We start from the raw sequence: 144179 nt of genomic DNA, 5'->3' as shown, positions 1-144179 counted from the left end.
TTTTACGATGGGATGACGGGCGGGCAAAGTCCGCCCGTCATCCTAATGAGGCCCTTAGTATCCAGCAACATTATATATATATATATATATATATCCAAAAGAAAGGTTGTCCCAAATAGAGAGCCAACACAGGTAAGTTTTCTTGTTCGTAGGTTTACTTGCAGCAGCAGACTTGCACAATGGTAACCGGAGCACCAACAGTGATTGCCCACAAACATAATTACTGATTTTGAACAAGACATGATTCAAACCACTTTAAAATCTGCACACACCAGCCATACAAGGCTGCTACTACCATTTCAATCAAAGTATTTGGAGACATCTCCAACAATCCACTAAGGGCCCGATCACGAGTTTGGCTGTGTGGGAGTGCGACCGCCTTGCCACTGACTCGCTCCCACACCACCAAACCTGTCACACCGCCCATCAGATTACATTTTATTTGTCACTGGCGAGCAGAAACTCATATTATACTTGGTGGGACCGTGTCAGTCCCACCAAGCAGTGTTCCTCAAGACTGCAGTGCCACCATCAGGGATCTCGGATCCCTGGTGGTTGCAGCAGTGCAAAGGCGGTCCGACCGCCTTAGTTGTAATAGGGCAGTTCCACCGCCGGTGCGGCGGTGACCGGACCGCCACTGCTGCACCACCCTGAGTCTGGCAGTCCATGGACTGCCAGACTCATAATAAGGCCCTAAGTGTAGAATATGCTACAAGCTGTCAATTTGCAGTTGAAATCAAAAAAAGAATTGTACTAGCCCATATCCCTGTCACATAGGTGGCTAACCACTACAATTTACTTACATAAAGTCCATTCTATCAACAAAATGAACATAAACAAAGCCCCCTAATGGATTATTTTGAAGGCACTTAAGGCCTGATTATGACATTTGCATTTGATGGTGCTGGGGCGGGAGGCTTGCCACCACCACGCCCTTGCACCGCCAAGAGTCGCTGTCGCCCACCTTCCAGATTCCATTTTTTTTGTAGCCCGGTGGGCGGGCAGCAGTTCCCACTGCGGTGCCTCTTTCAAAGGCAGAGTGCCTTTGACAAAGGCACCGCAATGGGAACGCCTCACAAAGTTCCTGCATGGCATTGACTGTAACGTCCATGCTGTGCAGGAACTTGTGTGCAAACACAGGGCACAGAGGCACAAAAGGGACCCGGTGGAGCCGCCATGATAACCCTGGTTGAGAGGAAACTCGTAATATGCTTGGCAGGACCACGGCAGTACCCGCCAAGCATATTGTGGCCTCTGACTGCCTTGCCACCACCAGGAAACAATGGCTCCCTGGTGGCGTTGACGATCCCAGGGCGGTCCGACCGCCCACGTTGTGTAATGTGGCGGTTGGACCGCCAGTGCGCCAGTGGCTGGACCACCACTGCCTCGCCACCAAGAGTCGGGTGATCCTCAGACCGCCAGACTCGTAATTTGGCCCTTAGGTTGGCAGACTGCTTTGCTCTGGAAACAGACACCACCCCAAATTCCAAATACTATGGTGAAATGTCTATAACAGCACCTTGGCACAGGTAGCCAAAACAAAGCTAACAATAACTACGAATGGAACAATCAGTAACACAAATTAAACTATAAATTAGCAAATAAACCAATAGAATGTACCACATGCTATAAGGTAAGGTAAACCTCTTTATAAACAACAAAGGAGTACACTACTTAGAATCAATAGCCAAAACCGTATTATAAATTAAATAAACTAGAAAAAACCCAGATAATGAAAAACATAATCCAAACCAGCATAACTAAATTATTTTTAGAAAAATAATATACACATTATATTTGACATTAGTAAAAAATAAATACAACTAAAAGGTCAAATGAGACTGAAGAATACAAGTATTATGTAAGTACTTTACATTGAAAAAATAGGAATCTCAGCAACCACAAACGTCAAATAGCATATACAATTTAAGGATTAATTGCAACACATAAAATATATGTTAACAAATATCAATCACATCAAACTGACATAATTCACATATTATAACATTTCTCACCCAGAACAAATAAAATAAATATTACTACTGTGCTGCAGCTGCAAATCCTCTTGCGTATCCATACCTTCAAAAGTATGATCCACCAAAAATGGAAAAAGAATCTCCAGAAGCCCCAGAAATGCAGAAATAAACTAGATCAATAGAGATCCAATGAACGTGTCCTCATGTAATGCAACTGGTGCTATGTAATGCGCTCTTATACCCGATTCAGATCAAGTTCGCGCTATATAAAACTCTGTAGAAAAAAAAAAGCATTCCAAAGTCTTCAGAAACTATAAAAAACTCGAAAAAAGCATCTAAAAAAAGAAATATTCCTGAAAAAACGAAAAAGGGTATCAAAGTAAAAATAAATATTGGTTTACTACAAATAAAAATAGCTTTTTTCATTTTAAAAAACACTAACTCGCAATGTCTATAATGGATATTGGCAATCGAAAACCTGCAAAGTAAAACACAATTCCCACCCGCAAAAAAACAGTAACTTCAGAAAATAGCATATACATCACACTTAGGGCAAAATTACGAGTCTAAGGACCGCCAGACTCGTAGTGGCGTGGCGGTCCACCCACCATCGTACAGGAGGTCTGACCTCCCCATTACAACTCGGGCATTGGGATCCCACTGGGACTTCCACCAGGGATCCGCTGTTCTCCTGCGGTGGTAAGAGGCCAAATTATGCTCTGCTGGACCACTGTGGTCCTGCCAAGCATATTACAAGTTAAAGTTTTCTCTCTACCAGGGTTGTGAGATCACCAAGGGGGTCCCACTGGGCCCGCCTGTTCTTCTGTGCCCTGTGTATGTATACAGGGGGTCACAACATGTGCCCCCCTGTGTGCATTAACACAAGTTCCTACACAACATGGGCGTTACAGTCCATGCCTTGCAGGAATCTTGTGAGGCGTTCCCATTGCAGTGCCTTTTTCAAAGGCACCGACCCTTTAAAAGACACACCACAGTGGGAACCACCATGCCGCCTGCCCACCAGACTATAAAAAACATGCAATCCGGCCGGCATATGACAGTGACTTTTGGCGGTGCTTGGGCGGCAGTGGAGGGTTGCTCGCCCCCGCACTGACAAAAGTAGTAATCGGGACCCAGTCATCAAAAAGCACATAACAAAAAATAACATAGTGTAACAATACATTACTAACAAACTCTACCTACACCTAGGCCAACACACTAGTGAACAACACTACAATAAATACAACTAAATCTATGAGAAAAAAACCAAACAGCACTATAGGGGTGGGCGGAATTTACGAAGTTGACGCGCTAATTATCGAAACTTTTTTTCCCACCGTTCGCGGTAATTTCTGAATTATCGCGTTGGAAATTACATGTTCGCGTCCTCACGCTCTCGCTCGCGGTGGAGGATGACGTGTTTGGGTTCTCTTCTCTCGCTCCTTGTTGCGTTCGATATGACGTGTTCGCGTCCTCACGCTCTCGCTTGCTGTGGAGAATGACGTGTTTGAGATCTCATACTCTCGCGGTGCATGATCCCGAGACGAATGACGTGATCGCGGGCGCGATCGCTCGCGAGATAGCACAAAATGGCTACCAACAATCCAACATCTCGCGGAGCACGCGACCGGATCGGGAAAACTTGTCGGCGAACGCGGGGATCGAGGTAAGGCGATCGCGCGTGCGAGAACGTATTTGAAAAAAATTTCCAGTTCGCTGCGGATCGCGGAAATTATAGCATTTTCGCGCTCTACACAGAACGCGAACATTTCAAATTATCGCAATTTCCGCGAGCGGAACGGAATTTGATGCCCAGGCATAACTATAATTAAAGTCTACAACTCCTGCTTATATCCCCCCTAGCCTCAAACAATAAAAGCCTTTAAAAAGGTCTTACCCATTCCAACAAATAGCAGCACCTTCCCACAACCTCCATTCAGTAAAATAGACTAAAAATGAGACAAATAGACCACAAAATAGAAGTAAAAAAAGACTGATAAATGAAACCAAAAAAAGACTATCTTTCCATAAAAAACAAAAGTATTTAAAAATATACAATAATTTAATATATACTAAACAAATTACGTATGTTTACAAATGTACTTAAAATAACTTATTAATGTTGTGAAAATGTAAAACAATGTACAAACTACAAAAAAATTACAAATACAAATGTGTTCAAATATAATTTCTTTGGTTTATTTATTAGTCAAATCATATTAAAATGTTTAGATATAAATATGAATTTTTTTGTATAAGTACAATTATAAATGTTAAATGTAAATATATAAATTAAATAAGTATAAGAAAAAATAAAAATTACAAACTATGTTACGTACCTCTAATGTAATAGAGAAATATAAATATGGTATATTACACATGCACAGCCAACTCCTATGACATTGTTTTTCTGAAAATCCTGAAAACAAATTAAATTACATTAACTACTCCTACTGCATACAGAACCATTTTACCAAAAGTATTGGACACTAAAAGGGTTGCATTAACTATTCACACTCCAAATTAAACCATTTTGGAGAAGGTGTTGGAAACTAAAGGGGTCACATTTACTACTCCCACTCCAATCTAAACCATTTTGGGGAAAATGTTGGACACTAAAGGGGTTAAATTAACTATTCCCATTCCAACAAAAACTATTTTGGGGAAGGTGTTGGACCCTAAAGAGCTCACCTTTATTATTCCCACTCTAACCAAAGCCAATTAAAGAAGGTAGTGGGCACTAAAAGAGTAACATACAAAATGCATTCTCCACAGTAAAACATAATACCTATTTATTAAATAAGTAAATAAAACATCACTTATAACACTATTACCAATAACAAATCTATATATTTAACATGAACAAATAATATAGTAAATATAGTAAACATCCCTCTTTTATAACACAATAACACCATCCCAGGTGGCGGGGGAGCAGAGGGATGGAATTTGGTACAGCGTAGAGGAGGGTGGCTTAACCACGGCGGTAGTCAATGTAGCGATGAATGGTATGGCCCCCAGTTTATTCAACCCCCCATCCCTTGTTACAATCGGTACAGCGCACTGGAGGCTGTCGATTGACTCATGGAATCTCCAGGACTTTCCCGGCCTTCTTTAGCTTCCACTAAGACTATAGAAAACAAAACCAGTAGTCACAGAGGTTAAATGTAGACTTTGGTAACCCACTGCCAGTGCCTCCTTTCTTGGTAACTGGGGATGATAACCACAAGGCTCAAGGTACCAACCGTACCTCACGTGAGAGAAGAATCGAGGTGGACCATTTTACCCCGCTGGATATTGGTAATTCTGGGCTTGAGGAGCTTATAGTTTCCGCTAACCACAGCACCCCGACTTCCACCGATGGCCATGGGATTGAACCTGTTACATTATATACCAATGGTAAGAGTAGAGATTTGAGCGTTGTTTCTTGGAATGTCGCAGGTCTTGGAAATAAAACAGCTCTTCCCGATTGGAATGAACTAATTGATAGGTATGACCTGTGTATCTTCCAAGAAACATGGTGTTTGGAACCAGTGTAGAAGCCTGGCTATTTTCCACCTTCCATGTCCCAGCTACATCCTCTAGACGGGGTCGCCCGTCTGGCGGCTTGCTTGTCTGGGTTAAAATTTCGTTAAACTGTAAGATCTCTTACTCTCCTAATATCTCCCACGACATGATGAGGTTAACGATCCGGGTTCCCCAAGCCCCAGTGATCCTGGAAGTTTTTAACATCTATGCTAGAGGTATTCCAGGGGGTGGCAAATCTCCTACCATTGCCCTACTTGCTGATTCACTTTGTAACTGCTCCCCAGATACTTTGCCATTAATTGCTGGCGACTTCAATTGCACTTTTGAACCGTTGGCTGCCGACGGCGCGGTAGGTTTACTGGAGGAAGATGCGAGATGGGGAATCCCGCAACTGACGACTGTGCCAATTAAAAAGTGGACACCAGTTATTATCCAAATGAATGCCTTGGTGTTGGAGCACGCTCTGGTAGCAGTGAATGGGCGCACGCCGTCTGACTTCTCTGGTGCATGCACCTATAATAGGGTTAGCTGCCCCAGCAGAATTGACTACATTCTGGTTGATAAGAGATTGTGGAGATATGTGTCAGATATGGCAGTTATTCCATCTATCCATAGTGACCATAACCCTCTATCCCTTAGCCTGTGCAATTTGATAACCGTGGGGAACCCCCTGTCCAGCAATAGACTAACAATGGCGACTCGAGAAATAGTACCCTCGATTGCAAAAGGTTCATCAAATGGCAAAAATTTATCATCAATGAGCAAAAGACAAATGCCCTGGGGGAAATTGTAAGAGATCAGACCGAGAAGCTCTCTGCACTCTGTACTCATGATCCCGGTTCTGTCCAGGTCAACAAGGTCTACGAGGAGACAATTGACAGGATGGCCACTCTCTTCCTTGATGGATGTGGGGCAAGCCAGTTGAAGCTTAGGAAGCCCGCAGCCAGGTGGTATAACCATGAATGCAGAGGGGCCAAGTCCAAATTGATCTGCGCCATCAAAACCCGAGATCCAACTGAGGTTCGTTTAGCCCGAGCTGTGTACAGGTGTGCATTATTAGTGGCTAAGAGGGCCTGGGATGATTCCCACTGGAAAGAATTAAAACTGGCCAGTCAGAACAGGAACGGGGAACGATTCTGGGCTCTAGTAAGAAAAAACAATGATGGTGGTGCAGATTCATTACCCAACCATATTACGGACAGGGAATGGTTCGACCACTTTAGGAAACTGTATGAAGGGGTAGAGGTTCCTGAGAACTTCGAAGGGATAGCAGAATGTATATTATCCCAATACGATACATCCCCATCTATCGATCCTATAGGGCAGAGTGAGGTAGAGTCTGCGATTAGTAAAATAGTCCAAGGTAAGGCACCGGGCCAGGATGGCATCCCTGGCGATCTGTTCTGCGCCGGCACTAAGCAATGGGCCAAATTCTTCTCCCTCTTGACTAATGCCCTCCTCCTTTGGTCTCCAGTCCCAAACTCATGGAGGGGGGGGGCAGAAGTGATTCCTATTTACAAGAAGGGGCCAAGGGGTGACCCTGCCAACTATCGTCCGATCAGCTTGATCGATGCTGGTCAGAAGGTGGTTGGCAGAGTCCTTCTGGAAAGAATCCTCTCTTGGGCAGAGGAGAATAATATTATCTCCCCCTTCCAGGCGGGTTTCAGGGCCTGTACTAGCACTGTAAAGCAGGCTTTCAGGCTGTTATTACTTCATTGGAAGACAGTCTCGATTAGCAAGGGTGGTTTGTACTTGGCCTTTATTGATCTGAAGACCGCGTTCGACCTGGTCCCCCGAGGGCGCCAGTGGGCTGTTCTTCAAGAGATGGAGTTCCCTCTGCCCATTCTGCACCTGTTGGCCCGCATGCATGATGGAACATACGCACGCATTCGGTGGGGCACGAAGGAGCAGATAACTGATAAAATCCCGGTGAACAGAGGTGTCCGCCAAGGATGTGTTTTGGCGCCGACCCTCTTTTCCTTATTTGTCAATGGGGTGGTTTCCTTTTTATCTGATATTGATGCTGACGCCCCCAGTTTGGCCGGTGTGAAAGTTCCCGCCATGCTCTTTGCCGACGACACGCTACTAGTCTCTAAACGCTCATGGGGCTCCAAAAATTTCTGGATCGGTTTTGTGTCTTTTGTAATTCAAGGGGCTTGGTTATTAACACTTCTAAAACCTAGCTCCTCTATTTTAATCCCAGTAGGAAAGTCAATCGTACGCTCACTCTTAATGAAGAGCCATTAGAGCGGGTTAAAATGTTCGACTATCTTGGGATTAGGATATCCGACCAACTCAAGTGGAATCCACACATCGAAAAAATGATTTTAAACCATAAACGGGTTGTGGGCGTCATAAGCAGGGAGCATAGATCCTCAGTATCAAGACCCATAGCTCCTGCCTTAGAGATCTATTCTGCTAAAGCAGTAGGCAGTGCATTGTACGGGGCAGAGCTCTGGGGTTTTAATAACGTCGACTCCCTCGCAATGGCCGAAAACAAATTTTACAAGGAGCTGTTGTCTATCCCCAGGAGTACCCCTAGCAAGCCCATTCAACACGATCTTGGACGCAGATCCATCAAAGATCTTATAATTCTGCGCCCGCTTCTTTATTGGGCCCGCCTGTGGCGCACACCAGAGCTAGAGTGCTACGCAGACGGCCTTAACCACTTGGATGCTAAGGCTATTTTAGATCTTTAATGCAATTTCCATTGAAACCAATGGAAACTCCATGACGAGCTGGGCTCGTCATGAGCGTCGAAGGGGTTAAAGAAGTTATGAACTTGCAGGGGTCTCACAAAATTGTCTGGCTCTCTAAAATGAAGGAACTCCTTACGGCCATTGGTTTATGGGTCGTGTGGGAGTCTGGTGCTCCAATATCTAAACTGGAAGTCAAGCGGGCTTACTGGCTGTGGGTCGACGCCCAAGAATCTATAGCGGATAACTTGGGTAGACTTACTGACGAGTTTCGACTGCATAAGACCGTACCCTTGCTTGAACCCTATATGGACTTCATTAGAAAACCCAAAGATAGGGCCTTATATGTTCAGTTTAGAATGGGAACCCTACCAGTCCGTGAACGCACCTCAAAATGGAAACCCCCCTACCAAACGCTTGCCACCTTCCCGCACTGCAGCACTGAGCTGGAATCCATTCCGCAAGTCTTTTTTGTTTGCAGTGCCTACAAAAAGCCCAGATCCAAATGGTTAAAACCTGTTTGTCGCCTACTTGAGGCCAGAGGCTATGCCCCAGCGTTAAGAATTTTACAATCTAACCCTAATACAGCATTGGCGTGTGGGGTAGCCAAATTTCTTAGCTGGGCATGGGTGATCAGATTTACAGCTATGTGATGAATTTCTTTTTAGGTAATTTCTTGTTCTTTTCTTTTTCTCTTAAATAACTCAAAGCTGTAAATGGTTTAATACTGTTTTATCTTGTCTTTTTAATTATTTATTAAGTGTTTTTATTAATAACATGACTTGTATTTTTATTGTTATGTGCTTTTAAGATATTTCTATATCCAAATAAAGCTTTGTACTACTACTAACACAATAACATAAAAATTAATTATGCACAATAATAAAACTTCAAATAAAATATTCACAATTTACATGAATAAATTAATGTATTAAACACGCTATTCAAAACATTTACAAACAACTGAAAAAAAAATACAATAAAATACATATAAAACACATAAAAACGATATTCTATAGAGTGATATTCTAACTAATGATATTTTTTTACAACGATATTAAAAACAACACTTAAACACTTAAAACTATCTTCTTACTTCTGATATACTGTTCAAGATATTTTTAACATCCTGATATTCTTGAAACAATATTTATTTTTCAAAACAACCCCACCTGCTACAAACCAATGCACCTTCAGAGGCAACCTGCCTCTGGTGAGACCCCCTCTGTGCCTTGTCCCCAGCAACTCCCAAGAGTTCAGCTGTGATAAATGACTGACTCTGCTCCAACCCAATGCACCATCAGGAGCACCCCTCCTCCCGTGGGACCTCTCCGTGCCCTGTCGGAAGCAAGCTCGCAAAAGATCACCTCTGACATGTGACTAACTCTACTCCAACCCAATGCACCTTCAGAATCACCTCGCCTCCAGTGAGACCCCTGTGCCCTGTCCGAAGCAACTTCCCAAGAGATCAGCTCTGATGTGACTAACTCTACTCCAACTCAATGCACCTTCAGAATCACCCCGCCTCCAGTGAGACCCCCGTGCCCTGTCCGAAGCAACTTCCCAAGAGATCAGCTCTGACGTGACTAACTCTACTCCAACTCAATGCTCCTTCAGAATCACCCCGCCTCCAGTGAGACCCCTGTGCCCTGTCCGAAGCAACTTCCCAAGAGATCAGCACTGATGTGACTAACTCTACTCCAACTCAATGCACCTTCAGAATCACCCCGCCTCCAGTGAGACCCCTGTGCCCTGTCCAAAGCAACTTCCCAAGAGATCAGCTCTGATGTGACTAACTCTACTCCAACTCAATGCACCTTCAGAATCACCCCGCCTCCAGTGAGACCCCTGTGCCCTGTCCGAAGCAACTTCCCAAGAGATCAGCTCTGATGTGACTAACTCTACTCCAACTCAATGCACCTTCAGAATCACCCCGCCTCCAGTGAGACCCCTGTGCCCTGTCCGAAGCAACTTCCCAAGAGATCAGCTCTGATGTGACTAACTCTACTCCAACTCAATGCACCTTCAGAATCACCCCGCCTCCAGTGAGACCCCTGTGCCCTGTCCGAAGCAACTTCCCAAGAGATCAGCTCTGATGTGACTAACTCTACTCCAACTCAATGCACCTTCAGAATCACCCCGCCTCCAGTGAGACCCCTGTGCCCTGTCCAAAGCAACTTCCCAAGAGATCAGCTCTGATGTGACTAACTCTACTCCAACTCAATGCACCTTCAGAATCACCCCGCCTCCAGTGAGACCCCTGTGCCCTGTCCGAAGCAACTTCCCAAGAGATCAGCTCTGATGTGACTAACTCTACTCCAACTCAATGCACCTTCAGAATCACCCCGCCTCCAGTGAGACCCCTGTGCCCTGTCCGAAGCAACTTCCCAAGAGATCAGCTCTGATGTGACTAACTCTACTCCAACTCAATGCACCTTCAGAATCACCCCGCCTCCAGTGAGACCCCTGTGCCCTGTCCGAAGCAACTTCCCAAGAGATCAGCTCTGATGTGACTAACTCTACTCCAACTCAATGCACCTTCAGAATCACCCCGCCTCCAGTGAGACCCCTGTGCCCTGTCCAAAGCAACTTCCCAAGAGATCAGCTCTGATGTGACTAACTCTACTCCAACTCAATGCACCTTCAGAATCACCCCGCCTCCAGTGAGACCCCTGTGCCCTGTCCAAAACAACTTCCCAAGAGATCAGCTCTGATGTGACTAACTCTACTCCAACTCAATGCACCTTCAGAATCACCCCGCCTCCAGTGAGACCCCTGTGCCCTGTCCAAAGCAACTTCCCAAGAGATCAGCTCTGATGTGACTAACTCTACTCCAACTCAATGCACCTTCAGAATCACCCCGCCTCCAGTGAGACCCCTGTGCCCTGTCCAAAGCCACTTCCCAAGAGATCAGCTCTGATGTGACTGACTCTTCTCCAACCCAATGCACCTTCAGAAGTACCGCGCCACCTGCATGACTCCCTCGTGCCCTGTCCCCAGCAGCTCCCAAGAGATCAGCTCTGACACGTGACTGACCCTGCTCCAACCCAATGCACCTTCAGAAGCGCCCCACCTCCTGTATGCCCCCCCTGTGCCCTGTCCCCAGCAGATTCCATAGAGATCAGTTCTGACATGTGACTGACCCTGCTCCAACCCAATGGACCCTCAGAAGCGCCCCGCCTCCAATGAGACCCCTGTGTCCTGGCCCCAGCAGACTCCATAGAGATCAGCTATGACGTGACTGACTCTGCTCCAACCTAATGCACCTGCAGAAGCACCCCACCTCCTGTGTGACTTCCTCCTCCTTGTTCCCAGCAGCCTCTCAAGAGATCAGGTCTGACATATGACTGACTCTACTCCAACTCAATGCACCTTCAGAATCACCCCGCCTCCAGTGAGACCCCTGTGCCCTGTCCGAAGCAACTTCCCAAGAGATCAGCTCTGATGTGACTGACTCTTCTCCAACCCAATACACCTTCAGAATCACCCCGCCTCCAGTGAGACCCCCCCCCTGTGCCCTGTCCCAGCAGACTCCTAAGAGATGAGCTCTGATATGTGGCTGACTCTACCCCCGGCCAATGATCCTCCATGGTGTCACTCGTGACTGTCTCTGTCCGATTCCCTACCAGTCTTTCAGGAGACCTGCACCGACTTGTGACTGACTGACTGTCCCCTCCAAGGCATGGGACTGACTGTGCCCTCCGTGGCATGGGAATGACTGGCATGGGACTGACTTTCCCCTCCATGGCGTGGGACTGACTGTCCCCTCCATGGCATGGGACTGACTGTCCCCTCAAGACATGGGACTGACTGTCCCCTCAAGACATGGGACTGACTGTCCCCTCCATGGGGTGGGACTGACTGTCCCCTCCATGGCATCGGACTGACTGTGCCCTCCATGGCATTGGACTGACTGTCCCCTCCAATACATGGGACTGACTGTCCCCTCCATGATATGGGACTGACTGTCCCCTACATGGCATGGGACTGACTGTGCCCTCCATGGCATGGGACTGACTGTCCCCTCTGTGGCGTGGGACTGACTGTCCGTTCCATGGCATGGGACTGACTGTCCCCTCCATGGCATTGGATTGACTGTCCCCTCCATGGCATGGGACTGACTGTGCCCTCCATGGCATGGGACTGACTGTCCCCTCCGTGGCGTGGGACTGACTGTCCGTTCCATGGCATGGGACTGACTGTCCCCTCCATGGCATGGGACTGACTTTGCCCTCCATGGCATGGGACTGACTGTCCCCTCCATGGCGTGGGACTGACTGTCCATCCCATGGCATGGGACTTACTGTCCCCTGCATGGCGTGGGACTGACTGTCCGTTCCATGGCATGGGAATGACTGTCCCCTCCATGGCATGGGACTGACTGTGCCCTCCATGGCATGGGACTGACTGTCCCCTCCGTGGCGTGGGACTGACTGTCCGTTCCATGGCATGGGACTGACTGTCCCCTCCATGGCATGGGACTGACTGTGCCCTCCATGGCATGGGACTGACTGTCCCCTCCATGGCGTGGGACTGACTGTCCATCCCATGGCATGGGACTGACTGTCCCCTCCATGGCATGGGACTGACTGTCCCCTCCGTGGCGTGGGACTGACTGTCCGTTCCATGGCATGGGACTGACTGTCCCCTCCATGGCATGGGACTGACTGTGCCCTCCATGGCATGGGACTGACTGTCCCCTCCGTGGCGTGGGACTGACTGTCCGTTCCATGGCATGGGACTGACTGTCCCCTCCATGGCATGGGACTGAATGTGCCCTCCATGGCATGGGACTGACTGTCCCCTGCATGGCGTGGGACTGACTGTCCATTCCATGGCATGGGAATGACTGTCCCCTCCATGGCATGGGACTGACTGTGCCCTCCATGGCGTGGGACTGACTGTCCGTTCCATGGCATGGGACTGACTGTCCGTTCCATGGCATGGGACTGACTGTGCCCTCCATGGCATGGGACTGACTGTCCCCTCCATGGCGTGGGACTGACTGTCCCCTCCATGGCATGGGACTGACTGTGCTCTCCATGGCATGGGACTGACTGTCCCCTCCATGGCGTGGGACTGACTGTCCATCCCATGGCATGGGACTGGCTGTCCCCTGCATGGCGTGGGACTGACTGTCCGTTCCATGGCATGGGAATGACTGTCCCCTCCATGGCATGGGACTGACTGTCCCCTACATGGCATGGGACTGACTGTCCCCTCCACAGCATGTGGCTGACTGTGCCCTCAAGACATGGGACTGACTGTCCCCTCCATGGCATGGGACTGACTGTCCCCTTCATGGCATGGGACTGGCTGTCCCCTCCACGGCATGTGGCTGACTGTGCCCTCCATGGGGTGGGACTGACTGTCCCCTCCATGGCGTGGGACTGACTGTCCCCTAAGCATGGGCCAAAAATCCGTTACGCTCGTGAAATTTGCGGATTTTCGGCAATTTTTCGCTGTTTGCGAATCTCGCGAAATTGCCGAAAATTAGAAAATTCGTGAGCGGGCGGATTTGTTGTTTTTTTTTATGGCCAGCTCACTCAAGGGACCCCTGCGCCCTTCAGCGCGATGGCATAGTAACACACACATGGTCACTGGAGACAACTCTTCTGGCACTTTATGCAGTTGTAGTGTAGGGAAAGCACTACACAGTTACCCAACGAGGTAGCACTTACTGGATTAGCCAGTAGAAAGTACTCCAGTAATAGGTTATGCAAATCGCAAAAAAATCCACGAGTTTGCGGGAAAATCCGCAAACTCACCAATTTTTTTTGTGATTTCGCATGAATTCGCGGACCGCAGATCCGCAAAATTTGCCCATACTTACTGTCCCCTCCATGGCATGGGACTGACTGTCCCCTCCATGGCATGGGACTGACTGTCCCCTCCAAGGCATAGGACTGGCTGTCCCCTCCATGGCATGGGAATGACTGTCGCCTCGTCTTCGACTTTGGAGACTCCATTGAACATCGGCTAGATGCCAGTGTCACTGCTGCCCCGCTGCCCCCTATGCAGGCTATCTTCCTGGATTCTGCCTCGCCTCGTCATCAACTTTGGAGACCCATTGAGCTTTTCCCAGGTATGGGGGCACGGGAGCCACGACCGGCTGATTGTCATTAACGTTACTCCAGAGGACCCGAGCCTACACGCCTCCTCTCCCTTCCAGACTTTGATTTTTTGAACTAATTGATACTCACCGGGTCACTCTCATGGACTTCTTTACTTTTGTCCTGGCCGCCATTTTGCTGTTGTTCTCGGCCGCTTTTCTCTGGACCTTGACCCGCCATCTTGTCCATTCCCTTGTCCTTTACCCTTTTCCCTTGTTTCACCCTTGACGATCCTCTGATTTGCCTTTTCTCCATACCCTTGTATCCCTTCCACCCTCCTTGGGTGCTGTGACTCCGTCTCCCCTCTGACCCCACTTAATTTTTATTTATTTATTTCGTGTTTTATAGAGCGCGAACCAGACCCGTGAGGGTATCAGAGCGCTTTACAGTAGTATCAGGTGGGATACAAAACAAAGGGGAAGGAGAGTCCAGGGATAAGGGAACAAATAGAGGCAGTATATGGTAAAACAAAACAATCATAATATTCGACTACTATAAGGGATAGGAGCAAAAACCATGCAACAAACTAGAAAAGCTCTCCTGTTTTTTTTGGGTCTTGACCTGAGAATATCTACTATTTGTATATATATATGTACATAGAGATAACTCTATCCACTAGTATATGTAGTAGACCTGTACTCTCTACCATTCCTATGTGACTCTTAGGGCCATATGTATCAAAATTGTCTTTTGCGATTCTCAAATAGTGTTTTTTTGCGAATTGCTATTTGAGAATCGCAAAATGCTATGTATGTAGGATTTGCAATACATTTTGCAAATACTACATATTCCTTAATTGCGAATCTCAAATTGCGATTTGCAAATAAGGAATGCCTCCCCATTCATTCCTATGAGAATGTAATTTCAAGGGTGCAAGGGTGTCAAAATGACACCCTGTTGCAGCCCTGAAATTAGCATGGGCGCACATGTGGCACACATACATGCGCTAAGGGCATGTATGTGCGTCCCTTGGCACTTTGAAAAATGCAAAAAAGTGCATTTTTCAAAGAAATCGCAAATTACCACCAACTTGTAGTTGGTGGTAATTTGCGATTCCTTAAGGCCAAATTGCACTTTTTTGATGCTTCTTACATTGCATTTAAGAATCACAAAATTTGCGATTCCTTAAATGCAATCGCAAAATAAGGAATCACACATTTTGCGATTCCTTATTTTGCATACAGATTTGCCTCATGCATACCATTTAGCAAAAATGCGATCGCAAACGCAGAAATTCGCAGAATTTCGGCGTTTGCGATCGCATTTTTGCTTGATACATATGGCCCTTAGAGCTTATCCATTTGTATCTCTTCCTTGAGTGACGTTACAACTTGTACATTTGCAAATGTTTTTTTTTTTGTATCTCCTCCTTGTGTGACTCTATACTTGTACATTTGCTGTTTTTTTCTGTCTGTATCTCTTCCTTATGTGACTTTACCACTTGTACATTTGCAATTTGTTCTTTTATGTAACTCATGTAACTCCAAGTCCTTATGTATCGCAACTGGTTCTTATGTAAAGCGCTCTGACACCTTCGGGTAATGTTCGCGCTGCTGGAACGGGTGCCGCCGAAAATGCTACTGACCATTGAAAGCCGGTGTGACTCCCTCAAAAGCCGGCCGCCCCCACCACCGGCCTTGAAAAGAACAGAAACTCGAAGTTTTCCATAAATGCCAGACCGCGCCTTCTGCCGACCTTGGAAGATGGTAACTCACGCGGCCTCCATAAGGCCAGTGCGCCCCCTGCTGCTGTCAGGTTGTGTCTGCAGTCCGTTTCACTGCCAGGGTGCTTCCAGGGGCCTTCTTAAGGATAGAGGGTTTGTTTCAGACCGTGCACTGACATCTAGTGGCAAAATGAGGCCATGGCAGTCGACAACACACTAATATCAATGCTTAAATCACCTCCTTTAAAGCCCAAAGGTCTTTGCAGATGTCATTAATATCCGGTTCACTAGTAATCATCATATCAACCTCAGAAGGAGTTATCTCTGTGTGGTGCCGAACCTATGATCTACAGATGATGCATACATTTTTTTCAGAGCTGTTTTGCCCCATGCAGATATCCCCATACATTTGCAGACCTGGGGTCACTTACACGCTGATCTGATGTTGCTAGGGTGACCACCTCCCTCCAGGTCATTAAGAACACTGTCTCCCATCCTGAACCTTTCACCCACAAATCCCTGGTTTAAGGTGTGTTAGTCTAATTAGATCAATAGAAGTATAACAAGACTACAACACCCAGAATGCACTAGGCTACCACACAAAAGTCCTAGAGTGGAGACAGAGTCCACAATGACCTGGAGGGAGTCAGTCACTGTATGTTGCAGCCTCTCCAGGCCTTATATCAATTTAAAATTCAAGTTTAGTTATAAAGTGCATATTTAATTAAAACCATTATACTAACAGTAAAATCAGAGAAATTGTTAAACTACAGAATAAGCCGACGCCACAGATAATAACTTTCTGGGGGCATCCCCCACAGAAGCTCAGCCAACACCCCTCTGTCTGACCTCCGTCAATCCTCTGTAGGGAAAGACAATAGCAGGCGGCTGTCAGTGCAACAAGGAAAGAGCCCCAGACCTGCAGGAGGCAGAGGGAGCCCTCTGCTGGTGAGGTAGGGAGACATAAAGGAGCATATGTATCAAAGGATACATTTGCGAATCTCAAATAGCGATTTTTAGAGAATCGCTATTTGAGAATCGCCAAACGATATGTAGATAAAAAATAGCAATTTTTTTGCGAGTCCCTCTGTAGGAACTGGGGTCACCAGTTCCCCGGGGGTAGCCTGGCACGAGCAGGTAGGCCCCCGAAAGCTCAGGTGTTAAGTGACTACACAGCAGACGCATCCACTGAGACAATAAGTGCACGCAAGGACTTAGACCACACCAGTTACGTTTGATTCAAATTACTAAGCTTTTATATACGATTAGAATCAGGGCAATCAAAAATTCACAGTAGCAATAACTTATTAGTTTCCCTTAAAAACACATGTAGTTCATCACTTGGCAATAAATACTTAAATGAATAAATATTAAATATTAGATCACTGTAGGCCTGACAACCACCTTGCTCCAAGTCAGCAGCTGCAGGAACAATCATTAACAGTATATCCAATCAACAATTCTTCAGGTCAGCAGTTCCTTATGCATGTAAAAACATTTCACCAGGCTCAACTGTAGGTTTTCATAAGCCACAACACTAGACTGGGGTAACTCCTTCCCTATTTCAGGAGTAAATCATGTTAGCAATCAGGCAACAGTTGGAAACACAGTAACAGACCCCTAGCCATGGGTTCCTTAGTCCCTGTACCAGTCACGGGGCCTAACTGAGGTCCTTGCCCAGTTCTGAGGACTCCCTCTGGTGAATTAGGGCCAACGGGGCCCGACAACAGTCCCCAGCAGGGGAGGGGCGGCCTCGGGGCCTCCTTCTGTCTCCCTGGAGGCCCGCATTCACTCCTGCGGCCGCCCTCCTCCCCCTGGGGTTACCTTATGATCTTCGGCCTCCTTCGGGCCCTTGGGGTGATCTGCAGCCAGTGGGGGAGGGCTCCGGCCCTCTGGTAGGCCTCCCGCAGCCTTCTGTGTGATTCTAGGCCCTCCTGGGGTGAGGGTGGGGCGGCGCTGGCAGGTGGGGCTCTCGGACTCCTCCGGAGCCCCGTTGCAGGTTTCCTTCGTGGTCCCGGACCGGCGACCAATCCGGGTGCAGCCTCTGTTGGAGGTGGAGCCGGCCGCCAATCACAGCGCGGCTGGCTAAGGGCTCGTCCACGAGGACCAACGGTAGTGCAGGGAAGGCGGGGGCGCGGCCAGTGACGGCGCCCCCATCACGTGTTAGGGGTGGTGATGGCTTCTGGGCCTAACGCGGCCCACTTCAGAGTCCGGCGGCCCTCTTCTGGCTCCGAGGGCCGCCGAGGGGGCGTGGATGCCGGGGCTGGCTTCACTTGAGGGACACCTCAGAGGCCCCGGGGGATCACAGCGCCACTCTTCTCACTCAGGTTCTGTGAATTCTGAACCCATGGGTTCCATTTTGTGTATGGCAGCTATTTTGTGGTTGCCCTCACATAGGCCATGATTGTGGCTGAAACTAGTCTTTTGAGGACATGTACACCTTAGCTCGAGTTCATGCTGACTCCTGTTTGACCTGAGTGAACTGACCCTGTTGCCTGAAGATGACCTTGTTAAACCAGTTCCTGCCCTTTAGCTGATCAAGATTGAGGATCAAAGCACAGGACACTGTAGAGTTTGGTATGCACACACACACCCCTTACCCTGCTTCTTATCTGTTTTCTGTTCCTTCTTTTATGGTCTGATTATGATATGGGTTGTGGTCCTTTTATTATGGGTTTGTCCTGCCTTGTGTAAGAAGGAATGCTAGGCATTTTGCGTGCTTGCAAAAGCTAGGACTGCCCCTTACTTGTATGCTGAAGTTTGTAACCCTAAGCATATAAAAGTCCTCTGTTTTCTGTATTCCTCAGACTTCCTCATTAAGTTGCTACGGCTTCTGTGTGACGTGGCCTCACTTACTAAATTTAATAAAGATGTCTTTTCATATTTCCAGCTTCTGTGCCAAGTTCTTTTTTTATTAGTAAGTATTCCCTGAGAATGAAGACTACAGTTCTTCAAATGGCGCGGCCAACGTGGGCTTCATCAGAGAAGTGACTTTCTGAAGGAGTGATCTTGTCAGGAGTCTGAAATCTACTGAGGAGGAGAGGATGGGACTCTGCTACTTTGTGCACAAGGATTCTGGAGATTCTCTGTCTTCGCAGCCCGGTATATTTCTGATCTTCCTGATTTTGATCCTCCACATGATGTCACTCCTGACTGAGAACCTTTTTTTTTTGGCGTGAGTATTCTAAAAAAGACTGTTAGGTCTTGTAGAACTTGACAGTTAGAATTTGGATAACCTTTTGATTAGTAAAAATAAGAAGTACAGGTGGGTCGCTCCCACGACTTTGTTTGGTTTCTTGGTTTTGATTTGGTTATTGCAATTACCAAAGCCGAGGGGTTGGTTTCTTGGTTTTGATTTGGTTATTGCAATTACCAAAGCCGAGGGTCTCGTATATTTGCGAGTATATCGTTTTTGATAACCCCTTGAAGTTTGAAGCTAGATTAGTGAGCTATAAGATGCCTGGTCTTAGCAAATTTAGGACTGTAACTTTGGAACTTTGGAATTTGTGTTGGCCAACTTTGGATTTGTATAGGTTTGTATATGCGAATTGCAATTTGTGTAGAACAGGTAATGAGGAGAATTTTCTCTATTGGTTTAGTTGAACGGTGCACGTACGAAAAGTACATTAAGCACTACATTGATTATAATATTGCATATTTTGCTATATTTTTGGCATGCCTGTTTAAAAGCTCACATACGAAGAATGTGTGACTTTATTTGGAAGGTACCATAGTGTGATGTGAAGTAAATTAGCCGGCTTCCCTAGAGGGAATATCTAAATAGGTTTAGATTTACAAACATATTTCTTCCTTGGGGATTTTGTATCCCCAGGGAATTAAAATATGACATAATACATATAAGGATCCTTTGTTCTGTGCAATGTTATGAAGGAAGATATGCAGAGCGATTTTTTGGTGTCTGCTAGCCAAAGCTAGTGAATTGAGTGTATTTTCGCTTCTTGGACATACATAAGTCTGTTGGGCTGTTTTTGCAGTCTTTTGAAACACAATTGAGAAGCGTTTCTTGTAAATATGACTTATATCTAGTATTTACAAATGGTTTGGTTTAAGTACAGTCTGTGGGCTGTCCTTTGTTTTTGTTCTGAGTATTGGTTTGTGGGTTAAATGTGTGTTTAAATGTCTATGTGGTTTTCCCATTAGTGCAATTTCTGTAAGTGAATAGCGTTGGCGCTATTTATGAAATGCATAGCTAAAGCGCGCCGTATTGTGTGTCCTGAGTGTTTCACCCCTTTCTGTTTATGTCTGAAATAAGGAATGCAGCTTGCTTTTATATGTGAAATTAGCCAAAATGATTGGGTTTATCAAAAATAATTATTAAATTATGAAAAATAATTATTAAAAATAAGTGCTACAAAATTCGTTTTTTACTATTCATGAAGCTTAATGCTCATACTGTGACCTCCTAGCATTATAAATTAATTTGAGTTGTGTTGCACTGCATAATGAGGACATTAGCATATGACATCTCACTTAGCGCAGGTGTAAAAAACTCATTTTTCTAAGGATTTACATGAGATATGTCTAATGTCTAATATCTGTAATGTGTAAAGAACATTCTGAGGATGATTAATATGTAACATACTTATAGGATATTTATTTTTAAGTGCCCCAAATATCAAAGTCGAATTTGGGTATGTTTGCCATTTAAAATAGCTTTAAAGTGCCTTAGGCTTCAGTAAATGCATAGATTTAGGTATAAAACACAAATTTGCAGGTTGTTCCCATTTGGGGATGCGTTTAATGGCTCAATGAGCCAATGTGCCGGGTGCAGAGGTTTGTGTTTAATATCAGGGTTGAAGTTTTTAACTTTGGCTGGACCTAACTGAGACCTTCATCTATTTAAGGTTGATGAATTGAGTCCCATTGCAAACAAGCATTTGTTCTAAAAACTGGTATGTGTGTTATTATGTTCTGCGAATTATTCACAGTAAATGTTTTAATAATATAAGTATAGAAATAAATTATAGCCCCTAACAGGAGTAATATATATAACATGTGTTTTAAATAGAGTGAATTATTGCAGGTTAGGAGGAATCCGGAAGGCCTTTTGTCTTTGACAAACTTCTTAGTGAGCAGAAGCTGGGGGCTAGGACAGCTGCAGAGGCTGGCTCGAGTGCTGAGGTGTTATCTTTAGTTTCCCTGTAAACAATGGAAGGAGGCTGTCATGTTGACATTTGTGACCTTTAAATTAGGGCCTTGTCTCTGTGAAATGCAGAATGACCTTGCTAAACAGGCCTCTAAAAGGAAGGGTTTCTGGTTTCTCCACAAAATTAAAGAACTTAATTCCAAAGGGAAAATATGAACAAGCATTTACAATGCAATGGTTTTGCCTTTGTTAAAGTTAGAGCTATTGGCATTGCTCTTGACATTATTTTTGTTTATGTTTTTTTTAACATAAATAAATGGCATTGTCATTTACAATAGCAGGGCAGGGCACAGGGAAGGGGGGGTGAGGAGAGACGAAGGAGAACTGCGGGCTCAGGGAAAGGGGGGCGAGGAGAGACGTAGGAGAGCTGCGGGCTCAGGGAAGGGGGGGCGAGGAGAGATGAAGGAGAGCTGCGGGCTCTTGTAATGCTTGCATGGATGAGTTGGTGGATGCATGGATGGGTTGCATGCATGGATGGGTGTATGGATGGGTGTATGGATAGATGCATGGATAGGTGGATGGGTGGATGGATAGATGCATATATACAGCCAAGCACTCAACAATTTATGCAATCCACCAACCCATCCAACCAACAACCCATCCATGCATCCATCCATGCATCATGCATACATCCATCCATCATGCATCCATCCACCCACTGCGTCCCACTCTGACCCCTCTAAATATAACTCATTTTTTCTGTATACAATGTGACGGTTTCGCCTTTGTAAAAGTTAGAGCTATTGGCATTGTAAATGACAAATTTTGTATTTATGTGTTGGTTTTGAAAACAGATAAATAAATGGCATTGTCATTTACAATGCTAATAGCTTAATCTCTCACAAATGCGAGACCTATTGCATTTGCACACACACACAGAGCACAAACACACACACAGAGCACAAACACACACACAGAGCACAAACACACACAGAGCACAAACACACACAGAGCCACACACACTTTTACTTTACAGAGCCACACACAGAGTCATCCACATAGAGCCACCTACACACACAGAGCCACATACACACAGCCACCCTCACACACACAGAACCACCTACACAGAGCCACCCTCCCACAGACAGAGCCACCCTCCCACAGACAGAGCCACCCTCACACAGACAGAGTGGGGGGATGGACACTTGCACAACGAAGAAGAGCGGGGGTGGGCGGACACCAGCACAACCAGGAAGAGCGGGTGGGGTGGGGGGACGGACACCAGCACAACCAGGAAGGGCCAACGGGGGGACGGACACCAGCGGATGTATGACGTTACAACGCATACTTTTACAACGCCTACCTTTACAACGTGTTTTTTACCACGCATACCATTACAACGCATAGTGCTTTGGGGCGCTGGATAGTGAATAGTTTAATTTACTATTCCAACTCCAGTCCCCGTGGATAGCAGGGAAGGTTATTGGATAGTAAATTAACCTATTCCCTATCCTAGAGCGCCCCCCAGAGCAATGCGATGTAATAGTTTGCGTTGTAAAAGTTGCGTTGTAATGGTAGGTCGTTGTAAAAGTTTTGTTGTAAAGGTTACATACCGACACCAGCACAACCAGGAAGAGCGGGGGTGGGGGAGACGGACAGCAGCACAACTAGGAAGAGCGGGGGTGGGGGGGGACACCAACACAACTAGGAAGAGCGGGGGTGGGGGGTGATGGACAGCAGCCTAATCAGGAAGAGCGTGGGTGGGGACGGACACGAGCACAACTAGGAAGAGCAGGGGTGGGGGGTAACGGACACCAACAACGAAGAAGAGCGGGGTGGGGTCTCGCCTTTGAAAAAGTTAGAGCTATTGGCATTGTAAATGACAAAATATTTTTTAATTAGGTGTTGGTTTTGAAAATAGATAAATAAATGGCACTGTCATTTACAATGCCAATAGCTTAATCTCTCGCAAATGCCACACACAAACACACAGACCCACACAGAGTCCTACACACACACACATACCTACAGAGCCACACGCAGAGCCACACACACACACAGAGCCACACACTTCTAGTAGTCGGTGGGCAGTGTGGAGCAGACCAGCACCCAGCCAGACAGGGCCAGCAGGAAGGCCACAATCTCCCCTGCCATGCTAGCCATGGTCACCGGTGAGGGTCACAGGGCACAGGTGTCAGAGCTGAGGGCACGGGAAAGCGCCATGCAAAAATAAATACGGGACATTTTCAATGGCCGGCCACCGTTTAGCATAAACGGTGATAAACGGTGATGCCAGCCAATGGAAATGAGGGGCAGGGCTTCAAGGCCCCTTCTGAAATCTGCTCTTACAATAGCTCTCACCCAGTGAGTAGAGATTTGCGCTGCAATGCCAGGCGAGACCTAATGACCAATGTGTCGTCATGTAATGCAACCGATGCTATGTAAGGAGCTCTGATACCCAATTTGGGTCGTTTGTGCTATATAAAACTCTGTAAAACAAATCTACTGGCACAGGGGGAGGGCGCTCTTTAGAAAGTTTGTGCCATTATATTTCCTGTACCACGCAGCAGCCGCTAAACTTATTTTTCTTTACTTGTGCAAAACCATACAGTGTCACACGGAGCTGTCAAGCTAATCAAACATAAGGATTAGGGCGTGGGGGGGGCATGGATGAGTAGGGAAAGCAACAGACCTGCTGGTGGATTTTGGGTGAGGAGAGTACATACACGTTTGGAGGGGGACAGCAAAATGCTGTGTAAAAAATAATAATAATTCAACAAAAAGGACAAGAAGAGGTGTGGGTGGAGTTCAAATATGCAAGCAAACGAGTGACCAAGTCAACCAATTATAAGCAGCAAGGGACCATCCACCAAGTACTTGAGAGGCCTACCGCAACTATAAATCTAGGAAAAACCTAAAGACTCACTTATTGCATCTCACCGTACCATCAATACGAAAAAAGTAAAGATCGCAAATATCAAAAAAGTAACACCAAATATGCTGCTAGGATGACAAAAATATAAATAGGACCACCATTGCTAATAAAAAAACTAGCGTCCATCCGCAGGGCCTAGACACATGTTGTTCATTACGTTCAGTAGAGAGGCCAAACTTCAATAAACTAAAAAAAACTGAAAAGAACCACCTTCTACTTATCTATTTCCCATGTATTTACGGTTTTCTGCCGTCTCGAACTCAACAAAAGCCTCTCCAGTAGGACGTCCCTCTTTGGAAATGGTGAAATGAATTCCATTGAGACCACCAGTTATGCTGCATTCTGTTAACATACAAAAATAAATATCTTAAACCCGATTCCAATAAAAGAACGCAGATTCCAATATCCACACATCTAGCAAATGTTTGCAGGCCAGACAAATCTACAATTGTTTGCCGTTAAACCACTCCCATACCACCCCGTCATGTGTATGTGATATGCATACCGACCTATTGCCCCCCCCCATTAAGAAATTGCGCCAAGTAGCTGGTCTAGATCAAATGTCGCATGCAATTCAATACACCCACTTTACGTGGTTTCAATGGTCGGAATGTCACGCATTAAGCAGTTTCCTATCACATAAACCGACGGATCAATTAAAACCATCTAACACTCAAAATGCTGGCTCCCACCCCAATTTAAGAATTAAACAGGATTGTTAGCGTTACTGTCAATTGTAAAAGCTAATTGAGACAACTGTGAACGAGCGTGAATTTCTACCAAATTAAATATAATTTATGTCATAATAACCTCGTTTCCATGGGTCTCCTGAAACATACGCACCTGAAAAAAAATCCAGCACTTCCTCCTGCGTGCAGGACCATGGCAATCCTCAAATGTTTACTATATGTTCATCTGCCATTGTAAAACCTGTCGTCCACAACGATAACGAATTTATAGTGAATATAAAGTGGGTTAATAGTGAAACTTAGCGCTCAACATATCTTAAGTTAAGAAGCTAACTAGTTCACGAAATAATTGCAGATAACCCCAACCACAAAAAGACATGTCGGGCACGGACTGCAGCATCTACTAGACAACAAATTGAGACTTCCGCATACATAAATCATGTACATGATTTAACCACATTACCCTAATAAAAATTATTAGAACCACAGAAACTTGGTTATTTACCCCCACCCCAAGCATCCATTCATTACAGAGTAAGGGAGAAAACGGGGACAATTTCAACTAATTAAAACTCGTCTGTTTCGTTTCCAGTCAATACGGCCAATAATTCCTTATCATATAAAAGAGTTTTTGAAAGCAAAATGTGGATGGAGATTAAATCAACTTCCGGCGGTTGAGGGTGGAGGAACCTCCACATTTACACGTCATAAGGGGCGGACGGCCCTATGTTGAGACCAATCAAGTAATGCGACATGCCACATTTTGTTTCCATATTTATCAAACAAAACGAGTAAAAGCTACGCGGTGGACACAACACGCATATTACAGCGCCGTAGACCATTGGAATTAATTCGCGCCGATGCCACCCACTCCTTAATTAAGGTTCATCAACCCTCCAAAACGCCATTTAAATATGACGGTGCATTGAGGGTCAATTGCATCTCATCAGTAAGGAGTAAGAAAATCATTAAACATTGGATACATTCAGTAATAAGCAGGTGTCGGGCGATAACACCATTTGCATGAAGCACCACGTTGCACCACAGATTACATGTATACGGTGGAATTAGAGGGAATATATAAATCACAAATAAAAATATGGGAGGCTTCTTCCCAATTGCTTGAAATTCTCCTACAGACAAACATGCAAGGGTGCCGATAGGTGCCCCTGCTCTCAAAACAGCTGCGCACAACTGGATCTCCCCATTCTAGTCTGAGAACTAGTTTGACAATTTTTTTTTTTTTTTTAAACGTACACGATAAATTACATACGTCAAAAACTGGCACTTGTGCGATTCTTGTGTTTGAAGGACCACATAGATTACAGTATTTGCACAATGTTGAGGCTTGTTCTACAGACGAAGGACACGCCAACACTAACACGCGGAGCCCCGCCACTGCATTAAGCCCCAAAGACACTTCATCGCCATATACTGACGAGAGAGTTAAACACCACTGCAGTAAGAAAATAATCTGTGTGAAAGCAGGGTCGGTCGGTGGGGGGGGGGGTGCGGGAAAGGAACGGCCAGCGGGAGGGGGGGCGGGAAAGGAACCGACAGCGGGAGGGGGGGAGCGGGAAAGGAACGGCCAGCGGGAGGGGAGGGCGGGAAAGGAACCGACAGCGGGAGGGGGGACAGGAAAGGAAAGAAACCACTCACCTGGACTTCCTCGGCCGGCGGTCGGCCGCCAAATGGCCCAAACAAACCTCGACGAGCCCAAAAAAAAGCCCCGCCCACCGCTGCATGACGTGCCCAAAAGAGAAAAATTCTCGGGAACGCCCCCGAATCTGGTCCGGCCTTGACGGACAGATCCGGCTCCCAATGGCTAGCCTCCATTTATGGAGCTAGCCAATGGGAGGAGGGGGCGAGGAGGGGGCGGATACCCGACCCCACAGAGCAAAACATAAGATTTTGCTAGCGTATGCGTACTTCGTACGCATTGCCTAGGCAAAACCTAAAAAGGTTTCTTTGAAAGTCCCAACACATGCTAAATGCTCTGCAGAAATGATATATTTGTATCTCTTCCTCTAAAAAATAATGTTTGCTAGTTGCTTTTATTTGACCGAAAATGAAGCATTGCATTAAGTCTTACACAAAAAATAAGACAAAGCTTTTTATTGAAATTTTGAAGGCTACATGCCTAAGTGAGAACGATTTTCCAATTAAGAATTATTTTTTTTTACAGTGGAAATTATGGCCCAAAGATAACATGGAGTGTCAGTGAAAGAATTTTACTTTTGGAAAGTTAAAATGGCTTAATGTTGCAAGCTGACTGACAAGATGGTAACAGTTAAGTAATGGAAATTTATTTTTGTGTCTGTTCATGTGTATTATGTTTTGTCTTCTGATTAAAAGTTATAATTGATGTCTGTTTGTTATGAGAAATGTCTCTCTTTTGTGTGTTGTGTATTTTTTTTTTGCTTCTGCCCACAGATCATCCATGGATTGTTCTGGGTGATTTTGAGGCTGACAAGACACGTGAGTTTGGTTGGTTGAAATGAGATGTGTTTTTGCGTAACTCCTTTGGAAAGAAATGTCCATGCGTTTTTTATGTTTGTGTATTTGGTTCTATCATGAATTGTTCTTGCTGGTTCTGTGAGTCTGAAAGTTGTATTTGACAGCAGATATCCACTAATTGTTGATCTACTGTCAAAAAGGAGGGTAAGGATTTTAAACCTGACACGGTGTTATGCGTCACCGCTCATTTATATATGCTATTGTTTTGTCTATGCTTTTTGTGCTTGATATACAGCAAGTATATCTGATGGCTTGACATGTCCGTTTTGTGCGTTTTTTGTGTGCATGTTTTTTGTTTTATGTTGCTGCTTATGATACTATTACAAGTTTACCTGTGTTGTGAAGGGATATACATGACGATGTGTATCCTGCAAACAGTTGGGTAGATTTGCTTTGACATTAAATTTCACAGAAAGACAGACAACACTTCATCAGTGTATGTCAAATTTGGCTTTAATGGTATTTGAAGGAAAATAAAAAAGAGATATACAGAATCAAAGTGTGTCACATACTGTTAGTCACGTACTGCCCCTCCCCTTAAGGAACAGGCAGCCCTAAATTTATGTATCCTGAATTGGACGTAAGGATAAATTATAGAGCTGTGACTTTTGTGCATGGTGACCTAATTTTTATATTACCTTAGTCAGTTTTGTTCTGCTTCCTGAATAGTGTATGGCCTTGTACCATAAAGGAAACAAGGTTTAATTTTTTTTTTGTTCCCTGAAAATGGAACTGGAACATTAGCTGAGATTACCGTATATGGTGTAGAGGCCAGCGGTAGAGTTAAATTCGTGAACTATTTTGATTTTTGTGTATCACCCCCTCCCCCCCACTTTTGGTGTTGTGTCACATGCTTGACTATCACCCAAGAAATTTCTGGTTCTTCCTATAGATTTTTCTTTTGTCACTTCTCCCCTGATTGATGTTGCATCGTGCCTAGTAATTGGGGATTTTAGCTGTGTCTTAGTCCCATTTTCCCTTTTCCATATTCCTTTCACCAGTTAGCCTTCTTTTATTATTATTATTGTATTAGGTTCACACTTCCAGATTACAGTAATGTACCAGAAACCCATTTATTATGTATAATTCCCTTTTGTATGATCAGACTGGTTTTTTAAAGAATTCTCTTTAGGCCTACTTCATGTCCCTGATAATCTGTATTATGCGATTTTTCTTTTGAGATGTTCTAGATAAGGAATTTAGGAACACCTAGACTTAATCATTGAGAGAAAAAATGTGTTTACCCCATTAGACGAAGTCACTATGTGTGAGGACATCCATTTAGATAAAATTCTCATATAGTTATCTACCCTTAGATGTTAGAGGATATGCTCTCACATGGAAACCCAATTGAAGAAATTAGAGGCACTGTTTTGCTTATTGCCTTTGTCTTTGTATTCTATGAGAATGACAGTGTATTCTAGACCAGAATTGTCTCATGGCGTATGGCCACTCCCTCGCAGATTGCAGGCCACCTGCTGGCAATCCTCTTGTTAAAAACAAACTGTTTTTGTACTAAATTGAAGGAAAATAACAAATGTGTCCCATTTCCTACGTCACTAGGTTCTGCGGGATTAAGTCATAATAACCTGCGGACCTTTGATGAAAAGCTAATTCCCATCAGTGACAGTCCCAGCACCCAGACAGTGATCACCAGCGTGTCATCAGTGATATCTCCAACGTATTGTACTTGCTTCATCAGAAGGCGTTGAACATCAGAAAAGAAGGAGGAGCTGGTTTTGCCACAGAACCAGAGTTTCAGTGCAAAAGAGCGAAAGAGAAGGATTCCAGTTACTTTAAGTTTTTAGTTTTTCACCTGTCATGTGCTGGTAACCTCTGACAGTAGGCAGTCCAGTGAGCCCCTTGGCCTGAGTTTTGGCCCCCCCCCCCCTTTTGTCTTTGCTCCAACGGAAAGGCAGTGCACCAGAGGATCCAGGATTGGAAAAAGGCTCTACATTGTGGTACCTATGATTAAATGGAAGAGCAGCCCGAGCATCCTCTGACACTGAAAAGCGAGTGTTGGAGTCTGAAAGTGTTGCTGAGTATGAAAGCCTGTTGCTCTTTCCTGATTAATAGTACTTGGGTCTGCATGAGATGATCTGTGCCCATGATCAATGGAGAGCACACTATCTGTAGTGCCTGCCGCAGAGGAGAGATATTGGTGCACTGCCTTGAGACAGTGAGACTGTCAAATAAGCTGCGAGTGTTTGCCAGGAGGGCACTCCAACGGATACTGAGAAGGACCATTTTCATGAAAGACCTGAATGAAGAGGCCCATGCGGAAGAAAACAACACAAAAGGATTTGATGAACAATAGAAGCCTGCCAGAGAGGCTTGGACGGACTCTGGGTATTTCCCATGCGATTGCATAAAATGGGTGTTAGGAGACTAATTTTTGCTGTTTTGCTGGCATTGTTTTAAAATAGTATTCTGTTTAGTAAAAGCAGAATAAAGTCCATTCTCTGTGGAAGAGTATCCCTTTTCATCATAGAGCATTAATAAAGATCACCACTGTTTCACCTGAACATATAATAAGTTACTGAAATGCATAGGAGCCATAGAAAATGTTACTAGATAATTTTAGGATTTGCTTTCTGCTTAGAGTTGTGAAAAATGATCATTTTATTTGTAATAGTGGTCATTATTTTCTCCTGTTGTCCATATGTTCTTAATAACATGTTTTCTAGTATTTTTAAGCATGACGTTGTCTTTTGTGGGTTGGATTGTTTTCACTACCCAATTGACTTCTGTACCCACCTCCCAACCTATGTCTTTTCCTACTACTACTTCTTTGCATTCTTTTCATATCTTACATGAACACGAGCAGATTAGAAGGTCGGAATTTGTGAATATTTCCTTTGTACAGCTTCTGCATCAACACCAGTAATGAACACCACTAATTGTTGGCTGTGTGGTCTTATGCCACATACTACAGATAGAGGTATTCCCTATTTGGTTCTGTCATTTAGTTACAATGGGTCTGTATGGGCATATCAGACGATGTTTATTTATGCCAACGAAGTCTATCCTTTGCGTTCCATGAAAGATAACTCAAGTAATAATGCCTTAGTGAAGGGAATAACGGATAATATTGACATCGATTCAGATACAGACTGAGTGATTGCCTATGTAAGGGCAAAAGGAGGGTCTGAGGTTCTGTGAATTCTGAACCCATTTTGTGTATGGCAGCCATTTTGTGGTTGCCGTCACATAGGCCATGATTGTGGCTGAAACTAGTCTTTTGAGGACATGTTCACCTTAGCCCGAGTTCATGCTGACTCCTGTTTGACCTGAGTGAACTGACTCTGTTGCCTGAAGCTGACCTTGTTAAACCAGTTCCTGCCCTTTAGCTGATCAAGATTGAGGATCACATGGAGTGTCAGTTGTAGCGTCGCGCTACTAAATCACACGGACACAGTGTGTTAATTAAGGAGCTTTATTAGCAACCTCTCATTCCGACCCCGTCCCTACTCTAACTGCCCTTTCCTGTCCTGTCCCCTCCTCTTCCCCTCTGCCCATCTAACTCCGCCCACCCCAGCTACTGGACTGCTAACTTCGTTACATCTCCCCCTTTCTTAATAAAGCAACAAATGAAGAAAATAGAGATTAGTCCATCTCTGCAATCAGTCTCTTAGGAGGCCGCACGTGACGGCGGGGTCTCGCTGGTGTGGACACAACAACTTCAGATGAGGATTCTTCTACAGGTGAAGGTCCAGTGTCGGGCACGACAGTCTCAGGGCTGTCCCTGCTTTCAAGTGTGGGGACCACAGGTGTATTTTCATGGATTTCAGGAGAGCACTTCTTGAAATGAGAAGCGTTGCGGGTGACTCTTCGTGTCTCTGATTCTGCCGTCACCATGGTGCCCTTTTGTTGGGTAATTGTTAGTGGCTCATCTTTGAAACGACAATCAGTCTTCTGGCGTTGTTCCTGCTTGACAACAACTCTGTCACCTTCTTTCAGGGAGGGGGACCGGGCCCTTCGCTTGCGGTCCGCATACTCCTTCATCTTGTCCTCGTGGTGTCGATCCGTTATGGCCATGTCTCGGTGTTGTTGATCCGACAAGGGTTTTCTCAAGGCTCCGTCCCATGTGGGGATCCGATTTCTCATTGTCCTCCCAAGCATGAGAGTCGCAGGGCATTGGCCCGTTGTGGAGTGGGGGGTGGTCCGGTAAGCACTAAGGACCTCGTTCAATGCTGACTGAAGATCCTTCTTTCAGCTGTGGCTTGTTGGAATGTTCTCTTGATGGTGGACATGAATCTTTCCACAGTACCGTTGGCCTGAGGCCAGAGTGGCGTGACTTTGCGGTGTTGAAAGTCCATGTGTTTCGCGAAGTCGCTGAACTCATGACCGTTGAATGGGGGCCCGTTGTCCGTCTTGATGACTCTGGGGACGCCCCAAGTCGCGAAGACTTCTTCCAGTACCTTGAGGGTGCAAGTGGCATTGGTTGATGATATGAACTGGGCCACTGGGAATCGGGAGTATTCGTCCAGGATGACAACGACATATTTCCCGGTTTGCAGGGGGCCATAAAAGTCCATGGCAACTTCTTGCCATACCCCATCGGGCAATGGGGTCATCTGTAGGGGTGCAGGTGGATTGCTGTGGCTGGTCAGTTGACACGGGTGACAACCTTTCAAAGTGTCTTCGACCATCTGGTCGAGGGTTGGGAACCAGACACGTTCTCTCAGTGCTCTTTTGGTGGAAACGACCCCTCGATGGCCTTCGTGGGCCAAGTCGATTACTCCTTGTCTCAGTGTCGCTGGTATGACTAGTCTGTGATCTCTGAGGAGGAGGTCGTCATCAGTCACAGAGAGTTCGTCAGAGACGTGCCGGAAGGCTTGGAGCTCTTTCTTGGCGGCAGGGCTTTCCTCTTCCTCCTGCGGGTGGTATCTCCACCTGTTTGTTCGAGTGCGTTTTATTACGGCTTGTAGGATGCTGTCTTGGTTGGTCGCTTCCCGAATGGCGTGCATGGGGATGGCTGATGGACGAGCATGAGTGGTCACAAAGTGGATGTATTCTTCCGCAATGGAGGGCACAGTCTCTGATGAGTCTCGGGGGTGGCGAGACATATAGTCAGCAGGATTCTCATCCTTCCCCGGTTTGTGAATGATCGAGAACGTGTATTCTTGCAGCCTCAAGCCCCACCTCTCGATCCTGGGAGGCATCTTGCACTTGGGATTCCCATAGATCGTGACAAGTGCCTGATGGTCGGTTATGAGCGTGAAGTGCTTCCCGTAAATAAAGATGTGGAAGTGTTCGCATGCCCACACGACAGCCAGGCTCTCCTTTTCCGGTTGGGAGTAACGCTTCTCAGGGTCCGTCAAGCTCCGACTGGCATAAGCGATGATCCTCCTCTGATCCGACTCATGGTCGTACTGTGCCAGGATGGCCCCTAAGCCCACGGGGCTTGCGTCCACGGTGATTTCCGTTTTCCTTCTGGGATTGAAATAGGAGAGGCATTTGGCAGATTCCACAGCGTGTTTGATGTCTTTGGAGGCACGCTCACAATCCGGGGTCCATACAAATTGCGCGCCAGCTTTCGTGAGGAGCCTCAGAGGGTGACTTACGGTGGCGTAGTCACGAATGTAGCGGGCGCAGTAGCTTGCCATCCCGAGAAAGGAACGCAAGTCGTTGACATCAGCCGGGCTCTTGGTGTTGTTGAGCGTGGCGATTTTGTCCGGGTCCGGTTTCATGCCACTCGCCGAGAAGATGTGTCCAAAAAATTTCAGGGTCGACTGATGAAATTCGCATTTGTCCTTGTTGAGGGTCAACCCAGCTTCCATCAGAGCGAGGCAGACACGATCAAGGGCGGTGTCATGCTCTTGTGTGTCCGAACCGTAGACCAGGATATCATCGCTGTAGTTAAGAGCGTTAGGTATGTGGTGGATGACAAGACGTATGGCCTCCTGGAAGATCTCGGCGGCCGATGAGACGCCAAAACTGAGGCGTTTGTAGCGGAAAAGACCAAGATGGGTGGCAAATGTCGTGATGGGGCGGGAGCTGTCGTCAAGCTCGAGCTGATGGTAGCCCTTGTTCAGGTCCAGTTTTGAGAACACGGTTGCCCCGTTGAGGGCCGTGATCATGTCGCTCAGGAGGGGGCCTGGGTGTCGCTCCCTCTCAATTGCTTGGTTCGGCAGACGCATGTCCACACAGAGACGGACTTTGTTTTGGGAGCCTTTCTTGGGGACGATCACCACCGGGGACACCCATGGAGTGGGGCCCGCAGTGCGCTCAATAATGTCTGCGTCCAAAAGTTCCTGCAGTTCACGTTCAACTGCGGATTGCAAGTGGAAAGGCACTCTCCTGGGGTGTTGGGCCACTGGTTTGATGAGCTCGTTAATATTCAGGTGGATCTGACGGCCTTTCAGCTTCCCCAGACCTCGGAAGAGGGAAGGGAACTTTCCGGCGCAGTCCGAGATGTCATGGACATTGAAGAGGATGTGCACCAGCTGAAGACGTTCCGCCGTGGGGAGGCTCAGCAGACAGTCAGCCTCAGGACCTTTGATCACGTGGATAACCGCTGGGATGGAGAGCTTGCCATGCGTTAGTGTGGTGTCAAACTTGCCCAGGCATTGGAGAGGTTTCTTCGCCATCCAGGTGTAGACGCGGACAGGTGCAAAGTGCAAACGTGGTTTGGGGTCCATGTGGTCGTGTTCAGCAACAGAAATGTAGTTAAGCGATGCTCCGCTGTCCATCATGAACTTAGCGGCATGGTTGCCCACTTTGATGTTGAGGCGTGGATAACGTTTGAACTGATCGTGGTCAGCAAAGTTGACATATTCGGTGGTGTAAGATGAGTGCCTGAAGGAGGATGATCTTCAGTCTCTTGAAGGGGACCGACGGTCCCATCGGGAGCGCCGAGAGTCACGACTAGAATGTGAGGACGTGGGAGATCCAGGAAGCTCTTCCTGAACTGCTCTGATGTGATGACGTTTGGCCTCCGATCGGGAGGGCCGCTGCGATCCTTCCTGTCTGCCGCCATCGTTGCGCTTCTCTTTGTGGTAATCCCCACACATGGCCTCAAAGTGGTTGGACCGTCCACATTTCCGGCACCGTTGGCCCATGGCAGGGCAGGAGTCAATGTGAGGATAGTCGTACCCGCACCTGAAACACCGCCTCGTGCGTTCAGGTCGGCGATCTCTCCTATCGGATTCCTTTCGTCTGTAGTCCGGGCGTCGCCTGGGTGAGTACTTGGAGCGCCTCGATCTGTCTCGCGGGTGACGTCTTTCACTGTCGCGCCGATCCTGACGTCCTTGCCGTCTCTCAGTGAAGCGGTTGGCGTGCTCACGGCTGGTACTGGGCCCTGTTTCAATTTCCGCCGCATTCTCTTCGGCCTGGTCATACAGTCGGGAGTTTTCTTCGATTTCTGCAAGTTCTTGTGGTTTTCTCAGCAGGCGTCGTCTCAGCGACTCCGAGTGACACCCCGTGATTATCTGAGATTTGATGGCTGCATCCGGCGAGAAGTTGGTAAAGTCACAATGTTGGGACTGCCTCCGCAGCCGATGTATGAAGGAGCTCAGTGGTTCTTCCTTACCCTGGCGCTGCTGGTGAAACTTGTGTCTCTCATAGTCGACGTTTCTCTTATGCAGAAAACGGTTATTTAGAATAGTTCTTACTTTATCATAGGTGTCACCATCTGTGGCTGGGATCTCCCGGACAATCTTGCTTATTTCACGCCCCCCCTAGATTGCGAAGGGCTATAATCTTGTCTTTGTCTGGTTCAATTTTGGACCCTTCAATATAGTCCTCAAAATCCTCTAGCCATTCCTGCCATTTTAGTCCCATGCTGCTTCCTGTTGTGACTGACAATGGCTCTGGGGCTCGCAGGTGGGTGCCTCCCTTGACGTCCTTCTGCGCGGGAGGGTTAGACATCGTGACAATGGAATTCGGCATCCGAGTCCGCTTCTTGCGTCAGCAGCCGGTGTGCGTTTCTCAGGTTCGCACTCTTGTGGCTATCAATGCTTGTTTGTCTCTTGTGGCTGCCAGTGCTTGTCTGTGTTCCAGTGCTCGTTCCTCTGTCAGGGCTTGTTTGGTGTTCTACGGCCAATGCTTGTTTTCTATCGAATGCCTGACTTCAAGATGGCCGCCTGTATTCTGCACAGGGAGGATGTCCTTGAGGGCGCCTGACTCAAAGATGGCCGCCCCCAGTCACCCACGAGGTCTGGGCTCCTCTGCACTCAGCCACACTCGGTCACTCTTGGCACTCACCGAGGGTTCTTCCTCCCGGCAGCCAGGCTTTGGGCAGTTCCTCTTCACTTTCTGGCCACTTTCCACCGTGTAGGTAGGCCAATGCGACTTCCCGCGTCTTGCTTGCCGCAGCGTGCCGTTCCTCACGCATCGGGGGTGAGACCCGGTGTCGGCGGCATCAGCGCTCCGTCTAGGTGCCTCCGCGAGTTCCCTCACCTCTCGCTGCACTCCTCGCTCGTGCAGGACGCTTCAGGAGGGCTGGGGTAGGCTCCCAGATCCCTCTTTCTTCGGTCTTCGCTTTGGGAGCACACTCCTCAGATTCTTGACGCAAGCAACGCGCCGGACATCCGAGGGGCAGCGTCTCGTCTCCCGCTGCTCTAGCGCGGCCACACACGATCTCCTGGTCGTGGACAGGTTCTCTACCGCTGGTCTCAGGCTGGAAACGGCGGCAATTACGGGGCGCTGGCGCCGCAGGTAGCGGTCACGTTCAGCCGGGGTTCTGGACAGGTCAGCTTCTCTTCTCGCTCCCCGAGGTCACTGGTGGATCACCCGATCCCACCCTCGTCGCCAGCTGTAGCGTCGCGCTACTAAATCACACGGACACAGTGTGTTAATTAAGGAGCTTTATTAGCAACCTCTCATTCCGACCCCGTCCCTACTCTAACTGCCCTTTCCTGTCCTGTCCCCTCCTCTTCCCCTCTGCCCATCTAACTCCGCCCACCCCAGCTACTGGACTGCTAACTTCGTTACATCAGTGAAAGAATTTTACTTTTGGAAAGTTAAAATGGCTTAATGTTGTAAGCTGACTGACAAGATGGTAACAGTTAAGTAATGGAAATTTATTTTTGTGTCTGTTCATGTGTATTATGTTTTGTCTTCTGATTAAAAGTTATAATTGATGTCTTTTTGTTATGAGAAATGTCTCTTTTGTGTGTTGAGTAGTTTTTTTTTTGCTTCTGCCCACAGATCATCCATGAATTGTTCTGGGTGATTTTAAGGCTGACAAGACGCGTGAGTTTGGTTGGTTGAAATGAGATGTGTTTTTGCGTAACTCCTTTGGAAAGAAATGTCCATGTGTTTTTCATGTTTGTGTATTTGGTTCTATCATGAATTGTTCTTGCTGGTTCTGTGTGTCTGAAAGTTGTATTTGACAGCAGATATCCACTAATTGGTGATCTACTGTCAAAAAGGAGGGTAAGGATTTTAAACCTGACACGGTGTTATGCGTCACCGCTCATTTATATATGCTATTGTTTTGTCTATGCTGTTTGTGCTTGATATACAGCAAGTATATCTGATGGCTTGACATGTCCGTTTTGTGCGGTTTTTATTGTGCATGTTTTTTGTTTTATGTTGCTGCTTATGATACTATTACAAGTTTACCTGTGTTGTGAAGGGATATACATGACGATGTGTATCCTGCAAACAGTTGGGTAGATTTGCTTTGACATTAAATTTCACAGAAAGACAGACAACACTTCATCAGTGTATGTCAAATTTGGCTTTAATGGTATTTGAAGGAAAATAAAAAAGAGATATACAGAATCAAAGTGTGTCACATGCTGTTAGTCATGTACTGCCCCTCCCCTTAAGGAACAGGCAGCCCTAAATGTATGTATCCTGAATTGGACGTAAGGATAAATTATAGACCTGTGACTTTTGTGCATGGTGACCTAATTTTTATATTACCTTAGTCAGTTTTGTTCTGCTTCCTGAATAGTGTATGGCCTTGTACTATAAAGGAAACAAGGTTTCTTTTTTTTTCCCCTGAAAAAGGAACTGGAACATTAGCTGAGATTACCGTATATGGTGTAGAGGCCAGCGGTAGAGTTAAATTCGTGAACTATTTTGATTTTTGTGTATCACCCCCCCACTTTTGATGTTGTGTCACATGCTTGACTATCACCCAAGAAATTTCTTGTTCTTCCTATAGATTTTTCTTTCGTCACTTCTCCCCTGATTGATGTTGCATCGTGCCTAGTAATTGGGGATTTTAGCTGTGTCTTAGTCCCATTTTCCCTTTTCCATATTCCTTTCACCAGTTAGCCTTCTTTTATTATTATTATTGTATTAGGTTCACACTTCCAGATTACAGTAATGTACCAGAAACCCCTATATTATGTATAATTCCCTTTTGTATGACCAGACTGGTTTTTTAAAGAATTTTCTTTAGGCCTACTTCATGTCCCTGATAATCTGTATTATGCGATTTTTCTTTTGAGATGTTCTAGATAAGGAATTTAGGAACACCTAGACTTAATCATTGAGAGAAAAAATGTGTTTACCCCATTAGACGAAGTCACTATGTGTGAGGACATCCATTTAGATAAAATTCTCATATAGTTATCTACCCTTAGATGGTAGAGGATATGCTCTCACATGGAAACCCAATTGAAGAAATTAGAGGCACTGTTTTGCTTATTGCCTTTGTCTTTGTATTCTATGAGAATGACAGTGTGTTCTAGACCAGAATTGTCTCATGGCGTATGGCCCCTCCCTCGCAGATTGCAGGCCACCTGCTGGCAATCCTCTTGTTAAAAACAAACTGTTTTTGTACTAAATTGAAGGAAAATAACAAATGTGTCCCATTTCCTACGCCACTAGGTTCTGCGGGATTAAGTCATAATAACCTGCGGACCTTTGATGAAAAGCTAATTCCCATCAGTGACAGTCCCAGCACCCAGACAGTGATCGCCAGCGTGTCATCAGTGATATCTCCAACGTATTGTACTTGCTTCATCAGAAGGCGTTGAACATCAGAAAAGGAGGAGGAGCTGGTTTTGCCACAGAACCAGAGTTTCAGTGCAAAAGAGCGAAAGAGAAGGATTCCAGTTATTTTAAGTTTTTAGTTTTTCACATGTCATGTGCTGGTAACCTCTGACAGTAGGCAGTCCAGTGAGCCCCTTGGCCTGAGTTTTGGCCACCCCCCCCCTTTTCTTTGCTCCAACGGAAAGGCAGTGCACCAGAGGATCCAGGATTGGAAAAAGGCTCTACATTGTGGTACCTATGATTAAATGGAAGAGCAGCCCGAGCATCCTCTGACACTGAAAAGCGAGTGTTGGAGTCTGAAAGTGTTGCTGAGTATGAAAGCCTGTTGCTCTTTCCTGATTAATAGTACTTGGGTCTGCATGAGATGATCTGTGCCCATGATCAATGGAGAGCACACTATCTGTAGTGCCTGCCGCAGAGGAGAGATATTGGTGCACTGCCTTGAGACAGTGAGACTGTCAAATAAGCTGCGAGTGTTTGCCAGGAGGGCACTCCAACGGATACTGAGAAGGACCATTTTCATGAAAGACCTGAATGAAGAGGCCCATGCGGAAGAAAACAACACAAAAGGATTTGATGAACAATAGAAGCCTGCCAGAGAGGCTTGGACGGACTTTGGGTATTTCCCGTGCGATTGCATAAAATGGGTGTTAGGAGACTAATTTTTGCTGTTTTGCTGGCATTGTTTTAAAATAGTATTCTGTTTAGTAAAAGCAGAATAAAGTCCATTCTCTGTGGAAGAGTATCCCTTTTCTAAGCATGAGCGGATTTTGCGTATTGGCAATCCGCGGATTTGCGTATTTGCGTATTTCGAAAATACGCAAAATCCGCGGATCCTAGCGTATTTTTTTTTGTGTTTGCACGGGTTTCTGCAAGTTCGCGAGGGTTTTATTGTACAAAACGCTCGCGAACGTGCAGAAACCCGTGCGAACACAATGTGCCTACTCATGGGTATTGCGCTCGTGAAAGTCAAGGATGCAAAGTCTATCCAGCATCACAGCTGATTTTCCAGGGTAGATTTGGGAAGAAGGCACACCTGTCCAGCCTGGACGACGCTCACGATTGTTTTTGGGCTAATGAATGAGTCACTGAGCGACCATGTATGTGTTACTATGCAATCGCCCCGAAGGGCGCAGGGGTCCCTTGAGTGAGTGAGTGAGTGAGCTGCTGTAGTATTTTACAATGGTGCCAGCAAGCTGCCAGCGACGTTGTAAAATAGTTACAGAGTTAGCTTGCACAGGAAGCACTTAGATAAAATAAAGCAGCACCTGCTTCGTTTTATCTAGTGGTTCCTGTGCAAGCTAACTTTGTAACTATTTTACAAAGGCGCTGGCAGCTTGCTGGCGCCATTGTAAAATAGTTACATGAGTGGGGGTTCAACTTTTGAACCCGTTACGTCCGCGCGGATTTTTTTTTCGGATTTTGTGGGAAATCCGTAAAATACGCGGATTGCGGATTCCCCAAAAAATCCGAAAAATCCGTGGGCGTAACGGATTTACCGCTCACACTTACCCTTTTCATCATAGAGCATTAATAAAGATCACCACTGTTTCACCTGAACATATAATAAGTTACTGAAATGCATAGGAGCCATAAAACATGTTACTAGATAATTTTAGGATTTGCTTTCTGCTTAGAGTTGTGAAAAATGATAATTTTATTTGTAATAGTGGTCATTATTTTCTCCTGTTGTCCATATGTTCTTAATAACATGTTTTCTAGTATTTTTAAGCATGACGTTGTCTTTTGTGGGTTGGATTGTTTTCACTACCCAATTGACTTCTGTACCCACCTCCCAACCTATGTCTTTTCCTACTACTACTTCTTTGCATTCTTTTCATATCTTACCTGAACACGAGCAGATTAGAAGGTCGGAATTTGTGAATAATTCCTTTGTACAGCTTCTGCATCAACACCAGTTAGTAATGAACACCACTAATTGTTGGGTGTGTGGTCTTATGCCACATACTACAGATAGAGGTATTCCCTATTTGGTTCTGTCATTTAGTTACAATGGGTCTGTATAGGCATATCAGACGATGTTTATTTATGCCAACAAAGTCTATCCCTTGCGTTCCATGAAAGATAACTCAAGTAATAATGCCTTAGCGAAGGGAATAACGGATAATATTGACATCGATTCAGATACAGACTGAGTGATTGCCTATGTAAGGGCAAAAGGAGGGTCTGAGGTTCTGTGAATTCTGAACCCATGGGTTCCATTTTGTGTATGGCAGCCATTTTGTGGTTGCCGTCACATAGGCCATGATTGTGGCTGAAACTAGTCTTTTGAGGACATGTACACCTTAGCTCGAGTTCATGCTGACTCCTGTTTGACCTAAGTGAACTGACCCTGTTGCCTGAAGCTGACCTTGTTAAACCAGTTCCTGCCCTTTAGCTGATCAAGATTGAGGATCAAAGCACAGGACATTGTAGAGTTTGGTATGCACACACACACCCCTTATCCTGCTTCTTATCTGTTTTCTGTTCCTTCTTTTATGGTCTGATTATGATATGGGTTGTGGTCCTTTTATTATGGGTTTGTCCCGGCTTGTGTAAGAAGGAATGTTAGGCATTTTGCATGCTTGCAAAAGCTAGGACTGCCCCTTACTTGTATGCTGAAGTTTGTAACCCTAAGCATATAAAAGGCCTCTGTTTTCTGTATTCCTCAGACTACCTCATTCAGTTGCTACGGCTTCTGTGTGACGTGGCCTCACTTAGTAAATTTAATAAAGATGTATTTTCATATTTCCAGCTTCTATGCCAAGTTCTTTTTTTATTAGTAAGTATTTCCCTGAGAATGAAGACTACAGTTCTTCATCGCGCGAGGCAGCGACGGTGAGTTCCTGTCAGAAGTGCCTCGGGGACAGCGGTGCGCTCCACGGCAGGGTGGCACTTTAAGAGTGTAGCGCCTCTGGGGGGGTCACAGCGCTCCCTCCGAGATCACCGCGGGAGAGCGCCTGGGGCAGTTCACACAGCTGGGGTCATTAAGGCAGTTCTAGGTGCGAGCGCTGCTCAGCGATAGTGCTTCTCAGGGATCACAGCGCTTCACAGAAGCTTCAGCAACAGCGCGACGATCACGCAGTGCCTCAGGGGCCACGGCAGTCTATGCAGGTTACAGCGCTTCTCGTGGACACAGTAGGAGAGCGCTGGGTAGGCAGGGAAGGCAGTTCAGATGATGCAGGACAGTGGCAGGATAGCACAGGGACCCAGGTCAGGACAAAAGGGGCAGAAGGAGCACAGCCCTGTACCTGGTTGATCCTTCAGCAGTCCTTTGTAGTACAGGCAAGTAGTTTTCTAGGCGCTAAATGGGTCCTGCGCCCTTGATGGGTTGTTTCTTAAGAAGGGGGGTGGGGGGTTCGAGTTGAAGGCTTGTCAAGTTTCCTCAAAAGGTCACTGAAGATGGTCCCTGGGTTCCCCTCCCGCCGGGCCAGATCAGTGGGCTAGATCAGGGTACCTCACCCTACTTGGAAGGCAGCACCTAAGCCCTGTCACTCCCAGTGGCATAAGTCCCTGACTAGGCCCTATTGCCTAAATCTCCTGCGTGGGTCCCCCAGGTCAGTGATGCCCTGTAGGAAGGTGGCTACCTGACTATGGTTACCCCAGATTTTTTTGCCTGTGTTTAGCTGGTTTTTTGACTTAGTTGACCTGGTTCCCTGCTAATCAGGGCCCCAGGCCATCTGCTCTCTCTGTAAAATGGATTCCATGTACCCTAGGTACATACCACAATTGGAAATGGACTCCTTGTCAGCCCCTGTATAATGCACTATAGGTGCCCAGGGCATAGGGGCCACCAAGGCCTACCAGGGGCTGCAGCATATCTTTTGCCACCCCTGGCTGGTTCTTAAATTGACACAACTGGCTGATCACTCAGCTGGGGTAAGGTGGTGTAATCACCCCTTGCTTAGATATAGTATACCTATATCTAAACCTATATCTGGACACATATTAACCTGTGAGCCACTCCTATGGAAGGCCTCATCAATCCTGGAGGCAGAGTGCGTGGTTTCATGTGAGATGGAGCTCTAGCATGAGCTGAGCCTGTCTGCAGCTGTCGGGAACAACTCCCTAAGCTGTTTCAGGATAATGCCATACCATATACTCTTAAGTGCCTTATAATCCTCGCGGTTATATAGCAACTTTGGTTTGGCTTTATCAAAACATGTCGTGTAAGGTGTCATACGATTTGGAATACTATCCCCTCGCCAGTTCTGGCGACGGGGATAGCATTCCACCCCTCTAGAGGGGTAAGACATGTTACTTTGCTTTAATGCGGTTGATTTCTCCAAAGACCTTAGATCCACAAAATGGATGCCTCTGCAACAGACAAATGTCTGGACCCCTGTAGCTGACCGAAACTCAGCAGATGGGGCCTGGACAAAGGGTTTCCTGTCACAGAAGGGTGTCACCACCCTCCAGACAGGAGATAGTGGATTGTAGCAGGGAGGTTTGAAAGAAACCAGACACTGCCTGGGGCGCACAAGGCTGCCCCTTGCATAATCCGGCCAAACCGGTTCTGGGGCACTCCAGCCCTCGTGCCAGGGCGGCCTGGATCAAAGGAAGGGGGTGTATCCACCCACTTCCTGGGTCCCACCCATAGGAGGGGACCTAGCAGGTAATCACGCCCCCCAGATTGGAATAAGAGTGGGAGCAGTGCCAATGCACATCAGATTTCCTGGAAGAAACATTAGAAACGAAACTCTGGACCCTTGGACCTCCATCTCAACGTGGAAGCCCGAAGAATCTCCCTTGTGGTCAAGGAGTGACCACCCTGCAGCAGCAGGCACCATCCAGCCCTCGACGTCTACTTAGTTGCAGTTCCCGCCGGAGCTCGAGCGACTGAGATCAACGAGATCAAGCCTGCCTGCCTTCCAACAGCCCGATCCACAGTCCCTGCAAAGCTGAGACCCGTGGAGGCGACCGGAAGCGTGGGGCACGCCATCTTGAATTGACCACAAGACGCTGACCGTGCAGCCCACGAGTGACCCTCGAAGCTGTGCACCAGGGTTTGAGAAGCCCCCACCCTGAGCTGCTCCTGAGCCGAAGTTCAGCCCTCCACACTCGACGAGTGCTGCGTGGGGCCCTTTGGCTCTATTTGGCTCAACGCGTTGGCCCGGTCACTTGCCAGCTGGCTAGTGGTCCCTGTGCCGACGAACTACCTAAGAAGACTCGTGAATCTGGTTGCTCCAGATCCACAACAGCTCCCCTGAAGAGGAGCCCCGACTCTGACCTTCCTGGTCCGAGTGAGAAGCAATCTTCCGATCCCGCGTGGATTGCTCTTACCAAGGCTTGTTTGCTCCAAACTTGAAGCCGACTGCACCGACGGTGAGAGCCTGCGTGGGACAGATCGTGACCTGCTCCTGGACGTCGCAGATGCCCCAGAGCCCACGTGACAGCGGAGAGAAGCTCCTCGACGACCACCTGATTGCGCCCGACATTGCCTGGTTCCGTCCTGGTTCCACCCTGGTCACTGCTGAGTGACCCAGACTCTGTCCCCTCTGCTTTCAGGTACTCTACAACTTGAGTCCACCCTTGGACTCCACCGGACACTTCATCTTTAACCCGCCTGCAGCCCTTTCAGCTTCAAGCACCAAGAGCCTGCGTGTCAAAACCCGACGCCACTTCGACCCTGTGCACCCACTTCCTGTGGGTGAGGTAACTTTGCTCCGCCGGTGTTCCCACACTGGTGCACATCTCTAGGGTCTGTGTGTTAAGTTTTGTTCCTCTAGGTTCAGCGGAAGTGTCCTTAAACTTTAACTCTATGACTTTTACGCACCATTGGTTAACATTGGTGCATGCGTGCGCTTTCCGCACATCTCCCGAATCCCGAGGGCCATTCCCGACTTCAGCATTGCTTGTCCTGACTGCTCCCAGCGATTCCCTAGGCCCTAGGCCTAACCACTGTTCGAGTGGTCTCTCTTATACCACTTGTTTAGTATATGGTTTGAGTGGCCACCCGCCCTCATCCATAATTGTGCAACTTGTATGTTTAAACAGTGCTTTTGATTTAACGCTTGTGCCCCTTTATTCATAAAGAATACTGGGGATTGTTTTTAGTAATAAACACATATATTTTTATAATATATACTTGTGTGGTGTCCTTTCATTTGGTATTACAGGATTGTATGTGGTAAAACAGCTCGCTTAACACGACCTCTTAAGTTAAGCCTTTAGGCTGCTTAGTCCATGCTACCCCTAGGATAGCTTGTCTAATAAGGTTGACTTACAACCAGACACCATAAGGGATTGTTTGGTCAGGTAGTAGTTGGTTCCAGAATTGGAAATATCCCCTACCAGGCCAACTTCTCACATTGGTGAGCAGCGGTGCGGATTTGAGCTTGCTGTTGTTTTACCATTGCAATCTTTATATCAAATTGAAAGATCACATCAAGTACCTCTAGGTACATATAAATCAAAAGCTTAGCATATTAAGTTCTACTGAACTTAGTAGTTGTAGATTAAAGGGATTAGCACACCCTGACTACAACTCACTAGCAAGGTACAGTAGGAAAACACTTAGTGTAGGTAAGTGCACCCCATTACACCTCACTAGTAACCATGTCTGACACAGGAAAAGCCTCAGGGTCTAATCCTGTGACAGTTGACCCTACCCAGGCAACTTTTGGATATGACAAGTTAACCCGCAGAGACTTGATTGCCTTGTGCAAAGCAAGAGGGTTAAAAAGGGGCAGAAGCCCCACCTGCCAAATCCTGGTAGAAATCCTAGAACAGGATGACTTAGAGAAGGCAAAGGAAGCTTCCCTAGAAACAGGAAATGGAGAGAACCCCCCTGTCACTGATCCCCCTGAGGAGGAGGATGATGATGACTTAGATGAGGACTCAGATGTTGAGGACTTAGAAGTTCAGGAACAGGGTAGCCAGGTTCCAGTTGCCAGGCTTAGCCAGGCCAACTTGGACCTACTGGGGAATGGAGAGGGCCAGCACCTCCCCAGAACCCAACATGTTATTCTCCCAGGCAACAGAAGAGTGAGATCTCCCTCAGGGGACTCTCATGTTTCTAGTGCCTCCAGAGAATCACAGAGAGGCATGAGTGCTTCTCAAAAGCTAGAGCATAGGGCCAGAATGAGGGCTGTCAAACTCCAGATAGAGAGGGAGGAGGTAGCCTTGGCTCAAGCTAAACTTGCCTTGGCAAGAGAGCAAAAATTGTGTGGCTTAGATGCCACTGGTGGCAGCAATATTCCTAAAGAGAAACCCAGGTCCTATGATAGTAGAAACCTGACAAAGATTGTGCCCCCCTACAAGGAAGGGGATGACATCCACAAGTGGATAACTGCTCTTGAGAGAGCCTGCATGGTACAGCAGGTTCCTGAGGAACAGTGGGCAGCAATCTTATGGTACTCCTTTTCAGAGAAAGGGAGAGATAAGCTCCTCACTGTCAGACATGAGGATGCAAACAATTACAAAGTCCTGAAGAGTGTCCTAATAGATGGGTTTGGCTTAACCACTGAACAGTACAGGTTGAAGTTCAGAGACACCCAGAAGACACAGACTCAGGACTGGACTGATTTTGTAGATTGTGCTACTAAGGCTCTGGAGGGTTGGCTACATGGCAGCAAAGTACATGACTTTACAGGATTGTATAATTTGATTATGAGGGAGCAGATCCTAAGTAATTGTCAGAACCAGCTCTTACACCAGCACCTGGTGGACTCTGATCTGACCTCTCCCCAAGAATTGGGAAAGAAGGCAGACAAATGGGTCAGAACCAGGATTAGGCCTAAGAATCAGGACAGTAACCAGAAGAAGGAGTCTACCAAGCCTCAAGATAAGGGTGGGGATAAAAATAAAGAAAAGACTTCCCCAGGGCCCCAAAACTCCAAGGATGGGGGTGGGTCCCAAGACACTTCTTCAACTGAGAAAAAGCCTTATTGTTATGCCTGTAAACAGGTGGGGCATTACAAAACAGACAACTGTTGTCCCAAGAATAACAATAAAGAAAATATACCTCCAAAGCCAGCTTCAACACCTCCTGTTACTGTCAGCAGTAATCCCCCAGGAAGTGGAAGCACACCCAGGAATCTGGGTGGGTTTACTGTTGGAGCTCAGGTGGACCCTGGCCTATCCAGGTCCCCATCACCCAATGATCTTGTTTATGAGACTGGCATGGGGTTTGCCAACTTCTCTGCTTGCCCAAATACTTTGAGCAAGTATAGACAAGAACCCATCATCAATGGTTTGAAAGTTGAAGCTTTTAGAGACACAGGGGCTAGCATCACCATGGTGGCTGATGTCATAGTCCCCTCTAAGCAACTTTTACCTGGTGCCACATACCGGGTTACAAACATTGATGGAATCCAAACAAATCATCCCATGGCAGTAGTAAGTCTCAGCTGGGGAGGTGTCATTGGCCCAAAGAGAGTGGCAGTGTCACCAAACTTGCCTGTAGACTGCCTACTTGGTAATGATTTGGAGATCTCAGCCTGGGCTGAGGTTGAACAGGAAACCCATTCTAGAATGGTAAATTCCAATGGAAAGGTTAGTGGGGCTGTAATGGCTACAGCCCCAATGCAAGATGTCCTTCCTGAAAAGGTTGGTAGGGCTGAGAAACTCCCTGCCCCATCTTTAGCAAAAGCTCTTCCTGAACAGAATAGCAAAGCTGTTATGGTAACAGCAGAAACCCAAACTGAGTCTCCTCCTGAAAAGGTTGGTGGGGCTGTGATGGCCACAGCCCAAACTCAAACTGATATGTGTGTTGTGAAACCTGAAATGATGGATAACTCCACACAAACTGAGAGCATGGAGGAGGAAGAGAAATCTCCCCCTCACCAGACTTTAGGACAGGATCAGCCTCCTCAGGGAACTGATCTTACCCCTGATGAAGGAACTGCCCCAGAGGTTGTTAGGCCTGGCCTGACAGAGCCTCTGATGGCGGGGGACCCTTCTCAGGTGGAACCCAGTCTGGAGCAGGTAACCTGCCCCTCTCTCCCTTGCCTTAGCCAGCCCAGGGCTGCAGAGGACAAGAAGGACAGTGAGACCCAGAGGGCCCCCTGTCAAATAAAGCACCCCCATCAAAAGATTAGGTGCACCAAAACTAGTAGCCCTAGTAAGGTGAAAACTTTAAAAACTCCTGAGGAAGCCCCCTTAAAAACAGTTATGGACCTCCCACAGATGGATTCTGTTGGGCACAGCCAAACCTGGGACCCAAGGGGCCCAAACCTGAACTGTCCCTCCAGCAAGCCAAACAGAGGGACCCAGCCTCCAGCTTTAGGTAGCCAGAGGTTGACCCTGAGAGCACAGTGCAACTCAGTTAAAGAGAGAAAGGCACACATGGTGGAAGATAATTGGAGGAAGCCAAGCCCTAACTTAGTAGAGCCTCACTTCAAAACTCCATATCCAAACCAGCCTTTAACTTTGCATAAACACACCCAAGGTAGTGATTCCCTATGGTGGAGAACCTCTAATACCCAAAGGGTGAGGGACTGCTTAGTGGACCATGAGACAGGGGGTACCCATGCTAGTGCAGGTACTTCCTTATATGGCCACTAAGGCAATATAGGCTTACCTGGCCAAGGATAGCCTTATCTCCTTTCGTTTGGGGGGGGGTTATGTAGGAAGGTGGCTACCTGACTATGGTTACCCCAGATTTTTTTGCCTGTGTTTAGCTGGTTTTTTGACTTAGTTGACCTGGTTCCCTGCTAATCAGGGCCCCAGGCCATCTGCTCTCTCTGTAAAATGGATTCCATGTACCCTAGGTACATACCACAATTGGAAATGGACTCCTTGTCAGCCCCTGTATAATGCACTATAGGTGCCCAGGGCATAGGGGCCACCAAGGCCTACCAGGGGCTGCAGCATATCTTTTGCCACCCCTGGCTGGTTCTTACATTGACACAACTGGCTGATCACTCAGCTGGGGTAAGGTGGTGTAATCACCCCTTGCTTAGATATAGTATACCTATATCTAAACCTATATCTGGACACATATTAACCTGTGAGCCACTCCTATGGAAGGCCTCATCAATCCTGGAGGCAGAGTGCGTGGTTTCATGTGAGATGGAGCTCTAGCATGAGCTGAGCCTGTCTGCAGCTGTCGGGAACAACTCCCTAAGCTGTTTCAGGATAATGCCATACCATATACTCTTAAGTGCCTTATAATCCTCGCGGTTATATAGCAACTTTGGTTTGGCTTTATCAAAACATGTCGTGTAAGGTGTCATACGATTTGGAATACTATCCCCTCGCCAGTTCTGGCGACGGGGATAGCATTCCACCCCTCTAGAGGGGTAAGACATGTTACTTTGCTTTAATGCGGTTGATTTCTCCAAAGACCTTAGATCCACAAAATGGATGCCTCTGCCACAGACAAATGTCTGGACCCCTGTAGCTGACCGAAACTCAGCAGATGGGGCCTGGACAAAGGGTTTCCTGTCACAGGAGGGTGTCACCACCCTCCAGACAGGAGATAGTGGATTGTAGCAGGGAGGTTTGAAAGAAACCAGACACTGCCTGGGGCGCACAAGGCTGCCCCTTGCATAATCCGGCCAAACCGGTTCTGGGGCACTCCAGCCCTCGTGCCAGGGCGGCCTGGATCAAAGGAAGGGGGTGTATCCACCCACTTCCTGGGTCCCACCCATAGGAGGGGACCTAGCAGGTAATCACGCCCCCCAGATTGGAATAAGAGTGGGAGCAGTGCCAATGCACATCAGATTTCCTGGAAGAAACATTAGAAACGAAACTCTGGACCCTTGGACCTCCATCTCAACGTGGAAGCCCGAAGAATCTCCCTTGTGGTCAAGGAGTGACCACCCTGCAGCAGCAGGCACCATCCAGCCCTCGACGTCTACTTAGTTGCAGTTCCCGCCGGAGCTCGAGCGACTGAGATCAACGAGATCAAGCCTGCCTGCCTTCCAACAGCCCGATCCACAGTCCCTGCAAAGCTGAGACCCGTGGAGGTGACCGGAAGCGTGGGGCACGCCATCTTGAATTGACCACGAGACGCTGACCGTGCAGCCCACGAGTGACCCTCGAAGCTGTGCACCGGGGTTTGAGAAGCCCCCACCCTGAGCTGCTCCTGAGCCGAAGTTCAGCCCTCCACACTCGACGAGTGCTGCGTGGGGCCCTTTGGCTCTATTTGGCTAAACGCGTTGGCCCGGTCACTTGCCAGCTGGCTAGTGGTCCCTGTGCCGACGAACTACCTAAGAAGACTCGTGAATCTGGTTGCTCCAGATCCACACCAGCTCCCCTGAAGAGGAGCCCCGACTCTGACCTTCCTGGTCCGAGTGAGAAGCAATCTTCCGATCCCGCGTGGATTGCTCTTACCAAGGCTTGTTTGCTCCAAACTTGAAGCCGACTGCACCGACGGTGAGAGCCTGCGTGGGACAGATCTTCACCTGCTCCTGGACGTCGCAGATGCCCCAGAGCCCACGTGACAGCGGAGAGAAGCTCCTCGACGACCACCTGATTGCGCCCGACATTGCCTGGTTCCGTCCTGGTTCCACCCTGGTCACTGCTGAGTGACCCAGACTCTGTCCCCTCTGCTTTCAGGTACTCTACAACTTGAGTCCACCCTTGGACTCCACCGGACACTTCATCTTTAACCCGCCTGCAGCCCTTTCAGCTTCAAGCACCAAGAGCCTGCGTGTCAAAACCCGACGCCACTTCGACCCTGTGCACCCACTTCCTGTGGGTGAGGTAACTTTGCTCCGCCGATGTTCCCACACTGGTGCACATCTCTAGGGTCTGTGTGTTAAGTTTTGTTCCTCTAGGTTCAGCGGAAGTGTCCTTAAACTTTAACTCTATGACTTTTACGCACCATTGGTTAACATTGGTGCATGCGTGCGCTTTCCGCACATCTCCCGAATCCCGAGGGCCATTCCCGACTTCAGCATTGCTTGTCCTGACTGCTCCCAGCGATTCCCTAGGCCCTAGGCCTAACCACTGTTCGAGTGGTCTCTCTTATACCACTTGTTTAGTATATGGTTTGAGTGGCCACCCGCCCTCATCCATAATTGTGCAACTTGTATGTTTAAACAGTGCTTTTGATTTAACGCTTGTGCCCCTTTATTCATAAAGAATACTGGGGATTGTTTTTAGTAATAAACACATATATTTTTATAATATATACTTGTGTGGTGTCCTTTCATTTGGTATTACAGGATTGTATGTGGTAAAACAGCTCGCTTAACACGACCTCTTAAGTTAAGCCTTTAGGCTGCTTAGTCCATGCTACCCCTAGGATAGCTTGTCTAATAAGGTTGACTTACAACCAGACACCATAAGGGATTGTTTGGTCAGGTAGTAGTTGGTTCCAGAATTGGAAACATCCCCTACCAGGCCAACTTCTCACATGCCCCAACTACTCTACTCTGCTCAGACAGGAAAGTTTTCCTAGTAGCACAAAGAGGGTACAAAGTTCCCCGGGAAGAGTGACGGAAAAGTGGTGTGTGTGTGCTAGTAAGAGGGGGGAATCCCCTTGTTGGAACTAGAACCCTCACACACCCAGCAAGCTAGGTGTCATGCTTCATCATATGGGTTCTGCTCCTCGTCAGACTGGCGCTACAATGTCTGACGGGCTCCCGAAACCGGGGCTCTTTATCGGAGATCTTCTGTTCCGGCCATATGGTGCATGCGTGTGAGAGGGCGGGGGAGTGTGGTCGTGACATGAAAAGGTGAAGTTAAAAAAGGTGGGTCAGTCCACAACCTATTTTATTCTCGTGGTAGACTCCCTTGGTTAAAAGGGGTGAGAGGGGAGGGAAATGCCCTGGACCTATCCAAGCAAATTAACTACTACCCTCAAATCTGGTCGACATGTTTCTTGCCTGATGGCAATTCTTCAGGACCTCAGTAGATAGTACCACACAGTGAAAAATAAAATTAGTGATGGATAAAACTTGCAATGAGGTATACAACCTTCTATGGTCGGTAATACCGGAGTGCAGGCCGATTGGTCCTGCTGCAGTATTGTGACCCCAGAAGATTCCCTGAAGTACCTTGCAGTCTGCTCCCGTGGGACCGGCTGAGAAGGTATGGTACCTTCGGCGGCATCCCGTCCTGACTGAGGCACCTACCCCACGGGCAGCGTCCGAACAAGACGCAGAGCAGCAAAAAACAAAAAAAAAGGAAAGTTTTCCTCCCTTTCCTTATATAGCAACAGTTGTCAGTTGGCGGTGGCAGTTGGTGTCACCTCCCCTGTTCTAGAAGGTTCCAGGAGCTTCCCTCATTCTAGCTATGGGCAGGCTGGCAAGCTGGCATTGCTACATTGTTTAAGGGTTCCAGCCAGCTCCTGGCTACTAGAGTGCGCCTAAAAAGACCATGCTGCAGTAGCAGGGGTCAGTGGCAGCCATCTTAGGGGAAGAGAGCACCTGCACCTTAACATTGGGAAACAATGAGAAGGTGCCCAGAGACCTAAGGCCAACAAAAAGTAGGTGGAAAAAAGTAGGCAAGGGCGAAAAAAAAAATAGGGAAAGACCACCCTAGGGCTGACAGGTCTAACACCCTCGCATTCCTTAATTGCGACTCGCAAATTGCGAGTCGGAATTAAGGAATACCTTCCCATTCATTCCTATGGGCCAAGGGGCCCATAGGATTGAATGGGAATTGCGTGCACAATTTGCGAGTACCCAATAGGCACTCGCAAATTCCGCATGCAATTTCAAGTGTGCAAGGGTTCCAAAAGGACAACCTGTTGCACCCCTGAAATGTGCTTGTGTGCACATATGGTGCACATTCATGCCCTTGTATGTGTGCCACATGGCACTTTGAAAAAAGCAAAAAAAAGTGCTTTTCTCAAAGAATTCTCAAATTACCACCAACTGTAAGTTGGTGGTAAATTGCGATTTCTTATGCCAAATTCGCACAACTTAGGTGCTTTCCACATCGAATTTAAGGAATTGCAATTTGCGATTCATTAAATGCAATCGCAAAATAGGGAATCACAAGTTTTGCGAGTCCCTATTTTGCGATGGCCTTTTAGGATGATACATCCCAAAAGGCCCTTTCCAGTTCGCAAACGTGGTGATTCTGAGAATCGGCCCATTTGCGAACAGGAATTGGGCTTCATACATATGCCCCAAAGACTCTTGGCTAATAGTAATCAGACTACAAGCTCCGGCCCTGCCTACTGCAACAGGCTACATTAACAAACAACGAGAGAAAAAACAGTAACCCCAGTTGAGACCTGGTTGAGTACAATATCATGCAACAATGTCTCAATGGGAGTCAATAAAAAGGGTACAAATTCTAACAGTAAGTTAAATACACAAATCCTTAAAAGATTAATCGTGGACTTCATCCCTCTTCACTGGTGACCAGTGGCACTGGCCCTACCTTTGCCGATTACCCTCCATATAATTCCACTATCGTGGGGGTATTAGCTCTGCCGTTGCTCCGACCCAATGGCTCTTGGTGGTTGGAAGTACTCACTAATGTCTTTGATTCCTGCTAGGAGGTGGCTTACTCAACCCCATCTTGTTCTTTCTTTATTTCAGGTGCCTTAGATTCCTTTCAGGCACCTACAGACACATATAAGCACCACTGATAGATGAGTGCTGGCCTTCACACACAGCTAGGCCGGTGCACCTCGATGCTGCCTACAGCGCAGCTGATAGAGCAGTATAGGTCTTTACACACAGCTATGCCAGTGCACCTCGATGCTGCCTGCAGCGCATCTGATAGACCAGTACAGGCCTTCACACACAGCTCTGCCAGTGCACCTCAATGCTGCCCAGCAGCGCCCCTGATAGAGCAGTAAAGGCCTTCACACACAGCTCTGCCAGTGCACCTCGATGCTGCCTGCAGCGCCTCTTATAGACCTGTACAGGCCTTCACACACAGCTCTGACGGTGCACCTCAAAGGTTCCCTACAGAGCCACTGATAGACCAGTACAGGCCTTCACACAGCTCTGCCAGTACACCTCAATGCTGCCCTGCAGCTCCTCTGATAGACCAGTACAGGCCTTCACACAGCTCTGCCAGTACACCTCAATGCTGCCCTGCAGCACCTCTGATAGAGCAGTGCAGGCCTTAACACACAGCTCCGCCTTCACACACAGCTCTGCCAGTGCGCCTCGATGCTGCCCTGCAGCGCCTCTGATAGACCTGTACAGGCCTTCACACACAGCTCTGCCAGTGCACCTCGATGCTGCCCTGCAGCGCCTCTGATAGAGCAGTACAGGCCTCCATACACACAGCTCTGCCAGTGCACCTCAATGCTGCCCTGCAGCGCCTCCTATAGAGCAGTACAGGCCTTCACACACAGCTCTGCCAGTGCACCTCAATGCTGCCCTGCAGCGCCTCTGATAGAGCAGTACAGACCTTCACACACAGCTCTGCCAGTGGATCTTGATGCTGCCCTGCAGCGCCTCTGATAGAGCAGTACAGGCCTTCACACACAGCTCTGCCGGTGCACCTCGATGCTGCCCTGCAGCGCCTCTGATAGACCAGTGCAGGCCTTCACACACAGCTCTGCCGGTGCACCTCGATGCTGCCGGCAGCACCTCTGATAGATTAGGACAGGCCTTCACACACAGCTCTGCCAGTGCACCTCGATGCTGCCCTGCAGCGCCCCTGATAGAGCAGTACAGGCCTTCACACACAGCTCTGCCAGTGCACCTCGATGCTGCCCTGCAGCGCCTCTGATAGACCAGTACAGGCCTTCACACACAGCTCTGCCAGTGCACCTCGATGCTGCCTGCAGCGCCTCTGATAGAGCAGTACAGGCCTTCACATACAGCTCTGCCAGTGCACCTCGATGCTGCCTGCAGCGTCTCTGATAGAGCAGTACAGGGCTTCACAAACAGCTCTTCCGGTGCACCTCGATGCTGCCCTGCAGCGCCTCTGATAGACCAGTACAGGCCTTCACACACATCTCTGCCAGTGCATCTCGATGCTGCCCTGCAGCGCCTCTGATGGAGCAGTACAGGCCTTCACACACAGCTCTGCCGGTGCAACTCGATGCTGCCCTGCAGCGCCTCTGATAGAGCAGTACAGACCTTCACACACAGCTCTGCCAGTGGATCTTGATGCTGCCCTGCAGCGCCTCTGATAGAGCAGTACAGGCCTTCACACACAGCTCTGCCGGTGCACCTCGATGCTGCCCTGCAGCGCCTCTGATAGACCAGTGCAGGCCTTCACACACAGCTCTGCCGGTGCACCTCGATGCTGCCGGCAGCACCTCTGATAGATTAGGACAGGCCTTCACACACAGCTCTGCCAGTGCACCTCGATGCTGCCCTGCAGCGCCCCTGATAGAGCAGTACAGGCCTTCACACACAGCTCTGCCAGTGCACCTCGATGCTGCCCTGCAGCGCCTCTGATAGACCAGTACAGGCCTTCACACACAGCTCTGCCAGTGCACCTCGATGCTGCCTGCAGCGCCTCTGATAGAGCAGTACAGGCCTTCACATACAGCTCTGCCAGTGCACCTCGATGCTGCCTGCAGCGTCTCTGATAGAGCAGTACAGGGCTTCACAAACAGCTCTTCCGGTGCACCTCGATGCTGCCCTGCAGCGCCTCTGATAGACCAGTACAGGCCTTCACACACATCTCTGCCAGTGCATCTCGATGCTGCCCTGCAGCGCCTCTGATGGAGCAGTACAGGCCTTCACACACAGCTCTGCCGGTGCAACTCGATGCTGCCCTGCATCGCCCCTGATAGAGCAGTACAGACCTCCACACACACAGCTCTGCCAGTGCACCTCGATGCAGCCTGCAGCGCCTCTGATAGAGCAGTACAGGCCTTCACACACAGCTCTGCCGGTGCACCTCGATGCTGCCTGCAGTGCCTCTGATAGACCGGCCTTCACACACAGCTCTGCCAGTGCACCTCGATCCTGCCCTGCAGCGCCTCTGATAGAGCAGTACAGGCATTCATACACAGCTCTGCCAGTGCACCTCGATGCTGCCCTGCAGCGCCTCTGATAGACCAGTACAGGCCTTCACACACAGCTCTGCCGGTGCACCTCTATATCTAAATATCTAGTCTTAATACTCGTTCGCTACACTGTCACTATCTAGAGGTATATAACATGCTTCAGGATAGTGATATTGATGTCCTGACCCTCTCGGAGACCTGGACGGGTGAGAATTCGATGCCTGATATTATAGCCGCCCTGCCAAGCGGATACGATGTAATGTGGCACAACCGCCCAGGGGGCTCACGGGGGGGCGGGGTAGCTATCTTCTATAGGAAGACTATGACTGTTGAAAAGGTACTATCAGAGACAATTGACCTGTCTGATCTGCTCGGGGTAAAGGTCACCGCACACAATGTGTGCTGGGTGATATTGTCAATCTACCGCCCGCCCAAGTCAACTCCACTCTTCCTTGACTTACTCTGTCCTATTATATCTGACCTAAGCTCTAGATATACGAAGATCCTGGTAACAGGTGATTTTAATTTACACTGGGATATGCCCAACTGGGACCTACCTATGCGCCAGTTAGACACATTAATGTCGGCGCTAGGCTTTAAACAGATTGTGGATGTCCCAACACACGAAAAAGGCCACACTCTTGATCTCATGTGGACCACAGACACCAGCTTAACCCTTAAAGAGGTAGAGCCTTGCATTTGGTCTGACCACCATTTGGTTTCCTGTGAGATCCCCCTCAGAAGTGGTGCTGTTCGCAACGTGCTCGGTTTTAGGAAAACCCGGAAATGGGCAGAAGTTGACTTAGCGTCGCTGACCAAGGCGCTCTTGGTAACATCCCAGGTCACAGAGTCGGACTACAGCCTGGACCGTGAATACTCTGATTTAACGAGGTGTATGACTCGGGCTATTGATAAAATAGCGCCAATGAAAACACAGCGAATAAAGGGATCTGGGAAAGGGGCTCCCTGGTTTACGCCACTTTTAAGAGAAACCAAAACAAAACTTAGAAAGTTAGAAAGATTGTGGAGGAAAACCAAGCAGGACACGGACAGGAAAATTTATAAGGCCTCCCTTCACCAATATAAAAATCTTATGACCCAAGCTAAAGCAGAATACCTTGAGTCCCGCCTAAGTAAGGCAGTGAACATTCAGAAAGAGACCTTCAAAATATTGGCTGAGTTGAGTAAAAAACCTGATAACTCTAAGGCTCCATTTGACTGCAACATCTTCCAGGCATATTTCCTGGAGAAGGTGAAGACCATTATCCAGGAGATAGAGAACGGAGCGGCAATGGGGACCTCTATCGCTTTAGCATCTAAAAACGCGATCGATTGCTCCCTTGAAGCGTTTCCGGAGATGGACGTACTGATTCTGGAACAGTTGATGGGCAAAATTAAATCTGGTTCCCCAGCTGATCCATGTCCACCTGAGATTTTCCGCGTTGCGCGCCCTCTATTAGAGGAATGTATCATCTCCCTCCTTAATAGATCGCTAGAGATGGGATATCTGCCGGCTGAATTTAAGGAGGCGCGGGTAAGACCTCTATTGAAAAAACCGGGGCTAGATCCGGCGGTGTTGAAGAATTACAGACCCATTTCCCAGCTGCCCTTTCTCTCAAAAATCCTTGAACAGCATGTCTTAAAATCCCTGTCCCTCTATCTGGAGTCTCACCATCTACTCCATGATCGACAGGCAGGTTTTCGAGCTCATCACAGCACCGAGTTGGTGATGCTCTCGGTGCTGGATGAATTAAGAGGCATGGCTGACTGTAAGGAATCGAGCGCCCTGATTTTGTTAGACCTATCAGCGGCGTTCGATACTGTCAGCCATGCCTTGCTCTTGGGAAGACTACAGGATTTTGGGATTAAGGGCCTGGCCTTTCAATGGTTGCAATCCTTCCTTACAGGAAGGACCCAAAAGATACAACTGGGGGATGAAACATCTGAGATAGGGATTTTAGAATGTGGGGTACCACAGGGGTCCGCCCTGTCCCCGCTTCTATTTAATCTCTATCTGCAACCATTGATCGCTTCATTGGCCACTATGGGCTGTAAAGTCTTTAACTATGCGGACGATACGCAACTGCTGTTAAGTGTCAATGACACTACGGCCGCACAACTCCAAGCCCAGAACATCCTGAGATTCACAGTGCAGTGGATGACGGATAACCTGTTAAAAGTCAACCCAGATAAGACTGAGGTCTTAGTTATCCCATCCACTGCCTCTCCTTGGTGTGACCTCTACTGGCCCACGGAGTTAGGCCCTGCTCCAAAACCAAGTCCGTCCGTAAAAAGCCTGGGGATCAAGCTGGATGGTGATTTGTCGATGGCCCCTCAGATCTCGTCGGTTGTGGGCAGCTGTACAAACATCATGCGGCAACTGCGGAAGTTATCCCCTATTCTCCCACAACCTATGATGCGATCAATAGTGGCTGCCACCATCATCTCCAGAATTGATTATGGTAATGCCCTCTATCTTGGCCTACCTAAAACCCTCACCAGCAGGCTTCAGGTCCTAATGAACGACGCTGCCCGGTTGATTTTTAGACTGCCGAGGAGGTCTAAAGCTACCCCCCTATTGCAAAGCCTGCATTGGCTTCCAATCAAAGAAAGAGTGGAATTCAAGAGCCTATGTACAGCCCATAAGGCAATTTATGGCAAGGCCCCAACCTACATTAAAGATCGCCTGCAGCTGTATTGTCCTACGAGAACACTTCGGTCCTCAGATTCCCAGTTATTGACCTGCCCTCGTTACAGGCTAGCGACGAAGGGAGGGAGAGCCTTCTCAGTGCTGGCTCCCCAGTTATGGAACAGCCTGCCTGGGATGCTGCGTGGGGAAGGAAATCTGTTACGCTTCAGAAAGAGCCTAAAAACGCTACTGTTCAGCAGAAGCCTGGGCATAGCATAATCTAGCTTTGGTCTCTGCTTCCACCTTGCCATGTTATTGTATGTCACCATCTTTCCTAGCGCTTAGAGACCTGCAGGTGATTAGGCGCGATATAAAATTATAATAACAATAACAATAACAATATGCTGCCTGCAGCACCTCTGATGGAGCAGTACAGGCCTTCACACACAGCTCTGCCAGTGCACCTCGATGCTGCCTGCAGCGCCTCTGATAGACCAGTACAGGCCTTCACACACAGCTCTCCCAGTGCACCTCGATGCTGCCCTGCAGCGCCTCTGATAGAGCAGTACAGGCCTTCACGCACAGCTCTGCCGGTGCACCTCTATGCTGCCTGCAGCACCTCTGATGGAGCAGTACAGGCCTTCACACACAGCTCTGCCAGTGCACCTCGATGCTGCCTGCAGCGCCTCTGATAGAGCAGTACAGACCTCCACACACAGCTCTGCCAGTGCGTCTCGATGCTGCCGTCTCTGATAGAACAGTACAGGCCTTCACACACAGCTCTGCCAGTGCACCTCGATGCTGCCTGCAGCGCCCCTGATAGAGCAGTACAGACCTCCACACACACAGCTCTGCCAGTGCACCTCGATGCTGCCTGCAGCGCCTCTGATACACCAGTACACGCCTTCACACACAGCTCTGCCAGTGCGTCTCGATGCTGCCCTGCAGCGCCTCTGATAGAGCAGTACAGGCCTTCACACACAGCTCTGCCAGTGCACCTCGATGCTGCCTGCAGCGCCTCTGCTAGACCAGTACAGGCCTTCACACACAGCTCTGCCAGTGCACCTCGATGCTGCCCTGCAGTACCTCTGATAGACCAGTACAGGCCTTCACGCACAGCTCTGCCAGTGCACCTCGATGCTGCCTGCAGCGCCTCTGATGGACCAGTACAGGCCTTCACACACAGCTCTGCCAGTGCACCTCGATGCTGCCTGCAGCGCCTCTGATAGAGCAGTACAGGCTTTCACACACAGCTCTGCCAGTGCACCTCGATGCTGCCTGCAGCGCCTCTGATAGACCAGTGCAGGCCTTCACACACAGCTCTGCCAGTGCACCTCGATGCTGCCTGCAGCGCCTCCGGTAGAGCAGTACAGGCCTTCACACACAGCTCTGCCGGTGCACCTCGATGCTGCCCTGCAGCGCCTCTGATAGACCAGTACAGGCCTTCACACACAGCTCTCCCAGTGCACCTCGATGCTGCCCTGCAGCGCCTCTGATAGAGCAGTACAGGCCTTCACGCACAGCTCTGCTGGTGCACCTCTATGCTGCCTGCAGCACCTCTGATGGAGCAGTACAGGCCTTCACACACAGCTCTGCCAGTGCACCTCGATGCTGCCTGCAGCGCCTCTGATAGAGCAGTACAGACCTCCACACACACAGCTCTGCCAGTGCACCTCGATGCTGCCTGCAGCGCCTCTGATAGACCAGTACACGCCTTCACACACAGCTCTGCCAGTGCGTCTCGATGCTGCCCTGCAGCGCCTCTGATAGAGCAGTACAGGCCTTCACACACAGCTCTGCCAGTGCACCTCGATGCTGCCTGCAGCGCCTCTGCTAGACCAGTACAGGCCTTCACGCACAGCTCTGCCAGTGCACCTCGATGCTGCCTGCAGCGCCTCTGATGGACCAGTACAGGCCTTCACACACAGCTCTGCCAGTGCACCTCGATGCTGCCTGCAGCGCCTCTGATAGAGCAGTACAGGCCTTCACACACAGCTCTGCCAGTGCACCTCGATGCTGCCTGCAGCGCCTCTGATAGACCAGTGCAGGCCTTCACACACAGCTCTGCCAGTGCACCTCGATGCTGCCTGCAGCGCCTCCGGTAGAGCAGTACAGGCCTTCACACACAGCTCTGCCAGTGCACCTCGATGCTGCCCTGCAGCGCCTCTGATAGACCAGTGCAGGCCTTCAGACACAGCTCTGCCAGTGCACCTCGATGCTGCCGCCTCTGATAGAACAGTACAGGCCTTCACACACAGCTCTGCCAGTGCACCTCGATGCTGCCTGCAGCGCCTCTGATAGAGCAGTACAGGCCTTCACACACAGCTCTGCCGGTGCACCTCGATGCTGCCTGCAGCGCCCCTGATAGAGCAGTACAGACCTCCACACACACAGCTCTGCCGGTGCACCTCGATGCTGCCTGCAGCGCCTCTGATAGACCAGTACAGGCCTTCACACACAGCTCTACCAGTGCGTCTCGATGCAGCCCTGCAGCGCCTCTGATGGACCAGTACAGGCCTTCACACACAGCTCTGCCAGTGCACCTCGATGCTGCCTGCAGCGCCTCTGAAAGACCAGTGCAGGCCTTTACACACAGCTCTGCCAGTGCACCTCGATGCTGCCCTGCCGCGCCTCTGATAGACCAGTACAGGCCTTCGCACACAGCTCTGCCGGTGCACCTCGATGCTGCCCTGCATCGCCCCTGATAGAGCAGTACAGACCTCCACACACACAGCTCTGCCAGTGCACCTCGATGCTGCCTGCAGCGCCTCTGATAGAGCAGTACAGGCCTTCACACACAGCTCTGCCGGTGCACCTCGATGCTGCCTGCAGCGCCTCTGAAGGACCAGTACAGGCCTTCACACACAGCTCTGCCAGTGCACCTCGATGCTGGCTGCAGCGCCTCTGATAGACCAGTGCAGGCCTTTACACACAGCTCTGCCAGTGCACCTCGATGCTGCCCTGCAGCGCCTCTGATAGAGCAGTACAGGACATCACACACAGCTCTGCCAGTGCACCTCTATGCTGCCCTGCAGCGCCTCTGATAGAGCAGTACAGGCCTTCATACACAGCTCTGCCAGTGCACCTCGATGCTGCCCTGCAGCGCCTCTGATAGACCAGTACAGGCCTTCACACAGAGCTCTGCCGGTGCACCTCGATGCTGCCTGCAGCATCTCTGATAGAGCAGTACAGGCCTTCACACACAGCTCTGCCGGTGCACCTCGATGCTGCCCTGCAGCGCCTCTGATAGAGCAGTGCAGGCCTTCACACACAGCTCTGCCAGTGCGTCTCGATACTGCCTGCAGCACCTCTGATAGAGCAGTGCAGGACTTCACACACAGCTCTGCCGGTGCACCTCGATGCTGCCTGCAGCGCCTCGGATAGACCAGTACAGGCCTTCACACACAGCTCTGCCAGTGCACCTCGATGCTGCCTGCAGCGCCTCTGATAGACCAGTACAGGCCTTCATGCACAGCTCTGCCAGTGCACCTCGATGCTGCCTGCAGCGCCTCTGATGGACCAGTACAGGCCTTCACACACAGCTCTGCCAGTGCACCTCGATGCTGCCTGCAGCGCCTCTGATAGAGCAGTACAGGCCTTCACACACAGCTCTGCCAGTGCACCTCGATGCTGCCTGCAGCGCCTCTGATAGACCAGTGCAGGCCTTCACACACAGCTCTGCCAGTGCACATCGATGCTGCCTGCAGCGCCTCCGATAGAGCAGTACAGGCCTTCACACACAGCTCTGCCAGTGCACCTCGATGCTGCCCTGCAGCGCCTCTGATAGACCAGTGCAGGCCTTCACACACAGCTCTGCCAGTGCACCTCGATGCTGCCGCCTCTGATAGAACAGTACAGGCCTTCACACACAGCTCTGCCAGTGCACCTCGATGCTGCCTGCAGCGCCTCTGATAGAGCAGTACAGGCCTTCACACACAGCTCTGCCGGTGCACCTCGATGCTGCCTGCAGCGCCTCTGATGGACCAGTACAGGCCTTCACACACAGCTCTGCCAGTGCACCTCGATGCTGCCTGCAGCGCCTCTGATAGACCAGTACAGGCCTTCACACACAGCTCTCCCAGTGCACCTCGATGCTGCCCTGCAGCGCCTCTGATAGAGCAGTACAGGCCTTCACACACAGCTCTGCCAGTGCACCTCGATGCTGCCCTGCAGCGCCTCTGATAGAGCAGTACAGGCCTTCACTCACAGCTCTGCCGGTGCACCTCAATGCTGCCCTGCAGCGTCTCTGATAGAGCAGTACAGGCCTTCACACACAGCTCTGCCAGTGCACCTCGATGCTGCCCTGCAGAGCCTCTGATAGACCAGTGCAGGCCTTCACACACAGCTCTGCCAGTGCACCTCGATGCTGCCGTCTCTGATAGAACAGTACAGGCCTTCACACACAGCTCTGCCAGTGCACCTCGATGCTGCCTGCAGCGCCTCTGATAGAGCAGTACAGGCCTTCACACACAGCTCTGCCAGTGCGTCTCGATGCTGCCCTGCAGCGCCTCTGATAGAGCAGTACAGGCCTTCACACACAGCTCTGCCGGTGCACCTCGATGCTGCCTGCAGTGCCTCTGATAGACCGGCCTTCACACACAGCTCTGCCAGTGCACCTCGATGCTGCCTGCAGCGCCTCTGATGGACCAGTACAGGCCTTCGCACACAGCTCTGCCGGTGCACCTCGATGCTGCCCTGCATCGCCCCTGATAGAGCAGTACAGACCTCCACACACACAGCTCTGCCAGTGCACCTCGATGCAGCCTGCAGCGCCTCTGATGGACCAGTACAGGCCTTCACACACAGCTCTGCCAGTGCACCTCGATGCTGCCTGCAGCGCCTCTGATAGACCAGTACAGGCCTTCGCACACAGCTCTGCCGGTGCACCTCGATGCTGCCTGCAGCATCTCTGATAGAGCAGTACAGGCCTTCACACACAGCTCTGCCGGTGCACCTCGATGCTGCCCTGCAGCGCCTCTGATAGAGCAGTGCAGGCCTTCACACACAGCTCTGCCAGTGCACCTCGATGCTGCCTGCAGCGCCTCTGATAGACCAGTACAGGCCAACGCACACAGCTCTGCCGGTGCACCTCGATGCTGCCCTGCATCGCCCCTGATAGAGCAGTACAGACCTCCACACACACAGCTCTGCCAGTGCACCTCGATGCTGCCTGCAGCGCCTCTGATAGAGCAGTACAGGCCTTCACACACAGCTCTGCCGGTGTACCTCGATGCTGCCTGCAGCGCCTCTGAAGGACCAGTACAGGCCTTCACACACAGCTCTGCCAGTGCACCTCGATGCTGGCTGCAGCGCCTCTGATAGACCAGTGCAGGCCTTTACACACAGCTCTGCCAGTGCACCTCGATGCTGCCCTGCAGCGCCTCTGATAGAGCAGTACAGGACTTCACACTCAGCTCTGCCAGTGCACCTCGATGCTGCCCTGCAGCGCCTCTGATAGAGCAGTACAGGCCTTCATACACAGCTCTGCCAGTGCACCTCAATGCTGCCCTGCAGCGCCTCTGATAGACCAGTACAGGCCTTCACACACAGCTCTGCCGGTGCACCTCGATGCTGCCTGCAGCATCTCTGATAGAGCAGTACAGGCCTTCACACACAGCTCTGCCGGTGCACCTCGATGCTGCCCTGCAGCGCCTCTGATAGAGCAGTGCAGGCCTTCACACACAGCTCTGCCAGTGCGTCTCGATACTGCCTGCAGCACCTCTGATAGAGCAGTGCAGGCCTTCACACACAGCTCTGCCGGTGCACCTCGATGCTGCCTGCAGCGCCTCGGATAGACCAGTACAGGCCTTCACACACAGCTCTGCCAGTGCACCTCGATGCTGCCCTGCAGCGCCTCTGATAACGCAGTACAGGCCTTCATACACAGCTCTGCCGGTGCACCTCTATGCTGCCCTGCAGCGCCTCTGATAGAGCAGTACAGGCCTTCACGCACAGCTCTGCCAGTGCACCTCGATGCTGCCGTCTCTGATAGAACAGTACAGGCCTTCACACACAGCTCTGCCAGTGCACCTCGATGCTGCCTGCAGCGCCTCTGATAGAGCAGTACAGGGCTTCACACACAGCTCTGCCAGTGCACCTCGATGCTGCCGTCTCTGATAGAACAGTACAGGCCTTCACATACAGCTCTGCCAGTGCTCCTCGATGCTGCCTGCAGCGCCTCTGATAGAGCAGTGCAGGCCTTCATACACAGCTCTGCCGGTGCACCTCGATGCTGCCTGCAGCGCCTCTGATAGAGCAGTACAGGCCTTCATACACAGCTCTGCCAGTGCACCTCGATGCTGCCTGCAGCGCCTCTGAAGGACCAGTACAGGCCTTCACACACAGCTCTGCCAGTGCACCTCGATGCTGGCTGCAGCGCCTCTGATAGACCAGTGCAGGCCTTTACACACAGCTCTGCCAGTGCACCTCGATGCTGCCCTGCAGCGCCTCTGATAGAGCAGTACAGGACTTCACACTCAGCTCTGCCAGTGCACCTCGATGCTGCCCTGCAGCGCCTCTGATAGAGCAGTACAGGCCTTCATACACAGCTCTGCCAGTGCACCTCAATGCTGCCCTGCAGCGCCTCTGATAGACCAGTACAGGCCTTCACACACAGCTCTGCCGGTGCACCTCGATGCTGCCTGCAGCATCTCTGATAGAGCAGTACAGGCCTTCACACACAGCTCTGCCGGTGCACCTCGATGCTGCCCTGCAGCGCCTCTGATAGAGCAGTGCAGGCCTTCACACACAGCTCTGCCAGTGCGTCTCGATACTGCCTGCAGCACCTCTGATAGAGCAGTGCAGGCCTTCACACACAGCTCTGCCGGTGCACCTCGATGCTGCCTGCAGCGCCTCGGATAGACCAGTACAGGCCTTCACACACAGCTCTGCCAGTGCACCTCGATGCTGCCCTGCAGCGCCTCTGATAACGCAGTACAGGCCTTCATACACAGCTCTGCCGGTGCACCTCTATGCTGCCCTGCAGCGCCTCTGATAGAGCAGTACAGGCCTTCACGCACAGCTCTGCCAGTGCACCTCGATGCTGCCGTCTCTGATAGAACAGTACAGGCCTTCACACACAGCTCTGCCAGTGCACCTCGATGCTGCCTGCAGCGCCTCTGATAGAGCAGTACAGGGCTTCACACACAGCTCTGCCAGTGCACCTCGATGCTGCCGTCTCTGATAGAACAGTACAGGCCTTCACACACAGCTCTGCCAGTGCACCTCGATGCTGCCTGCAGCGCCTCTGATAGAGCAGTGCAGGCCTTCATACACAGCTCTGCCGGTGCACCTCGATGCTGCCTGCAGCGCCTCTGATAGAGCAGTACAGGCCTTCATACACAGCTCTGCCAGTGCACCTCGATGCTGCCTGCAGCGCCTCTGATAGACCAGTACAGGCCTTCACACACAGCTCTGCCAGTGGATCTTGATGCTGCCTGCAGCGCCTCTGATAGACCAGTACAGGCCTTCACACACAGCTCTGCCGGTGCACCTCGATGCTGCCCTGCAGCGCCTCTGATAGAGCAGTGCAGGCCTTCACACACAGCTCTGCCAGTGCACCTCGATGCTGCCCTGCATCGCCCCTGATAGAGCAGTACAGACCTCCACACACACAGCTCTGCCAGTGCACCTCGATGCTGCCTGCAGCACCTCTGATGGAGCAGTACAGGCCTTCACACACAGCTCTGCCAGTGCACCTCGATGCTCCCTGCAGCGCCTCTGATAGAGCAGTACAGGCCTTCGCACACAGCTCTGCCGGTGCACCTCGATGCTGCCTGCAGCGCCTCTGATAGACCAGTACAGGCCTTCACACACAGCTCTGCCAGTGCGTCTCGATGCTGCCCTGCAGCGCCTCTGATAGAGCAGTACAGGCCTTCACACACAGCTCTGCCAGTGCACCTCGATGCTGCCTGCAGCGCCTCTGATAGACCAGTACAGGCCTTCACGCACAGCTCTGCCAGTGCACCTCGATGCTGCCTGCAGCGCCTCTGATGGACCAGTACAGGCCTTCACACACAGCTCTGCCAGTGCACCTCGATGCTGCCTGCAGCGCCTCTGATAGAGCAGTACAGGCCTTCACACACAGCTCTGCCAGTGCACCTCGATGCTGCCTGCAGCGCCTCTGATAGACCAGTGCAGGCCTTCACACACAGCTCTGCCAGTGCACCTCGATGCTGCCTGCAGCGCCTCCGATAGAGCAGTACAGGCCTTCACACACAGCTCTGCCAGTGCACCTCGATGCTGCCTGCAGCGCCTCTGATGGACCAGTACAGGCCTTCACACACAGCTCTGCCAGTGCACCTCGATGCTGCCTGCAGCGCCTCTGATAGAGCAGTACAGGCCTTCACACACAGCTCTGCCAGTGCACCTCGATGCTGCCTGCAGCGCCTCTGATAGACCAGTGCAGGCCTTCACACACAGCTCTGCCAGTGCACCTCGATGCTGCCTGCAGCGCCTCCGATAGAGCAGTACAGGCCTTCACACACAGCTCTGCCAGTGCACCTCGATGCTGCCCTGCAGCGCCTCTGATAGACCAGTGCAGGCCTTCACACACAGCTCTGCCAGTGCACCTCGATGCTGCCGCCTCTGATAGAACAGTACAGGCCTTCACACACAGCTCTGCCAGTGCACCTCGATGCTGCCTGCAGCGCCTCTGATAGAGCAGTACAGGCCTTCACACACAGCTCTGCCGGTGCACCTCGATGCTGCCTGCAGCGCCTCTGATGGACCAGTACAGGCCTTCACACACAGCTCTGCCAGTGCACCTCGATGCTGCCTGCAGCGCCCCTGATAGACCAGTACAGGCCTTCACACACAGCTCTCCCAGTGCACCTCGATGCTGCCCTGCAGCGCCTCTGATAGAGCAGTACAGGCCTTCACATACAGCTCTGCCAGTGCACCTCGATGCTGCCGGCAGCGCCTCTGATAGACCAATACAGGCCTTCACGCACAGCTCTGCCGGTGCACCTCTATGCTGCCTGCAGCGCCTCTGATAGAGCAGTACAGGCCTTCACATACAGCTCTGCCAGTGCACCTCGATGCTGCCGGCAGCGCCTCTGATAGACCAGTACAGGCCTTCACACACAGCTCTCCCAGTGCACCTCGATGCTGCCTGCAGCGCCTCTGATGGAGCAGTACAGGCCTTCACGCACAGCTCTGCCAGTGCACCTCGATGCTGCCTGCAGCGCCTCTGATAGAGCAGTGCAGGCCTTCACACACAGCTCTGCCAGTGCACCTCGATGCTGCCTGCAGCGCCTCTGATAGACCAGTACAGGCCTTCACGCACAGCTCTGCCGGTGCACCTCTATTCTGCCTGCAGCGCCTCTGATAGACCAGTACAGGCCTTCACACACAGCTCTCCCAGTGCACCTCGATGCTGCCTGCAGCGCCTCTGATGGAGCAGTACAGGCCTTCACGCACAGCTCTGCCAGTGCACCTCGATACTGCCTGCAGCGCCTCTGATGGACCAGTACAGGCCTTCACACACAGCTCTGCCAGTGCACCTCGATGCTGCCCTGCATCGCCCCTGATAGAGCAGTACAGGCCTTCACTCACAGCTCTGCCGGTGCACCTCGATGCTGCCCTGCAGCGTCTCTGATAGAGCAGTACAGACCTCCACACACACAGCTCTGCCAGTGCACCTCGATGCTGCCTGCAGCGCCTCTGATAGAACAGTACAGGCCTTCACACACAGCTCTGCCAGTGCACCTCGATGCTGCCGTCTCTGATAGAACAGTACAGGCCTTCACACACAGCTCTGCCAGTGCACCTCGATGCTGCCTGCAGCGCCTCTGATAGAGCAGTACAGGCCTTCACACACAGCTCTGCCGGTGCACCTCAATGCTGCCCTGCAGCGTCTCTGATAGAGCAGTACAGGCCTTCACACACAGCTCTGCCAGTGCACCTCGATGCTGCCCTGCAGAGCCTCTGATAGACCAGTGCAGGCCTTCACACACAGCTCTGCCAGTGCACCTCGATGCTGCCGTCTCTGATAGAACAGTACAGGCCTTCACACACAGCTCTGCCAGTGCACCTCGATGCTGCCTGCAGCGCCTCTGATAGAGAAGTACAGGCCTTCACACACAGCTCTGCCGGTGCACCTCGATACTGCCTGCAGCGCCTCTGATGGACCAGTACAGGCCTTCACACACAGCTCTGCCAGTGCACCTCGATGCTGCCTACAGCGCCTCTGATAGAGCAGTATAGGCCTTCACGCACAGCTCTGCCAGTGCACCTCGATGCTGCCCTGAAGTGCCTCTGATAGACCAGTACAGGCCTTCACACACAGCTCTGCCAGTGCACCTCGATGCTGCCCTGCAGCGCCTCTGATAGAGCAGTAGAGGCCTTCACACACAGCTCTGGCGGTGCACCTCGATGCTGCCTGCAGCACCTCTGATGGAGCAGTAAAGGCCTTCACACACAGCTCTGCCAGTGCACCTCGATGCTGCCCTGCAGCGCCTCTGATAGACCAGTACAGGCCTTCACACACAGCTCTGCCAGTGCACCTCGATGCTGCCCTGCAGCGCCTCTGATAGACCAGTACAGGCCTTCACACACAGCTCTCCCAGTGCACCTCGATGCTGCCCTGAAGTGCCTCTGATAGACCAGTACAGGCCTTCACACACAGCTCTGCCTTCACACACAGCTCTGCCAGTGCACCTCAATCTCTTGCTATTCCAGTACTGCCGCTCACTCAGAGCTCCGCCAGTGCTCCCCAATCCTGAACTACAACACCCCTGACACATAAAAACATGCCCCACCACCACCGCTCCCCGCCACCGCTGTTACTCGGGGCCACACCCTGTTGCTGCCCGCCCTGGGGGCCAGGGAAGGGCCCAGAAGAGCGGTTCGTGCAGTGCCACAGAGGAGGCCACCCACGGCTCTGGGCAGGGGTGGTGGCAGAGGGCAGCCCGCAGACCGCCAAATCTGAGAGTTCCTTCCAACCGAGGGATTCCTTTCAATTGCTGCCCACATCTGCTCTCCTCCCTCGGTTTCAAGCGGTTCCCATGATGCTTCGCGGTGCAGTATGAAAACATAAATTGTATAATTATAGGCCTGAACGCGATACCAGTCAAAGGAGGGCAGCCCCCCCCCTCCCTCCCAATCTCTAGTCTTCAGCCACAAGGGGGGCGAAGTCTCCTGTTTTCTGTTTTTCAAGGCCAGTGAGGTAGCTCGGTCGGTGAATGTGCCTGCAGGATCGAACGGGAGACCTAGAAGTCCAGACCCGGGGAAGGCCAGCCTCAGCCTCGGGTCGATGAACTGAGAGCTGTGGCCTTGGGTAAGCAGCATGGGCCCCGTCAGAAGCACTGCGAGACCCGGGTGAAAAACTTGAAATACTGACTATTCTCATCATAAAGTGTTACCCCCAGACCCTATCTCCAACGACGATCTGGTTCACCTATATGTTGGTGCTCACGTCTCACGTGCATTCCTGATTACATGCTGATTTGTTTTCATCATTGGTTATGCCGAGCTCAGATCCGGGAATTTTTCCTCTTGCGCTGATATACTGTGTGATCCTAAGCATATCTATTTTTCAAATATTCTAAAACTAGCTTTATGCTAGCTCCGTCCTATGAACAGCCTGACCCACTTATGCTACAAGCCTGGGCGCTCTGCAACTTAGAAAATTCCAAACGATTGATGGCCATATTAGTTCAGTTCGCTGAGAGCGATAGATTGAAGCTCTTAGATGAAATCAACTTGATTGAAGCTGATATACTCAAATTGCCTCCTACTCCGGAAATTGACAAGTATAGAACGGACATGAATGCGCGATTAGCACGTGAGGAGGACATCATCAAGAAGAGAAAAGCCTTCAAGTTTATACGAGATAGACTTGACTATGAAAATGGCCAAATTTTTACTTTTGCAAGAAAGTACGATAACATCAAACAAAGTAAAAATGTATCGGCCGTTGCTGCTACAAGCTCAACTGTACCGCCACAACAGGTAGAACTGTCCTCAATTTCGGGGGATAGCTCACAACCCGAAAGTGAGTCGGACTCTGAGATAAGGCGACAACAACGGTCGGTGTTTCGAAAATTTACCCCAGGGCAGGAGTTGGAGTTGGTCCAGCGGGATCGCAAATTAACTTTGCGCTCAGCAAATCAACTTACCGGAGGCAGCAAGCCAACCGGAAACGCTCAGAGAGGCGCAAAAGCAACAAACGCCGCAAGCGTAAAGGGAACGCCAAGGAGACAGCGTCCTCGCTGGCAGCGCAACAAAGCACAGCCAGCACCGTCACAGGATTGAACGCCAACACAGTAGTTGATGAGAATGGACACTCTGTCATCAACTTGACTGACATCGATCTAACCCCCAAAGAAACCAGCATTCTGGCGTTAGGCTTAACGTACAGTCCAAGGGGAGATTTTGATTATACGACCACGAAGATCGATGTATTTAAATTCGTGCGCAAACTCAAGTTGAGGAAATACCACAATGCGCACAAAACAACTGAGAGTGTGGCAAATAGCAGTGATCAACCTGTAGACCCCAGCCTTGGCACCCCTGCAATTAGGAATGTTGAAATATCTATGGGATCAGCTCTAACGCAAGAACTCTTTGAGCTTCAAGAGGAGGAATCCTCCTCAGGATCCTACAACTCAATGATACTTGGGGGTGAACCTGCCACTGCCTTATGTGTAACACCTTTCAAACCAAAGTCGAAATTTTGTCCACTCATGATAAAAGATAATGTGGATATATTTCATGACAAGGTGGCAATACAATTAAAGGAGCTACAGATTAAGAATGCCCACAGAAAGAAACACTTCAACTACAGGGACAGTGAATATCATCAGTTAATCAAAAAGCTGAGTGCAAACAAAAATGTGGTGATACGTCAATCAGACAAAGGGGGTAACGTGGTCTTATGGCCACGTAAGATGTACCTAGAAGAAGCCCTGAAACAATTGAATGACAGGGACTGTTACAAACGTATTACGCCACAGGTTGCTCTACAGGCGAGGAATACAATATATTCAACATTGATAGCCTGGAGGAGCAAGGGCCTCCTCACAATGGATGAACTTAAATTCTTGAGGAATGATTTTCCGGTCACACCAGTCATCTATTTCATTCCAAAAGTTCATAAGTGCTATCAACAACCTCCAGGCAGGCCCATAATTTCGGCTTGCAACAGCCTGTTGGAGAACATGAGTAAATACATTGATTTCTTTTTGCAAGATTTTGTGAGAAACCTGCCATCTTTTATTTTGGACACTAGTGACTTATTAAGGAAACTAGCAAAGTTCCAATGGAATACGAACTATATATTGGTATCTATGGATGTCACCTCTTTGTATACCAGTATATTTCATCAAGATGGTATGAGAGCAGTACAGCATTTTCTTGGGAAAAGACCAACTGGTTTCCAGGATCATTCTAAAATGCTGATAGACATGATTGCAATCTGCTTAGAGAACAATGTGTTTTTGTTTGCCAAACAACTTTTTCTTCAGACCAGGGGAGTGGCTATGGGGGCCTGCTTCTCTCCCAGTTATGCCTGTTTGCACATGGGGTACTGGGAGGAGCAGGTCCTGTGGCAAGAACATTTGGCCATTATGACCACCAAGGTCAAACTGTGGTCAAGGTATATTGATGATTTGATTTTTATTTGGGAGGGCACTGAGACGGAGGTGATTGATTTCATTGAGAAACTGAATGATAATGATCTTAACATCCGTTTTACCAGCAATATCAGTGCAACCTCTATAGTGTTCCTTGATGTTGAGATTTACGTCCAGGCAGGCAGCCTTCAAACTAGGTTGCATCGAAAGCCCACTGCGGGCAACACATTGCTGCATGCTGGGAGTCATCATCCAGCACACCTGATACGGAGCATACCCTATGGGGAGATGCTCCGTGTCAGGAGGATCTGCAGCAGTGAGGAAGAGTGTCGGCTGGCACAACTCCACTGTAAATCTCGTTTCCTTCTTAGAGGCTATAAATCAGAGACCATTGATGTGGCAATTCTTAAGGCTAACAGAACGGACAGATTGTCACTCCTGGGCTCGGGAGGGACTAATTCAAAAGCCCAGATTAAGGACTCACAAGGGGTAACAAGGATGATTATGGGTTACAGTAACCAGCATAATAGCATCTACAAAATCATTAAGGAGAATTGGTCCTTACTGTCTGAGGATCCTATTTTGGGTCCAGTTATTCCAAAATTCCCCAGTGTTGGACAGGCCGCATGTTCGAGCTGTACCCCCTCCCCGCAATGGGACCAGGACCCTGGCTCTCCCTGCATCCCCAGCCAGAGTCCACCAACGACCACCCGAAGTACCCTGCAATCCCTCCACTACAAGACACCAGCTCCGGACCCAGCTGGCCCGGGTCACCATCTACCCCACGACATCGACCCGGCCGCCATCTTGGGGCACTGCAGCACGAGGCCGCGTGGCCTCAACTCGACCCTAACCCCGGGCCCGGCCGGCCCCGACATCGAGGCCCCACCATCCTCCCAGGAGGCAGAGTGACCACTTGGCGAGTCAATGGGAGAAGGAATCGTCAACGGCTCTCCTCCGCCAGGTGTCGATCACCCCAGGCCGCCTGGGCGCTGGCTCCACCCCCCTGCTGGGTGTCTGGACTCCCTCATCCCGGACCTCCCGGCCCCCAGGCGCGAGGGTCCGGACATCAAAGGGGACCAGACCTATAACTGGGGCAGGACCAGGCCAGGAAGGCAGTTGTATCCTGGAGTCGAGAGACCCGAGAAGAACTCATTCGTGAAACCATCGTCTTGGCCTGCTGGCGCTGCCGCGGCCCTCTGCCTCGTGAAACCATCGTCTTGGCCTGCTGGCGCTGCCGCGGCCCTCTGTCTCGTGAAACCATCGTCTTGGCCTGCTGGCGCTGCCGCGGCCCTCTGCCTCGTGAAACCATTGTCTTGGCCTGCTGGCGCTGCCGCGGCCCTCTGCCTCGTGAAACCATCGTCTTGGCCTGCTGGCGCTGCCGCGGCCCTCTGCCTCGTGAAACCATCGACTTGGCCTGCTGGCGCTGCCGCGGCCCTCTGCTTTATGAGACTATCACCTTGGCCTGCTGGCGCTGCCGCGGCCCGATCCACAGACCCTCCAGCTCGAGGATTGTGAGCTCGCCTTTTACCACTACCTGTACCGATCCGGTACCAAGACTGTCCCGCTACCCCCTTTCCCTACAGAGACTAGAAGTGAGAGGACCCCCGGGTCCAAGTTATCCTGTATCGCTGATATCCTTGCCTTAAGAACCTTATATAAAGCCTTGAACTCGACTTGGTGTGGTGCCTGTTTGTGGGGAGGGAGGGTACTTGTCTGTACGATCGCCGGAGACGGTCCCCCTCGGGGATCTCTCCCTCGGTATCCGGCCGACCCTCAGGGTCCCCGTCTAACATTGGTGGCCAGCGACGGGATCCGAACCTACGCATAATCGTACAGAAAGTCACTCGCCCCACCACACACAACAACCATGTCAATAGAGAGCGGAACAACGGAAAAATTTCAGATGGAAAAATTGGAAGACTACAACCACCGGGAACTGAAGCAATATTGCATAGAACTTGGACTTCCAACCACAGGTCTTAGCACAAAGGAAGACTTCAAACGAGCCCTAGAAGCTTGGGCAGAAACGGGTACGGCCGTACCCCGAACACAAACAACCGAAACGAGCCCCGCACCAACTAAAGAAAGAACGGATCTCTCCCTGGAAGAGATCCGAGAAAGAGAAAAAACCAGACTCCACGAATTAGAACTTGCCCGACTTCGCTTGGATGGGGAACTCAAGCTGGCAGAACAAAAAATAACCCTGGAACACTTACGACTCAGGGAAGAGCGGGAAGACAAGCAAAGACAGAGGGAGCTAGAGGAAAAGAGACTAGAATACGAACATGAGCGCAATCTCAAAGCACTGGAGATTCAGAAACAGAATAAAGACCTCGGGCTCCCCGAACGACCGACCCCGTCTGCCTCGACCGAACCCAAGGTTCACATCCCCAAAGATGTCATCCGGGAATACCACAAGAACGATGATATCCAGCAGTGGTTTAAAGCCTATGAGGTGGCAATGACCTCCCACCGGATTCCCCGAAGCGATTGGGGAGCCGGATTATGGGGGAGGTTTGTCAACGAAGGGCGGGACGCCCTGCTGCAACTCCCGGACCAGCTGATGACCTCCTACGACCACATGAAGGCCGCCCTCCTCACTCGATACGGGCTCACACCTGAGATGTACCGCCAACGGTTCCGCGACTGCAAACGGATTCCGGGTACAACTTGGGTGGAGTACGTGAACTTTTTTAGCCGAGCCTTCGAGGGGTGGATCAAGGGCAACAAAGTAACCACCTACGACCAACTCTTTGACCTTATCGTATGGGAACACCTGTCGAACAACTGCTTCGTGGAGCTCCGGCAACACCTCCTGGACAGCAAGCTAACCGACCCTCGACAACTCGCCGCCGAAGCCGACCGGTGGGAAAGCACCCGAGTTGGCCGGAGCGCACCCAGCGAAGTATCCAGATCGTATCGCCCCCGAGGGGGAGGAGGAAGTCAGGGTCGGGGGAGAGACCCCGGCCCCTCGTCACCCCCCAGAAACCCCTCGACCCCGGTTGGCCGGGGAAGCCCTGCCGTCCGGGCCGGTTTCCGGGCCAACATTACGTGCCACAGGTGCCAGCGACCCGGCCACTACGCCAGTGATCCCAACTGCCCAAAGAATCCGAACACTACTCCCCGCCAAGTTGCAGCGGCGGCCCTAGGGGAAGAAATAATCCCGGAAGACCAAGAGGAGTACGAGACCGATCCCTCTGAATGGGCACCCGCCGCCATGGCACTGGTCTGCTTAGGGGAGAGAGACATGATTCCGCGGGCCCCCCTTCCCGCCAACACACAGAAGTACGGTCAATGGGTCAACATCAATGGCCGCCGGGCGGAAGCCCTCCGCGACACCGGGGCCAGTGTAACGGCGGTCCGACGCCACCTCGTCACTCCAGACCAAATCTTGCCGAACATTCTTTGCCCTGTTCGATCAGCCGACAACTCCGAAAGCCTATGCCACATGGCCTGCGTCCCCTTCGAGTGGGGAGGAGTAACAGGGATGTTAAAAGTAACTGTCCGCGATGATGCCCCCGTGGACTGCCTCCTAGGAAACGACCTTGAAAGCTCTCCCTGGGCAGCTGTCGAACGGAGGGAGCACCTGGGGATGCTTGGCCTCCCCGAATGGGTCTGCGTCACGACCCGGTCCATGACCGCCCGCGCGGTCCCCAGCCCAGAAGAGCCCGAGTGGCCAGAACCTCCTCCCGCGCTCATCCCAGAGGAGGCCGCCCCAGAAGCCATTCCCTTGACCCAAACCGAAGAAGGACCCGACCAGCTTCGGGACGTCCCTGACCTGGCACAATGGCGGCAGGAGGGAGGCCCCACGCAGGAACAATTCCGGGCCGAGCAAAAAACCTGTCCTTCTCTCGAAGGACTCCGGCAGCAAGCCCTGGCCCAGAGCACCGGGGATACCTCGGGGGCCCACTGGATCTACTGGGACCAAGACCTGCTCTACAGCGAGCAGAAAATTGCAGAACTAGGGGCCAGTCGGGTGCTGGTGGTGCCCCTTCGCTTCCGAGACTTCCTCCTGAACTTAGCCCACGATGTCCCCCTTGCCGGACACCTGGGGCAGGATAAAACCTACGACCGCCTGGTGACCCATTTTTTCTGGCCCCACATGCGGAAGGATGTCACCAACCACTGCAAGGCCTGCCCCACCTGCCAGGCCAGCGGAAAAAGTGGCAGAAAAATCAAAGCACCATTACAACCCTTTCCTGTCGTCACCACCCCGTTTGAACGAGTGGGAATAGACATTGTGGGGCCCCTCGACCCTCGAACAGCCCAAGGACACCGGTTCATCCTGGTCCTTGTAGACCACGCCACCCGCTATCCCGAGGCCATCCCTCTTCGGACTGTGACGGCCCCCGTGGTGGGCCGGGCCCTGATGGGGATCTTCTCCCGGGTGGGGTTCCCCCGGGAGGTCGTCAGTGACAGGGGCACGAACTTTATCTCCAGATATATGAAGTCCCTCTGGCAGCAATGCGGGGTCACCTACAAATTCACGACCCCCTATCACCCGCAAGGAAACGGACTGGTCGAGAGATTCAACCGCACCCTCAAGGGGATGATTATGGGTCTAGAAGAACCCCTTCGACGCCAGTGGGACGTACTGCTGCCATGCCTCCTGTTTGCCTATCGGGAGGTCCCGCAGAAGTCCCTCGGCTTCAGCCCCTTTGAACTACTGTACGGACACCCCGTCCGGGGCCCCCTCAGCCTAGTCAAGGAAGGTTGGGAGCAGCCTCCCCAGAAAACTCCCCCGGACATCTACCGGTATCTCCTGGCTCTCCGCAACCAGACCCGGCGGTTCCGAGACAACGCCAAAGCCAACCTCGAGGCCAGTCAGGAGGACATGAAGAGGTGGTACGATCAGCACACGTCCTCCATTGAGTTCGAACCTGGACAACAGGTCTGGGTGATGTCCCCGGTTGAGCCCTGTGCCCTCCAAGACAGATGGTCCGGGCCCTTCAAGGTAATCGAACGCAAGGGGCCCGTCACCTATTTAATCGACATGGAGACTGCCCGGAACCCCCTACGGGTCCTCCATGCCAACAGGCTCAAACCCCATTTTGTGCGATCCGAACTCAGCCTCCTAATGGCTACCGATACTGGGACAGAAGAAGACTCCGAACCCCTTCCGGACTTACTGAGGGCCCTCGAGCAGGATGGCTCAGTGGAAGGGGTCCAGCTCTCCGAGGCCCTGTCCCCGGAGCAACGCCAAGACTGCCAAACGCTCCTGAGGCAGTTCGCCTCCCTGTTCTCCCTCACCCCCGGAGTCACCCCCTGGTGCCTCCACGATGTGGACACCGGGGACAGCCCTCCTATTCGACACCGAGCATACCGCGTACCAGACCGGGTACGAGCCTGCATCCAGACCGAGGTGTCCAAGATGCTGACCCTAGGAGTGATCGAACCCTCAGACAGTCCCTGGGCGAGCCCAGTCGTCCTGGTTCCCAAGGCAGCTGCCCCGGGCGTTGCCCCTGAGCTCCGGTTCTGCGTGGACTATCGAGGGCTGAATGCAGTTACCCGGACCGACGCTCATCCCATCCCCCGGGCAGACGAGCTAATTGACCGGATGGGGGCCGCCCGCTACCTGAGCATCTTCGACCTAACAGTGGGCTACTGGCAGATCGGCCTCACCCCTAGGGCCCAAGAACGATCCGCCTTCTCTACCCCAGACGGGCACTACCACTTTAAAGTCATGCCCTTCGGCATGAAAAACGCCCCGGCAACGTTCCAACGGCTGGTAAACCAGGTACTGGCGGGCCTGGAAGACTTCAGCGCCGCCTACCTGGACGACATTGCTGTGTACAGCCACCAGTGGACCGACCACCTCCGCCACCTGCGGGAGGTTCTACACGCCCTCCAGCAAGCCGGGCTCACCATCAAGGCCAGCAAGTGCCAAGTTGGCCAAGGGTCCGTGACCTACCTGGGACACCAAGTGGGAAGCGGGCTGGTGGCCCCTCTCCAACTCAAGATTGCTGCCATCCAGGCCTGGCAACCCCCTACGAGCCAAACGGAGGTCCGGGCCTTCCTGGGGCTCACCGGATACTACCGGCGGTTCGTGAAGGACTATGGCAGCATCGTGGGGCCCCTCACAGAGCTCACCTCCAAAAAGAGCCCCAAAACCGTCAACTGGACCCCGGGCTGCCAATCAGCCTTCGAGAAGCTAAAGACCGCCATGTGCACGGCCCCCGTGCTCCAGGCTCCCGACTACAGCCGGGAATTCATTGTGCAGACGGACGCCTCCGATCATGGTGTGGGGGCCGTCCTCTCCCAACTCAACGCCGAAGGGGTCGACCATCCGGTGGTCTTCATCAGCAGACGCCTCTTGCCCCGAGAACAGCGCTGGAGCACCATTGAGAGGGAGGCCTTCGCCGTAGTCTGGGCACTCAAGAAGCTCCGGCCATACCTCTTCGGCACCCACTTCCGGGTGCAAACAGACCACCGACCCCTGCAATGGCTGATGCAAATGCGGGGGGAGAACCCGAAGCTGTTGCGCTGGTCCATCTCCCTGCAGGGGATGGACTTCACGGTGGAACATCGTCCAGGCCAGGACCACGCCAACGCCGACGGCCTGTCACGCTTTTTCCGCCTCAGCGAGGAGAGTCCCCAGGAAGATGGCTGACTCTCCCCGCCTTCAGCTGGGGGGGACGCATGTTGGACAGGCCGCATGTTCGAGCTGTACCCCCTCCCCGCAATGGGACCAGGACCCTGGCTCTCCCTGCATCCCCAGCCAGAGTCCACCAACGACCACCCGAAGTACCCTGCAATCCCTCCACTACAAGACACCAGCTCCGGACCCAGCTGGCCCGGGTCACCATCTACCCCACGACATCGACCCGGCCGCCATCTTGGGGCACTGCAGCACGAGGCCGCGTGGCCTCAACTCGACCCTAACCCCGGGCCCGGCCGGCCCCGACATCGAGGCCCCACCATCCTCCCAGGAGGCAGAGTGACCACTTGGCGAGTCAATGGGAGAAGGAATCGTCAACGGCTCTCCTCCGCCAGGTGTCGATCACCCCAGGCCGCCTGGGCGCTGGCTCCACCCCCCTGCTGGGTGTCTGGACTCCCTCATCCCGGACCTCCCGGCCCCCAGGCGCGAGGGTCCGGACATCAAAGGGGACCAGACCTATAACTGGGGCAGGACCAGGCCAGGAAGGCAGTTGTATCCTGGAGTCGAGAGACCCGAGAAGAACTCATTCGTGAAACCATCGTCTTGGCCTGCTGGCGCTGCCGCGGCCCTCTGCCTCGTGAAACCATCGTCTTGGCCTGCTGGCGCTGCCGCGGCCCTCTGTCTCGTGAAACCATCGTCTTGGCCTGCTGGCGCTGCCGCGGCCCTCTGCCTCGTGAAACCATCGTCTTGGCCTGCTGGCGCTGCCGCGGCCCTCTGCCTCGTGAAACCATCGTCTTGGCCTGCTGGCGCTGCCGCGGCCCTCTGCCTCGTGAAACCATCGACTTGGCCTGCTGGCGCTGCCGCGGCCCTCTGCTTTATGAGACTATCACCTTGGCCTGCTGGCGCTGCCGCGGCCCGATCCACAGACCCTCCAGCTCGAGGATTGTGAGCTCGCCTTTTACCACTACCTGTACCGATCCGGTACCAAGACTGTCCCGCTACCCCCTTTCCCTACAGAGACTAGAAGTGAGAGGACCCCCGGGTCCAAGTTATCCTGTATCGCTGATATCCTTGCCTTAAGAACCTTATATAAAGCCTTGAACTCGACTTGGTGTGGTGCCTGTTTGTGGGGAGGGAGGGTACTTGTCTGTACGATCGCCGGAGACGGTCCCCCTCGGGGATCTCTCCCTCGGTATCCGGCCGACCCTCAGGGTCCCCGTCTAACACCCAGTATAGCATACCGCAAAGCTAGGTCAATGAAGGATAGCTTGGTGTCTAGCAGCCCTGAGGTTGTGATGGGAACTTGGCTTAACGAGAGTAAGGGCTTTTTGAGGTGTTCGAGTTGTAAGGCTTGTAAGAATGGCGTTAGCAAAACTGAAGTGAAAACACCATTGTCGCCATTCCCAATTAAGATCAAACACAAGCTCAACTGCAAGACAGAGTTTGCAGTTTATGTTTTGGAGTGCCCTTGTGGGCTAAGATACGTGGGCAGTACGAGGCCTCAGGTCCACAAGCGCATTCTCCAACATCTACGAGCAATAAGTAACGTTGACACCTCATATCCAGTTGCCCGGCACTTTGATAAGTGCCATGGCAAAGATGCTTCCCTCTTGTCTTATTTTGTGATAGATTGTGTTCCTCCCCAGAGGAGAGGAGGTGATAGAGAGTCCCTGTTGCGCAAATTAGAAACGCGCTACATTATTCTTCTAGATACTAAGGTACCACAGGGCCTAAACACTGGGGAGGACTGCCACACCTATCTATAATGAATTCTGTCCGCTGTTATATGTAACTTATGATTACTTTGCCTTTCTGTAGCTGTATTTGACCTAATACTTTATCATGTACCCTAGACGCCTTTCCAGATCATTATGTAACTGATTTTAATCACATTGTATGTATTATCACCATTTTTTCACTTTATGGTAGCACCTTTTTTCAGCCATCTGTATATATATCAACTGAGATATATTTTGCACAAACTTTGCTATTTGCACATTAGTCAACTGTACTGTAGACGCCACACATTGATTTAGTTGCTAATAAGGTCAACTATATATAAACCTAGGAGTGAGTTCCACCATCAGGACATGGTTTCAAATGTTAATATTTATGTTTTTAACTTTTATATGTCCTTTTTGAGCTTTTATCAATTATTGAGTAACCATTGTGATTTGATGTGTATATATGAAATTTTGGTAATAGGGACTCCATAGGAATTATTAATGTGCGGTGGTAGTTTGTATTTTGCAACCAGTTGTACAGATATTTATTGACATTATTTTAATATGTGCAATAATGTGCAAATTACCAGCATTTATGCTGCAATTTTGAAAGACATGTGTGAGTTAACTTTCAACATCATAGTAACTCTTCTATTTTTGCATCATGTGATGGCTATTTTGCACTTTAAAAGGGTGGCCAGCCCTCGTGACGCTGTCATGTGAACAAGGCTACGTTTTAGCCGAAACGCGTCGTGGCGGACTGGTGCTGGGTTTAAAACAATAGTTTCCAAGTGCACCTATTGCTGCTGGCTCAAAATGTCATACTGCCAAATTAATGCCATGTTTCAGCGCCTGCGTGAGTCACCACATGGAAGGTATGAAGAATTTCAGCCGGTATCAGGAAAGGTGCAGCAGAGCAAGGGGATACAAGCAGACACTGGTCTGTTTGTTACAGATTTCCAAATGCAGGCGCTGAAACATGGCATTAATTTGGCAGTATGACATTTTGAGCCAGCAATAGGTGCACTTGGAAACTAAAATACTACAAGTACGGAGTCTGCAATTTCCCTGAAACACTTTAATAATTTGGAAAATGCAATTGCTGACTTTGTCGATAAAAGACTTACCCAGTGCATCTTGGATGTTGAAGTATGTGAGGACTGCAGAGTGACGTTGCAGTCTTTGTTAAAGGGCGTAGCATCAAGGCCACGCCCACATAATTATCCAGAGGCTCACCTGTGATCAAGGCTTCATTAGCTGAAACGCGTCAGGAACCTATCTGCTGCCATGCTGGTGTTTTCGAAATAAAGCTCCTGTATTTTAAATTTGGTGCACGGCGCTCTTCTTTTGTTGTCAAAGGGAGGTATGCTTTATGTTAAGCGAGGCACTCCGGTCCCCGCGCGCCGAGGCCACCCTGTGAGAGGTCGGGGCTCAAGATCGGAGAATGTGAGGTGGATTGAACAGTGAAGAGCCTGACCCGCCTGCGTGAGTCACCACATGGAAGGTATGAAGAATTTCAGCCGGTATCAGGAAAGGTGCAGCAGAGCAAGGGGATACAAGCAGACACTGGTCTGTTTGTTACAGATTTCCAAATGCAGGCGCTGAAACATGGCATTAATTTGGCAGTATGACATTTTGAGCCAGCAATAGGTGCACTTGGAAACTAAAATACTACAAGTACGGAGTCTGCAATTTCCCTGAAACACTTTAATAATTTGGAAAATGCAATTGCTGACTTTGTCGATAAAAGACTTACCCAGTGCATCTTGGATGTTGAAGTATGTGAGGACTGCAGAGTGACGTTGCAGTCTTTGTTAAAGGGCGTAGCATCAAGGCCACGCCCGCATAATTATCCAGAGGCTCACCTGTGATCAAGGCTTCATTAGCTGAAACGCGTCAGGAACCTATCTGCTGCCATGCTGGTGTTTTCGAAATAAAGCTCCTGTATTTTAAATTTGGTGCACGGCGCTCTTCTTTTGTTGTCAAAGGGAGGTATGCTTTATGTTAAGCGAGGCACTCCGGTCCCCGCGCGCCGAGGCCACCCTGTGAGAGGTCGGGGCTCAAGATCGGAGAATGTGAGGTGGATTGAACAGTGAAGAGCCTGACCCGCCTGCGTGAGTCACCACATGGAAGGTATGAAGAATTTCAGCCGGTATCAGGAAAGGTGCAGCAGAGCAAGGGGATACAAGCAGACACTGGTCTGTTTGTTACAGATTTCCAAATGCAGGCGCTGAAACATGGCATTAATTTGGCAGTATGACATTTTGAGCCAGCAATAGGTGCACTTGGAAACTAAAATACTACAAGTACGGAGTCTGCAATTTCCCTGAAACACTTTAATAATTTGGAAAATGCAATTGCTGACTTTGTCGATAAAAGACTTACCCAGTGCATCTTGGATGTTGAAGTATGTGAGGACTGCAGAGTGACGTTGCAGTCTTTGTTAAAGGGCGTAGCATCAAGGCCACGCCCGCATAATTATCCAGAGGCTCACCTGTGATCAAGGCTTCATTAGCTGAAACGCGTCAGGAACCTATCTGCTGCCATGCTGGTGTTTTCGAAATAAAGCTCCTGTATTTTAAATTTGGTGCACGGCGCTCTTCTTTTGTTGTCAAAGGGAGGTATGCTTTATGTTAAGCGAGGCACTCCGGTCCCCGCGCGCCGAGGCCACCCTGTGAGAGGTCGGGGCTCAAGATCGGAGAATGTGAGGTGGATTGAACAGTGAAGAGCCTGACCCGCCTGCGTGAGTCACCACATGGAAGGTATGAAGAATTTCAGCCGGTATCAGGAAAGGTGCAGCAGAGCAAGGGGATACAAGCAGACACTGGTCTGTTTGTTACAGATTTCCAAATGCAGGCGCTGAAACATGGCATTAATTTGGCAGTATGACATTTTGAGCCAGCAATAGGTGCACTTGGAAACTAAAATACTACAAGTACGGAGTCTGCAATTTCCCTGAAACACTTTAATAATTTGGAAAATGCAATTGCTGACTTTGTCGATAAAAGACTTACCCAGTGCATCTTGGATGTTGAAGTATGTGAGGACTGCAGAGTGACGTTGCAGTCTTTGTTAAAGGGCGTAGCATCAAGGCCACGCCCGCATAATTATCCAGAGGCTCACCTGTGATCAAGGCTTCATTAGCTGAAACGCGTCAGGAACCTATCTGCTGCCATGCTGGTGTTTTCGAAATAAAGCTCCTGTATTTTAAATTCGGTGCACGGCGCTCTTCTTTTGTTGTCAAAGGGAGGTATGCTTTATGTTAAGCGAGGCACTCCGGTCCCCGCGCGCCGAGGCCACCCTGTGAGAGGTCGGGGCTCAAGATCGGAGAATGTGAGGTGGATTGAACAGTGAAGAGCCTGACCCGCCTGCGTGAGTCACCACATGGAAGGTATGAAGAATTTCAGCCGGTATCAGGAAAGGTGCAGCAGAGCAAGGGGATACAAGCAGACACTGGTCTGTTTGTTACAGATTTCCAAATGCAGGCGCTGAAACATGGCATTAATTTGGCAGTATGACATTTTGAGCCAGCAATAGGTGCACTTGGAAACTAAAATACTACAAGTACGGAGTCTGCAATTTCCCTGAAACACTTTAATAATTTGGAAAATGCAATTGCTGACTTTGTCGATAAAAGACTTACCCAGTGCATCTTGGATGTTGAAGTATGTGAGGACTGCAGAGTGACGTTGCAGTCTTTGTTAAAGGGCGTAGCATCAAGGCCACGCCCGCATAATTATCCAGAGGCTCACCTGTGATCAAGGCTTCATTAGCTGAAACGCGTCAGGAACCTATCTGCTGCCATGCTGGTGTTTTCGAAATAAAGCTCCTGTATTTTAAATTTGGTGCACGGCGCTCTTCTTTTGTTGTCAAAGGGAGGTATGCTTTATGTTAAGCGAGGCACTCCGGTCCCCGCGCGCCGAGGCCACCCTGTGAGAGGTCGGGGCTCAAGATCGGAGAATGTGAGGTGGATTGAACAGTGAAGAGCCTGACCCGCCTGCGTGAGTCACCACATGGAAGGTATGAAGAATTTCAGCCGGTATCAGGAAAGGTGCAGCAGAGCAAGGGGATACAAGCAGACACTGGTCTGTTTGTTACAGATTTCCAAATGCAGGCGCTGAAACATGGCATTAATTTGGCAGTATGACATTTTGAGCCAGCAATAGGTGCACTTGGAAACTAAAATACTACAAGTACGGAGTCTGCAATTTCCCTGAAACACTTTAATAATTTGGAAAATGCAATTGCTGACTTTGTCGATAAAAGACTTACCCAGTGCATCTTGGATGTTGAAGTATGTGAGGACTGCAGAGTGACGTTGCAGTCTTTGTTAAAGGGCGTAGCATCAAGGCCACGCCCGCATAATTATCCAGAGGCTCACCTGTGATCAAGGCTTCATTAGCTGAAACGCGTCAGGAACCTATCTGCTGCCATGCTGGTGTTTTCGAAATAAAGCTCCTGTATTTTAAATTTGGTGCACGGCGCTCTTCTTTTGTTGTCAAAGGGAGGTATGCTTTATATATATATATATATATATATATATATATATATATATATATATATATATATAAAAACACCATGCCCTCAGGTAAGGCTGCACACGGCAATCATGCGGGTAGAAGACACATCAGCATGCCGCGGTCAGCTCTCAGTCGTTTTTTGCCTGACGCGTTTCTGAGCCATTCAATCGTCATCAGTGGCTCAACTGTCCTTGGCGCTTAACAATCAGTGCTTAATTTGAGCCGGTGCTGTCTGGTGCTCAGCACCTACACTTAATCCTCAGCACTGGCGCTTATAGCACCAATTAAGGACACACTCATTTGGATGGCAAGTGATTTTCTCCAGAATCATAGGATAATGAGCCACGGTGAGACTCAAACCTGGTTCCCCAGCTCCAAAATCGGAAGCTCTAGCCATTAGGCCAAGTCCTCTCCAGAATAAAAACTGCTGGGGCTCTGGTCAGTAGGCAGTTTGCACCTCCACATTTCTCCTATTAGCGGTGCCTCCTGAGGAGAGCCCCGGCACTTTTTATTTTACAAGTTAACCACTGTTAACACTCCTACTATTTATTTGAATAAAACTCAAATGAGTTTGAACGCTGCATTGTGGGATATATTGAGGTTCTGTGAATTCTGAACCCTTGGGTTCCATTTTGTGCATGGTAGCCATTTTGTGGTTGCCGTCACATAGGCCATGATTGTGGCTGAAACTAGTCTTTTGAGGACATGTACACCTTAGCTCGAATTCGTGCTGACTCCTGTTTGACCTGAGTGAACTGACCCTGTTGCCTGAAGATGACCTTGTTAAACCAGTTCCTGCCCTTTAGCTGATCAAGATTGAGGATCAAAGTACAGGACATTGTAGAGTTTGGTATGCACACACACACCCCTTCGCCTGCTTCTTATCTGTTTCTGTTCCTTCTTTTATGGTATGTTTATGATATGGGTTGTGGTCCTTTTATTATGGGTTTGTCCGGCTTGTGTAAGAAGGAATGTTAGGTATTTTGCATGCTTGCAAAAGCTAGGACTGCCCCTTACTTGTATGCTGAAGTTTGTAACCCTAAGCATATAAAAGGCCTCTGTTTTCTGTATTCCTCAGACTACCTCATTAAGTTGCTACGGCTTCTGTGTGACGTGGCCTCACTTAGTAAATTTAATAAAGATGTCTTTTCATATTTTCAGCTTCTGTGCCAAGTTCTTTTTATTAGTAAGTATTCCCTGAGAATGAAGATTAATATTCTTCAATATTTATAGTATGTGTTAAAGCCAAGAATTGGCCCCAGAATACTATGTGTCCATTGATCCCTCGATGCTGCTTCACATCAGACTTCGGTGGTTATACTGTGTGTTTCACCTTTAATAGGAAGCCGTACACCTTGGGTGGAGTTCCCTTCTCCCATTAGGGAAAACATCCATTACAACGCAGGCATTACATCGTAATGCCTTCACAACGCAAGTTGTTACAACAACTCATTGGCAAAAAGCATGCCATTACAGCGCAAGTTGTTACAATGACTTGCTGTAGGGGGCACAAGGTGTTGGATTTGTTGGATTTTCAATCCAATACTTTCCCTACTGTAGCCCACACTGGAGTTGGAATAGTAAATTATACTATTCCAAACTCCAGTGCCCCCCCTACAGCAAGTCGTTGTAATGACTTGCGTTGTATTGGCATTTGATGTAACAACGCGGTGTTGTAAACGCATGCGTTCTAATGAGTACTATTCCCCGTTAGACCCCCTGTGTGCAGTTAATCACATGTTAACTTTAAAAACTGCACGTCTCTGACCACAGGGCAATATGGTTTGAGGGGGAACTTGCAGGGAGGGTCCCTGCTGGCCCGTGGCTCCAGGAAACTGAAATGCTTCCTATTGGGGAACGAGGAGTTAGTGGTGACCCTCAGAGTTGTGTATGTAAAGCGGAGTGTCAATGGTGGGAATGGGGTAGGATCTTTTTCAAGGGTGCAAGCAGAGCGGTTGCAGAGGAAAAGAAGAGTGCGTTCAGGAGGCGGCAAACTGAGCTGCAGCAACTGTTCAAACTCGAGCTCAGGGCGTGGGACATGGATGATGACCTGGAGGAAACCCAAAAAAGGCTCAGTGAGCACTTCAAGGAAGAATCTGGGGAAATCATTTCCTGCACCAAACCTCAAGACAAACAAGAAATGGAACTGCACTTCTTTTAGAAACTTTCCTCTGCCCACTGGTGAAGTTTCTGGACTTGGTGTGAATTCTCCAAGTGGGAACGAGCAAGTTATGAGAGTCGTAACTGATGTTTACTGCAAATTTTACTCACTGAACTTTTCTGAGAAAGACCTGGCAGACAGTTCCCTAGAGAGCATCTTAAAGACACTGAGTTTGGAAGAGAGAGAGAACACGAACCCACCATTCACGGTGGAGCAACTGCACTTGGCAGCCACAACCTCCAGCCACAATAGGATTCCAGGCAATGATGGTCTCCCAGGGGAATGCTTATGATGGACTATGGGATATGATTGGCTCAGACTTGCTCAAGCTTTACGCGGAACTGGTGGAAAGAGTAGTAAGCTGCAATCCCCGAAAGAAGGCATGACACACTGTTGTACAAGTAGGAGTGAGAGAAGACCTCCAGAATTAGAGGCCAATCTCGCTCCTTAATGTGGACCACAAAATCTAAGCAAATTTAACCCCTTCGCTGCGGGGCTAATTCCCCCGCGGTGCGGGAGGGGGGGCACGTGCGGCGCCGCGGCGCTTGTGACGAGCTCGGCTCATCACGCTGCACGGTGGCACCGTGCTCATGACGAGCTGAGCTCGTCATGACCACACCCGTTTAATGGAACGCTCAGCACCGCGGGGGAATTATTCCTGCGTGGGAGCACCGCGGCGGTCATGACGAGCTACAGCGCCGCGGCAGTCATAACGAGCTCAGCTCGTCATGAGCACCCAAGGTGATAATGGCCAAATGTCTAAAGAGGGTAGTCACTGAGAAAGTCAACCCTGATCAGTCCTGCGGGATAGCCGGTTGGCAAATCACAGATGGTCTGGTCCTGACCTAAGACACTATTGAGTACATAAGAAGCTGTAAGGTCCTGGTATTCTTAGTCAGGCTTATTCAGGAAATTAAGTTCAATCGCCTTTCCCATGAGTTCATGGTCCAGACATTCAAGTCACTTGTCCGGGGCACTTCCTCAGTGTCATGGTGAACACAATGTATAGCGATATCTCTGTCACTATACTGGTGAAAGTTTGGAAAACATACCCCATCTCAGTTCTGTGAGGGATCGGGTGAGGCTGTCTGCTTTCACCTCTTCTGTTTCTTTGAGTCAAACAGCTCCTCACCAAACGCAGCCCAAGGACATCAAGGGAGTTCCGGTACCAAGCAGCCAAGGACGTGAAGTGCCCCCTCTACATGGATGACATCTCAGTTTTCTGTGCGAAAGTGCACTCGGTAAAGGCACTGGAAAAGAGATGATGCGAATTTGGTAAAACATAGGGTTTATAGATCAAGTGCACGAAATCAGAAATGCTAATATTCATTCCCTGGCCCCCCCCACGGGAGATGCACTGTTACCCCCCACCCCCCCAGCAAGTAAAGCTTCATTAACATCCTAGTAGTCTGGTTAAGAGAAGATGGTGCGGCAGAGGAAAAATAGGATGAGTATCTGGCAAAGACAAAACAGAAGCTGATAGTCTGGAGCCCCAGGAAGCTGACAATTGGAGGTGTGGCTCACTGGTTAGAGCGGCAGACCCTGATGCAGAGGTCTAGCCCGGGACCATGGTTCAATTCCCACCTCGGCGGGTCTTGGGCTCAATTTCCTCAGACCTGATAATTCCCGCCTCGGTGCCTAGTCTAATCATGGGTCCCACTCTGCAACTCTGGGCAATAGCTTGCTTAATCTCCACAACGGCCCCAACAGCGCTGGGATGCCTGGCTTCACCTTGGGGGTGCCCAGGTGTGGACACTCACAGGGAAAACCAGGAAGGGTTCCACAGCGGTATGCGTTACAGTGCCTAGAAGCCTCAGGGTATAAGTGCGCTATACAAGTACGAAGTTTACAGTTTTGCAATCAAGGGGGAGGCACCGGTCCTCCAGAACGAGTCCCTGCCAATGCTCCAGTTCGTTGCTGATGTCTGGCCAGTGCAACCAAGAAAAGCAAAGGCCATCATAAGAATGATCTTCTTCCTGATCTGGAACTCAGAGATGGACAGAGTGAAGAGGGAGGTGATGTACAAGACCCAGAAGAAGGGAGGGCAAGGAGTGCCAGGCATCACCACCACCCTGAGGGTGATCTTCGCGTGCTACTGCATGAGGAGCACTCGGCAGAAAGAAAATGAAAGGCACACAACCTACCTGATAGCACGCTTCTTCCTGCTACCAATGTGAAAGGGCCTTGCATAGGCAAGGTGGGTGAGCACCATCCCCTACAACTGGCCCATGCCGTGGCACTACACAGAAGTGGACAAGTTTGCCAATGAGTTGTGACTGGAAACAGCGACTCTGGACTTAAACTCATAAAAGCATCCAAAGATAAATCGTGACAAAGAACGCCAGTGAACAGATCGGTGGCCCTTCCTCAGCAACCGCTGACGATGTGTAGGTGAACCTCGCCTCCAGAAGCCTGACCGACCAGCATAAGGCTATCGCATGAATTGCAGTTCATGGCGGTAGACCATGGAGAGCCTTCATTCATGCAAGAGAGCTCAAGTGCTACAATTCCTGCCCGAGAGGATGTGCTGCAGACGAGACAATCTATCACCTCTTCTGCGGATGCACCCATGGCCAAGACCTGTTGAGAGCCCTAAGCATGGAGCCCGGGGCTCTGATACCTACAAAGAACATCACCCCAGACTCAATAACATATGATTAGTTCCCACAAGCAGTGGAAGACCTCTAGGACTGCTGGAGGCTCTTATCCTGTTTCAAAGTTGTTCTTCTCTTTTCCTTAAACCGAGTGGTAGTACGGAAGAAGGAGCCATCAACCCTGGCCAGCTGCAAGAGGATCCACCGCCTCCTGTGAGATTACGCAGTAATTGATGGATCAAACGAAGGCAATGACGAGGACACATGAGTATCTGAAGAGGTCCACCAGTCCCGCCAAGGAGCCCCAAAAGAGCCCCCAACAATATGTATTCTCTGGTTACTTGAGGAACCTCAAGGGTGACCAGGAAGAGGAGCAGATTGAGGAAAACATGAGTAAATGTATTTTGACTAACAAGGCCTTTTCCATTCACAGGAAATAGGTCAAAGGGATGGCTTGTACCCTATGTTGTCAAGTTTGTTAACATTCAAACAGAAATGCACCAGTCCACCAACAACATGTCCTATCAATCAATCAATCACGGACATTTATAGAGCGCACTACTTACCCGGAGGGTCTCAAGGCGCTTGGGGGGGGGGGTGGGGGGGCTGCTACTGCTCGAACAGCCAGGTCTTCAGCTTCTTCCTGAAGGAGAGGTGGTCTTGGGTCAGGCGCAGGTCGGGAGGGAGGGAGTTCCAGGTCTTGGCGGCCAGGTGGGAGAAGGACCTTCCTCCTGTTGTCGTTCTTCGGATGCGGGGGACGGCGGCGAGGGCGTGACTGGCTGAACGGAGGTGGCGTTTGGGAGCGTAGAAGTTGATGCGGTTGTTGAGGTAGCTCGGGCCTTGATCGTGTAGGGCTTTGTGTGCGTGGGTGAGGAGACGGAAGGTGATTCTTTTGTTGACGGGGAGCCAGTGCAGGTCTCTCAGATGTCCGGAGATGTGGCTGCGTCGGGGGATGTCGAGGATGAGTCTGTCTGAGGCGTTCTGGATCCGCTGGAGTCTCTTCTGGAGCTTGGCGGTGGTTCCGGCGTAGAGGGCGTTGCCGTAGTCCTATGCGTGCAAATAGTGCAGCATCTTCTATCTGTGACTGTAAAGCTCTGGAAACGAGTTATGGCTCAAAATGGGCCCTTGCCTCAGTCCATCTTTGCGGAATGATGATGGTGGAAGTCGACCGGCTCGACAGACTTCACTACTCCTCATCGGCAGTAGAATGTTCCCACCATTGTTTGATCGATCTTCAATCAGAGAGGTCTTCATCAGGCCTCCTTGTCTACTAAGCCCGGGCAGCATACTCCGCTCCGCCAGCAGAGTTTACCGAGTTTTACCAACTCTGCGCTCCATTGGGAACGCGGAGTTGAGGCAAAACTCCGAATCCGTGGTGGAGCGGAGTTAACCCCTGGCCGAAAAAATAGAAAAACCTGCTCTCTGGCCGCCCTCCTCCTCGCTGTGGTGTCTCCTCCTCGCCGCTGTCCTCGTCCTTGCTGCAAACTCCTTCGTTTTACGTCTTGTGTGGACTGCGCATGCGGAGTCCACGCGAGCCGTAAAACATAGGGGTTTGCGAACGGCAACAAGGAGGAGGACGACGGCGAGGACACCACAGCGAGGAGGAGGGCGGCCAGCATATGCCAGAGAGCAGGTAAGTGGGTTTTTTGTCTTTTTTGTTTTAAATTTGGGGTGGGAGTAGGACGGAGCCGAGTTCCACAGAGTTTTTTTTAACTCTGTGGAACTCCGCGGAGTGCCACTCCGCATACTCCGTCCAGGGTTACTGTCTACATACCAGGGTCGTCTGTATGCCATGTAGTAAAATGTGAGGAAATGTGTCATCACATAAATAACTACAATTACCATCATGCAATGGGACATAAGCATGTAAGTTATTAAAACTAGGCCCAGGCGAAATTTAAATGTTGGAGTGAGTCACACAATTTCGGGAATTTTGTCTTACTCTTGTGATGCTCTGGCCGAAATCTCACGCATCCGCAGAGTCAGACAGGAGGAAGAGCCTTCTCCTACATCGCGGCCAAGACCTGCAATGAACTCCCCCTCAACATCAGACGAACCCCCACACTGCAAGCATTCAGGAGGAGCCTCAAGACCTGGCTCTTCGGATGAGGATGAGACGAAGCTGCTCGAACCACACTCTCCGCCCAGCGCTTGAGACCCTCAGGGGTGAGTAGGGCGCTTCACAAATCCCTGATTGATTGATTAATTGATGCAAAGTTTCTGAAACTAAGCATATATGCATCTCACCTAATTACACCACTGTTTGTTGCAAGATCATCCAAGCTTGGGAACAACCAGAATGCGAGTCTGTTGTTTATGACAATTGTGTTGTTCGCCCTATTATTTTAGTGCAAAATGAGTCATATACCTTTTTATAACTTTTAGATACCATCCATATGTATTAATTTCATGAAATATGGTTTTATGAATTTCTTACATTTCTTAAATTCGTAATTAATAGATCAATGTACTGTGCTTGTAATGTTGTAATGATATAATGATGAAATGTATTATGTGTCCATCTTTTTTGATTTTTATTAATCGAATAAAGAAACTTGACTGACTGACTGAGTCATTGGGTCAAAAATTGACGCAAGGACGCATTTCACTCTAAAATATAGCACTAAACCACGGATTTTCTTTCATGTATTTATGCATAATTTCACATCATTTTTTCGAATTTTTGCATATTTACACACAAGCAAATTATTCAAATTTTACACAGCCCTAATTAAAACATACAATTATAAATTACTGTGAATTGTGATATTTTAAACTATAATGTCTCCAGTGTAATGGGAGACCAGAAATAGAGGAAGGGCCTTTTACATCCCGTCACACACCTGCGGACATCAAACAAAGAGGCTGGTTTGTTGAAGTGAGGCTATGAGACAGGATTTGTGGAGGAAGCGGTAATCGGCCTGCGGCAGGCTTACGACAGGGAGAGCACCCTCTGACAGCATTACAAACACCATAGCGATAGAAACCCTGCAATGGAACTTACCACCAGTGGAGAATCTATCAAAGGCAGACTTAAAGCCACTTTCACCTGAAAGTGGTGGATTTACAATGACCATCCACCTCAAAATCAACCCTGGGGTTTTGTAAGATCTGAGAGTCATTTTTTCAAACTCTAATATAAAAGCACATGTTTGCATGTGTGTTGTTAGTGCACAAGGTGGCACCAAGTAATCCTATGTTTACCAGCAATGGCTGAGAGAGGCCAGGGTGGGGGAACGGCCATACCAGGGAGATGGTGGTGGAGGGATCTATGCGAGGACAGAGGAGAAGCCACAGGTCATGGGGGAAATGGCTGAGGGATCGGTGGCTTACAGAGACCTGGGAGGAGGCCCAAGTCACTGCATAGGTGGCTGAGGGATGGTGCATTGAGGGTGGCTGGAGGAAAAGGCCCGGGTCGGGCTGTGTGTGGAGGATAGGTAGCTGATGGACTGATGCCTTAGGGGCGGCTGGAAGAGAAGGTCCGGGTGAGTGCAGTGTATGTGGCTGAGGGACTGGTGCCTTAGGGGTGGCTGGAATAGACTCATAGATCAGAGGGGTAGATGGCTGAGGTACTGGTACCCTAGGGGTGGCTGGAGGAGAAGGCCCAAGTGAGTGGACAGTATGTGGTTGTGGGACTGGTGCATTCGGGGTGGCTGGAAAAGAAGGCCTAGATGAGCAGAGGGATGAGGCTGAGGGTTTGGTGCCTTAGGGGTGGCTGGAATCAATCAATCAGTCAGGGAGATTGTAAGTGCCCTGTTCACCCGTGAGGGTCTCAAGGCACTAGGGGGGGGGGGGGGGGTCCGCAGTTGTGTTCAGCCAAAGAGCCAGGTCCTGAGCTCCATCCTGAAGGTGTTCAGGGAGGGGGCGCGTCTGATGTCGATCGGGAGCTCGTTCCAGGACTTGGCCGCAATGTAGGAGAAGGCTCTTCCCCCTGCTTTGGCTCTGTGGGGTCTCAGCGAGGAAGAGGTTGGCAGATCAGAGGTCTCTTTTGGGTATGTGGAAGGTGATTCTATCGTTGAGGTATTGGGGTCAGGTGTTGTGGAGGTGTGGGTGGGTATCTTGAAGGTAACTCTCTTCTTGACGGGGAGCCAGTGGAGATCACGAAGGTGTGGGCTAATGTGTTTGTGTCGAGGGATGCCGAGGACGAGTCTGGCGGCGGTGTTCTGTATCGTTTGGAACTTGCAGAGGAGTGACTTGTTTATGCCGGAGTAGAGGGCCTTTCCGTAGTCTAATCTGCTGGTGATGAGTGCGTGGGTGACTGTCTTCCTTGATTCGGGGAGGATCCATTTGAACGTCTTACGGAGGATGCAGAGGGTGTTGAAGCAGCTGGAGGTGACGGCGTTGACCTGCCGGTTCATGGAGAGGGAAGAGTCGCGTATGATGCCGAGGTTTCTGGCATGGTCCGTGGGGTTGGGGGGCTGCCCAGGGCAGTAGAAGAGACTCACAGGTCAGGGGGTAGGTGGCTGAGGGACTGGTACCTTAGGAGTGGCTGGACCAGAAGGCCCAAGTGAGTGGTGGGTATGGGGTTGAGGGACTGGTGCCTTAGGGGTGGCTGGAAGAGAAGGCCCAGGTGAGTGGAGTGAGGCATCTGGGGGACTGGTGCCTTAGGGGTGGCTGGAAGAGAAGGCCCAGGTGAGTGGAGTGAGGCATCTGGGGGACTGGTGCCTTAGGGGTGGCTGGAAGAGAAGGCCCAGGTGAGTGGAGTGAGGCATCTGGGGGACTGGTGCCTTAGGGGTGGCTGGAAGAGAAGGCCCAGGTGAGTGGAGTGAGGCATCTGGGGGACTGGTGCCTTAGGGGTGGCTGGAAGAGAAGGCCCAGGTGAGTGGAGTGAGGCATCTGGGGGACTGGTGCCTTAGGGGTGGCTGGAAGCGAAGGCCCAGGTGAGTGGAGTGAGGCATCTGGGGGACTGGTGCCTTAGGGGTGGCTGGAAGAGAAGGCCGAGGTGAGTGGAGTGAGGCATCTGGGGGACTAGTGCCTTAGGGGTGGCTGGAAGAGAAGGCCCAGGTGAGTGGAGTGAGGCATCTGGGGGACTGGTGCCTTAGGGGTGGCTGGAAGAGAAGGCCCAGGTGAGTGGAGTGAGGCATCTGGGGGACTGGTGCCTTAGGGGTGGCTGGAAGAGAAGGCCCAGGTGAGTGGAGTGAGGCATCTGGGGGACTGGTGCCTAGAAGAGAAGGCCTAGGTGAGTGGAGCGATATGGCTGAGGGTTTAGTGCCTTAGGGGTGGCTGGAAGAGACTCAGAGGTCAAAGGGGTAGATGGCTGAGGGAATGGTGCATTGAGTTTGCTGGAAACGAAGGCCCAGGTGAGTGATGGGAATGTGCCTGAGAGATTGATGCCTTATTATAGGTGGCTGGACAGTGCCTTGGAGATGGCTGGAGGAGAAGAAGCCCAGGTCATGAGGGGCGGGTACCTGGCTGATGGTTTGGTGCGTGAGGATGTTCTGGGGAAAAAGCATTGGTCAGGGGAAGACGTGTCTGAGGTAGACACGGCTTATTGAGGTCTGTGAGGAGGCTCAGGTAAGGATGAGGCTACAGAAGAGGCCCCAGGTGAGGGGTAGCTTCAGGTGAGGGATAGGTGGCTGGAGTAGGCCTCTAGAGAAGGTCCAAGGCGGCGCTAGAGGTCTCCAGGCGCTTTCATAGCCGAGTCCCCATGCCCGGAAAGGCCCAGCTCAGCGGGGCTAACAGAAGACAGTGGAGGTTTGGGGGGAGGCTCGACTTGGGACGGAAACCGCCGAGGTGACTGGAACGGCGGAGCCGAGGGGGGCTTCCCTTTTGCTGAGGTGTCTCTATGAGTTACTGTGCCCACAGCTGACTGGTACAGCCACCGCCGCCGCCCCCGTGCCAGCCTCACTCCCACCCGGGGCTCAGAGCCATTTCTCCCCATGCCCCATCCATCTCCGGGCCTGTCAGCCGGGCCTGCCTGTCTCCCCGGGAGCCATCTGTCAGCGCTGCCGGGGAGGCCGAGGCCACAAAGGGGTGGCGTGGGGAAAACAAACAGCCTCGAGGCGCCCTTGCTCCTAGAGCCCCTGCGCTCTCAGGCCTCTTTGTTGTGTATTTTTTTTTATTCTGGGCAGGCCCCGCCCCTATGCTGGGCTGTTCTTGCCCTTTCAGGGTTGCCCACGGGGCTGACGCCCACCGGTGCCAGCCCACACCCACCCACGGGCCTGTTCCGCTGACAAGGCCTGGGCCCGGCTGCTGACAAGGCAGGGCAGGGGGCCAGATAACCCTCGTTTCACAAAGCTGGTTTCCCACCCCCACCCCAGTCCCTGACACCCCCCACCCCCCCGCCCACCTCATTTAGCCCAATTCTATTCACATCATCCCTCCAATATCATGTCCTTCAAACATGTCCCCTTCCGGTCTTTTCTACCGCCCTCTGATTCCTATCTTCACCCTCCCACCGCTCCTGTTCCTTCCTTTTATGTCCCTGTCAACCCCCCCCCTTTCCCTCTCCCTTTCTCTATCACCCCCCCCCCATCTAGTCTTATCCCGCTTTTCTCTTCTCTATCCATACCCAGGTATTTAAGTTTGAGGAAAAACGAGAGGTCTCCAAAAGGGGCGTGGCTTGTTCAAATAGAGGCGTGGCTTAAACACACAAATTACATTTCGATGATTTCCCTAGTGTGTTTACCCACCAGGATGTTGGTCCCTCTGAGCTTTCTGTCATTACATCCAGAAATATAACACAACATTTGTCATACGCTTAAAACCAGCCAGGGCTATTGGTTTTGGCAGTGGTTGTTAGTTGTTTAACATAAGTGAGTAACAACAATGGGACCGATTCACAGAACTAATCTGAGACAAAATCCTATACTTACCACTTTTGGTATTCACAGAAGGCATTTAGTAGTAGTAACGTTAGGATTTTGTCTTATTTATTTATTCATAAAGTTTTATGTAGCGCTCTTAAGTTAGGATTTTGTCTTAAGACAAACTTAAATTTAACTTAAGGTTTAACTTAAATTTAATTTAAGACAAAATCCTAATTTAAGACAAAATCCTAATTTAAGGCAAAATCCTGACTTTACTACTACTAAATGCCTTCTGCGATTACCAAAAGTAGTAAGTTTAGGATTGTGTCTCAGATTACTTATGTGAATCGGCCCCTATGATTTTTAAAATAAATAATTAATATTGAAAATGATTCAATTCTAAAATTGTGAGATTGTGAATTAAACCTTACGGGGTCTTGTGGAAGGGGTAGTGGTCTTCAGAGTGTTTCAAACACTTCCCTTACCTTCACTCTGTGTTAGACAAGTGTGCTCTTTTTTTTCTCCACATCTCGGCCTTCTGCATATCTTACTCCTCTTCTCTTTTCAGCACCCTCTTATCACTCGCTACTGGATGCACCTCCTTGCAGATGTATGACGTTACAACGCATACTTTTACAACGCCTACCTTTACATCGCAGTTTCTACAACGCATGCTGTTACAAGGCATAGCGCTAAGGGGTGCTGGATATTGAATAGTTTAATTTACTATTCCAACTCCAGTCCCCGTGGATAGTAGGGAAGGTGTTGGATAGTAAATTAAATCTATTCCCTATCCTAGAGCGCCCCCCAGCGCAATGCGTTGTAATGACATGCGTTGTAATAGTTGCGTCGTAAAGGCACTGCGTGGTAAAAGTTGCGTTGTAAAGGATGTTCCCCCCTCCTTGCATCTCATTCACTTCCCCACCCACAAACACACAGCGCGCCCACTCACCTGCAAGCACTACATTTCCTTTTATTTGCACCTTGACAATATTTTGACAACTCTGTGCCTCCTTCACACACAGTTGCTCGCACAGAATCACAAACTGTAACTGGAAGACATGACTGCTGCTCTGCGCTCTCTACGGAGAGGCCAAGCATTGGATGACCATGTATTCTGAACACCTTTTTGACGCACTGACAGGCACTGTGAGCAACCTGCACTCTCTTCAGCCTCAACTCCAGAGCGCTCAGTCATGGCTTCTTATAAACACCTGGATGTGACTGAGTACAGAGTAGGTACATCAGAAATTCGATTCAAGCATATGTATTTCCAATGTGAACGCATGCTTTGATTATTAAGTGTATTTTCTTTACAATCTATTGCTCCCTTACTAGGGACATAGGAGTGGCAAATGCAGGGCTGGTCCCGGCATGGTCCTGAAGAAATGCTAGGGGTAGCATGAAACATGTTGACCTTTCACTTTCACTGAACCAATCCTCATTAAAGGTTGGTGTACAGTGATATTCACCCCACTTTTAATATACCTGCCTAGGAGCAAAATAAATCTGTTGAGGCCCACTAAGCACTGTATTTTTAATTCACTTACACCCACTCCACCACTTCTGTGCACTACACATAGTTTTTCACCTTTAAGTGCTCCTGCGTAGTTCGTGAGTCGTGGCACGCCCCTTTTTCGTAGAGAACTGGGATGGCCCCAATGATGAAGCATGTGACCGTGGGACAACCCCGGTGAGTGAGGGGACACTAGAAAGAAATTTTTCTTTCTTTTAAGGTTGTACTGATCAACTGGGTCAGTCACCTACACTTGAGCTAGGTCTCGGTATCCAATAAATTGGATTCCAACTTATGCACTAAGACTCTGGAGGGCGACCTAGTCTCTGATTCCTCCTTCTCCCCCTATTTCATATACAGAGTAGGTACCACAGGTGCGTAATATGCTACATGAAAAAAATACAGAAACACAACATCCTGTAAATAGCTAAAACTCTTAGAGAATGAAAGTTTAAATAAAGCGTAAAATATCAACGGTAACTCAGCAGCAGCCGGTACAGGTAACCATGGTTGGGTGGTGAGGCAGGGCGTGACGGGGTGGAGGGGACAAATATTTATTTTCTTCACTCCCTTCTCCATCTCTGCCCCTCCCTACCCCACTCACGTTGCTGCTCCTAATCTGGCCGCTACCCATGGCCACCCCTCCTAGTCCAGAGTGACCAGACGTCCCGGATTTGCCCGGACAGTCCCAGTTTTTCACCAGCTTTCCCGGCAGATTTTGGCAATTTTGGCACATGTCCCAGTTTTCAGAGAGAGTTGACTAAAAATAGAGAGAGGCACTTTTTTGTGTGTTCTAAAGATTTGGTAGTTAGCAGCTGTTATAAGTAAGCAATTTCATTAACAGGTTTGATTTTGGTTGTAGAAATAAAATTTTATTTACTTTCTTAATGCATCTTCTGTGATCCTATGTTAATAACAGCTGTCATTCTGCACCATTCCGTAGATGAAAATGTATAGTCCTTCTTCTATTTTTCCCAAATATCCCGGTTTTTAGTTCTCAAGATCTGGTCATGCTATCCTAGTCCCCTCTCTCTTCTCCGTGCTATGTTTAGAAGGAAGCTTTTGGAGTGATAGTAAGAGCCGTGCCCTGTAGGGGAGATGGACGCGTCACTCATTCCCACTTTGCTGACCCAGTGCTTCCATTGCAGTGCACGCCCCTGACACGCCCATTGAGTGCGGGTGGGGAGGTACCACTTCGTTCATGCAAATCAGATCTTGGGAGCCTCAGAGCCACTTGTTTTTGGCTGTAAGAGCCAAATGACATCACAACATTGGCCGATGTCTTCCAATGCCATTCTTCTATGACGGGCAGTGTGTGAAATGGAAACGTAGAAGTGCAGGTACTCACTATTTAGAGGACCTGTTGCCCCCAATGTACACAAAAAAGTACCTCCTTGCCACTCTCCCGCTTTCTCCCATGTTGTCTCAGTCTCTCCGGGGCCGGAACAGGAAGCCGTGCTCCCTCCCCTAAGCCAACCACATTGCTGCAATGCAGTGTTGTGATTGGTCTGAATGCCGTGGCTAGCCGTGCCCAGTCAGGGACTGGGGGCCTGGACATGTTCTCCACGCAGGCTGTAGTGCAGCCTGCGTGGAGAAGATGCAAAGTGCACATGAACATTTGACAGGCCCGAGAGAGCCGGCCAAACAGTCATGGTGCACTTCTAGTGAGCAAACCACTCCTCCCCTGCTCTGAGAGCACAGCAGCCCCACCCGCCCGCAAAGCTGTGCAGCAGGAACCAATACAAGAATAATCACCTTGAGTTATTATCATTTTATTTGTTCTTTCTTTCACTGCTTTTCAGCAGTGGGTCAACACTCCTCCACCTTAGTGAAGGAGCCGCCACTGTAAAAAACACATTTTAATATTGTTTTCTTTTTCCTTTCCTGCCGAGTCTTTGGGGGCGGGGCCATGGGGGCTGACAGGCTGCAGAAGGAGTGGTGGGATCTGCTCCCAGTACACATGACCGTCAAGCGCACTGGAGCTGTCTCCAAACCGGGCTGCGTTGCCGGGTTGGAGACAGCAGACACAGGCTCCCAGTCTAACTGGGAGTGCAAATTGAGGGCACTCAGGCCAATCCTGACGCTGCTCTCCTGCTGCCGCCAGCAGCATGAGAGCCGCATCAGTATTGGCCGCAGTGGAGCCTGGGAGTCTAGGTTGCGGTGGAGAGGAGCAAAAAGGTGCGATGCGGCCAGCTGCAGGAACGTTTTATTTCTGATTTTATCGTCCCCGTTCCCCTCCCATTATGTCATTGCCTAATACTGCCTTTTAAACCCCTTCCGTGCGGGGCACGTTCAGCGGACGTCGCATGCACTACTTCGGTAGTGCTGCGCTCGTCCGCTGAACGTTCCGGCCCCGCCCACGCAATAGAACGTTCCGCACCAGCGCGGAGCGTTCGGCGCAGCGGAGGGGTTAATATACCTCAATCTTCTCACACTGTCCAATGGTGGAAGCTCCTGAATTCACTCAGCCTCCTCAGTTACCTCATGCGTCTCAAGACTTCTTCTTAGAGAGCAAGACCTGCTGGGATAGGTGTCTGATAAGGAAGGAACTCCCCCTTTCCCACTTCCTGGCCTCCATGTTGTATGAAGAGCCAAGGGCAGCGCTAGGGACCTTGTCATATTGGAGTGGGACTTAGTTTATGGAATAAACTAACTAGTCCACTTGGGGCTTATTTACAAGCCCCTTGCACTGCCAGTACATCACTGTGAGAAGTTGGCCTGATATGCAGTGCTCACTATTCTAGTGATCACTATGTATCAGTCCAAACAACCCTTATTGATGATTGGTTGTAAGTCAACCTTATAGACCAGCTATCCTAGTAGCATGGATACGAGCAGTCTAAGGCTAAGACTCTAGAGGGCGTGTTAAGCCAGCTGTTTTACCATCACATTACCCCTTGAACACCCAGTGAAAGGACACCACACAAGTGTTATGAAAATAAACAATGTATTTATTAGAATCACAACAACCCTGTACTCTTTATGAGGACAGGGTGCTAAGCACACAACAAAACTCTTATGAAAATACTTAAGTTCGCACGTTATACACAAATGCCCGAGGGGCACGAAAAACCATATACTCTAAAAGTGGAATGCGAATTACTAGCAGGTAAGTAACGATTCTCAGAGGCTTTGGGATCGCTAGGACTAGACTACTGAACCTTTAGATTACTAGCAGGAGGCCTAGGGAACTCGGGTGCAGAGTGTGCACTCTCACGCGGGATGCGGGACAAAGTCTATGGAAGCTAGAATTCACAAAGTTAGTGTTCACGGGCGAACCCGACCTGGTAGGGAGAAAACGACAGTGGATCCTGACCCTTGAATAGTGAGGCTATGCTGGGACACCGAAGTGCCGAAGTTACCTAGCCCAGGGGCTGCAGCTGCATAGGTCTGAAAAGACGTCGGGGATCTCGTTGCCGGACCAGGAGCCTGGAAGAAGGAAGTTGCTGGCAGGCGACCAGTGAAGGAAAGTTCGATGGATCCAAGCCTGGATCAAGGAAGAAGGAAACCTGAAAGCAGAGGGGACCAAGTTCTTGAATCACTAGCCAGTGATTAAGTGGGCACCAGGATGGCACCGGGCGAAGTCACCGCAGTCAGGTGAGTGGGCGCTGCTGGGCTCTGCAGTCTCTCGGACCAGGAGGCGTTGTCGGCGACCAGGATGGAGGTGCGAGCTGTCCCACGAAGGTTCTTGCTGTCGACGTCGCTGGACCCAGGATTGGGCAACAAGTCTTGGCAAATGCAAGGCCCACGCGGTGGACCTAAAATGGCGTCTTAGCCGGACCAGGAGGGTCCAGGGTACTTCTCCGATGGAGGGAAGCAAGGGCCAGTCTGGAGCAACCAGACTAGCAGCAGTGTTGTCGTCGGGCGTCGTTCGGAAGGCCACAAGCCAGCGGGCTAGTAGCCAAACAACGCGGTGAGCAGCTGAAAGCAGAAGGGCCCCACGCCGATCGTGGAGATGCTGGGGGGCTGCTCTTCGGTGCTGGAGCTGCTCAGGGTGGGGGCTTCTCGGACCCCAAAGCACTCACCAGGAAATTACTCGGTGGGCTTGCTGTGCAGAAGTCGTGCAGTCTTGGCGATGGCCGGTCCCTCGAGGTCTCGTCGCACCCACGGTTCTCAGCTGTGCTGTAGAGGTGGGTAGAGGTCAGAGGTGCCAGGGAAGCCGGGTCTCGTCGAGCTGGGCAGTCGGATTCCGGAGGAAGGACGTGCAGCAGACCGCAGTGTTCTTAGATGGTGCCTGCGGATGCAGGGTGACTACTCCTTAGCCACAAGGGAGAATCTTGAGGAAGAAATCGTGAAGTCCTTTCGTGGAAAGTGGTATCTTGATTCCAAAGATGATCTGATTTGGAAGGGGGCCAGTCCCTACCTTTATCTGGGAAAAAGGGGCTGGCACGCGACTAAGTCCTGCCCTAGGGGTGGGACTAGGAGGGGGGTGGTTACACCCACTTCCTTGGCGGGCTTTTCCCCAGCACAGGGTCTGGAGTGTCCCTGGAACTGGTTCAAGCCAGCCTATGCACAGTGAGCACCGGGGTGCCACGTGCAGTCACCTTCCTCTGAAGCCCTGCCTACCTACAATACACAAAACCCTGTCTGGGACGGTGCTGGCACCGCCCCTGGCAGGAAACCCTTTGTCCTTATCTCCTGCTCTGGGAGGACTCCCAGCAGCAGGAGGGCAGACTTGTGTCTCGGTGGCAGCATCCATTTTGTGGATGCTAAGGCTCTGTCTGACTTTTAACCGGGTTATAGGCTACATGCATGTCGTGTCCCTCTAGAAGGGTGGAATGCTAACCCCGTCGCCAGAATTGGCGAGGGGTTAGTATTCCAATTCGTATGACACCTTACTCGACATGTTTTGATAAAGCGATACCAGAGTTGGCATTTAACCGCGAGGATTATAATGCACTTAAGAGTATATGGTATGCGATATCATGGAAACGGCTAAGGGATAGATCCCGAAAGCCGCAGACAGGCTCAGCTCATGCCAGAGCACCATCTCACACGATTCCAAGCACTCTGCCTTCAGGATTGTTAAGGCCTGCCATAGGAGTGACTGATAGGAGATCTGTGTGTCCATTTTAGGGTTAGATATAGGTATACTATATCTAAAGCAAAGGGTGAGTACACCTCCTTGCCCCAGCTGTCGTGCAGCCAGTTGTGTCAGATTTGGATGGCCAGCCAGGGGTGGCATAATACATGCTGCAGCCCCTGGTAGGCCCTGGGTACGCCTATGCCCTGGGTACCTAAGGTAGTACAGGGACTGATAAGGTGACTCAGTATCCAATTGGATATGTACCTAGGGTACATGGAATCCATTTTAACAGGGAGAGCAGTGGGCCTGAGGTCCTGAATAGCAGGGCCTCAGGTCAACTAAGTCAGAAAACCAGCAAAACACCAGGCAAAAAGTTGGGGGCAACCATAGTCAGGGATCTACCTTCCTACAATCACTTTCTGTGATGCTCCGGTGGCGAAGAGTGCGGACCCATATCTACGTGGCCACGAAATCCACTTTGCTTGGTTTTCATGGGCGTGCAGATATGGTGTAAGGCAACGCAGCGCAAGTCGCTACGTTGTCTTACACTGTTTCAGGGAGGCGTTCCATGGGCGTTGTAGTGCGTGTTCCTACGCAACACCCATGGGTTTTGACACATTTCCGGATTTGCAAGGATCTGCAATCCTGGGAATGCATCAAAACTGTGCGCCTCTCCAGGATAGGCGTGACGATGAGAAATATGTTTATTTCTTCTTTTTTTTCCTTTTTTTATGGTGATGCATTTTGCAGCATACATAGAAACAGGAAAACGCATCCATATGTTGTTTTTGTGAAGAAAGGTGTCCTTTCCCACACCAACATAATTCTACCAACAATGCAGACACTCTTGCACCACAGTGCAAGGGTGCCTGTGTTGGCGCTAGGTACCATATTGTGCGCTGCCTGAAAGGACAGGAACTCACCATGGGCCCGATGTAGGTAATCCCAGATTACCGATTCTTAAATACCGAATCATACCGATTCCTTATTTAGGAACTGGCAATCGGGATGTAGGTAATTTTACCGAATTAATTACCGAATCGGTATGATTTGGTAATTAATGAATCGGTATTTACCGATTCTGTAATTGACATTGATTCCTATGGGCCATGAGGCCCATAGAAATCAATGTCAAATACGATTCGGTAAAATTACCGAATTTGCAAGGGGGACAGGGTGTCACTTTGACACCCTGTTGCACCCCTGATTCTGGCTTGTGTGCCAAGTGGCACACATACATGCCCTTATGTGTGCCACATGGCACAGGTGTACATGCACAGATGTGCATGTACACAGGAATTCGTCATTTACTATGACATAGTATGTCATGGTAAATAACGAATTCTTAGGGGGCGGTGGCACTGTTTTCAGTGCCACCTACATCACAAATTTGAGATTCGGTAAATTTACCGATTCTGTAAATATATACCGATTCGGTGAATTTAAGGACCCCTACATCTCAATCACCAAATACCGGTCGGTAACGTCCGAAATCGGCCGTTACCGACCGGTATTTGGTGACCTACATCTGGCCCCATATCTTGTAAATAAGGTGCATTCCAGCTCTTTCAATTTGGCATAGGGCAGTGCAGCAAAAACACTTGTGGCGCTCCCATGCTCCCAATCATTGTAAATGAAACCTTAACCGCATCGATGCGGTGCATTTTCCCGTTGTGTGCTGGAAAATGCAAAAACAAATGTTCCATGACGAGCTGGGCTCGTCATCAGCGTAGCAGGAGGCTACCTCATGACGAGCCCAGCTCGTCACGAGCGTGGAAGGGGTTAAGTGCTTCTAGCACTTCAGGAGTCCTGGGCCTACTTCATTATTTCTTCATGGTACTTTATGGTATGAGAGTAAGTCACATTTAGTAACGCGGACACTCGTGAACCACGAATAGAGACAGAGAGATAGAGAGGGAGAGGGAGACAGAGATGGAGAGAAGGCCAAGAGTGAACTAGAAGCGAAGGAAAAGCTGGTGAGAGAGAGAGAGAGAGACTCCAACAGGTTGCAGCACGCCAAGACAGTCTTCAGCGAACTAAGCAACGCCATCAGTTAAACTTCGCAATGGACTCCGACAACGCTCCTGACGCAACCTGGTTTTGAATTGTTGACTCCAACCGCAAATCACCCTGAGCGCCAGCAGAGTGGACCAGTTCCAGTATCGGGATACGATTCCATCAGGCACCTTGCCAGAAGGTCCCTGATGTCTCTGAGCCAGCGTTTTTGTCTTGAACCACTTAGGTTAAATTATGAATGTAAGCAGAGAAGTCCTGATGCAGCCAGGTTCATTAGTCAATGCTTCCACTGCTGTCCTGCTGATTGACCACAGAGGCGTATAGACTACGGGGTATACAGTTTATTTTTGTTTTGTTTCCACAGGTTGGATTTATTGTCTTTTCTTTTGGATTTTGGGAGGAATGTAGTGTCCTGCTGGGCACATCCTGCAGCAGCCCCCTCCCTAGGGGCAGCCCTAACACCTATCCAAACCCCCATCCAACACAGGCATCACTGGTCAGATGACCCTGCCAATGAAAGAAGCCGGGCGCATGTGCAGAGGCCAGTTACGTTAACTAATTCCTGGTGTTTGTGTCATCGTTGAGTGCACCGTGCGGTTGTAGACCCACAAAACCACCACAGTCAGGCCGGGCCACCAGCCAGGCTCTTCAGCAAGCCCCCAACTGCTCACAGCTGAAGACCATGTGGAAGGTGGAGGTTGCCCAGCCACCTTTGTGCATGGCTGAAGGCTGTGTGCGGTGGGGGAGGAGGGGGGGTTATGTGGATGGATGAATAGATGGATGGATGTGGATGGAGGATGGATGGGGATGGATAGATGTGGATGGATGAATGGATGGACAGGCGGACGGATAAATGAATGGATGGACAGACGGACGGATGGACGGATGGATGGATGGATGAATGGATGGATGAAGGGATAGATGAAAGAATAAATGAATGGATGGATGGATGTGGATGGGTGGGTGTGGATGGATGACTGATGTATGTGGTTGGTTGACTGAATGGATGGACGGACGGATGATGGATGGATGGATGGACGGATGAAAGAATGGGTGGATAGATTGATTAACGGATGGACGGACAGACAGACGGAAGGATGTGGATGGATGTGAATGGATGTGGATGGATGTAGATGGATGGATGGTTGCATGAATGGATGAATGGATTATGTGGATAGATGGCTGGACAGATGAATGAACGGATGGATGTTGATAGATGAATGGATGTGGAAGGATGAATATGGATAAATGGATGTATGTATGTGGATGGATCGATATGGATGTATGAATGTGGATGGATGGATGTGAATAGATGATTGGATAGATAAATGGATAGATGGATGGGTGGATGAATGGATGGATGGATGTGACCAGATGGACAGACAGATGTGGACAGACAGATGGATGTATGAACGGACGAAAGGATAGGTGTACTGATAGATGGCTGGACAGACAGACGGATGGATGGCCAGACAGATGGGTAGATGGACAGATGAATGAACAGATGGATGGATGAATGGACGGATGAATGAATGGATGGATGTTGATTGATGAATAGATGTGGATGTATGACTATGGATGAGTGGATGTATGTATGTGGATGGATGGATGGACGAATGAATGGATGGATGGGGGGATGGGTGAATGACAGATGTGGACAGACAGACAGAGAGATGGATGGATGAACAGACAGATGGATGGATGGAGGGATAGACAGACGGATGGATGTATGGACAGACAGATGGATGGACAGGCAGGTGGGTGGATGGATGGAAGGACAGACAGACAGACGGATGAACGGACGGACGGACCAACGGACAGACGGACGGACGGACCAACGAACAGATGGACGGACGGATGGACAGACAAACAGACAGACAGATGGACAGACGGACGGACAGATGTAGATGTACGGATTTGAGGTTCCGTGATTTCGAACCAGACTCTATTTTGTTTGAGTTGTTCGTGACGCCATTTTTGTGTTGCCCTCACATAGGCCGTGGAGGTAACCGAACGGACAAAGTTGCATGGGCCTCATTGTTCATGTATGCATTAACAGGCCCTTTTCTGACTTGTGAGTGAATTGCAAAGATGCTGACCCCGTCACCTGAAACTGACCTCGCAAAGCCAATTTTCCTTGGTTTGATCCTTGTCTAAGATTGGCACTTAATGTTCAGGACCTCGTTAACCTTTAGTTTCCTTGCACATGTTTTATCTTGTTCAGCATCTATTACTGTTTCCTTTATGTTCTGACATCACATGGGTTGTGCTTTTCAATTATAAATTTGTCCGGCTTGCAAAGATTGAATTTGGGACATTCCTAATAATTAACTTTTTGGTTGGGTTACTGTAAATTGGGTTTTTGTTAATGTGATACTCAGTTAGAAAATGTGTCCTATTGGTCAGAATTTTGCGCAGTGGGTGTGCATTTGTAATGAGCAAAATATGTATAAAAAGAGATGTCTTGCTCTACGAAAATTGAGCAGTTTCCTGAGTTGTACACCGTGTTGTATTGCTTGGTTTACTGTTACTAGCTGCAGCTAATCAATTTGATCTTTGACGCCATCCAGAAGTATTCCGTGTCTCTGTATTCCAAGACAGGAGAATCCGAAGACTTCGGGTGTGTCCCTGGCACCGCTGGGTTCTAAGAAAACCCGGTTCTTCAGTTGGCGCCCAACTTGGGGCGACTTCAGCGGTACTGGTCCAAGCCCGAGGATCGTGAGGAGCCACGTGAGGAAATTCTGGAGGAAGGCCGCCACTTCATCGACCCCTGCATGTCGACGTGGACCAAAGGTCTTTTCTGCGAGGCTTCCCACTTTCCGACGGCTACGAAGGACTGCTGCCCTGACTGTCGCCCTGTCTTGGACCCTTGATTGATCCTTTGTAAAGCGAGATAATAGACGGTCTTCTGGTGGCGTGACAGATACTTTGGTTAAGTATAAGTGGGTCGCTCCCATGACCTTTGTTTTGGTTCTTGGTTTTGATTTGGTTGTTGCAATAATCGAAGCCGAGGGGCTCGTATATTTACGAGTGTATCGATAGTTGATAACCCCTTGAAGTTTGAAGCTAGATTAGTGAGTTATAAGATGCCTGGTCTTAGCAAAATTAGGAAATGGTTTAGTTGTGGTTGCAACAGGGATTCCCGATTGGAGGATTCGTGTCCGATACCTCCGGTTGGAACTCCGACTTATGAGCTCTATTCAAAACACGGAGTGGGTCCTATCACTTATAATGAAGTATGGGTCCGCTATACAAGGAAAGATGGTGTTTTACGATGGCCCCAACATGATAGTTTCGAATTAAATATTTTAGATAATCTGGAAGTTGCGCTATTTAAGAAGAAAGCCCAGCCGGCAATGTTTGACTCTTTCCGCCTTTGGCGTAAGGAAGCCAAACAGCGAGAAATTAAGCAAGCAAAAAGAGATAGGAAAGATAAGAATATGTCAGTACTACAAGCTGCTAGGCAGTTCAAGGAAGATGGAGAAGAGCGTGCGAGTGAAGTCTCAGATAGACAGCGTTGTATGGCCATTGATAAATATTATCCGGCCTTGCCACCTTCTCCTCCAAAAGTGATTGAAGATCCTGAAAAAGATCCTTTGATGTCTCATTTACTGAGATTGCCATCCCCTTATGTGCAGGGTGCTACTGCGCCTCCATTACCCCCAGTTGTTCCACCCTTTGTTGTTCAACCTCCTGCTGTTGTTCAGCCACCCGGTGCTCCAGAGATGGTTTTGCCTCCTACTGTGCAACCCACTCTAGGGTTGCCAGCTTTGCTACCAGCTTTTCCTCAAACTCCTTTGCCTTCTACTTCTGCATCTTCGACTTCTACTGTTCTTGTTCCTACACCTCTTATGCCTCAAAATACTTATTCTCCTGTTCTTATGTCTGCTTCTTCTCCTTCTGCTCGAAAATGAATGACTGAGACTGTTGCTAATCTGTTGTCTCCATTGTTTGGGTCACTGAATATGACCTCTGTTTCGGAACGAAAGCAGAGTCGTAGTCAGCTTCCTGGTCCCGAGGAACGGGCAGTGTTGGATCTTTTGGCTCGTAGATGGATTTTAACTGTTTCTAGGTATAATTTACAAGTGGTTATGGATGTTTTCTTTCAGTGGGATCCGCCGAAGTAAAGGTATGTTTTTGATGTAATGTGTACTTTTCTCCGTCAGGAATGGGAAGATAATGAGTTGGGTCCGATTCCGCAGGAAGTGCTTGATGTTCAGTCCGAATTTGCTAAAGGGACGATAGTGGAATCTGATGTTACAGATGCCGTGGAGACGATACTTGTTTTTAGGTCTAGACTACCGCCTCAGACATTGTACGAACCTGATTCCTCTGTTAGGAGGAAAGTGAAGCAGTATCCTATGAGAGAGGTACCTCCTGTATGGAGAGAGGAAGTTGTTGCTAATGTTAATTAGGGTATTCAGGGTGCACCAGCACATTTTCAGCGAGTGTGGGTACATGTCCTTTGGAAGAGAGCAGAGGTCTTGGCTCTTAAGCAGACCTTACCTGATCCCCGTAAAAATCCTGCTGGTTATTACAAAGAGTTGTCCCAGACAGTTGATGCGTGTATTATGAATCTAGCCGACATAGATATGTTGATGGGTAATGTAGTTCCTCAACCTTTGTGGGCGAAGATTCATCATGAGAATCATGCGCAAGAATTAGGAGATACGTGGGCTAATATTGTTGCTGCAGATGGTCGACAGGTTGGAGGTGCCAAACCTGAGCCCTTAGTTGCAGAATTACCTGTTAGGATTATTAATTTAATGAAAACTATGATGCCTCCTTTGCGAGTGAATTGGGACAAGTTAGCAGCATGCAAACAAAAGAAAGACAAGAGTATGTCTGATTTCTTTACTAGGTTTGAGGAAACGTTCATCGATCATAGTGGTCAGGACATGAGCACTGAAGGTGGTCAAAGGTTGTTCGTGGATAAATTTGTCTTTAATTTGCTTCCCGAACTTTCTAATAAGTTAAAGGACTCTGAGAGTTCATGGGCTGTTTCTTCGTCGGCCCAGATATTGGCTACTGCACAATATTATGAGAATAGGGATGAAGATGAGAAGGATAAAGCAGAGAAGAAAACTAAAGATCTAAAGACGAAAGTTCTTTTGCAGCAAGCTTATCCGCCTCGTCAGAATCAGCCTCAGATTCAGCAACCCCCACAGTTTCAGAGATTGTTACAGAAGCCTGAGCCTTATGCTCTGCGATTCTTTCCTGGTCCTAATCAGTGTGCTTATTGCAGAGAGGAAGGTCATTTCAAGAATAGTTGCCCGGCTTTGTTACAGCGTGCGAATGGTGTATCTGGTCAGAGAGGTCGTGGTGGTTTCCAGCAAGCTCCTAGGGGAAGGGGACGTGGTGTGTCACCCCAGAATGAGCGTTCCTCTTCCCTTCAGAATTCTGCGAATTATTTTGACAGACAGAATGTTCCGAGTGGTCAGTCTGTACAGTCCTATGTTGATGATTATTATGTCGAGAGTGAGAGTGCTGGTTATAATGATAGTTAGGACAGCCATGGGCAAAGAGAGGGAGTAGTGTCAGTTCCAGTAGACCAGAGTGGACCTTATGTTGAAGTGATTACATCAGGTGTGGCAGAACCTTTTCTTTTGGATACTGGTGCGACGAAGAGTTCTATTATGCACTCTAAACTTCCTGGCGCACCTTTGTCTGGCTTGACCAATGTTTCCGTAGGATTTTCAGGCGCCCCAATTCGTAATCCGGTTTCTAGTCCTTTGTCCCTTTCTATTGGTCCTTGTGAATTGGAAGCTCCACTTATTCTAACGACTGGTTGTGGTGAGAATCTGTTGGGTTTGGACTTGCTGAAAAGACTGCATGCGACATTACATTGCTCTCCTTCGGGAGTACATCTTACCTTGGGTAAGAAAGTGATTTCTCCGATGTATTTGTCTAAAGATTGCCACTGGAATTGCGTTCTCTTCCTGATACACTTTGGGCTACAGGTCCCAATGATGTTGGTCTCTTGCAGATTCCACCCTATGTTGTTACCCTTAAGTCAAATGCTAGGCTACCTCGTATTCCCCAATATAAAATATCGAGCGATGGCGAGAGGGCTCTTCTAGCAATTATTTATGATTTGGTTGAGAAGGGTGTAATTGAAGAAATGAGAGGTAATGTGTGTAACAGTCCTGTTCTGCCTGTCCTTAAGCGCACTGATGCTTCTCAGCCACCTGTGTATCAGTTTATGATCGATCTTCGAGAGGTGAATAAGATTGTGGTGCCACAGTTTCCGGTTGTGCCTGATATCACTGCTTTGTTGACTCTGATTCCCGCTTCGGCAGCCTGGTTTTCTGTTATCGACTTGAAGAATGCTTTCTTCAGTATTCCAATTGCCGAGGAAAGTAGAGATATTTTCGGCTTCTCTTTAGGAGGCCGCAGCTTCCGGTTTAAGAGAGCTCCTCAAGGTTATTGTGAAAGTCCCTCCATCTATAGTCAGGCGTTGAAAACTCAGCTTGATGGTTTTGTATTGCCTACTGGTGCTACTCTTATTCAGTACGTTGACGATTTGCTGATTACTGCTGATGATGAAGAGATTTGTAAAGAGGCTACTCTTTCTTTGTTACGACATTTGTCTGACCTTCATCATAAAGTGTCACCTTCCAAATTACAGTATTGCCGACAAGAAGTAACCTACTTAGGTCATCTCTTGTCAAAGGAGGGAAGAAGATTGACCCCAGAACGAATTCAAGCGATTGCCCAAATACTGTACCATCCACACAGAGAGAAGTGCGTGCTTTCTTAGGTATCACCTCGTATTGTAGGCAGTGGATCCCCAACGTTTCCTTGCTAGCGAAACCTCTGTTGGCGCTGACTCTTAAAGATACTCAGTATCCTCTCCCTTGGTCTGATGATTGTCAGAAAAGTTTTTCTGAATTACGTGATGCATTGTGTTCGGCTCCGGTATTGGGTACTCCTGACTACAGTAAACCTTTCACGTTGTATGTTCACGAGAGAGAAGGTTGTGCATTGTCAGTGTTGACGTAACAATTTGGAGACAAGCAGCGTCCATGTGCGTATTTTTCAGTGACGTTAGATCCGGTAGCTAGAGCATTGCCGAGTTGTTTGAGAGCTACAGAGGCAGCGGCTGTTTCTATCCGACAGTCTGCTCGTTTGGTATTGGATAATACGTTGATTGTGATGGTCCCACATGCAGTGGATACCTTATTGAATAGGACTAAGACTCAGCACTTTACTAGTGCACGTCTGTCAGGTTATGAGCTGACTCTTTTGGCTAGCCATGTTCACATTTAGAGATGTAATGTGTTGAATCCAGCTACGTTGTTGCCAATTTCTGTAGAGACAGATGCTCAAGAACAGCATGATTGCTTTCTTCGGACAGAGGAAGAAACGAAGGCTAGAGTTGATTTGAAAGATACTCCTCTTGCGAATGTTGATGGTACCCTATGGGTAGATGGTTCGTGTTCTAAGCTTCCGAATGGTGAAACAACTGCGGCATATGCCGTCACAACTTTACATACAGTTGTTGAGACAGCACGTATAGCACAGAATTCTGCGCAAGCAGCAGAGTTGATTGCATTGACTAGAGCGTGTGTGTTGTCAGAGGGAAATCGAGTGGATGTTTATACTGATAGCCAGTATGCGTTTGGTGTTGCCCATAGTTTCGGACGTTTGTGGAGAGAGAGAGGATTTCTTACTTCCCATGGTACGAAAATACAGCATGGGCAATTAGTGAATGAGCTTCTTGAATCACTTACTCTCCCAAAGCAGATTGCAATTGTGAAGTGTAGTGCCCATAAGAAGGTTGTGGATGATGTAGGTCGAGGAAATGCGTTTGCGGATGAGGTTGCGAAGGAAACGGCGAACGACATGATGAGCCGTATGTATGTTGCAGGCCCTACTAATTGGGATATGGCTGGTGGAATGTGTGAAGACACAATAGAAAGTGTGAAGTTAATTCAGGCTGAAGCTACGGAAAAGGAAGTGAGTACGTGGAGAGAAAGTACGGGTATGTTGGATTCAACAGGTTGTTGGGTTGAGTTGTCGGAGCACCAGCGATGGTTGTTGCCTGACGTGTATGTGCTCCCAGTGGTTACTATGGCTCATGGAATGGCTCACATTAGTTTGAAAGGAATATGCAAGTTGTTGGCCCCAGTATGGCAGAATGCAGGAATTCCTAAATGTGCTGAGAATGTGGTGAAGCATTGTATGATTTGCTTGATGCATAATCCTGGCAAGGGAACCCCAACTCCAGCTGGTCATTTTGCTCCCCCAACTTATCCGTTTGAAGTGATACAGCTAGATTACATTCACATGGAGAGATGCAACAATTTGAAGTATGTCCTTGTGGTTGTTTGTGCCTTTTCCAGATGGATAGAGGCTTACCCCCTGAAGGATAATACTGCCTTGTCTACACCCAAGGTTTTGCTCAAGGAGTATTTCACTAGATATGGTTTGCCGAGAATTGTATGGAGCGACAATGGGAGTGAATTTGTGGGCCAAATCATGAAGAAAGTGTGTGCGGGTTTGGGTATCAATCAGAAATTCCATGCTGCGAATCACCCTCAATCTGCTGGACTTGTCGAGTGCTATATTGGCACCTTGAAGCTGAAGCTAGCTAAAATACAAGCGAGCACAGGTCTTACATGGCCAGATGCCTTGCCGTTGGCTCTTTTGTCAACAAGGACGACAGTGCATTCTCGTGTGGGACTTAGCCCATACTAAATAGTTTTTGGTCGTCCAGCGAATGTTTGGGGTGTGCCTTGTCCTAAGAAATTTAGTGAGATTGAGAACCCTATGTTGGTGGATTACTTACATGAATTGACTGCTAAATTACGTGTTCTCCACCAATAGGTCTATGACAGTTTGCCGACAGCTACTGCAGATCCAGGCCATACGATTCAACCTGGCGATTTTGTCTTGATAAAGAATTTTCAACGAACCAAGAATTTGGAACCAAGATGGACTGGACCACATTTGGTCCTTTTGGCCACTAGAACTGCTGTTAGGTTAGCTAGTAAAAAAAACTGGGTGCATGTCACCCATTGTAAAAAAGTTCTTTTGCCCCTACCGTATGATAAGTGGGTGAGGGATGGTATAGCCGACTCTGAATGTGAAAGGATTCCTAGATTTGTACCTTTTGGTGATGCACAATTGGTATGGACTCAGTCAGAACGTGCAGATGACGAACTTTTGCAAGCTGCTGTGCCATCACATCTAAAGTTGAATACAACGGATCCAGAAACATTTTTTCAAGAGCAAACTGTGCCTGGCAAAGAGCGTTACAATCTGAGACCGAGAAAGGATAAATCAATGGACAAATAAAACTTGAATTTTTTGTAGTGAATTACACCTTGTCAGATCAAGAGACTTTTTTTTCCTTTTTTTCCTTTTTCGAGTCACCATCCGGACTCAGCTGCAGGGTCGCGGTACAGCCTTAAGGGGTGAGCCGTGTATTGACATAAGGTCTGTGGTTCATGGTCGTTAGTACGATCTTGACGCACACTTAAGTGAAGAAGGTAATAGCCGTGAGCAGCACCTTAGAGGATGGAGTCTCTTGAGTCTGATAAGGGTATTAAGAGAATCAATTCTAAAATGAGAATGTGTACATTGATCCGTAGCAAATATTTTTTGATATTGTGTTTTTTAATGCTTTTGAATATTATATTGGGATGTGTGGGTTGGATTGTTTATGTTACACAACAGACGCTTGCATCTACGTCCCAACCTACTCTTTCTTTTTCTACTGTTTCCTCACATGAGTTTCATACGTTGCCTGAACATGAACAGACATGAAGATCAGAATTTGTAAACAATTCGTTTATACAGATGTTGCATCAGCATCAGCTAGTCGTAATTACCACAAATTGTTGGGTTTGTGGTCTTATGCCACATACGACAGATAAGGGAATGCCATATTTGGTTTTGCCTTTTTTGCCTAATGGGTCAGTATGGGCACTCCAAGCAATGTTTATCTATGTGAATGAAGCATCTCCCGTACGTTCCGTCAAAGATAATGCGAGTAATAATGCCTTGATACAGGGAATAGTAGATATGATCAGAGATATTAATGCGTATAATGCTATCCCTAAAGATGAGGTACGAGCATATGTTGGTTGGATCAAGACTGTATATAGCATTAGTCTGACAGAGAAAGAGAGACAGAAAAGGTCTCCTCCTATTTGGATTGTACCCCACCGAGGTCATTTTTGTCTGCAAGGTAATGGTCAGAATCCGAGAGCTCAGCTTGGTAAGAGTGTGTGTGTTCACACTTATGTTTATACGTCCCAGAAATCTCCACCGTTCGTGCCAGCTAAAGGCACGTATTTTGTTTGTTACGACAGAGCATATACATGGTTGTCTCCTGATTTTTCAGGCACATGTTATGTGGCATTTTTGCTTCCCCCTACATACACTGCTGTTTTCAATTACCATAAGACAAGATATGGAAGAGGTGTCATTGATGCGAGAGATACTGTTGCAAAAGAAGCTGGGGACTTCTTTAAGGGTTTCGTGCCCTTTTGGGGTCCTATGGCTAATAGTAGGAATATTCGTCAGCTTACGAGAGTGGTTGAGGCCACTATAAATGAAACTGCAGGTGCCCTTAGCAATATTACAGCTGAGCTTCAAGCGGATCGTCTTATGACATTACAAAATCGTATAGTTTTAGATATTATACTTGCAGACAGAGGTGGAGTATGTAAATTGATCGGGTCTAGTTGCTGTGTTTTCATACCAGATAATGCCCCGACAGTGTACCAAGCCATCTTGAAGTTACATAAGTTCGCTGAGTCTATACATGTAGACGAAAGGAACTGGTCATTGATAGAATGGTTTTGGGAACTGCTGTCCAAATGGGGATGGAAGATTCTGATGTTTCTTGGTATGGCTTTAGCAATCCTTTTCTCGTGTTGCTTATGCATCCAGTGTGGTCCCGCCATTTGTAGTCTTTGTGCTACGATCTGTGTGAGATGACCAGTCCCGAGAGAAGTGAAGGATAATAAGATGATGTTACAGCAACACCTTGATGACCTGATGAGAATAGATATAGACCTAGATTCAGATTGACGTGAGTTTAGGTCATTGCCTACGTAATGGCAAAAGGAGGGCCTGAGGTTCCGTGATTTCGAACCAGACTCCATTTTGTTTGAGTTGTTTGTGACGCCATTTTTGTGTTGCCCTCACGTAGGCCGTGGAGGTAACGGAACGGACAAAGTTGCATGGGCCTCATTGTTCATGTATGCATTAACAGGCCCTTTTCTGAATTGTGAGTGAATTGCAAAGATGCTGACCCATCACCTGAAACTGACCACGCAAAGCCAATTTTCCTTGGTTTGATCCTTGTCTAAGATTGTTCAGGACCTCGTTAACCTTTACTTTCCTTGCACATGTTTTATCTTGTTCAGCATCTATTACTGATTCCTTGATGTTCTGACATTACATGGGTTGTGCTTTTCAATTATAAATGTGTCCGGCTTGCAAAGATTGAATTTGGGACATTCCTAATAATTAACTTTTGGGTTGGGTTACTGTAAATTGGGTTTTTGTTAATGTGATACTCAGTTAGAAAATGTGTCCTATTGGTCAGAATTTTGCGCAGTGGGTGTGCATTTGTAATGAGCAAAATATGTATAAAAAGAGATGTCTTGCTCTACGAAAATTGAGCAGTTTCCTGAGTTGTACACCGTGTTGTATTGCTTGGTTTACTGTTACTAGCTGAAGCTAATAAATTTGATCTTTGATGCCATCCAGAAGTATTCCGTGTCTCTGTATTCCAAGACAGGAGAATACGAAGTCTTCGGGTGTGTCCCTGGCACCGCTGGGTTCTAAGAAAACCCGGTTCTTCAGATTGATGGATGAATGGATGGATGAATAGATGGATGGATGGCTATGGATAGATGTGGATAGATGGATGGATGGATGGATGAATGGATGGGTGTCGATAGATGGATGAATGGATGTGGGTGGATAAATTGATGACGTGGATGGACGGACAGATGGATGAACAGACGGCTGGATGAACGGACGGCTGAATGAACGGATGGCTGGATGAACGGATGGCTGGATGTGGACAGATGGATATGGACGGATGAATGAATGGATAAATTGATGGATGGATGGATGTGGCTGTATGGATGGATGTGGCTGTATGGATGGATAAATACATGAATGGATGGATGAAAGGATAGATGATGTGGATGGATGATGACAATGGATGAATGAATGGATGGATGATGTGGATGGATGATGACAATGGATGAATGAATGGATGGATGGATGTTGATAGATGAATGGATGGATGTTGATGGATAAATGGATGGATGTGGATGGATGAATAGATGTGGATGGATGTGGATGGATGTGGATGGATATGGCTGGATAGATGTAGATGGATGGATGGATAAATGTGGATGGATGGATAGATGGATGGATGGATTTAGATTGATGAATAGATGTTGATGGATAGATGAATGGATTGATGAATGGATGGACAGATGGATGGATGTGCATGGATGTGGATGAATGGATGTGGTGGATGGATGTGCTGGATGAATGGATGTGGTGGATGGATGGGTGGACGGATGTGGATGTGGATGGATGAACGGACGGACGGATTAAATTAATGTAAAGTCCACATTTGTAAAGCGCACAATCACCCGTAAGGGTCTCTAGGCGCTGGGGGCCGTCGGGAAGATTAAGCGAGCTATTGCCCAGAGTCACATGGTGCTGGGCTAACCTGCCGCCGGAGCCGGGGATCGAACCATGGTCCCCAGATTCCAGCGTCAGTCGCCCTGGCCGCGGCACCACACCTCTCATGAATGGATGGATGGATGAATGTATGGAGGAATTTATGGATGTGGCTGGATGGATGGATGAGGATGATGTGGATGGATAAATGAATGGATGTGGATGGATGAAAGGATGGATGGAAGGATTGAGATGGATGAATGGACTTATGGATGTTTGGACAGATGGTTAAATGGACAGATGGCTGAATGGACAGACAGATGGATGAAAGGACGGATGGATGGATGGATGTGGATGGATGGATGGATGGATGGATGAATGGCTTGGATCGATGTGGATGGATGGATTGGATGGATGGATGGACGAATGGATGATTTACAAGCACAAAGTGCAGTGGTATAAAAACCCATATACATATATAATATAGAGCGAGAATATACATACCAGGCAACCAAAGGTCTGGTGAGATTATAAGCCACAAGGCTAAGGACGAGTGGTTATTGCTTTGTAAATGTTAATAGAATGTAGATACCGCTGTTTTAGACCATATCCTCACACGTGTATTTTAGGTTTGTTACTTAGAAAAGACTGCTTTCTTCAAAGAGGTGCTAACTGTGTGACCTCACAGGAATTAGTATGTTTGATTTGTGTTTATCTTTCTTGAATGAAGGGTTAATAAATCGTTAGGCAACGGTGAGCACAAGTTGGTGTATGCGCTTCTTTGGGTGCACAGTTAAACCTTTATTTCTAGATTTAGAGTAGTTGCCACATAATTGTCTGAATTTGCATTTTTCATCAAAGAAAATAGAGGATTGGCGGCTACACTTATAAAAACAAGGTTTAAAAGGTTAAGGACTTAGAAAATTATGATTGCAAAAATTAACACACATTTACAATGCAATGGTCTCGTCTTTGTTAAAGTTAGAGCTATTGGCATTGCTCATGACATTATTTTTGTTTTTAAAACATATAAATAAATGGCATTGTCATTTACAATGCCAATAGCTTAATCTCTCGCAAATGCGAGACCTATTGCATTTGCACCCACAGACACACACACACAGAGCCACACACAGAGCCACAGGCACCCACACACACAGAGCCACACACAGAGCCACACGCACCCACCCACACACACACAGAGCCACACACACAGAGCCACACACACACAGAGCCCAACACACACACAGAGCCCAACACACACACACAGAGCCACACACACAGAGCCCAACACACAAGCACACACACAGAGCCACACACACAGAGCCACACACACACAGAGCCACACACACACAGAGCCCAACACACACACACACTGCCCAACACATACACAGTGGACGGAGGAGTTGGAGGGTGGACGGAGGAGTTGGAGGGTGGACGGAGGAGTTGGAGGTTGGACGGAGGAGTTGGAGGGTGGACAGAGGAGTTGGAGGGTGGAGTTTGAGTTGGAGGGTAGAGTTTGAGTTTGAGGGTGGTATGAGTTGGAGGGTGGAGTTTGAGTTGGAGGGTGGAGTTGGAGGGTGGAGTTTGAGTTGGAGGGTGGAGTTTGAGTTGGAGGGTGGAGTTGGAGGGTGGTATTTTATATGCATGAATGAAACCCCATACTTGTTGCAATCCCCACCAATTGCGCCTCCGCGCCTTCACTCTTTCCAATTATCACCAAAGCGGATGTGTGATGACTCATCTAGAGTGACTCCCGTGCGAAGCCCTCTTCTCGCCCTACAAGGCCAATGCGCCCTGGAGTCGGTCTTGCGAGGTGACCTGTCCCTGTCCCACCCTCGTCGTTCCGTCACAGCCGGTCTTACAATCGGATATTCACTCCTAGAACAGCCGGTCTTTAAATGCACGCAGCAGCTGTAGTTCTCAATCTGAGAGAGGGCATCGGCATCCCAACTGCCCGCCCGAAATCACCCCGGAGCCCCAGCCTCATGTGACCAGCACAAGATAAAAGTCTTATCTCTCTCCCCAGGTTTGGTTTAATCATACAACGTGTGCCTATAGGCATAGTGCATCCCAAGTCTTCAAGCTCTTCACATTGCCCATATAAACCTTGGCCTCTCTGCGGAGACTACCAACAGGGTACAGCAAGACTGTGCTCTGAACAAGATTTCACCCCTGCCCCTCCCCCTTCCAAATGTGCGATAATCATTTAAGCAGGAGAGAGGCCCCACTATACTATTGCAAGTAAAGCCGACAAAACCGCAGCGTGCTAAAGAGGGAAATATTAGTTGGAGAGCTGCGCTTTGCTGCCCAGATGCCGCGTGGGAGGCAACGCGACTCGCCGCTCCCCCTGCCCCCCACACGTCGGGTGTCCCCAAGCTTGGCTTCTGCCTTGAACTCCCCGCCCCACGGCACTGTTGCCAGGGGCTCGTCGACACACAACATGGGGGGGGCGCTACGCGACTTGTCACCCCCCTCCCCAACGCGCCAGGGGTGCCTGGCTCCGCTCTAACATCCCCGACCCTCAGCGCAATGCCGAGGGTCGGGCCAGGTCGGGCCTCTGCACCGAGACAGCGCGTGAAAGTGCACAGATGGAAAACCGCTTTTATGGACTATCTGTCTCCTTCGAGGCCCCCTTGGCTTTATTCGAATGGCTGCCAAGTAAAACGAGAGCACGGTCCGCACAAGATAAGACGGCGTGTCAACTCTAAAGTGGGACTCCGTGGGGATCGGGGCACCAGGCACCCTAGCTGCCCCCCAACACTATCTTCCCCCCCTAACCTGGACCAACACCACCAGAGCATAGATTGCGGTGACCCCGCTGGCTTCCCCGCACCCGTGCCCACACAGAGTAGCGTCACTGTAGGCAAGCCGGGACAAACACCGTTGTGTTGAAAGGCAAACGGAGCCCCGGCAGGCTGATCACAATTCACCCTACATGGTCTCTCTCCTGTTTCAGGGCTTGCGCCGACTGGAGGAGAGGCGTCGCTGCCCGGTGCCCCCTTCGGGCAGTCCTCCCCCTCCCTCCCATGGCGGCCACTGCCCCGCGATGGCCGGGCATTGCTGGTTGGTCTAAGGGGGAGAATCGCACATGCCGTGTGCTTTAGTGTCCCGGTACCACCGGCAGACACAGGAGGAGTGCCCCCCCCTTCGCACCTGCTGACTCGCTGAATGGGGGCAGCAACATTGCGCACCCTCACAAAAGCCGCACCCACCGTGCAGTGGGGGGTTGAGCTCGGACACATGGGCGCCATTTTAAACCTGCTCATGGCCCTGTGGGCGGGGGGGCCTTGGGATCCATTTTAATCCTTTTCGTGTCCCGGGTGCAGACCTTTCTTAAGCCAGGACACCGGTGAACAAAGTCGGGAAACCCACCCCTATCATTCATTAACCAGGCTGCCCCTCGTTGTTACGGAGGTAGACATAACCAGAAGGCTGAGGTGACCCTACCGGGATTCAAACTCTAAATGTGCAGATCACATTCCTGCATCGACTGTTGGCTCACTTTACTCTTCACCGTTTCCTTCTCGGCTTCATTGAAGATGTTCCGTGCAGACTTGGTGGCCAGTACACGGGTGCTGCTAAGTGTTGGTGGCGTGTTTTCCAAATCAGTCAGAGCCAAACCCTCGAGAGGAGAGAGACCCAGGTTCTCGTTTTTAGCAGACAAGGGGTTGAGTTGAGTTGAGAAGCGAGCGTAACAAAAGAAAATAAAACACGAGCGAAGAGCAGTTAAAAGTTTGTGTCCTCGAGAGGCAGCAAGCCCCGTCCTTTTCAGACTGGGGGCATGTTTTTTGTTGAGTGACTGAAGACGTCACGGAGAGAAAGGACAGCAAAAACACACACCCCTCAATCCGTAACGGACGAGGCTTAAAGTGATGAACATAGCTCTTCTTAGACTCACTTTTAACACAAAAAGGCGATTGTCCAATGATCACACGCTCCGCTCGAATAGGAGCTCATAATTACACCATACACATCTGTCTTATCCATTTGCATGGGTATGTTGATTTTTGTCTCCTTAATGAGAAAGACACAATCTGGGAAGAATAAAACATGACACGTTGGGCATGTTGTAAACACATCTGTCTCGTTCTGCAGCGGGTTGCAGTTTCTCTATTTGTTGGCAGTACTCTCATCCCAGGGCGGGCGGGGGCCGTACCTGGCTGGCGGAGGAGGAGACAGGCAGCCGTTGCTGTGTTTGCAGTTGGGGTGCACTGTGGCGGCAGCTGCAGGAGGAGGGAGGGCAGGCGGACGTGCGCAGGTCTGTGGAGGAGGGGCAGAGCAGAACCGGGCTGTCCCTGGGCTGCGCAAGCTCTGCACGGAGGCACCAGCAGGCAGAGCTGAGATCTTCATGCACGGCTGGGGAGGGGACAGGTGGCGACCCCCAGGGTCGGGCTCGTGGCCAGGATTGTGTGCCGTCTTTCCTCACGGATGCTGCTGGACTCGCGCCGGGCTCACACACCAGGATTTGCACTTTGGAATTATGCCGAGCTCTCCAGGGTCGTTGGAAGTATTGCGAGAGGCGAAGCGTTGTTTATGGGGGGATGGGGATGAAGGGGAGACGGCGGATATGGCGTGGCTCCTCACCGCACACCCAGCAGTGTAGAGAGGAGAATGCGGGCAGGGTGGAACACAGTCTACAGTGTGTTTGCTCACGCTGCCTGCACGCGCCAGTCGGCCCTCTGATTGGTTAATAAGGAACACCAATGTAGAGCCGACTTGGGCATGCAGGCAGCGTGATGGGGGCCTGTTTTTTCCTGAAGACGTCACGGAGAGAAAGGACAGGAAAAAACACGCCCCTCAATCCTAAACGGACGGGGTTTAGAGTGACAGGCAAAGCTCTTCTCCAATGGCTGGCCGCCGTTTAGGAAGCCAGCCAATGGAGAAGAGCTGGCTTGTTTAAGCCCCGTACTAGAGACATGAGATCTCGCCAGCGAGCCTGCGCAAGCGCAGCCTACGCAGGCCGAGACCTAAAAAGTTAAAAAACTGTGTTTTTCACCACCAAATGTGAGATTACCGTTTACACTTGTAAAAACAAGTATTAAAAAGTTAATAACTTAAAATATAATAATTAAAAAATAACTTTAAGAGAACCATCAGTATCTGAAATTTTGGTGGGTAACGGTGTCACTCTGAAATTATGGTAATCTGAAAAAAAATCTATATTAATGGGATTCAAAGCTCTGTCATGGGAAGTAGTGCTGCGTAACCCAACCATTGTGTGAGATGCACGTCCGTGGTGTGCGCAGTGTGTGCAGTGAGGTGCATCAGCTGTTGTGTGTGCAAGGTGCCTCAGCTGGTGTTTGTGAGGTGCATCAGCTGGTGTTTGTGAGGTGCATCAGCTGGTGTGTGTGAGGTGCATCAGCTGGTGTGTGTGAGGTGCATCAGCTGGAGTGTGTGAGGTGCCTCTGCTGGTGTGTGTGAGGTGCATCAGCTGGTGTGTGTGAGGTGCATCAGCTGGAGTGTGTGAGGTGCATCAGCTTGTGTGTGTGAGGTGCATCAGCTGGAGTGTGTGAGGTGCATCAGCTGGTGTGTGTGAGGTGCATCAGCTGGTGTGTGTGAGGTGCATCAGCTGGGGTGTGTGAGGTGCCTCAGCTGGTGTGTGTGAGGTGCATCAGCTGGTGTGTGTGAGGTTCCTCAGCTGGTGTGTGAGGTGCATCAGCTGGAGTGTGTGAGGTGCATCAGCTGGTGTGTGTGAGGTGCCTCTGCTGGTGTGTGTGGGGTGCATTGGCTGGTGTGTGTGAGGTGCATCAGCTGGTGTGTGTGAGGTGCCTCTGCTGGTGTGTGTGGGGTGCATTGGCTGGTGTGTGTGAGGTGCATCAGCTGGGGTGTGTGAGGTGCCTCAGCTGGTGTGTGTGAGGTGCATCAGCTGGTGTGTGTGAGGTTCCTCAGCTGGTGTGTGAGGTGCATCAGCTGGTGTGTGTGAGGTGCCTCAGCTGGTGTGTGTGAGGTGCCTCAGCTGGTGTGTGTGAGGTGCCTCAGCGTGTGTGTGAGGTGCATCAACTGGAGTGTGTGAGGTGCCTCAGCTGGTGTGTGTGAGGTGCATCAGCTGGTGTTTGTGAGGTGCATCAGCTGTTGTGTGTGGGGTGCATTGGCTGGTGTGTGTGAGGTGCCTCTGCTGGTGTGTGTGAGGTGCATCAGCTGGAGTGTGTGAGGTGCATCAGCTGGTGTGTGTGAGGTGCCTCAGCTGGTGTGTGTGAGCTGCCTCAGCTGGTGTGTGAGGTGCCTCAGCTGGTGTGTGTGAGGTGCGTCAGCTGGAGTGTATGAGATGCCTCAGCTGGGGTGTGCGAGGTGCTTCAGCTGGTGTTTGTGAGGTGCATCAGCTGTTGTGTGTGGGGTGCATTGGCTGGTGTGTGTGAGGTGCCTCTGCTGGTGTGTGTGAGGTGCATCAGCTGTTGTGTGTGAGGTGCATCAGCTGGAGTGTGTGAGGTGCATCAGCTGGTGTGTGTGAGGTGCCTCAGCTGGTGTTTGTGAGGTGCATCAGCTGTTGTGTGTGGGGTGCATTGGCTGGTGTGTGTGAGGTGCCTCTGCTGGTGTGTGTGAGGTGCATCAGCTGTTGTGTGTGAGGTGCATCAGCTGGAGTGTGTGAGGTGCATCAGCTGGTGTGTGTGAGGTGCCTCAGCTGGTGTGTGTGAGGTGCCTCAGCTGGTGTGTGTGAGCTGCCTCAGCTGGTGTGTGTGAGGTGCCTCAGCTGGTGTGTGTGTGAGGTGCCTCAGCTGGGGTGTGTGGGGTGCCTCGGCGGTGCCTCAGCTGGTGTGTGTGAGGTGCCTCAGCTGGTGTGTGTGAGGTGCGTCAGCTGGTGTGTGTGAGGTGCCTCAGCTGGTGTGTGTGAGGTGCGTCAGCTGGAGTGTATGAGATGCCTCTGCTGGTGTGTGTGAGGTGCTTCAGCTGGTGTTTGTGAGGTGCCTCTGCTGGTGTGTGTGAGGTGCCTCAGCTGGTGTGTGAGGTGCCTCAGCTGGTGTGTGTGAGGTGCGTCAGCTGGAGTGTATGAGATGCCTCAGCTGGTGTGTGTGAGGTCCCTCAGCTGTTGTGTGTGAGGTGCTTCAGCTGGTGTTTGTGAGGTGCCTCTGCTGGTGTGTGTGAGCTGCCTCAGCTGGTGTGTGAGGTGCCTCAGCTGGTGTGTATGAGGTGCCTCAGCTGGTGTGTGTGAGCTGCCTCAGCTGGTGTGTGTGAGGTGCCTCTGCTGGTGTGTGTGAGGTGCTTCAGCTGGTGTTTGTGAGGTGCCTCTGCTGGTGTGTGTGAGGTGCCTCAGCTGGTGTGTGAGGTGCCTCAGCTGGTGTGTGTGAGGTGCGTCAGCTGGAGTGTATGAGATGCCTCAGCTGGTGTGTGTGAGGTGCTTCAGCTGGTGTTTGTGAGGTGCCTCTGCTGGTGTGTGTGAGCTGCCTCAGCTGGTGTGTGAGGTGCCTCAGCTGGTGTGTATGAGGTGCCTCAGCTGGTGTGTGTGAGCTGCCTCAGCTGGTGTGTGTGAGGTGCCTCAGCTGGTGTGTGTGAGGTGCCTCAGCTGGTGTGTGTGAGCTGCCTCAGCTGGTGTGTGTGAGGTGCCTCAGCTGGTGTGTGTGTGAGGTGCCTCAGCTGGGGTGTGTGGGGTGCCTCGGCGGTGCCTCAGCTGGTGTGTGTGAGGTGCCTCAGCTGGTGTGTGTGAGGTGCGTCAGCTGGTGTGTGTGAGGTGCCTCAGCTGGTGTGTGTGAGGTGCGTCAGCTGGAGTGTATGAGATGCCTCTGCTGGTGTGTGTGAGGTGCTTCAGCTGGTGTTTGTGAGGTGCCTCTGCTGGTGTGTGTGAGGTGCCTCAGCTGGTGTGTGAGGTGCCTCAGCTGGTGTGTGTGAGGTGCGTCAGCTGGAGTGTATGAGATGCCTCAGCTGGTGTGTGTGAGGTGCTTCAGCTGGTGTTTGTGAGGTGCCTCTGCTGGTGTGTGTGAGCTGCCTCAGCTGGTGTGTGAGGTGCCTCTGCTGGTGTGTGTGAGGTGCATCAGCTGGTGTGTGTGAGGTGCCTCAGCTGGTGTGTGTGAGGTGCGTCAGCTGGAGTGTATGAGATGCCTCTGCTGGTGTGTGTGAGGTGCTTCAGCTGGTGTTTGTGAGGTGCATCAGCTGTTGTGTGTGGGGTGCATTGGCTGGTGTGTGTGAGGTGCCTCTGCTGGTGTGTGTGAGGTGCATCAGCTGTTGTGTGTGAGGTGCATCAGCTGGAGTGTGTGAGGTGCATCAGCTGGTGTGTGTGAGATGCCTCAGCTGGTGTGTGTGAGCTGCCTCAGCTGGTGTGTGTGAGGTGCCTCCACTGGTGTGTGTGAGGTGCCTCAGCTGGTGTGTGTGAGATGCCTCAGCTGGTGTGTGAGGTGCCTCCACTGGTGTGTGTGAGGTGCCTCAGCGTGTGTGTGTGAGGTGCCTCAGCTGGTGTGTGTGAGGTGCCTCAGCTGGTGTGTGTGAGGTGCCTCAGCTGGTGTGTGTGAGGTGCCTCAGCTGGTGTGTGTGAGGTGCATCAGCTGGTGTGTGTGAGGTGCATCAGCTGGTGTGTATGAGGTGCCTCAGCTGGTGTGTGTGAGGTGCGTCAGCTGGTGTGTGTGAGGTGCCTCAGCTGGTGTGTGTGAGGTGCCTCAGCTGGTGTGTGTGAGGTGCCTCAGCTGGTGTGTGTGAGGTGCATCAGCTGGTGTGTATGAGATGCCTCAGCTGGGGTGTGTGAGGTGCTTCAGCTGGTGTGTGTGAGGGGCCTCAGCTGGTGTGTGTGAGGTGCGTCAGCTGGTGTGTGTGAGGGGCCTCAGCTGGTGTGTGTGAGGTGCATCAGCTGGTGTGTATGAGATGCCTCAGCTGGGGTGTGCGAGGTGCCTCAGCTGGTGTGTGTGAGGGGCCTCAGCTGGCGTGTGTGAGGTGCCTCAGCTGGTGTGTGTGAGGTGCATCAGCTGGTGTGTGTGAGGTGCCTCAGCTGGTGTGTGTGAGGTGCATCAGCTGGTGTGTGTGAGGTGCCTCAGCTGGTGTGTGTGAGGTGCATCGGCTGGTGTGTGTGAGGTGCATCAGCTGGTGTGTATGAGGTGCCTCAGTGGGTGTGTATGAGGTGCCTCAGCTGGTGTGTGTGAGGTGCCTCCACTGGTGTGTGTGTGAGGTGCCTCAGCTGGTGCGTGTGGGGCGCCTCAGCTGGTGTGTGTGAGGTACTTCAGCTGGTGTGTGTGAGGTGCATCAGCTGGTGTGTATGAGATGCCTCAGCTGGCGTGTGTGAGGTGCCTCAGCTGGAGTGTGTGAGGTGCATCAGCTGGTGTGTGTGAGGTGCATCAGCTTGTGTGTGTGAGGTGCCTCAGCTGGTGTGTGTGAGGTGCATCAGCTGGTGTGTGTGAGGTGCATCAGCTTGTGTGTGTGAGGTGCATCAGCTGGAGTGTGTGAGGTGCATCAGCTTGTGTGTGTGAGGTGCCTCAGCTGGTGTGTGTGAGGTGCATCAGCTGGTGTGTATGAGATGCCTCAGCTGGGGTGTGCGAGGTGCTTCAGCTGGTGTGTGTGAGGGGCCTCAGCTGGCGTGTGTGAGGTGCCTCAGCTGGTGTGTGTGAGGTGCATCAGCTGGTGTGTGTGAGGTGCATCAGCTGGTGTGTGTGAGGTGCCTCAGCTGGTGTGTGTGAGGTGCATCAGCTGGTGTGTGTGAGGTGCCTCAGCTGGTGTGTGTGAGGTGCATCGGCTGGTGTGTGTGAGGTGCATCAGCTGGTGTGTATGAGGTGCATCAGCTGGTGTGTGTGAGGTGCCTCAGCTGGTGTGTGTGAGGTGCATCAGCTGGTGTGTGTGAGGTGCCTCAGTGGGTGTGTGTGAGGTGCATCAGCTGGTGTGTATGAGGTGCATCAGCTGGTGTGTGTGAGGTGCCTCAGCTGGTGTGTATGAGGTGCATCAGCTGGTGTGTATGAGGTGCATCAGCTGGTGTGTGTGAGGTGCCTCCACTGGTGTGTGTGTGAGGTGCCTCAGCTGGTGCGTGTGGGGCGCCTCAGCTGGTGTGTGTGAGGTACTTCAGCTGGTGTGTGAGGGGCCTCAGTTGGTGTGTGTGAGGTGCCTCAGCTGGTGTCTGTGAGGGGCCTCAGCTGGTGTGTGTGAGGTGCCTCAGCTGGGTGTGTGAGGTGCCTCAGCTGGTGTGTGTGTGTGGTGCCTCAGCTGGTGTGTGAGGTGCATCAGCTGGTGTGTGTGAGGTGCATCAGCTGGTGTGTGTGAGGTGCCTCAGCTGGTGCATGTGGGGTGCCTCAGCTGGTGTGTGTGAGATGCCTCAGCTGGTGTGTGTGAGGTGCCTCAGCTGGTGTGTGTGAGGTGCCTCTGCTGGTGTGTGTGAGGTGCCTCAGCTGGTGTGTGTGAGGTGCCTCAGCTGGTGCATGTGGGGTGCCTCAGCTGGTGTGTGTGAGGTGCCTCAGCTGGTGTGTATGAGGTGCCTCAGCTGGTGTGTGTGAGGTGCCTCAGCGTGTGTGTGAGGTGCATCAGCTGGTGTGTGTGAAGTGCCTCAGTGGGTGTGTATGAGGTGCCTCAGCTGGTGTGTATGAGGTGCCTCCGCTGGTGTGTGTGAGGTGCATCAGCTGGTGTGTGTGAGGTGCATCGGCTGGTGTGTGTGAGGTGCATCAGCTGGTGTGTGTGAGGTGCCTCAGCGGGTGTGTATGAGGTGCCTCAGCTGGTGTGTATGAGGTGCCTCCGCTGGTGTGTGTGAGGTGCATCAGCTGGTGTCTGTGAGAGGCCTCAGCTGGTGTCTGTGAGGTGCCTCAGCGGGTGTGTATGAGGTGCCTCAGCTGGTGTGTGTGAGGTGCATCAGCTGGTGTGTGTGAGGTGCCTCAGCGTGTGTGTGAGGTGCCTCTGCTATTGTGTGTATGAGGTGCCTCAGCTGGTGTGTGTGAGGTGCCTCAGCTGGTGTGTATGAGGTGCCTCAGCTGGTGCATGTGGGGTGCCTCAGCTGGTGCATGTGGGGTGCCTCAGCTGGTGTGTATGATGTGCCTCAGCTGGTGTGTATGATGTGCCTCAGATGGTGTGTGTGAGGTGCCTCAGCTGGTGTGTATGAGGTGCCTCTGCTGGTGTGTGTGAGGTGCCTCTGCTGGTGTGTGAGGTGCCTCAGCGTGTGTGTGAGGTGCCGCAGCTGGAGTGTGTGAGGTGCCTCTGCTGGGGTGTGTGAGGTGCCTCAGCTGGTGTGTGTGAGGTGCCTCAGCTGGTGTGTGAGGTGCCTCAGCGTGTGTGTGAGGTGCCTCAGCTGGAGTGTATGAGGTGCCTCAGCTGGTGTGTGTGAGGTGCCACAGCGGTGCCTCAGCTGGTGTGTGTGAGGTGCCTCAGCTGGTGTGTGTGAGGTGCCTCAGCTGGTGTGTGTGAGGTGCCTCAGCTGGTGTGTGTGAGGTGCCTCAGCTGGTGTGTGTGAGGTGCCTCTGCTGGTGTGTGTGAGGTGCCTCAGCTGGTGTGTATGAGGTGCCTCAGCTGGTGTGTGTGAGGTGACTCAACTGGTGTGTGTGAGGTGCCTCAGCTGGTGTGTGTGAGGTGCCTCAGCTGGTGTGTGTGAGGTGCCTCTGCTGGTGTGTGTGAGGTGCCTCAGCTGGTGTGTATGAGGTGCCTCAGCTGGTGTGTGTGAGGTGCCTCAGCTGGTGTGTGTGAGGTGCCTCAGCTGGTGTGTGTGAGGTGCCTCTGCTGTTGTGTGTGAGGTGCCTCAGCGTGTGTGTGAGGTGCCTCAGCTGCTCTGCAGTGATGGTGAATCAGCTGGTGTGTGAGATACATCAGTTGGTGTGTTTGAGGTGCATCAGCGGAGCTAGGGCCCGAAAGGCCTCAATCCGGCCCCCCTGCCCCCTCCCCCCTCCTTTGTTAAACAGGCCCCTGGAGGTGGCCTCCAGTGAATGGGCAGCGGAGCAGTCTCTGGAGCTGGTAAAGGTCGCAGGTGCCGCCACTTTCAACACTTATTTCCTGAACTAATACCTCCCGGGGTGGGGGTGAGGTCGCAGGGCGGGGGGCTATTAAAAGGATCGGTAATTGTGGGACGCTCTTAGGGGGACAGGGCAGGGCGCTCACGGCTCACCGCCTCCAGTTAAAGCCCGGCTGCAAAGGGGATCAGCGGGCATTAATGCCGCGTGAGTGCCCGCTTTCACCAACAGGTGTGCGCGGGGAGGCGGTGCCCAGGAGCCCGGGACGGGCGGAAAATGGGATCAGGGCTGGGGGTCTTTCCAGTGAGCAGGGCACAATGAGGGGCCAAGATCAAACCGTCCTCCTCTTCTTCACAGTGGCCGTCTCCCACGACCCTCTCACCTCCCACCCCTCCCTCGCATGTGTTACTTGTCCCACTATGTCCCCTCCTGCCTGCCTTACATGCTCGTGTGAGTCATATAGCGCTTTATGACCTGTGTCTCCAAGCGCTGTAATATCGTATGCTACTGCTATCTAACTCCACATACTTCATTCATGGTCTAAGAAAGATGAATGTCTTTGATGGCCCTGCTTTCATACACACACAACTCTTCAGCACACGTGTTCTCGTTCCTTTTAAATACTTTTCTTTTTGCTCTTCTGTGGTCTCACTTTCTCTCTTTTTTACTTTTTTGCTCTTTTACATCCTCGCTTTTTTGTTTGTTAATTTTCTGTATATTTAGTTTGCTCTTTTGGAGTTTCCTTATTTGTATATCTTTGCTTTTTCTCACTTTACCTTTTAGTCCCTTCAGAGCCTTCTTTACTTACATTCTCTAATCTAGTCCAGTCCCTCTGGTCTCCTGTTCTCTCTTTCTGATGTTCTACTCTTTCACCAGGTCTTTTCTGTTCATAAACAAATACGGGGTTATTCGCAAAAACTTTGCTCAAACGCTTTTGGGATGCAAAATGACGCAAAGCGTTTACGGTGATTCATGCCCACTGCTTTTGAGCAGGGCAAATCACGAAACATTAAATGTTAATAACTGTGGGGCATATTACCAAGGGTCTTATCGCCGCTTTAGCGGGAAGTGGCGATAATTTTATCGCCCTATTACCTAGCTGTCGCTAACACCAGTTAGCGACAGCTAATAGACGATAGCGGGCATTTAGGGGCCACTATGCATGTCAGCGATAATTATCGCTAATGACATGCAAAGTGGGCGTGCCAAGATGTTAGCGACTGGAAACAGTCGCTAACATCGCTATCCCCTATTACCAACTTTTGGAAATAATCGCGCTAAGCGTTCTTATCTCCAAAAGCTAACACCTGCCCTGAGCAGTTCTTAGCCATGTTATCCAATGGAGGTGGATAACATGGCTAAGAGCATTGTCACGATAATGCATGAATATCGCTGACTTTACAGTAATATTCATGCATTTCCCACGATTTTTACCGCTTTTGAGATAACCCTTGATAATATCAAGGTATCTCAGCGGTAAAAATCGTCGGAGCGCGGCAATATTTTTATACCCGCTAACCAAGCTTAGCGATAATTATCGCTATAGCTTGGTAATATGCCCCTTTGTTATTAGCATTTTATTCTTCGTGCTGCTTTGCGGGCGGGCAGGTGGGCGGGGCTAGTCAGCTCTGGGAGTAGGGCAGGGCAGGAGTGGTTTGCCCACTCCTAATTGTGCAATGACTGTTTGGTCTGTCCTCTCACGCTACCCTAACCAGTCATGCGCACTTCCCTGTTCTCCATACAGGCTGCATTACAGCCTGTATGGAGAACATGCTCATCCCTCCAGCCAGCCCCTGGCTGAGCGCCATGCCCCTGACCAATCACAACACTGCATTGCAGCTTTGTGATTGGCCTGGGGAGCATGGGTGCTTACCAATCACCACGCCACATTGCAGCATTGTGATTGGTCAGTGGGGCCTGGCTGTGCTTCCTGTTCAGAGGAGAGCAGGACCAGGCATGCGAGATCGGAGCAAGGTACGTTTGAAAAAACATAAATTGCGTACTCAAGCCCCACACGCGACTCCCACACCCTGCGCGACTCCCTCACCCATGACACACCCCTACCCCTTGCAGCAATGCCAGCCGCCACTAGTGCCATTGTTATAAAGTTTCAATAAGGCAACCACATCCATAAGCAACGTGTTAGCAATCGTGGATTGGTAAAATAATTATACGCGACACACAATACCATTTGAAGATCAGTAAACGTCGCACCGAGCAGCCATCTTGGAATGGGACTGTAAATAATGTATCATTGTTGTACCAGTCCAAGTGATCAACATAATGCTTCTAAATACAGTGGACATTTTGAGATGGTAAAACAATGATTCACGATGGACAATGCAATTCCTAGTTGTTGGCCTAATTTAGTCGCAATGGCGTGCAGATGCAGTGCATTGCAGAGGAAATGAGCAGCAAATGGCCCGGTAGCACCACCTGGACAGTTGAAGGATGCCCCAAAAAACTGGAACACCAACCCTATGTTATGTTATGTTATGTTATGTTATTAGACATTTATATCGCGCACGGATACTCAAGAGTGTCCCGGCGCGGAGGTAAACCATAACAGCGGGCAGCAGATTTAGATGGGTTGGTTAAAAAGGAAGGTTTTCAGCTGTTTCTTAAATAGCGTGGTGTCTTGGATGTTGCGCAGCTCCAGAGGGAGAGAATTCCAGGCCTCCGCAGCCTTAACAAAGAGGGAGCTACCCCCTAGCCGAACCCTGGAAGCGGGGAACGGTGGTCAGGTGCAGAGTGGTAGAGCGGAGGTTTCTACGAGGCGTGTAGAAGGAAAAGCGCCTCTGGAGGTAAACCGGGCCGAGACAATGCAAGGCTCTGTGAGCCAGCGTAAGGGCCTTAAACTGGATCCGGTGGACAACAGGCAGCCAGTGCAGGTCGCGTAAGTGCTGCTTCATGCTAGCGCGCCGAGGGATTTGCAGCAGAACACTGGCTGCCGCATTCTGAATTACTTGCAGTTTCTTTGACTGGTAACCCAGGAGTCCAACCTACAAGCCATTGGCGTAGTCAATACGGGGCAAGATAAGTGCCCGAGTGACCATTTCCCTGGCAGATCGGGGTAGCAGAGGAAAGAATTTCCTAAGAGATTTTAGAATACCGAAGCATACCCCTGCCAGTCGCTTTATTTGAGCAGTAAATCTAAGATCTTGCTCAGCAATGAAACACACTCTTTTCCAGATGGATATTCGCGCATGATGATTGGGTTAAATGCAGTCCTCACCGGCCAGTAGAACCAATGGAAAAAGTGGACTGACCCAATGCTCCACGCTGGTTGTTGCCATAGGCAGAAGTTGAATGTCAATGACACCCTAGCAGACCAATGGCAGAATAGGACTTATTTAGGAAGAATGTAAAAGACCTTTATGTATGTAATTTGCGGTCCCGTGGTTCATCTGCAGGAGTCTCACAAGATCAACTGTCAATATATCTATACATGTTCAACCTTAGTTTTGCCAAAATTACTCATCAGGTTTACACCAAAGCACAAAAAGCACACTCTCTGAGAAAAGATTTAGCTCTCTGCTAAATTTGGTGTAATTCTCTACAGCCATTTTGACTGTATTATTGTCCAATTGTTCCTTTGGAAAATGCATTAAAAAAATCTCAAAACATTCCAGGAAGGAGCTGAGGTGGATGACATTTTATTCTGGAAAGGGTATATTTATTATTTTGGAAGTGACGCCCTCCAACCCCTCTTTTTTTCTTTTTGGTATTTACCCCCCCCCAATACACATTTTTTAATTTAAACTCTTCTTACTCTACCCATGATGAACCCTAAAATCAATCTGACCCCTTTACCTCTATCCACTCAAAATCCTAAAATCCTAACACCAACTTTTTCACCCTTTACCTATAACGACCCCTCAACCCTAATATTACTCAGACCTCACTTTACCTCTACCCACCCCTTAGCACTAAAATCACCTTTACCTCTTTACCTCTACATGTACCTCTTTTAAATAACATTCAAATGTTATTTAAATATATACTCACCTGCGGAGTAAAGTACTGTGTGGTAAAGGATGCGTTGTAAATATAAAAGGCTATTAAATATACATACCTGAGTGGTACTTACCTACATTGTAAAGACTGCGGGATAAGGTCACGATGAGTGACGGCTGGGGAGTAAAGTGAGAAAAGGCTACACATAATTGTAGAGTGTTGGCCATACAATGGGGCCCTGTGCCATATCTTGCCCTAGACTCGAGTTCATAATTAATTGGATAGCTTTATTTGTCTGCCCCTGTCTTCCAGATATGATTTGAATCGGTGCACAGACATAATATCGACTCCAAAATATCGTTTGGACAGAATATCGAGTTTGAAATATCGTTTGGACAAAATATCGACAGGACAGAATATAGACAGCCAAAATATCGTTTTTAAGGTAAGTGAAGTAATATCGACTGTAAATAATATAGAAAGTGAAAATATCCAAGTATATAATCTAGATAGTAAAAAATATCGTTTTTTAAATAATATTTAATTATTTATAGTGTTTTTTATGTTATAATATGTGTGAAAAGTGTCATTTTATGTTATAATTATTTTTAATTAATGATTTTTTTTTTAATTATTGTGTAATTTTATTCTGTAGCGGGTTGTGGGTTTATAGGGGAATAGGGTGGGAAGTAATTTAATTATAATTAATTAAATATGTAAATGTATTAATTGGTAGTAATATTTAATTAATTGGTAATTAAATAATATTTGTTAATTATTTAAAATTTAATTGGTAATTAATTTAATTTAATTGATCAATTGCTAATTGTGTAAATTTAAATAATTTATTTCCTGTAGCGGGTTGTGGGTTTATAGGGGAATAGGGTGGGAAGTAATTTAATTATAATTAATTAAATATGTAAATTTAATAATTGGTAGTAATATTTAATTAATTGTTAATTAAAAAATATTTTTTAATTAATTAAAATGTAATTGGTAATTAATTTAATTTAATTGATTAATTGCTAATTATGTTAAATTAAAGGGGTATTTTTAGGGTTCAGGGTCAGTTTTTGGTTTTTGGGTAAAGGGGTATTTTTAGGGTTCAGGGTCAGTTTTTAGTTTTTAGGTAAAGGGGTATTTTTAGGGTTCAGGGTCAGTTTTTAGTTTTTGGGTAAAGGGGTATTTTTAGGGTTCAGGGTCAGTTTTTAGTTTTTGCGTAAAGGGGTATTTTTAGGGTTCAGGGTCAGTTTTTAGTTTTTGGGTAAAGGGGTATTTTTAGGGTTCAGGGTCAGTTTTGGGGTAAAGGGTTTTTTTTAGGGTTCAGGGTCAGTTTTGGGTTTTTGGGGTACAGGGGTACAGTGTAAAAATAAAGTAAAATTAAATTTACATTAAATTAATTTAATGAAATTAAATTAAATTAAATTATATTAAATTAATTTTAAATAATTTAAATTAAAAAAATTATTATATACTTACCAATACTTACGTTGTAATGGTAGTGCGTTGTAAAAGTTGCATTGTAACGTCATATATCCACTGTTGCACTCTTTGGAGTGGGAATAGTAATTTTAACCCCTACGCTATCCAACGCTTTCCCTACTGTTGCACCCACTGGAGTGGGAATAGTAATTTTTACTCTTTTGTATTTGTACGTTAATAATATTGGCTATTATTTAATTAAATTTTGTTACTATATATATATATGTTTTAAGAAATATGATTAAAAAATATAATTTTTTTACTTTCGTTAATTATTTAATTATTAAAAGTTATTTTAAGTATTGTTAAGTATATTTTAGTAATTAATTTTTTATATTAATGTAATTAAACATTGTTTTTATTAGAGTCGATATTTTTTACAACTATATTTTTGTAAACGATATTTTTAACTCGATATTTTTTTTATACTTACCTGTTTGTAGATAGAAACTCGATATTTTGTCTCTCGATATTTTGTCAACGATATTTTTGTTGGTCGATATTCTGTCCCTCGATATTATTTCAGTGATCCATTTGAATCATCTAAGAACAGCACCTTCCAAACCCCACTCTTTCTTTTAGGATACATATGAGGGGAGAAGTGTTTACTGTCTCAGATGCCACTGACAGGCCTTGGAGCATTTGAAGACAGGAGACTTGACCCATTTAAGGCAGTCTGGGACTTTCCCATGCATTCATGATATATAGATTAAGATTGATAGATAGGTGTTATACAGTGACAGGCTTTAAAGATGTACTGGTAACGTGGTCAGACAAGAGCGGTGAGCATCTTATTTTCACCATCATCATATTCAATCAATCAGCATTTATAAAGCACAGCTAATCACCCGATAGGGTATCTAGGAGCTATTCATAATATCATTGGCAAGAGTTGTTGTTTTTTTCCTATTTGCATGTATTCAGACTCATATTCAGAGATTTACAGGGCTTGCCTGATCTTTTCCACTTTTTCTTCAAAGATATTGACAGATTTTTCACAGCTCTCTTTGAGACTGTTGAGCACAACCAAGGAGTATTGAGTGTTTTCTCTTTTGCTGTTTCACATAGTTTACACAGATTTTTTAGCAAGTTTTGTTTTCTTTCTGAATGATGATTGTACCGCAAAAATATGCTTCTTATAGTTTCTGTTGCTTTTTTTAAAAAAAATCAAAGTTTAACGTTTAGGAGTTTGTCTCCAGGGGTTTGTCACCAGGTTTTTTTTTACAGATCTTACAGTTGTTCCTTCCTCATCTGGTGAGCGATGTACAAAAAAAATAGTTGCAAAATACGGGTAACAAAATGTGCAAAGTAAAGAATTTTATGAACTGACCTGTCTACTAATAGGTCAGTTTGTAAAACTGTAAATCGTTATAGGTTGACCTACCTCCTGAATATTCATGAAGTAGGTTGCAAATATTCAAGTCAATGTGATTGGAGATCATCAGAGGGTTAGTGGCCTATGATCAGCAGACCCCCATGTCTGTGATTGCTTTTTAATACAGTGAACTTTTTAAAAAAGTACACCCCGTGATTTTTAACCCGTTGTGTGCTTATGACGAGCTCAGCTCGTCATGAGGCACGGTTGAGCTGCACTCATGACGAGCTGAGCTCGTCACGGCCGTTGGAACGCTCGCACGCGGGGATAATTTCCCCGCTGTGCTGAACGTTCCAAAACAGGTGTGGTCGTGACGAGCTCAGCTCATCACGAGTGCAGCTCTACTGTGCCTCATGACGAGCTGAGCTCGTCATAAGCACAGCGGCGCCGTGCGCGCCTCCCCCCCTGCACAGCGGGGGGGGGGAAACACCCCGCAGCGAAGGTGTTAAATTAAATGGGGCTGGGTTTAAAGAAGAGAATTAACTTTTTTTTCAAAAGTTTGTTTGAGAGTTGTGGTAGTGGTCTTGGTTTTTCAATGTTTTGCGGCCAGATTTCCGTTGTACACCGACATAGTATTTGGAAAGGATGCGTACAACTCGTCACTTCCAAATACTGTTTCATTAAAATGCTTTGTACATCTTGCCCAAAGGCCGTTTTTGTATCATTATGCATTTCTCTTTAAGTTTTTATTTTTTGCAGGGCAGGCTTTTCGCATGTCGGACATAGTTTGCCTGTATTGTGATGCACGCATTGTCATTTCTTGATCAGAGCATTGCTTGTAGAAAGCATCAGACCTGCTTTAGAGTTTGATGGATGGGACACTTTATCAAAATGTGGCAGATATCCTGTCCGCCTTGTCACAACTGCCATAGAATATGGTGCACTTGCAATAGAGCAGACGGGAATGCTGCTGCCCACCAAACTTTAAATAATTTCCCAGTGTGTGTTGAGCCTGAGGTCTCTCATCGAATGTTTGCCCTTTGTTAGTTGTTTTAGAGGAAGGAAGAGTTAAAGGGATTACTTAGTGGTATCACCATTTAACCAGAATAAGAGACTAAGGGCCAGATGTAGGTCGCCCAATACCGGTCGGTAACTGCCAAAATTACCAAATTTCATCCGTTACCGACGGACTACTGAGATGTAGGTGGCTACTGAGATGTAGGTGGCCTAAATTGCAAATTCGGTAATTTACCGATTCGGTATTTTAAGGAATCGGTAAATTACCAATTCCTTCAAATACGGAATCGGTAAATTACCGAATTTGCAATGTAGAGAGCACTCAAATGAGTGCTTTTCCCATTTTAGGATTCGTTATTTACCACCAACTATAAGTTGGTGGTAAATAACGAATACCTTTGAAAATGCAAATAAGTGCATTTTCAACTGTGCCATGTGGCAGACATACATGCCCTTAGGGCATGTATGTGTGCCACATCTGCACACAAGCACGTTTCAGGGGTGCCACAGGGTGTCAAAGTGACACCCTGGCACCCTTGAACGTGTCCCCCATTTGATTCGGTAATTGCCATTCACTCCTATGGGCCTCCAGGCCCATAGGAATGATTGGCAATTACCGAATCGGTAAATACCGAATCGGTAAATACCAAATCTTACCGATTCGGTAATGTTTACCGATTTATTTGCTACTTAGCATTTACCGATTCTAAAATACCCAATCGGTAAAATTCGGTATTTTAGAATCGGTAAATGTACTTTACCTTCATCTGGCCCTATGTCTTCAACTACCCTGCAACAAGCATTAACATTAATAATAAGTGTACCTAGTATAATAAGGTATATACGACTGACGTTAACAACAATTAGTTAGCATAGTATGGAAAGATATATACATATGCAATAGGAAACTGCATTTACAACCTGGCCTGAACCCTGCATGCCATTACATCGCAATCGTTACAACAGATGTGTCCTTACCAAGGCTTTCTGTAACATGCATATCGTTACAACGCACATGCTTAAGAAAAAGTGGTGTTGGACTTCCAAGTCCAACGCTTTCACTAAGGCATGTCGTTGTAACGATATATTTGGTAAAGACACATTCGATGAAATGCCCGTGATGTTATTGCATGCGTGTTCAAGGAATGCATTGTTTCAACATACAACAATATAACATTGACAATAACAACAATTAGTTTGCATTGTAAGAAAGATATATTTATATACAATGGGAAACCGCATTTACAGCATGGCCCGAACCATACATTGCAAGCGTTACAAAGGATGCGCCTTCACCATGCATTCCTTTACCACACATATTGTTACAACAACACGCCTTAGGGAAAGTGGTGTTGGACTTCCAAGTCCAAAGCTTTCCCTAAGGCGCGTTGTTGTAACAATATACAGGGGCGGCTCCTCCACTAGGGCAGAGGAGCATCGCCCCACTGCTTTCTCGCAGTGTGAGAAGAAGAAACATAACATGGTAAAACTACCATTTTATGTTTCTGCTTATCGTACTGCGAGAAAGCAGAAGTTTTTGATTGGGGGTGGGTGGGTGGTCAGGGCTGCTACAGGGCAGGGGAGGAGTGGCCTGACCAATGCTGTGGGCTCTGACTGTTTGGTCAGCCCTCTGGGCCTGACCAAACCAGTAATGCACACTCTGGCCTTTTTTCCATGTAGGCTGCAATGCAGCCTATATGGAGAAAATGGCCTCCCCATAGGCGCCTGCCTGGTCGGCTTCTTGACCTATCACAATGCTGCCATTGCAGCATTGTGATTGGCTTAGGTGAAGGGAGGGAGGCTGCCTGCTTCCTATTCCTGCCAGAGGCGCAGAGATGACACAGGACTAGGCCAGCGAAGGTAAGTTAACAGCAGCATAAACTACATTTTTCCCAGTCCTAAGCATGAGATATACCCTCACATTCAACTGTCACTCATGTTACCATTAAATGTAATTTTGATAAATGTTCCTGATATTTGAAGTCGATCCAAAAATTAGTTGATAAACTGCAAGACAGGGCCTCTAACTGCCGCCCCCCTCTGCATTGTACATGTTTCTAGAGCGTGTTTTTTTTTTTTACATGGACATTGTTTGCAATGTTACAGAAAAAGGAGAGGGGCAGATTTGCAAGCCCCTTGCGCCTCCTTGCACCGCCATTGTGTCACGTCGACGACTATACCCATCTCCTTATCACTGTTTATCACACAAGTGATCTTTATTTAAGAAAAATAAGTATCATTTGTCTTTTATATGTATTTGGTTTGGGTTGACACAAATGAGATATAGGAACAAGTCAAATTCTTCTTATTCATTTGTCATAAGCACTGTTTTGATACATGTACCCTTTCAACTTTATTTATTGTACTTTTATAAAAAAAATCTTTTGTTAATACCATACATTTCCTGTGTTGCTTTCTCTTCTATATCTCACAAATCATTGTTATTTGCACAAATAATTAGCAAATCACTAGTACAAATATTAATTAACTCCAGACAGACATACAAGCAGATACAGACAGTCTGTCATTTGAGATTAATTCTTTGAAATAAAATCCTTTGCAGGCACCTTTTTAAGACAATATTATCTGCCCAAGCCTGCAAGGGTATATTGGGTATCCCACCCTTCTTTTTGTATTGTAAATACGGCACATCTATGGTGGCGCAAGGGTTTTTCACTCAGGCGCAGGGAATCTGACGCATCTATATAGATGCGTCAATTTCTTGTAAATCTGCCCCTAAAATTTTGCAGTTTTCCCAAACATTCCGTGCCTTGCTCATGCTGGAAACTGACTCCCTGCCCCTGGAGTAGAATGTATCCAAGCATGGAGTTACTCCATCGAGGGACGCATGACGTAGGAGCGCGAGCTTTTATAAATTCCTTGCAGTGGTAAATCAATCCATTTCTACATGGATTTGTGGGCACTGCCAGTGGTTTTGCAGGCAGAGGGCACCCCAGGGCTCTTCTGTGGCCCCCTCTGCCCCTCGACCTCTGATGCAGGTGAGATGAGTCCCCCCCAGGGTGGGGCGGCCTGGCACCCCACCTCACCCCGCAGATTGACAGGCACCCAGATGTGCTCGCCCCCTCCCTCTCTGTCAACGGCCGCCATGTTGTTTGTTGAGGTTGGAATTCCAGGCCTGGTTCACAAACACATCCATTCTGTGTTCCTGTCCGAGGACGCGCCCCTCCTTTGTGGGGTGCTTTGCGTGTTTGTTGACCTGTGTTTGTCAGGTACAGATGGGATCAGGGCTTGTGTATCTGGGGAGGAAATACCCGCCTCCCCTGGACGGATCTCTGCTAATCCGGTACTCGAGCGGCCTGAAGCTGATCTGCCCAAGATAACACTGGTTGTTGACAGAGGATCGACTTTCATCCCCTCGACTGTGGGCGCTCATTATCCCAGCCTATTGCTGATGTTCCACTAAATGAATATACTTAGGGGCGTGGCTTGGGCAGTCAGATAAGGAGGGGTCGGTGTGAGCTTTAGATTTCCCAGCAATCACACTGGCATACCTTGTTAAATACATTAAGAGAAGCTGGCCTCAGGGGGAGAGGGAGGAGGGAGGGTGGGCTTAGGACGCAGTGGAAAGAGAGAGGAGTGTGGATATTTAGGGGTGCTACAAACACAATAGTTTTCAAACTAACCAAGTTTGTAAGGCAGAGACGAGAGTGAAACAATGTGTTTTTGTCAGTGTGGGCATGTGAAAATTCAGGGTGAAATCAGACAGATAGCTCCCCATACCTGGCTGAAATGCACCTGTACGCAACTATTTATTACAGAATACCTTTTTAGGGAGGTGTAACACCCAAAACACTCGCTGAAGCCATGCACTGTATATATAAATATATATAAGCACCCTCTCTCTGTCTCTCTCTCTCTCTCTCACATCGCACTATATCTATCTATATATAGATATAAATATATAGATATATATGTATGGATAGACAGACAGACAGACAGACAGACAGACAGATAGATAGATAGATAGATAGAGATAGATAGAGATAGATAGATAGATAGATAGATAGATAGATAGATAGATAGATAGATAGATAGATAGATAGATAGATAGATAGATAGATAGATAGATAGATAGATAGATAGATAGATAGATAGATAGATAGATAGATAGATAGATAGATAGATAGATAGATAGATAGATAGATAGATAGATAGATAGATAGATAGATAGATAGATAGATAGATAGATAGATAGATAGATAGATTTGTAAAAGAATATGCTCGGGGTCCCAAAGGTTTGCCCAGAAGTCCGCAGCTGGCGCTAGTGAATGTCGAGGTGCCAAATAGATGGGTGGATGGATGGATCGATAGACAGACAGACAGACAGACAGACAGACAGACAGACAGACAGACAGACAGACAGACAGACAGACAGATAGATAGATAGATAGATAGATAGGTAGGTAGGTAGGTAGGTAGATAGATAGATAGATAGATAGGTAGGTAGGTAGGTAGGTAGATAGATAGATAGATAGATAGATAGATAGATAGATAGATAGATAGATAGATAGATAGATAGATAGATAGATAGATAGATAGATAGATAGATAGATAGATAGATAGGTAGGTAGGTAGGTAGGTAGGTAGATAGATAGATAGATAGATAGATAGATAGATAGATAGATAGATAGATAGATAGATAGATAGATAGATAGATAGATAGATAGATAGATAGATAGATAGATAGATAGATAGATAGATAGATAGATAGATAGATAGATAGATAGATAGATAGATAGATAGATAGATAGATAGATTTGTAAAAGAATATGCTCGGGGTCCCAAAGGTTTGCCCAGAAGTCCGCAGCTGGCGCTAGTGAATGTCGAGGTGCCAAATACCGAGGTGCATTGTCTTGATTCCACATGATGAATTTGGTCAAAGGCTAATGAGGAAACATATGTGCCTGTCCCCAAAAAGGAGACAGGCACAAAAAGGAGGGCAGGTGGGCCCCACCTGCAGCCACCGGCCTAATTCAGTCTATCTATCCATCTGTCTATTAATCCATACATCCAACCATCCTCTCTCACCCTCTCCCTTTTACAATTTACCCATTTCTTTGTCCCTCTAACTCCTTGTCTCTTTTCCTGTTTCACTCTCTCCCTGTCCCTCTCTTTGCACTGTCTCTATTTCTCTCAACTCCTCTCTTTCTTTTTGTCACCTGCTTGTTTCTCTCTCATCCTTTCTCACTATTTTCTCTCTCTCTTTTTACATCTCTCTATTTCTATTCCACTCTTGCTCTTTTCTCTCTCTATATATTCATATATATTTCTTTCTTTTTCTCACTCTGTTACTCAAACTATTGTTCTCTATCTTTATCTCTTTTCCCCTCTCTTTCCCTCTCTTTCTCTCTCTCTTCCTTTTTCATTATTTCTCTCAATTTCTCCCTCACATTTGATCTCTCTCATGCTCATTTTGTCTCTCCACTCACTCTCTCTTTCACGCTCTCTCTCCTTCCACTTTCTTCCCCTTCATCCTCTCAGTGTCCCCCGCATCTTCTTGTTCTTGTACATCTCATGTTTTGTGTTCAGTGGACGGTTGTTCATGAGGTGTCTGTGTCATCGGTCTTGAGTTTCTTAAGCGGACACCATATCACCTATTCTTGGGTCTGGCTAGAAGGAGTGTTGACCAGTGAGTGATGGAGTGAGTGATGGTATTTATAAAGCGCACTAATGCCGAGGCGTCTTGGCGCTATGCAGGGTAACAAGCTGAGAGTGCTGACCACTATCCTATCTAGTGAAAAGCCACGTTTTGATTTCCTTCCTGAACTGCAAGTGGTTGGGGATTTGCCTGAGCTGTTGAGGTAATGCGTTCCAGAGCCTTGATGCCAAATGGGAGAAGCTCTTCCCTCCCCAACATTGTCTATTGATCTTAGAAACCAAAGCCAGCCCATGAGAGGCAGCCCTCAGCGGGCGGGTTGGCATGTACCTGGAGAATAGGTGTTGAAGATCGAAGGCCCCCATTCCCGCCAATGCTTTATGAACTAGACAAAGCGCCTTGAAATCGATCCGCCTCTGGACTGGGAGCCAATGCACCTTCCTGATGGCCTGTGAGGTGGAATGGCATTTGGGCAGACCGAGTAGCAGTCTGGCAGAGGCGTTCTGAATGGACTGCAGTTTGGCCAGTTATGCACACCCCGCTCCCAAATAAAGGGCATTGCCATAATCTATTCTAGAAAAGATAGGGGCAATTATGACCGTTTTCCTGAGGTGGTAAGGAATAAACGGCAAGATCTTTCTCAGCCCCTTAAGCACAGAGAAGCATGCAGACACTACCTGGTTCACCTGTGGCTTCCAAGCCAGTTATCAAAAATGAACCCAAGGTTCCTTGCTTTCACCACTGGAACTGGACAAGCTCCCGCAGACGTAGGCCACCAGGTGTGGATCCAGATGGATGCTTTCTGTCCAAACTCTAGAACTTCTGTCTTTTCAGTATTCAATTTCAGAAAGTTTGATTTCATCCACTGCATAACTGCCGACATACAGTAGGCAAAATCAGCTGACTTCGAGTCTGCAGAATGGGGTATAGAGACGATCAGCTGGGTGTCATCAGCGTATGACACCAGCTTAAAACCCAGGTTCTTTATTATCTTGGCAAAAGGGGAGACATAGATGTTAAACAGGGTGGGCGATAGCGCCGATCCCTGGGGAACTCCTCCAGGAAGGGTAAAATTGTCTGACTGATGGCCGTTCCAGGAGATGGCTTGTTCCCTATCTGACCAGTACCAGTGTCTGATGTTATCTTATTAGGTTCTTTCAGGAAGTGCTCTGTATTACAGGAAATCAGTGGTTAATTTGAGTTGGTGGTTTCCGGCACTTAATTGTCAGCACCTGCTGACGCTGTTCTCTAATTTTGAGATGAGAACAGCAAAAGCAGTTTAACCAGTCAATATACACAAAAAATTAATATCACCTGCCGTTCACACCATTCTTATACCTTTTGGTCACTGACATGTTCAGAATTGTCACATTTGTAGGAGTGTGGGGGCAAGAGCGCAACTAGGCCCGAACCTCGGGGGGCTAAGACTCCCAGTCAGGGCTGGCCCGAGCACTGGCCGCACACGGTGCAACAGTCTTTTTTGGTGCCCCTCCCCCATTTCCTCCTTCTCCATGAATTCCCTCACTACCACTCCCCAACAATGCACCTCATCTCTCAGTAGCCCCTTTCTGACAATTGTTTTTTTAGAGGGCTGCTCATAGTTTACTCACACTCAGTTCTGTGATCTGCATGGTACACGTTCTGTGTAGCAGGCACATTAAACCTCTGCGTTGTGTAGGTGGCAGGAGTGCCCATGTGAGTGCACGGTGAGTGATGCAACAGTGTGAGAGTAGAGTGAGAGGAGTGACTGCAGGGTGAGTGAGGTGACCATATGAATTTTGGTGCGGATGTAAGTGCAGAGTGGTACGAATGAATGTACGGTTAGTGATTGGCTTGTTTGAGTGAGTTTGCAGAGTAAGCAGTGAGGGGTCAGGTGGTTGAAGTGTCACATGAGCAGGGTGAGTAGTGTGCTTGTGTGACTGCAGAGTGAGGTACAGGGTGAACAGCGCAAGTGCATTTAAGTGCAGAGTTAACACTGTGAGTGCAGAGTGAGCGGTGTGCTCATGTGACCGCAGGATACGTGGAGGGAAAACGATGTGAGTTCATGGCGAGTGGCATAAGTGCTGTGTGGTCATTGTGAGAGTAGTTTGAATGGTGTGAGTGTATGGTGATCAGTGTGAGTGCATTGTGACTGCTGTGAGTGCAGGGTGAATGTGAAAGTAAAGGGCGAGAATGA

Source organism: Lissotriton helveticus, chromosome 12 (genome assembly GCF_964261635.1).
Source record: "Lissotriton helveticus chromosome 12, aLisHel1.1, whole genome shotgun sequence".
In the NCBI taxonomy this organism is placed as follows: Eukaryota; Metazoa; Chordata; class Amphibia; order Caudata; family Salamandridae; genus Lissotriton; species Lissotriton helveticus.
Note: the sequence above shows the minus strand (reverse complement) of the source record.